Genomic DNA, 144,179 nt, shown 5'->3' on the forward strand with positions numbered 1-144,179 from the left:
GCTCAGCGTCTGCCTGGTACAGTTTATGCCTGTAAAATCTCACCCAAGTTTTGTAAGCCACTTTTAGGCCTTTGATGTTTACCTGTGCAGCTGGCGTGGCGGGTTGTTTTTTTGCTATGCGCAGAGCTCTTCTGTAAATACGTCTTTTGTCCATGAGCTCCACATTGTAGGAGTGTTTTATATTTTGTCTTGCGGTGTTTAAGACTTTTTTCACTTGCATGTGTGGTATTAGCAAGGGCTGATATTCAATTGGTTTGTTTGTTTCTGATTGTGCCTTCGCTTTGTATTCTGACGTTGTCATTGATGGCCTCAGCACTTAGTTTTAGCCTGGTGCCTTGGGCATTTGGCTCAAATAGGAGATTGGTTTGGTTACGTTTCTTAGTTGGTAACTGCCATGTTGTCTCTAGCAGGTTATGATCACTGGCTGAAGAGCACCGTACATTAAATGACTTTGTAATGTGTAGGAGTGGCTGAGAGACAAAGATGTAGTCAATTGTTGTTGCAGAGTTTCCTCGCTGCCAGGTTGGCTTGCTGATTATTTACGGGAACGCATTGCTCAGGTTGTGGAGTCTGCGAGAGGTGGTAAAGTTGAGCCATGTTTTGCCTCGTAGTTCTGCGTCAGAATTTGGATTGGATACTGAGTTCTTTTGTTGGGGTTTACAAACTGCATTTAAGTCACCGCATAAGATAATGTTAGTTGTGGGATCTTCTGACATTGCTGCGTCGATCATTTGTTCGCACAGTGCGATGAAATGATTTGTGGTTATTGCTGCCGGATTCCAGTAGGTGTTTATTATTACAACTTTGTTAAGCGAGACTTCGGAGTTGCTTTCAGTCTTGCAGACAAGTTCGATTGCCAGAATTGATAGGTTTGCAATTATTGTTTTTTTGATGGTGGCACCCCATCCATTACGACATGCCATAATTAATCCTGAGGTTGGCCGGCCTGTGGTACCTCTGGCTGCTGGAGCTAAGATGACCCGATAGCCATTTAGAGTTGGAACTTGTTGCAACCATGTTTCTTGGAGGCAAACAATGTCATATTCTCCAAGGTTTAGCCCCCCTGGTTGAGTAAGATGCGCGCGTCCTCGCGTATTAACGGAGCATGGCATTATTTCTTGTAGACACTCCTCTGCCTGTGGCGTTGACGATGCCTCTGTGCTCTTGGATGGCTATTTGTTGCGTTGCATTGTGAGGGCTTTGGGTAACCAGGCCCATATTCCTCGTTTGTCCATTTGCAGTGATTTTGTCTTTTGATGCAGGGCAGCATGAACTGCTGTTTGTTCAATGGTTCTTGTCGTGTTGTTCTCACTTTATTTTTAGCCGCTGTTGTTCTTTCTCTTTTTTTTTATTAATTGCGGAGCTTGTCCTTATATAGGTTTTCATTCGGTGGACTTCTCTGTTGTGGACTGATTCATCTTGTGTGTTAGAGTCCTCAACAGAGTTGTTTTGATTTTCTTTTTCATGTTCATTTTTCTGTTTTTTTGCGGACTTATTCTTGTTATACATGTTGTTGTCGAACTCAAGTTTCTCGTCTCTATCTGTAACTTCTTGTTTTTTATTGTGTATTTGCATGTCCGCTTGTTGCTCACGTTTCGTTACATCTTCCACGTTAAAGCCACATTTGTAAATGTTGTGTTCTTGCCTCTGGATTTGTTTGTGAACACCTGCTGATTTGAAATGGAGTATTGCTGCTGCTCCATGTCGGTTGTTCCAGGGATTGACAATACTTATGTCTTCCGATTTTAGGCCTCTTAAACTACCAATTTGGAGTAGTATGGATAGTACCGTTCTTCTGTTTAGAACAAGCTCATCTATGTTGTTAGATCTTTGTGTCATTTTGATTGAGCATTTGAAGATTTTTCTTTTTTGGCTAGGGTAGGTGTAGTCCACAGAAGTCGGTCGGGTTTGGAAGTTATTATCTAATTTTGTGCGCCGTTTGCTTGATCTTCGTCCTATATTTTGTTGCTGGTTGAGTTCTTCGGGCTGGGGCTTTGTTGATAACCTGGCACTGTGTCTGTGATGTGATTCATAATGATGATTTTCTTTTGAATCGTGATATTGCTTATTAAGTTTGGGTGTATGGTTTCGCGATCTCGACCTCTCTCTTGTTTGTTGTACCTTTCTTTTTTCTTCATTAGAGTGTTTATGTCTTTCATCTGTATTATTGCTGACATCTTGTCTCTCCTCTTTTTTTGAAGATCTCTCTCGCGATTGATTATTGTTTCGCACTTGTGAGTTTCTGTGTTCTCTCATCTGCATTTTATTGAGTAAGCAAATTTGTTTGTCTTCTAGTATTTCGAAGTCTTGTTCTTTGTGCTCTTTGACAGTGTTGTTATCTTTGTTTGTTCTTTTAGGTGATGCTTTGAATACTGAACGATGATTCTGCGGTTTTGTTTGCGTGAATAACAGTGGATGGTTTGAATCTTCATATGGATGTACGCTTAAATTCATTAGTGTCTCATCTGGGTCCGAATTGTCTACTGAAATGATGGCTTCCGAGGGACTGTTAATCAGTTTGGTGTCTGCTAATGCGGCGGCACCCAGCCCCTCCTGCGAATCCTTTTTTGTAAACACTGACGTTGCAACATGCCGCTTGCTGGCAGTCGCAGTGGCCGATTCGAGTAGTCTGTTGCTTGTCGATCTCTGATGTTTAGCGTTGGTGGCCAATATGTTGGTTGGTTCGTCAGGTTTTTCTTTTGAATTGTGTGACTCGAATATTGCATATGAAGTTTCTGGAACTTCATTATTGGTTTTATTGGTTGTGGTTGGTTTGTTCAGTACCAGGACCATTTTTTCAACCTCTTTCTTTTTTTGCTCAGCAGTAACTTGGTGTGAGCTAGTTATTTTGTTGTTTCAGTCTTTGCATTGGGTCGGGGTTTCTTGAGGATCTGACGACTTGTTGTTGTTTGAACCTTTACGTTGAGTCGGTAGTTTTGACTGCTCTGACTGATTGTTGTCAAACGTTAAGTCAATTAGTGTTTTTTCGTTTGAGTGCTTGAATTCTTTGTGTTGCAGCCATTAGCGTTTTTTATTTCGAGTAATGTGTTGATTGTGGGTTTGACTTTATCCATTAATTCACTCGTCAATTGCTTGATCACCTCCTTATTATTGTTATTGTCTTCTTTGGCTGTTATGTATCCTTCAAGGTATAGAACTTTAGTCAGGATCATGGCTTGAGTGACCTGTTGGTCCTTGACTGTGTCATTTATCGCCTCATACAATTTACAGAAGGGATTGAGTGTGATTTTTATGGCAGACATTATACTTAACAAGTCTTTTTCCTTGAGGATGAGTCTTGATTGAAGCCTGGCGTCTCTGGCATAGAACCTCTGCCAGGGGTCTGAACATGATCACTTTGTCTTCTTCGCAGAGTTTGTGGCACGAAGGCTACTCTGGGAAGTTTGAACGGTGAAGAGTGCCAGCCGATGGCAGGGAGTGTTTCCTTGTGTCATGTTGGATGCACTGTGCGTCCTGTTCTGCTGCAGCAGGTGCCTTATTTGATGATTCTGCGATAATGCGAGTTGCGTTAGTCGGTTTCTCTATTTCTTTCAGGCTTGATAGATTTGACTCAATGTTAATGTCTATCTACTGTAACGGACTTGGGTCGTGTTGCTTGGGCGTCGGAGTGCTAGAATGTGCTACACTCTGGCCAATTGTGATTTTCTGCACAGATTCTGAATTCATGTTTTGCTTTTTAGCTACAGGCTTGGGAGTCGCCTCCTAAGCTGGCACATGTGGCTCTTTATTTGTTTCTCTCGCACTTTCGAGGGATGTGTCGTCTCCGCCGTCTTTTGGTGCATTGGATTGACTCTGAAGTGGGGAACTCGTAAGTGATGCTCTTTGTTTGTGAGCCATTGTGTCCTTTTTTGGTACATTTTGCCTGGCTGTTGTTTCTGTAGGTTCTTCTATCAACTGGAGATCTGTAAGTTCTTCTGACTCTTGTGTTATCCCCAGTGAGTTATTTAATTTGGGTTGCTTAGCGACAGGCAATGGTTCTCTCACAGCAGCCAACATTTCAGCATCGGACAGTTCACTGTATCTTTTCGTTTTTGTAAATATTTTTGATTCAAAAGGTCTGTCAAGTATCGCATCGTGCATGATTTCTTTCCTGCTGTTAAGCTTGAATTTTTACTGGTGCTTTCTTTATTGAATTTCTGGGTGTACTTGTTGGGTACCCGTGAATGTGCTGTTCTTTTTTGTTTTCTTTTATTTTTTGTAGTTATTTGACTTCTTGCGCCCAGTGCCGATTTTTCACTGTCTTCTCGTGATCTTTTTTTTCTATTTTTTAAAGCCGATAGTGAGTCGACTGCTTGGCCCAGAATGGGCTGCGAGTTGTCTTGCTGTGATGCTGAACAGCTTCTTGTGATGTGGCTGTGCGGGTTTTCGAGACGTCGTTGTTGTCATTGACCATGTGCGTCACATGATCTCTGGTCCCGCATCCTAGCCCCTCCTAGCCCCTCCTCACGTCTGAGCTCCTGAACGGCCGGACACCGCGCATGGGGGCTCCGTTGCAGCCACATCACATCCGCGCGTAACACTGATCGCCCGGCTGCCAGCAAGAAAGGCTTCAGCGTCCACCGTGGAGCCGTCGCTGCCCTGTTCTTCCGGGAGAACGCGGCAGGAACAGCGTTGCAGCGCCAGGTATGGAAGCTGGGCCCCCTTGTGGCACGGCGCCGGTCGCCAGCACTGGAGGCGTGTCTCCTGCCTCGCGCGGCGTGTCTTCCTCTTCGACATCGGGTGAGTCAAGACTTCAGATGGAAAAGTGGGGGGGCTATGGGCACCTGTGGAGGTTGTTTCTTTATTTGCCCCTGAGCATGTACTGATGTTAGGACAGCCATTAGTACGTTGTGTGCCGTCCTTTTTTTGTGTTGAGGAACTATGTCCTAGTCCTCCACAGCCCTTCTTTGAGCTACGTAGACTACGGCTGTTTTCCTCATCACACTCGCAATCATTGATCATCGGTTTGGCCATTTTTGATTTTAAAGTCATTTTGCTTTCTTGCTTCTGTTTATCTCAAAGGCTGTTAAATGGAGGAGTGTGTGAAAAGAGTTAAATTCAGTTTTGTGTCTTACCGTGGATCAGTGGCACGTAGCCGGTCTCAGTGAACTGGTCTGCTTATTTTCTTTAGGCCCCTCGGCCTCCCGCCGGACCACGACAGACCACTTGCTTCTCGACTTCCTCTCCGCGCGCGCTCCGCGCTGAAAATGATGTTTTATGCAGGAAGCTGGTTGTTGCCACAGGGGTTGCTCCTCCTCCAACAGTCTCCACAGTAGACAGACTCAGGAGTCGGTGTAGTAGCCCACGACAGACCACTTGCTTCTCCACTTCCGGACGGGTCTCTCTGCGTCCCCAGCTTGGTTTTCTCTCAGCATAATACATTTGGGCATGGCTTATTGGAAGCTTAGGGAATATTTCTGTGTTTGTTCCTCATAGGAATACAAGTATGCCTAAGTAACAAAGAATTATCTACTGTAGGACACTAGAACAGCACTGAGGGTGCAAAAACACACACTGACCTCTGCCAATGTTTTAGTCCCATAAAACTGGAACATGGTATTTTTCATTGTCTGGTTGAGCATTATATCAATTATTTGTCTGTGTCTGAAAGGAATATGCTAATACACAATTGTGGTTGCATAAATGTGAGACCGGTTGAAAAATTGGAAATTTGAGACGACTGTACATGTGAAAAACCTTAGACTGCAGGGAAGGTATGAAAAGATATATCCTTTCTTTCTCAAATGGTGTGCCTTTGAATCTAACATTTTGGAATTTCTCTACAATAGCACTGGGTTTTTTCATAATGGGTTCCACTTATTAGACTTGTCGTGCTTAATTGTTTGTACACATTACACATTACATGCAAAACATTGCTTGAATAACATGGCTCTACTTGAAATTGAATTTCTGAAGGATGAATCTGCATCTCAGTGTTTGAGTATGTGCCTGTTTTCGTTTAATTGTATGGACCTTTTGATAAAGGTGACATGCAGGACTGAATTCCTTTGTCCTTTTTTAATTGGAAAAGGGATGTCCAGCTCTGCATAGGATTGCAAACCTAACACCACCTGCTTCAACCATCATATACCTAACACTTCACTCGCATTACTTCACTCCCTCCTTCATCCGGACACCCCCTTTTTCAACTATACAAGCACTTCGATACCCCACATGGCCTTCCCTACTCCCGCTTCTTCACTGTGGTTAACACTTTCCCTCCGACCCCCATCTCGCCCTTTGTCCATTTACCTTTTACCACAATAGCACTTATCTGAAATGCTCTCACAGACCCCATAACACTTTTATCTCTCTCGTAAACTGCACTTACTTTCATTCCAATCTCACCATCCCTTCATCGCTGCACTCCTACCCACCTGTTTCTGCCTCCCTCTCTATGTCTCCTTAGCAGTACTGGTATATACTCTACTGTATCTTGAAAGTATTTGCTTATTAACCCTAATTAGTACCTAGTGAGAGTCAAGCAGAATGTAACACACATTCAGATTGGCTCTCACCGGGTCGTTTCCCGGCCAAGAATCCCTCGATTCTCGGCCGGGATTCCAGCCGTTTTGTCCATGGCAGGGGGCGTGGCAGCCCCTCAGCCAATGAGGAGGCTCGAAGCAGGGCCATCCACTCTGCAAACCTCCACATGGCAGGAGGCTGCCATCGTCCCCATTTCCCTCCCTCCCTGCCCCTAACCCCTCCGCCCAGAACTCCAATTACCTTCTTTTCTGTCGTCCTTCGGGGGAGAACGTGCTGGGAACACTTCTGTGCCCAGTGCGTCTGCTCCCAATGGCCGCCATGGAAAGAGAAAACAGACTCTGCCGCAGCATTTGGGTACAGAAAAAAAGCTTTTAGTACCCCGGCCTTGGGATGGGGTACTAATAGCAATATGCCCCGAGTGGCGGGGGCTTCGCTCGGGCCTATAACTATGGGCCCCGGGGCATATTGCTTAATTAAATGTCAGTGATCTGTACATGCTTTTGCATCCTGGCTGCGACCAGGAGACTTTGGCGCCTGCAAGCACAAGTGCACTCTGACGCCTGTATATAAGACACCAATAAAATAAATAAAAGTGCAAAAATAAAATGCTCTTTGTTGCTTATTGATCGTGTGACCGCCACCTGATGAAGAAGTCTCTGGGACTTCGAAAGTTAATGAAACTAACATTTTAGCATAATATTTTCAGTTAGTCCAATAAAAAGAATCAAATCTTGGATTTTGCTTGATTTTTAAACTGGACTACCTCCTTCTCTGTACATGTATTTCTGTACAATATGCTTAAAAAATGCAACAAAAAAAGATAACATGGGGCAATATAACAGGCCATTGTCTGTGAAAGCCTAGGTGGAATTGCGTAAAGTTCATGCACCCAGTTCAGCCTCTTATCTCAGCTGACAAAATTAATCGGATTTCGGTGGAAAATAGTTTGTAGAAAGATTTATAACTGGCCTATACCTCTAAAAGGTTGAAAGGGATTGGGAATACAGCTTAATATTTGAGGTGCCTAAACAAGCTTTTCAACTTTTTTACACCTATAAAATAATTAGGCTGCTCAATAACAGCAAAATGTATAAAAAATTGCAACAGACCAGTATGTTATTGGTGTGCGCTTTATAAAACGGTTAAGGAATCACTCTCTCCTTTCCACACTGAGCAGCAGCACCCTCCAGTGACATCACAGCGCCAGGGTGGTCCATCCCCTTTCAGGTACCCCTCCCTTCCTTGCCCGCCACCAGCTGATGGTGACGCCCGGGGAAGTTAACTCCAGTTCATTCCTGTTAATGAATCAGGGCTGCAGTGGTGAAGTAATCTACTTGTTGCGGTTTTTGTCTGCTTTGGCGGGCCTAATCAGTGATTCAGTGAACAAACAAGCACAACAATAAGCGCTCAATAGGGTTAATAAACAGACAAAAAACCACAACAAGCGACCTCCAAATATTATAAGCGACTTTGGACAAAAAGAAGCACAAAGTTGATTATAATAAGCGGACCTGCCAACACTGGAGAGCACCTGGCACCCCCCAATCTTTATACCCGCCCGCGACACATTGGCTCCACTTTTCTCCCTGTGTGCTTCCTTTGTAATGCTGTAACAAGGGGGTTGTCCTCCCCTCTATGAGTCTAAGGGGTGTACGAAACTAGTTAGGAGTACACTGATTTATGTTGACCCCAATGGGAGCACATGTCATTCTGGGCAACCATTAAGCAGACTAACATGATAGCTGGTGCTAAACACATAACTCAAACAGTATATGGAACGAATTTTTAATTTTTCATTTAGCTTTATATTGTGAGCTGTATTATTTACTTTTTTGTACAGTAGTTCAAGGGTTACTTTGCATAATTACTTTGCATAACAAACCATAATGTCATAAAATCATGTACATAGTTAGACATTCACTAAAGAGTAATATTTGTGACATGGGATGTGGGTTAGTAATTTGTGCACGTGAACACTATTTTGAAAATACAATGTCCCATGTCATTGGAAAAGAAAGGCACACTATAAAAGTGTGAGTGAAAGAAACAATACGTCTTGGTCTCTTCTGCCCGGCTGGAGTCTGACCTTATATTCGGTCTACGTCTGGAAATAATGTTAGAAATTGGAAGGGCAACACAACATAACAAATGCCCATAGGAACTCTGGGTCAGTGTGTTGCAGACGTTTCGGCAGTATAGTTTGTAGCCTTCTTCTTGGGCCAGAAAAAGTCAGAGGACTCTGTGAGAGGGAAAGAAAGTAAGAAAAAATCATGAAGGAAAAAAGTGAAAAAAAGAACTGGAGAAACGTGTTTAAAATCAGCAGCATGGTGCTGGAGTGGGTCGATACAGAGTATCCAATACTAAAACCACAAGTCCTGGGAAAGGTTCCTAAAGGAAGGGTCCACTCACCACTGGTCGTGCTTCCAGTGAGAGGAGGTGGGTGTGTGGGAATCCAAATCTGAGCAGGTGGAGGCGCAGAATGACGTTGCGGGGGCAATAGAGGGGGCCGAGTTGGTGGTAGGCACCCCTGGTCTGGAATGGATCCGGAGCCCCTGGAGCGGTAACCGGGGTCCGTGGAGCGTCCGCTGGGAGCGTCACGTTAGGGTGACTGGAAAGAAAAAATGAAAAAAGGGGCAAGAATCAGTGAGCAGGGCTGCAGTAAGGTTTAGTGAAAAGCCCACTGGAAATTTGGAGTAACTGTAGGGACCAATGCTCAAACGAGAAGAAGAAAATATGTTACCTGTGCCTGGAAGTTAGAACACATGGTGCATTAGCTGGAGGGTCCACGTTGGGAGGCAGCCTGGAGCTCGAGTCTTCAAGGCTTGGGAATTTAACAAGAAACGTGAGCCCGCTGTAGAGCCCTGTGTAGAAAGGCACAAGGGGACGGGATTAAAAAAGGAAGAAAGAATAAAAAGAATGTCGGCACGGACTGGGTGCTGGGTGCATGGGGAAGGGGAGCCTAAAGACAGAGTGCGTTGTGCTCCGGGGGAGAGAAAAACCCGGTGGACACGTACCTGGAATGCAAATCGGCGGGCAGTAGCGAGGTGCAGGCGTCGCAAAATGGTGCCTGTGCTGTCACTAGGGAGAGGAGAGTGTTAAATGCGCTGCGGAAGAAAGCGTGACGGCGCGTGAGCTGGAGACTAGTGTCTCATGTAATGGTGGTAACGTGGAAAGGCGCATGCGTTCGGGAAAAAAGTGTCTCGGAGCGCTGTGCCAAAATGATATGCGCAGTGAAATTGCTTGGAACGGCGCATGCGTTAGAGATAAATGTCTCAGAGCGGAGTGCCAAATAGACCTGCGCAGTGGGGCTGCCTGACTGCGATGAAGATAGGCCAAATGAAGATGGGCAGAAATGATATGCGCCGTGAAGTTGCCTAGAACGGCGCATGTATTAGAAATAAGTGTCTCAGAGCGCAGTGTCAAATTGACCTGCGCAGTGGGGCTGCCTGGCTCCGATGAAGATAAGCATTATTGGAATAGGAAGGCGCCAGTGTCCCGAATTAATGAGCGGACAGCTGCCCAGTACCGTGGGAAACAAGATCGTGTAGGTGGGACACACGGCAACCATGGAGGAGTTGCAGAAAATGAAGGAAATCAGGGAACAGGGCAGAGTTCATTGCTGGTGAGTCTGCTGAATGGGTGCTAAGGATATGGCCACCTGGGCATGGACAGTGCGACATGACGTGCCGCACATATATGTGAGGTAAACATTAAATGAGGCGTCTTAAAGAAGACGAAACACATTTCCCAATAAAGTAAGGAGTATGCGAGACAAACATTTCAAAAAAGGTTTCAAAAAAGGGCATCGCATGCAAGCAAAAGATATTTCCCAGTAAAGTGGGAAGTACAGATAGTTCAGTAGGCATTGTACATGTCTGTACGCATTTAATCTGTAACAATGCAACAGACATTGAAGGCATGCTTTAAGTATAATGAGTCACACACAGGCAGGTCGTATGGGGAGGTTTTTTTGGTTTCAGTACAGGATTGGGTAAGGTGAATCTACCTGGGACCAATGTGTTACATGTGAAATAGTCCAGGCCAGTGGTGGTGGATTTCAGTTTGTGCATCCACCAGCTTTCTTTAAAGTTCAAGGAGTTGGCAATGTTGTTTCTGTTATGGACTTTATCCACAACCCACCAGAGAAAGGAATCTGGACTGTGGTGCAATTCCATGAAGTGATGGACCAGGGGAGCAGTTAGAGTTTTACAACGTATCCTTGATCTGTGTTCGCTGATGCGCTTGTGCACAGGTCTTGAAGTCTGACCTACATATCTGAGGCCACATGGACATTGGATCACGTAGATCACGTTGGTAGATTTACAATTGGAAAAGTGCCTGAGTTTCCACTCTTTTCCGTCAATCATAAAGGAGTTAAGTTTCTTAGTTTGCCTGCATCCCGTACATTGGCCGCATGGGTGATGTCCAACGATTTCTAACATTATTTCCAGACGTAGACCGAATATAAGGTCAGACTCCAGCCGGGCAGAAGAGACCAAGACGTATTGTTTCTTTCACTCACACTTTTATAGTGTGCCTTTCTTTTCCAATGACATGGGACATTGTATTTTCAAAATAGTGTTCACGTGCACAAATTACTAACCCACATCCCATGTCACAAATATTACTCTTTAGTGAATGTCTAACTATGTACATGATTTTATGACATTATGGTTTGTTATGCAAAGTAATTATGCAAAGTAACCCTTGAACTACTGTACAAAAAAGTAAATAATACAGCTCACAAGATAAAGCTAAATGAAAAATTAAAAATTCGTTCCATATACTGTTTGAGTTATGTGTTTAGTACCAGCTATCATGTTAGTCTGCTTAATGGTTGTCCAGAATGACATGTGCTCCCATTAGGGTCAACATAAATCAGTGTACTCCTAACTAGTTTCGTACACCCCTTAGACTCATAGAGGGGAGGACAACCCCCTTGTTACAGCTTCTCCAGCCCTCCAGTCCTTCCCGCCTCAGGGCAGCCTCTTTTCGTTATACCTTTTCCTTTGTAATGCTGGCTTGGAGGACTAATGGGCCCTCACTGTTGATTTATGGTAAACTAGATCTCTGCTGAAGGTTCTTAACCCACTGAGCTATTCCAAGGATTCACTGTGTTACGGGGGGCTGGATCACCAGACCCCATCCGCGCTCTGCATCCATGCAGGGCGGACCAGAAGGAGCAACCTCCATTATCCGGATCACCGGAGGCTACATCAAGGACCAGGCGGACCGCGAGGGGCACCCCGAGCCTCCGCAGCTCCAGGGCTCCGGAACTGCAGGCCCATCAGCCCCGGTCCTGTGGGTACCCAGGCCGGGGCGCCACAATCGCCGTTGTCACACAGCGGCAACAATCACCATAGGTGCTGTTGCCCAGCAGGGGCACCGTCTTCATGCCCGGCCACAGGGTGGGCCCAAGGCACGCTGCGCTGCACCAGCATGTTGAACAAAGACACAGGAATCAGCTCTGGATCCACTGGCGAGCCGGAAGCGGCTCGTTCCTTTTATTACCTTGGTCACATGGTTGCCATAATGTGACCATACAGAGATGGGGGTGACATGCAACACTCCTCCTTTTTCATAACAACAGAACAAATGTAAAATCACAGCACACTGCACACAAAATGCTAGTATCACAACTCCTACTCGGCTTCACACTCTTGGGGGCCCAGGTTGTCCACGGGGTGACAGTCTGGGTTGGTGAGTTACAGGTGACACATTAACGTTCCACGTCCAGGCCCACCCTTTATTAACCTGGGTGAGGGGCTCTTGTACCCCTGACATAACCCCATCAATCATAGCTGGTGCCCCACACCCCCAAGCACAACAATACAGTGTCAAACACTACTAGTCCCAGTCCGCGTGCCACCAGTCCTGCTTCCCACGAGGACTCTTCAGGATAGTGCAGGGTTTACGGACGGGTAAGGCCAGCAAAACGCCTTTTGTGGCTAGACGCCGGTGGCCAGATGAGAGTCCGGGGCCGGCAAAGCCACACCTGGTGGTACCAGGGGCCACATCGGCCTAGTCCGTAGCTGGTGGGCCAACCTTGTGGCAGGGCGGTGATGGTAGCCAGATGACTACAGTGTTCGGGGGCCGGGAAACCCGGCCAGATGAGAGACCGGGCCGGCAAAGCCGCACCTGGGGGTACCAGTGGCCACATCGGCCTAGTCCATAGCTGGTGGGCCAACCTTGTGGCAGGATGGTGATGGTAGCCAGATGACTACAATGTTCAGGGGCCGGGAAAACCTGCACTTGGGAGCACTATGGGCCACATCGGCCTCGTTCATGGAAGGTGTAAGGCTCACTGCTGCAGGGTACTGGTGGCGGGATGGCAAATCACTCATTTCCCTTCCCCTTCCCCCCAGGGCTGCTGGCAGGGTGATATTGGTGACCGGTATTTGGGGCCACCTCTCCTCTTCCACCCCCTCAGTCATGTGATTCTGTGAACTGGGCGGGCGCACAAGCACTCCTCACGGGGCTGCTGCCCTGCCAGACCTTTTCTGGCAAAGTCAAGCACCTCGGTGACTAGTGGCCAAACGGGCATGTGGGTCATCCTCTTGCGGACCTAGTGGCACACCAGCCCGATGGGTAGTGCCGTCACATGACCCACTCTTTTGTTTCTGTGGGGGCCACAGTCGACCTGAAACCCGTCGCTGGCTGTCTATTCCCCTTGGCCTTGGTCGATGATCCGCTGTGTCGCAGCTGGGGAGCAGGTGCAAGTGGATCTAGGTCACCTGGCCTAAGCCCTGCCCACCTGGTTCCTTCCTGGTTGCTGCTCTTTTTCACCATTTAGCAAGCCCCGCCCACCTTGTGCCCTCCTGCTTGCCACTCTTTTCCCTACTTAAGGAGTCCTGATGCCTCTTTTCCTTTGCAGCTGGGGAGCAGGTGTAAGTGGATCTAGGTCACCTGGCCTAAGCCCTGCCCACATGGTGTCTTAATGGTTGCCACTCTTTTTCACCACTACAAGCCCCGCCGACCTGGTGCCTTGCTGCTTGCCGCTCTTTTCCCTACTTAAGGAGTCCTCCAGTCTCTTTTCCTTTGCAGCTGGGGAGCAGGTGTAAGTGGATCTAGGTCACCTGGCCTAAGCCCCACCCACCTGGTGCCTTCCTGGTTGTTGCTCTTTTTCACCACTTAGCAAGCCCCGCCGACCCGGTGCCTTCCTGCTTGCCACTCTTTTCCCTACTTAAGGAGTCCTCCAGCCTCTTTTCCTTTGCAGCTGGGAAGCAGGTGTAAGAGGATCTAGGCCACCTGGCCTAAGCCCCGCCCACCTGTTGTCTTAATGTTTGCCACTCTTTTTCACCACTACAAGCCCCGCCCACCTGGTGCCTTGCTGCTTGCCGCTCTTTTCCCTACTTAAGGAGCCCTCCAGCCTCTTTTCCTTAGTAGCTGGGGAGCAGGTGTAAGTGGATCTAGGTCACCTGGCCTAAGCCCCGCCCAGCTGTTGCCTTCCTTGGTGCCGCTCTTTTTCACCACTTAGCAAGCCCCGCCCACCTGGTGCCTTCCTGGTTGCCGCTCTTTTTCACCACTTAGCAAGCCCCGCCCACCTGGTGCCTTCCTGCTTGCCGCTCTTTTCACTACTTAAGGAGTCCTCCAGCCTCTTTTCCTTTGCAGATGGGGAGCAGGTGTAAGTTTGTTACTACTGACTTCTGCAATTATATTTGCTCTCCCCTCTTGCTCCTCCACTCTTTTTGACTGCTTACTCTCTGTTCTCTCCTCCCCTCCCCTCTCCCTTTTCCTATCTCCTCCCCTTACTTTCTTCTATGCACTTACTCTATCAGAATTTTCCCTGGACCTAGTATGATAGCAACCTCGTCTGTCGTTCCCCCATCCCCTTACTGTCCCCCCTCCCTCCAGCACTATCTGAAACGTTGTCAGGCCTAGTACGATAGTCGTTTGTTTTGTTCCTCCCCTCCCTTTCTGCACCCCTCTCCTTCACCTTTTGTTTTTCTCCGGCTCTACCAGAAATGTTGTCAGGCCTAGTACGGTAGTCGCCTGTCTGTTTCCATTTCCTTCCCACTCTCCCCCTCCCTTCCTTATCTATGTCTTAGCTCTTGCACTATCTGAAATGTCATCAGGCCGAGTACGATAGTTAATTTCACATCCTTACTGTTCATGGCCTGTAAGAATGTCGTTGTATTTTCCCTTGTTCCCTCCCTTGCCTTGAAGCGCTTTGAAACACATTGTGTATAGGCGCTATATAAATAAACTATCATATCATATCATATCTACCTCACTGGGCCCTGGACTTCTGGACCTCCTCGTGGACAGACACAACGCTCACTGGGTTTGTCATCTGGACGAGCCTTCAAATTCGCTTGTTGTTTTCACACCGGCAGGCCTGGGTCTTGTTGGGCCGCACCCCTTCCTTGACGGGGTTGCTGTGGGCCAATGTTATCTTCCATTCCTCTATTTTCTTGTTTTCTCACCCCCGCAGCCCTTTTGTTTACTTCGGGCAAACCATTTGGCCACGCCCCCACCTTCTTTTTGTATCGCGGGCCCAGATGGTGATGGGCCCGCCTAATATGTGGGGGCCACCACAGCTGTTTGGTGGCCTCTGCATCTCTTAGGTGCCACGGCTTACACCTCTTGTCATTGGGGCGATCACCCCTTCATGTGGTGCGGGCCTCTACTATTGAGGCCACGCCCACCTCTGTTGTTAGTCTCAGGGCCGACTTCTTCAGATCCCTTTTTTTTTTCTCTAAGCTCGGGTTCGGAGCACATCTCCTTAACCGCGGGCCCAGCTGGTGATGGGCCCGCCTCCCGTTGGGGGCCGCCTCAGCTGTTGGGCGGCCCCTGCACCACTTCTGTGCCGCGGCCGACGCCGCTCTTGGATCGGAGCCACCTTAGCTGTTCGGCAGCCCCCATTTGCATCTGCCTCCTTTCCTGCTCCTCGGAGCAGGCTCACCTTCACGGTGCGGGCCTCTTGTTGTTGCGGCCACGCCTCCTTTCCTCGTGGCCACATCCGCTGCGCACACGACGGGGAGGTGGGGACAGGGGCTCCCCTCGACCTGCAGAGTCGCAGGAGGCTCCACCCATTCTTTCCTGGCGGCCATCCCTGCCGCACACAGCCTCCTCCCTGGGCACCAGGCGGGCCGAGTAACCGCACACGGGGCCCTGGGCCACCCCTCGAGCCTCCACTTCTCCAGCGGCTGAAGCCGCCACACGCACATGGGCTCCAGCCCTCGTCGCCATTGTTGCGGGGGGCTGGATCACCAGACCCCATCCCCGCTCTGCATCCATGCAGGGCGGACCAGAGGGAGCACCCTCCAGCATCCGGGGGCTACATCAAGCATCAGGCGCACCGCGAGGGGCACCCCGCGGCCTCTGCAGCTCTGGGGCAACGGAACTGCAGGCCCATCGGCCCCGGTCCTGGGGGCACCCGGAGCGCCACAATGGCCGTAGCAACGATCACCATAGGTGGTGTTGCCCAGCAGGGGCACGGTCTTCATGCCGGGCCACATGGTGGGCCCAAGGCATGCTGCATTGCACTAGCATGGTGCACAAAGGCACAGGCGTCAGCTCTGGATCGACTGGCGAGCCGGAAGCAGCTCGTTCCTTTTATTACCTTGGTCACAGGGTTGCCACCATGTGACCATACAGAGATCTCCAGGAGGTACCATGTTCCCCAGGAGGTGTGACATGCAACACATTGGCGTTTGACAATTTAAAATAAAACGTCTATGAATGTTTTTACCGCTGCTTTTAAAAGAAATACATTTTCAGAAGTTAAATGATCAGCGTTACCTATTGATTTGCCAAGATGGGCAAGTGGTGTTGCTGCACACAACTTACCCACTTATACATACAATCTGAACAGATTGACACTCACTGGATACAATTTTGTCAGAACCAGTTAAACTTTCCATCATCAGTAAAATGTCATTTTCAGTCTTAAGTATTTTTTTATTTTATTTGAATAGTGCAATTAAAAAAAACGAATATAGTTGGATTAAAAAAATAACCCCCATGATTTTTTCCTTTCACCTAGAAAAGGGGCGTTTCAGGCTGGCGGGGCTTCTAAAATGTGGCTGGGGCTTAAGTCCACTTTCTGCTCGAAACAAAAATGACTGGGTTAGAGTTCTCAGAGGATGTCTGAATGTCCCTAAACTCAGTCGCTCGTCCTGGTATTTTTTTCTCATTTTGCATTTGCAGCCTTATTTCCAGGCAAAATACAAACCTCCTGTAATCTTCTGTTTTATCATCCACACCTGGAGCAGCCATTTTTGAAACACTAGTACATCATTGCATTTACACGTATAGGGATATGCATCAATACAGAGTGTATTCCATTCTACTTCCCACAGTTTTAATGTTAAATGTGCTGTTTACATAGAGTAGATTCACACTAGCTACCCGAATGTATTTCGGGGTGGTGATGCACGACTCACCAGTAGAAAAATGTACGAGACCATTGGTGGCGCTACCAAGTATATGAGAACAGCGTGAAAATAACAGAAGGACGGGAAATGAAAAAAAGGGAGCAGGGAAAACAAACCTCGCTAGTGTTTACGAGAGGTGATAGGACATTTATCATTATGATACAGTGATATTTAAACACTTTTTTGTAAAAGGAAAAAAAAAGCAGTCGCCCGAATAGGGACTTGAACCCTAGACCCTCAGATTAAAAGTCTGATGCTCTACCGACTGAGCTATCCGGGCTTCTATGCCTCATAAACCCAAAAATGATCTAATGACAATATAGCCAATGTTTTGATCATAGTTTGTTACTCTTCAAAATTAGCATCTTTCTTTGCAGTTTATAGTTAATATATTGAATCCATATACAGCAGATGTATCCCGTTCAGAGCCCCATTCATTTACTTTAGCCTAGGCTTTAAATACACATAAGTACTGTCTGAAACACGTTTTGTAGGAGATCCTGATCCCCTGATAGATTGCAGATCTTGTTTTCTGGAATCCTCGGAGCCACACCTACCTAGTAGCCCCGCCCTCCAAAAGACTCTTTCCAAGCCATACATGCGGCCTAGAAGACGCCCCCAAACCTCAGTCACTGAAATACATAAGAATGCTATTAGAATGTTTTCATGTAGTATACTATTACATACAAGCTATAATACTACCACTATCATGTCGTTTTTGAAAAATATATATTAACCTGACATACAAAAATGACTTATAGGAGAATATCCATTGAATACAAGTCAGCTGCATGTAACCATTTGAATATCTACTCAATAGTTTTCAAAAAAGCTGTAAGTGGAGGTGTGATCTGGTCCACTTTGTTTAGAAAGGCACTTATTTACTAGGAATTTATATGGCAATAATAACCTGCACGTTTCTAGCGTTATTAGTATTTTGGTGCACAAAGTGTACAGTGCGAGCACAAAACTAACAAAAGGGACACATTTATAAATAAATAGTGTTGGGTCCTTTCGTAATGTCTACATCCATCAACTTTCCCCTTCCCTTTCCCCCCTTTCCCTTTTACTGTCTGCGTTCTATGTGCTACCCCTTATTTGCTTTATTTCTTTTCCTGCTGACCCCAAGCTTCTAGCCAGATCATCAGGTTCTCTGGATTATGGGCAGTGGCGGCTGGTGAATTTCTTAACTGGAGGGGCGTACATATTTGTTACTGATATGGCCGAGCGACCGAGCATAGCCAACACCACGCAAGGGGAATTTGGGGGGTGGGGGGTGTCTGTCCCACAGCATTTGTTTTTAAATAATGGGTGAAAATGGTGCATTTTAGAGTACACGTTTTTTAGAGAAATTGGGTAAAAAGCTGAATAGTTTGCAATTGGGTTTTGTAGGGTAACTCGTGAATATAATCCAATAGATGAAAGTCACCAACAGTGCACAGGAGCATTTCCCCAACACATTTTCATGATGCCTTTTCCCACAATATGTGCCAGTATACAAATGTTCACACTGGCTGCGCCCATACATTTCCATGCTGTCTGCAACATTATACCCTATTATCCCCACATAAGAACATATGCCAGTTGGCTTTACCGTTAAAAATGCTTGCCAAAGTAGGAAAGCATGTCCAAACTGGCTGCACTAAAATGCTACTCGAGCTACATAATAACACTTATCATGCTTGCTTTATCAAAGATGCCCAATACAAAATGTCATGCCTCAGTAAAAAATGACTAGACTGGCTTAATTAAAATGCAAGTCTAGCTACATCATAACACTTATCATGCTTGCTTTTTCAACCATGCGCAGTAAAACATGCCATTTCTGCTCCATGGTGTGCCAGCGCCTTGCAGTCAGACATAATCACAATAATGTTTAATGTGATTATGTGTGATTGTTAGGGGCTGGTGGGCACTGGGGTAAGGTATTTTTTTAGTGCCCATCTATGATAGATGCCGAGTAAAAGAATGACACGCCTGTCCCCTGGGTCCCAAGCTCCTCACACATGCACACAATCAGTGTGGTTGGGTGTGTGCGCTAGGCACTGGTGGACCAGGGGACGGGAATGGTATTTTTGACTGAATATCTATCATAGATGTCCAGTAAAAAAATACCATGCCTGTCCCCCAGGCTCCACAGCGCCAGACACACACACACACAATAAAAGTGATTATGTCTGGCCCCACAGCACCTCAGATGGAGAGGTGATTTTGGCCGGTAGGGAGGAGGTTTATACAGCAAAGGTATTTTTAAAATGCCTTTGTTGTACAAACCTCCTATTCCCACTCGCCAAAATCCTCTTGGACCAGCACAAACACACACACACACACACACACTTACACAAAACATACACACAGCAAGCACTCACTGTCTTATTCACAGTCACAAGCACCCTTCATGCACTCACTCATAGCACTGGGGGTGCCCCGGTACAATCTTTGCCCATCAGGGTGAAGGCTGGACTGGGGCTTGCAGTGCGAGAAGGAAGCGCTCAGTAGGGGTTGGAGCTGACAGTGACATGTGGCACGTATTACATGCCAAGCCCCTTCTCCTCTGGCGTTCTCGTGGCTCATATACAGGAACCAGGAAGCTCTCCCAGCTTCCTGGTTCCTGTTTGTGAGCAGCACAGAGGAACCAAGGGTGGCCTGGAGGGACGGACTGAAGCTGGAAAAACAACAGGTAAGAAGGCTTTAAAAAAAATGTGATGTGTATTTTGCATGTGTGAAGTGCATGTCAGATCTATGTATGTGGTATAGGTCAGTGAGTGGTGGGCGAATGAGATGAAATGTGATAGTGTGTGTGTTTGAATGTTCTGGGTGGTTGGGTGTGTGCCTGTGTAGATAATGCAGTGAGAGTAGATATAAGAGAAGGTGTATGAGTGAGTGACTGGTGGGTGAATGATTATGAATGTGATAGTGTGGTTCAATTTTCTGGATGGGTACGTGTCTGTGTGGAGAATGCAATGTGAGTGGATGCAAGAGAAGGTGTATGGGTCAGTGAGTGTTGGGTGAATGAGTAGGGATGTTATAATGTATAATTGAATGTTCTGGGTGGGTGAAGAATTCCGTGCAAGTGGACTTGAGCGGTTTATGTGTGAGTGAGTGGTGGGTGAGTGAGTAGGAATGTGAGTGTGTGTGTTTGTGTGTGTATAAATGTTCTGGGTGGGTGGGTGCCAGTGTAAGTGTATGTGAGAGAAGGTACATTGGTAATTGACTTTGCATGTTTTACTGGTATTTTCGAGCAAAGCCAAGTGCATGTGTGTCATTACCTGGCCAGAGTGGCATTTTGGCACAGCATAACCTTTATACTCATCATCTTTGATAAAGTGAGCCTGATAAGTAGTATTACTTCGCTAGACTAACGTTTTGGTGCAGCGGCCTGTATATTTCTTAATGAAGCATAACCTTTTATTAACTGAGCATCTGTGATGAAGCAAGTATGCAAAGTGTTCTTATGGGTGTAGACTGGCTTATATTGGAACACGTTTGGACATGTTTTATTATTGTGACATATCACTTTTAATGGCTAAACCAACTGGAGTATTTTCTTGCATAGGAGTACTGGCATATTTTGCCAGAGCCAGCTTTGTGCCTATTGCCAGTAATAATACTATAAAACACATCTCAAAGCGAACACAAGTATGTTCTTCTATGGGAATACTAGCATATGTTGGTGGAGCCAGCATGGAATTGTATGGGCACAGCCAGCATGAACATGTTTTTATGCTGGCATATATTGAAGGGACCGGCATGATAATGCATTGGGAAATGCGGTTGTGCACCTTTGGTGACTTGCATCTATTGTACTTTTTCCCATGAGTTTCCCTACACCCTACAAAACCGATTGCAAACTGTCTGGCCTTCTACCCAAAATGTCACATAAAGTGGGCGTTGTAATGCACAATTTTAACCCATTATTCAAAACATGTTCTCATGCGAGTGGGAAGAATCCCCCTGCCCCTGCCTCACCCCAAACCCATTTTCATTAGTTCAGGCCCCCTCGCTATGCTCTGTCGCAATCGCATATTTGTGGCAAATATTTACACCCGCCATTAAAACAACTCACCAGCCACCACTGGTGGCCGGTATATTTTGGGAGCAGGCATGCCTCCTTCTTTCTATGCTAGGTGAAACATTTAAGCTTTCTTTAAAAAACATATTTACTTTTTTCACTTGGAGTAGTGTATGCCCCTGCAGTGGCATAATCATCATGGACATTGCGCACACGTTGTGGTCCAGACCGGCCCGGGGTGTGGCATGCCCTATGCTTTGTTAAGGAGCTTGGGGGGGGAGGCCCTCAGCATGGCTCGCAGCGGGGCACCTAAAATCTGTGCTACACCACTGATTGGGCACTGCTCACCTTGAAAGCATTCAAGTGTGATGTGAATGATGGAGATGGGCCGCAAACTTGACCAGGACCTGCTCTGGTGCAACACTGTTTAAGAAAATAAGCGTTGGACACAGAGTCTCAGAAGTGAGAGAGCCATGGAGTGACCCACCCTCCCCACTCAAACTCCTTCTTGGAAAGGGCTTTGTGGAAGCTTCATTCACAGGCCGGTTCTGGGAGGAGGTTGCAGGGTCATTGAATGATGCACCTTGCACACAGAGCTCTGAAAATTGTAGATGCATTGAGCCCCACTCTTGAGGGAAGTGCATCACCCCTTCTCCCCACACCTCACCTCTTTAAAGAAGATTGAGAAGAGTCATGTATGAAAGCCTAGGACATTAAGGTGTTATGTACGGGTCTGGGTTGTGGGGGACAACATGTGGTTGCTTGTCACATAACTTAAAGATAAATGCACATGGAGACAGATGGCCTCAGCTTACACCGGCACAACAGGTTTCTTCTATCGTAGTGGTAGCTGACTCATAGATAGATACATGTATAGCCAGGGAATTTTGTTGATACTAAATCCTGGTTGATGATTTCATTTTCAGGTCTTGCTGGTGCAACATTTTGCTCCTGGGGAAACAGACAGCGCACGCGTCCCGAGGTCAGTGCCTTTTTGGCTTCGTTACCACATCAATGCCACAGATAACGAGTACTTCTGTGTCCATTGATCTATAGATGTTTCAGAAAAACTAGCTGTAGCCCGCGTTAGAGATTTTGGTTACCCTTTTACAAGTACTGCATTATGTATGTTTTACATATAGGCTCCACGATGAATCTGGAAAATGACATTCCCCAAATGTGTGACAGTGAACAAATCTTACCTCCCTCTGTGCCTCGGTTGTTATATCTGGATGAAATGAGAGCACCTGGAAACACGGGTGTTAGATGCATCTGAAGGTTGTGTGCCATCACTTCCTGTGATGTCACTTGGGGGTATGGCAATTTACATCACTTCTTGTGATGTCATCAGATGTCAAGGGCTGTGTGATGTCACTTCCGCTACCCCTGGCATTTTGGTGAAACAACATCCCTGCACTTACAGCGCAGGATACTAAATAGCTGGCCTTCTCATTTTGATCATTTGTGAGGTCTGGTAACCCCTCTCTACAGGAGGGTAGCTTCCCAGCAGATGTCCTGGGAAACGGGAATCAAAGCCCACACACATCCCAAAAGGACTTGCCTCACACCATGGTGCTTCATACCAAAAGGGCCTTTAATGCTCTTGATAAGGGAAGAATGCAGAGTTAATATAAAACGAGGGAGCTCATCATACATGTAGGAGGACTCCACCATCTTGTTTCTCTCTATTTCTTTCCTTTCTGTCTCCATTTTTTTTAACACAAAGCACTTTGAATATGCAGTCAAAGAACACATGTATCAAGTACAAGGATTCGACCCCTAAAAGCATACTTGCTTTAGTCCAATTACCTATGGACTTTTTCTTTTAAAAGACTGAGTGTCCAAGGCAGAAGCAAGCTCTGCTTACTAGCCACTGCTTACTGGAAGTACCTGACGAAAACAGCTGAACCTATACATGGGCATAAGATAGCAGTGCCTCACAAAAAACATACATAATTCCTATGCACAAGCAAAAACGGTTTCCCGTGTCAGTGCTTGTTTTTAACAGGACCTGCAAGAAACATAAAAAATCAAGTGCCTGAAGGAACACTTTTTTCAGGTATTTCTATTACATGAGTAGCGAATTTACAATGAATTTTACAACTGCGCTTAAGCATTTAACACTCAGAAGACTGCTTAGAAATCACATTGGCAGGCCGAAATTTACCGAAGTTACTCTATCACAAAGCTAGCACATAGAGATCTCAGGAGAATGTGTGTTGGGTGTAGAGGGGCACGTAGTGGGTGGGAATAGCCAAACAGATTAGAATGGCCATGGACAGTTAATAGCTGTCTCCCTTCTCATGTGTCGTTTCCCTCTACCCAATGGAAACTGGGTATGGCACTGCAATATACATGGCCAATTGCATCTGTTCCAAAGGGCCTTCGAGGGAGGAAAAAAACAAAAGAGGGATGATGGGACGGGAAAAAATGGAAGGAGGGATGCAGGGAGTGAGGAAGAGAGGGGGGTAAGAAGGAAGCAAATAGAGAGTCTTCTGTGGTGCTAAGACGTGCGTTCCGTACTTGGGAATTTTCGCCATTAACATTTTTCACAACACTGGCGCTGGCCTGCACTTCTGTCATTACCTGGTTGGTTTTATCGACAATATGCCTATATTGACCGATGACTGCTTTACACATGCGCCTAACTTTACTCATACACAGGACACAATCCTTTTCACACAGGAATTCCACATTCTAGCCCAGATAAGAGGGCTAGATGTGGGGTGCACATTCACACAGAACCCATACAATCCCTCAGCAACACAAGCACCCCACATGCTCCTGATTGTGAATGGTGTCGAGCAGCAAAGTCACACAAAGAGCAAAACAAGTTCTATCACTGATGAATGTCCACAAAAATATTGATATTTCTTTTGTGGATCTCGATATGCTACTTTTTAAATATATTTTAGTGTCATGGCCCACAGATTGTTAATGATGAAAATGGTAAACGTAATTTGCTTGATCTCAACCAAGCTTAGGTTTTCGAGGACGTTGTCTCTACCCTTGTGGCTATGGACAGAATTTATCATTGTTTAAAACAAACGATTAAAGCCAAGAGAAAAACCTGGAGATGCCGGGGATTGAACCCGGGGCCTCATACATGCGAAGCATGCGCTCTACCACTGAGCTACATCCCCTGTCCCTTAATTTCATGATGATTCGTTCATAGCTAAATATGTCAGGGCCCCCATTTTGTGGGTACCTTTGTATTTTTCTATAAGGCGGCCTTTTAAGTCATGAATTGGGGTGTAGCGTTGCTGGCACCTCATCCCTAATTATTAATCATTGGGTTTTTGGGGTAGGGTAAGAAGTTACAATCATTACCAATGTCCGCCACTTCCTAGACCTGTTTTGATGGCCACGTTCTCTGCGAAAAGCTCCATCAGTGCACCTCAATCCGGAGCTGTGGCATCACCTCCAATGCCAGAACTGGGTCCAACTGTTTTGCTAGTGTACCTCAACTCTCACGTGCCTGTTGACAATCCCTGCCCCTACACAGCTCTGCCAATTCATCTCAACCCTGGCCCGCAAGACACCCAGTTTCTTCACCACCAGGGACCCACGCCTAGCTGTGCGCAACGCACCTCAATTACCATAAACAGCACCCCAAAGTAATCTAGCACTGCTCACACACAGATAGCTCTGTCAGTGCACCTCAATCATGACCTCATGCTGCCCGTGTTATTCCAGCCATTTCTCAGTCCTGATCGTCAGAACCACCTGCTATTCCAGTACTTTAATATGTACCACAGATGACTGCCAGTGCACCTCAATTGCTTGATAAAGGTGAAATAATAATTCTGTGTTGCTTTCTTTAAAAGTGAAAAACAAAACATCCGCCCGAATTAAAAGTCTGATGCTCTACCGACTGAGCTATCCGGGCTCATACCTTTATTGATAAACCATCTCCATACCTAGGTAGGTATAAGTATTTACCAGAACATTTTTGGGCGATTTGAGATTTTAAGTCCGATCAATTATAAGTATAACCATCTCGATCAACACACGTCTTCATTTTGCCCACCAACGTCCCTGCAGAGCTATGTGTGGCAGGATAGGCTGCTGATTGGCTTATGAGGTGTCCCAAAGAGACTAATACATATCTTTCTATTGCCACTCACTTCAAGCCTGTTCTGCCTGTATCAAGGGCAACAAAGATGATTTAATCATCAAAGAAGGTAACCAACCCAGGACCTCTCAGGTGTATGGGGAAATCAAATGTACATCAGCAACCGAGTTGATGTTAACTTGTTGTACACTGCTTTTAGTCCAGACTTACTGGCATGCTCGTTTACACCTATCTCATGACATTATTCTTCAATTAAACAATATAAATCGGGAGAAGAAGTGATATGCCCTGATATGTGCTGGTGTGTGGACTAGTGCATGCCTGGATTCTGCCTGCATTCCGACCAGGAAGTAACTTATGCTGACCTTTTGTTTCCGTGTGTGAGCGTTGGTTGGTTGAGAGTTGGTCTGTCTGCAGACTAATGCTTTGAATGCATTATCTACTGTTTGCATGTTCTTGTTATGAACTATACTGTTCAACGGACATTTAATGCCTTTTGATGGAGTCTTACGGTAGATAGAGACTCTGTGGATTCTGCTATGCATGTCGTATCTTATTTGATGGAAGACATGTGCTCAATGGTCATGGCGGTGAACAGGGGTGGGTGCTGTTTAATTGTTGCATCTTTTCCCTTATATTCTGGCCCTATGGGAGAGTAATGGTGAGATTGGCATTTTTTATGGGGATGTGTGCTTTGTGATTGATGACTGTGCTGTTGTGCAATGGCACTGGTGGGGAAGGGGTGGTTGGAGCAACTGCTGTTTAGATTTGGGCTCCTTTTGTTTGAGTTGGCTTCCAATTTGTTTATCTTAATTCCAGTTTGCGCATGCAGGCTTGGGATGGCTGTTGTCAATAGTTCTATTTGGGGTGTTGACGTTTGGTGGAAGGGTTGGTACTTATCCATGCTTTTACACTATAAATAGTAGTTGAAGTCTTGTTGCAGATGTTTGTTGGTTTTGGTGTGCGTTCTGGGACTTGTTGCTGAGGATTTTTGAGGAGGTTATTCTGATAGTGAAAATATTGGGCATAGGGTTCTGAGGTGATAGTTGGAATGGGTTATGATTTTGTACATAATGGTATTTTGTTGAGACCTATGTTATACTGGGTTTCTTACAATTAAGGCTGTCTTGACTGTGTGTGTGTTTTTTGTTTTATGTGTAGAGCGGGGTGGGGGGTTGAGACATGTGTTGCTCCACTTTATGGGATGGGCTGGATGATTGTCACAGTGTTTAATAGATGGTTTGTGGACGAATGATAGTTATGAGTCTATGTGGAGATATGGAGTGTTTTAGTGAGTTATGAAGGGGCCTGTTTCGTTGTGTATTTGGAATGTGTAAGGGTTGAACTGTGTGCGGAAGAGGAAGAACATTTTGGCTAAACTTTGGAGGGAGAAAGTTGATGTGGCGATCTTGCAAGAAACACATTTAATTGATGGGTCTGGTGATTCACTGACTAATTCGAGATATACAAAGGTTTTCTTGAATTGCTACTCCTCCAACTCCCGAGTTGTTGGAATATTGTTGAAGAAAGGCTTGAATGCATGTGTTGAAAAAGTGAGTATGGATGGCGAGGGGCGGATTATACTTATTGATCTTAAATGTGAGGGCTTGCTGTTAACGGTGGGATCTGTGTATGGGCCATGTGCGGGTCGGGGCCCTTTTTTGATTCGCTAAAGGGGAGGCTTAGTGATATGGGAGGTGAAATTATTGTTTTGGGAGGGGATTTTAATTGTGTGATTGACCCCAAGATGGATAGGGCATTGATGTGCAGGTTTACTGGGCAGAAATCGAGTAGGGAGTTTCGAGACTTTTTGGATGTTTATAACTTGGTGGATACCTGGAGACATTTTCATTGGAGGGATAGGGGGTTCTCGTTTTATTCACTGGTACATGATTCTTATTCTAGGCTTGACTACATATTGATGTTGGATAGGCTGGTTGAGAATGTAAGGGAGGTGTTTATGGGTGAACGGCACATTTCGGATCACTCAATGGTAATGACCAAGTTGATGTTATTTGCTGAGATGCACAGTCTTAGTAGATGGAGGTTGAAACCTGTTGTGTTAAGCAACCAGGATGCTGTGGACGCATTAATGAATTTCATATCTGTTTTTTTTTGTTAGATGAATGAGGGTACGGCGGACAATATGGTGGTGTGGGATGCTTTTAAAGCTTCTGTTAGAGGGGAACTGATGAACTGGACTGCACGGATGCGTACGGGGGGTGAAGACAGATTGGTGGAGCTTGAAAGGGTACTTGGTGACTTACAACAGAGTTATGCTTTGTCGAGAGATGAGAATATTAAATTTAAAATCTTAGATGGCAAGGCATTACTAAAAACTGTGTTAGACTCGCAAGTTGAGAAGGGATTGTACTTTGTGAGGCAGAAGTACTGGGAGCAGGGGGATAAAGCAGGGAGGTTGTTGGCGAGTAGATTGAGGAGTTACTCGGAGAGGGTGTTTGTTCAAAAAATTGTTGATGAGTCTGGAAATTTGGAGATTAAGAGAGGTAGAATTGGGGAATGTTTTCGCTCTTTTTATGCTAAATTGTATGCGGAAGATATTGCACCACAAATAGGTGATTTTGATAGATTCTTCGGGAAAATTGAACTCCCAGTACTTTCTGAGGAGGGTAGATGTTTCATTGAGGTGCTAATTACTGTCTTGGAGGTTTTGGCGATGATTGGGGAATTGAATATAGGTAAGTCTCTGGGGATGGATGGGTTGACGGTAGAATTTTATCAAAAATTTGGTGAGGTGTTGGCTCTGATTATTTGTGAATTAGATAACTGTTTTTTGAGGGAGGGGAGGTTGTGTGATTCAATGAAAGAGGCAATCATCACGGTAGTCCCGAAATCAGGAAAGGATGTAACCAGATGCAGCAACTATCTGCCAATTTCTTTACTTAATGTAGACTTAAAAATCTTTACGAAAGTACTGACAGTAAGACTTAAAAAATATATGGGTGATTTGGTGGAGCGTTCCCAGACGGGTTTCATGGAGCACAGGTATGGATCTGATAATAGTCGGACATTGTTGGATATTTTGAGTTTGCTTGATTCGGAGATAAAGGATGTTTTGTTGATTTTTTTAGCGCCGAGAAGGCCTTTGATAGGGTGAATTGGAGCTTTCTGTATTATACGCTGTCAAGATTGGGTTTTGGTCCTTTCTTTATTAAGGCTGTTCAAGCCCTTCAGAATGACATATCGGCGAAGGTATGGGTGAATGGGGGGTTTTCAGAGTAATTTTCGTTATTCAGAGTCACTCGCCAAGGTTGCCCTTTGTCGCCACTGTTATTTAATTAGGTGTTGGAGCCCTTGTTGGCGTATATATGACAGATGGGTTGTATCAGGGGGTTTCCGGTGGGTGATGGGGAAGTAAAGGCTCTAGCTTATGTGGATGATGTGGTGATCGTCTTGAATAACCCTGTTGTTGGGGCTCGAATGTTGCGGGAGGTCTTTGATGAGGTGGGTAGGTTATCCGGGTATCGGATCAATTGGGATAAAATGGTGGTATTTCCGGTGAGGGCTTCCCCTGGTTGTGAACAGCTGTTGGGGTGGGACTCTTAATGGGAATATTCTAGTGTGAAGTATTTGGGGATTTATATTACTTGTGATTTTGGAAAGTTAGTAAGTTTTAATGTTGATAAAATCATTGAGGTGCTTAAGCAGGAAATTATGAGATGGGGACGTGTTAACCTGCCTCTTTGGGGCAAGGTTAATGCTATTAAAATGATTTTGCTGCCGAAGATTCTGTATGTTATTCAATCTCTGCCTTTACGTTTTACAAAGGGAACATTTGCACGTATAGATAGATTGTTTCAGGATTTTTTGTGGGGATTTGGGAAGAGGGCTAGGATTCCCTGGTACATTATGGTCACGAGTGTTAAAGATAGAGGATTTGGATATCCGGTTTTGAGAAATTATTGTAGTGGTTTCTTGTTGAAGAGTCTTGTTACTATGGTATTGATCTGAACCAGATGCCGTGGTGGGTACAAATTGAGATGCAGCGGTTTTTGCCTTATGATATTAAATGTTTATTTTCTTTTGGGAAGTTGCCTAAGAAGGTACAGTGTTTGAAATCTGTGTTGGCTACTAAAGAGGCATTGTCGTCGTGGATTGTTGGTACTGGTCAGGGTTTATATCTTTATGAGGAGGCCTCACTTTGGCATAATCCTGGTCTGCTGTTTGATAATAAGGTACTGTCTTGGAAGACTTGGATTCAGAGAGGGGTTTTGACTATTGGAGATGTGTGGAATGAGGCTGGGTAGTGCCTTTTGAGAGTTTGGTAGAGAAATTTGGTTTGAGGAACAGGGAGTTGCGGAGGTATAATATTTTGGTGGCTTTACTCGTTGAGCGGGGAGAGATGTTGGATGCTCCTTTTTTGAAAAAGCCGGAGAACTTTGGTCTTTTGGAGATGGGTACTCTGTTACATATGTTATGGCATTGTAAAAGGGTGGTAGGCTTTTGGAGGGAGGTTCTTGACAGGGTCGACCAGATCTGGAATATTGTCTATCCACGCAATCCCTTGGCAGTTATATTTTTGTCTTATGGAGGTGGGCGTACTGTGAGTTGGGTGACGTTGTGTGCAGTGCGTAAAGTTTTGTTGGTGGCAGCCAAACAGGTGTTGAAGGTCTGGAAGACACGGAAAAAGCCGACAGTGGAGGAGTGGATTTTGGATGTTAGAGCTTTATCGAGGTTTGAAAGGACAATGTTTCGTAAAATTAGATAAGGCAGACCTTTATGATGAAATGTGGGGGGAGTTGGATGATCTTTATGGATAAGGCTAAGTTGTGTTATGGAGTGGAGTGCACTGGTTTACTTTCAAGTACTGTAGTTTTGGGGGTGGGGGGTTTTGTGTTGTTTGGGTGGTTGTTTGTGTGGTCTTGTTAGTATGTTGTTGTTTGTTTGGTACATTTGATTTGATTTTTGATTGATTTTACAGTTTATGATGGTGGGATACGGGGTTATGATATGAATTTCTGTTGTATTGCTTCCCACTATTGTAAGTTATGCAGTTCAATGACTTTAGTTGATGTTACTGTTGTTTGTTGACTATTGTTGAAAATAAGAAATAAAGTGATTTAAAAAAAACAAAGAAAACCCCAATATAAATGGAAGCCATTCTGAGTCTATCATGCTCTCCATTTCAAATATTTGAAAAGCTTACTGATCCATTCTCTCTGTGTCGGAAGATGTAGGCTCTTCGAGTGGTTTGCCATATACACCCTCCGATAACAGTAAATTCCTTGCCATATGGGCCAATCTGATATGCATATCTCCCACTTCCTATTGATCAAATAGTAACAGCATCGAGGAAAGGGGACTTTCAATTCCATCTTTTTCATTTCCCCTTGCAAAAACCTCTTTCCAAAACAATTGGACTAATAGACATTCCCACCAAATATGCCAATAGGTACCGATGTTACCACACCCTCTCCAACATAGCAGACTTACCCCATGATGCACCTTGGCTAACCTCTATGGGGTAAATTGCCATCTCTGAAGCAAATTGTAATTATGCATTTCATATTGCACAGCAATCGTCGATGACCAAACCGTCCAATAGATGGCTAGCCATAAATCTTCGCCTTCTTGTATACCCAAGTCTCTGTCCCATAACACTTTAGCGCTGGGAGAATGCGTGCATCTTCTGACTATCAATGCATTATATAAGTTAGCGATGAGGCCTCTAGAGCCTGTTTGCTTATCTAAGACTTGCTTGAATGGTGTAAACGACTGATTTAGATACCCTTCCCAACAACGATCTGTTGAAACACCTTTCAGTTGTAAAAACATAAATGTGGGCATAAACCTTTCATGCAACACCTCATCCAATTCCGTCTTGCTCAAGAATGTACCTTCCTGACATAACTTGCCCGCTCTCACCAGTCCAACTTTATAGAGGGGCTGATATCCGAGTAGTTTGTGTATTTTAGCCCTAATTGGAGGGGCCCACAAACAACTAAGAGGTGAGGGCCAGGATGTCACTCCTTCCATTTCCTTCAATTTTCTCCACAATCGCCATAATGTGGCAAGAATGGGGTGCATGCATATTCCAACCACTAATTGCCTGTGGGGAACCCACAAGCACTTACCCAGGGTGACTGGAGACAACAAACAATTGTCAAGGTCTACCCATTGTTTGTATTTACTCTCCTTTAAAATATCTACGACAATCCGAAGTTGGGGCTCTCCATAGTACTCCTTTAAGTCTGGGAGGCCTACTCCACCTTCCTCCTGGTCAGCACTGAGTATGCTATGCGCGATTTCTTCCCTCCCCAAAGGAATGTATAAACGTTTTCTTCGCTTCGTGGGAGAATAAGGTTGGTACTTATATCAGTAGTGCTTCGAATAGAAATAGGTCTGGGCAAAACAGTCATCTATAGTGTCACATCTGCTTTTAATCTCTTGTCTCTTCTCTGTTAATTTTCCCCCAAAATACAGAAATGGCTTCCGTCAAACCTCTTGGATTAACTCAGTGTATGTGTTGGATTGAATTTTATTGATAAAGCGCAAAGTTCGCCCAAAGGCATCTTGATGTTCACGGTAGCACAACGAAAGAAAAAGCCTAAAAGAGGAGCGTTTTAAGAGCTTTGCTCAATGCACAGTGAACAGGGGTAGTTCTAAGCGAAGTATAGAGACCGTTCAAGAGAGCTACATCGGCCACTGAAGAGGAGCGGCCGCCAATACGGCTATCCCTGAACGTAGGGACAGTCATCAGACAGGCGTTAGCTGACCGCAAAGCTCGGCTCGGGATGTAAGGCAGGAATTTATTCTGCCCCCTGGCCATAGAAACCCTGGTGGACCAAACAGAGCGCCTTAACATCTGGGAAATAGGAAAAGCATCTGGGTGGACATTTGGGAAGAGAGAGCATTGGTGGCTGAGAAAAGGGCACAGATGTTTAAGGGATGTGGTGTATGTGAAAGGGAGGATTGTACCACTATGTTATAGCACATAGTACAAAAGAAATGCAGCAATTATACCGTGGGCCTCATGGACGTGGCCGGTTTAACGTCACTTTTTGCTATCTGTCAGAAAACCCTATCGGTAGGAAAATCTGACAGGAATTGTAATGTCATTTTTTGCTACCCGTCAGAAAATCCTACCGATAGGAAAAAGTGACGGGGTAGGAAAATCTGACAGCCTGACCCGTCATTTTTTCCTACCTGTCAGAAAATCCTACCGACAGCAGGCATTGGGCAACCCACCCAGGGGTAGGAAAAAGTGACGGGGTAGGAAAATGTGACAGGCCCACCTGTCATTTTTTCCTACCCGTCAGAAAATCCTACTGAGAGCAGGCATTTGCCCGTGTACCGGGAAAGTGGGGTAAGTGGAGTGAGAGGTTATGGAAACAATTCCTCTTTTTTCAGTTTGATGACAAACCCAAGTGGATTGAAACTTTTTGGGTCACAGTACTGCCTCAAAGTACATTTTTAAGGATGGCAGCTTAAGCAACCTCTATATGCCCCACCACTGCTTTACTATTTTGATCATTAGTATTGCGAAGACACAATACAAGGACATGATTGTTGACGGCTCTAAACTCAAACAATATTCAATTTATAGATTTGCCAACAGGATGAGCTTTGTCTGCACCTTTTCTGGCAACATGTCACAACAGTACTTTACATATTGAAATGTCCATATCATTGGAAATGTTATGTTATGTTATGTTAAAGGTACTTATATAGCGCACCGCCGCCAACGGAATTGGTCCCCAGGCGCTCTGGCGGATCTGTAAACAGGATGAGGGCGGGTAGGGTTAGTCGAGGAGGAGGGGAGTAGAAGAGTGGGAGAAGTGGTGTGCTGTTGGCAGCTTCAGCTCGGTATACACCGAGTGCTGGGCTTTGGTGCAAGTGTCGGATCGGGCGAGGCCTTGTGTGCTGTAGATTCGCTCTATGTGTTGTTGATACAGTGTGGTAAAGTGCGGTATGGGATTGCTAGGATAGAAATGGTTTTGTGACTGGGTTGAGTATGCAGAAAATTGAGGGTTGGGTTAGTGGGGTCTGTATCCTGGTCCAGGTACTTCCATTTGGAAAAATGCCACAACCGCCGCACACATAGGGTACATATCTGCATGCAGGTGTGCACTCACTTTTTTATAGCCGTACAAGAGGTTGCAGTAATGGGGTACACCAATATGGATGAGAAGAGAATTCAGGGAAGGACATAGAGAGAGGGGTACAGGGAAGGAAAGCCGACCACGGCTTCATTGATTTGTTGGTGGCTCTACAGCTGTGCTCCTGCTGAAGCCATGTTCCTGTGAGGGCACTGCCTCGCTGATGCCATGCCCTCTTCTGCCGAGGTCAGCGCAAGTCAAAGCCTGTGGTCTGTGCAGCTCTCTGCACACATGCGCAGGGACCTCAAGTTTACTTCCGCTCAGGCCTGCATGTCTCTGGGGCGCAAGGTCTGCACAGGCACAACTTTAGCCACCAGGGACATCATGCATCAATTATGTATGGGGCGCAGTCTGCGTGCAAGCAGCGGAGAGGAGGCATAGCTCACGGGCGGCGTAAACCCAGTGTGTGTAGTCTAGGAGAAAGCATAGATAAACTGGCTGCATTGTTGTTCAGTAGCAGAGAAACACCTACCTTGACAGAATTGCGCATCTGCTCCACAAAGGCCTGCCTTTCTGTCAGCTCACCTGACTCTATTTTGAATTTCCGTGGGTTTGACTTCACAAAGCCAACAAACAAACAAACAAAACACCCACGAAAGGCCGGGGGGCTGTACTGGGGTGAATGCTTGGCTGAGCTAGGGTTCCTGGGTGTGGTAGGTTGTGCTGGGGTGAGGTAGGTTTGCTGGGGAGAGCTAGGGTTCGCTAAGGTGCGCAAGGGTGGTTGGGGTGCTGGGGTGAGCCGCATGTGTTGCAGTGATGTAGCCGGGCTGGGAGTGATCAGGGAGTCATAGGGTAAGGGGTGGGCTAGGGTTTGGGAGTGAGCTTGGCTGGGTTCTTAGGGTGCGTGTGTGTTGGTGTGATGCTGCAACCAGCAGGGGGGATTCTAGGTGAGGAAGGGTGGGTAGATGGTTAGGTGTGATCCTGGGGTAGCAAGTGTGGGTGAGCTGTTGAGATGCTTGGGTGGGTTGCTGGGGCACGCTGGGTTGGGTGGGTGGTGTGTTACGTTGAGGTGACCTAACCTGTGTGAGTGGGGTGTTGGGGTCAGCTATGGTGTTCTGGGGCTAGTTATGAAAAATGGGTTGTTGTGCCTGGATGAGCTAGAGTAGGTGGGTATCGTGCTAGGGTAAGCTAGGGTCCTCAAGCGTATGTGCTATTGTTAGCGTAGGTGGGAGGGGTCTTGGGGTCAGTGAGGTGGTGGGGTGATATTATGTTGGATGAGGCAAGCTAATGTGATGAGGTTGGGTGAGCAGGTGAAATGGTTGGGTGGGTGCTGTAGATGGGGTGATGTGAGGTAGTCGGGGGTTGGCTTGGTTGAGGCGGTGGTTGGGTGGAATTAGGTGTATTAGTGGGGTGTTTGTGGACGGTCCGAGATTTCTGGGTGAGGGTTTAGGGTGAGGTTAGGTCGTTGGGACAGGCTGGGTGGATGAAGTGAAGTCGGGTAGGGTTGGGTGTGGTGACCTTTAGGCTGGCATGTGCTAGGGTTCATGGATGGAGAAAGGGCAAACCTACCAGCGCTTTGAGGTCATACCAATGATATATAGAGCGCTATATAAATGCCAAGTAACATAACATAACAGGACTGGGGTGTGCTCGGATGGTTGGGATTCACTAGTGGGGTGATCTAGAGCGAGTGGGTTTCAGTGCTAAGGTAAACTTGGCTAGGTGTGTTTCGGGAGTAGGCAGGGTGACGAGACTATCTAAGATGGGGTGCTAGGTTGAAGTAGTTGAGCTGGGGTCAACAAGGGTTGGTTGGTGGTTGAGGGGCTAGTGAAAGTTTGGGATTTTGGGTGGGGCTCGGCTGGGTTAATGAGTGGCAGGCCAGGGCATGCTAGGGTGGGTGAGTAAAGGGGGTGCTGTTAGGTTTCACAGCCATTTGGAGTGCTCCGGTGAGGTAGGATGAAAGGGTGGGCGGTAGGGTGAGTGTATACTGGAGGTTGGGCTACTGGGGTGATCTAGTGTGGAAGGATGAGTTGCTGGGGTGATCTAGAATGGTTGATGTTGTGCTGGGGCGATCAAGGGTTGCTGGGAGGTATGCTGTGTCAAGCTACGGTGGGAGGCAGTGAGATGGAATGACTATACCGTGCTGGTGATGAGGTAGGATGGGTCGTTTGAGGTGTTCTGTGGTAAGTGTAGTTGGGTGTGCAGGTTGGTGTGTTGAGCCAAACCAGGGTGGGTAGCATGCTGGGACGACATGGTGTGGGTGTGTTTGTGTGAGGTAAGGTCAATGGGTGGTGGGCTGTGGTGAGTTAGGGTCTTTGCATGTTGGGCAAAGTGGTGCGGTTAGGATGTGTGGGATGAGGTAAGAGAGAGTTTAGCTTTGGTGAGTGGATGGAGTGGGGAAGGTGTTGGGTTAAGGGTGGCTGGGGTGATGTTGGTGAGGTGGTGAGGAAGCGGGCTGAGGTAGCTTGGGTGGGTTATGTGGGTGGTGTGGGGAGGTTGGGTGGCGTGAGCTGTTGTGCCGCAGTGAGTTAGGGTTGTAGTGGGTGGCAAGAGTGCTTGGATAGTTAATTGCTGAGGTGAGCTTGAGGGTGTGGGTTGTAGAGCTGGAGCAAACCAGGGTGGGTGGGGTTCTGTGCTGAGGTGCACGATAGGTATACTTTCTCTCCTTATTGCTATAACTTGTACTGTACCAGTATTTAAAAACTTAACACCTGCGCTGTGAATACTAGGCCTTTTGTCTCCCATTCAGGAATCTCAAACTTAGTTGTACTTTCTCTCCTTATTGCTATAACTTGCACTGTACCAGTATTTAAAAAAGTAACATCTGCGCTGTGAATACTAGGCCTTTTGTCTCCCATTCAGGAATCTCAATCCTAGTTGTGTCCCACCTGTCTTAGCAATAATGTGCTTTTGTTAGCTCCTTATCATGAGTGCTGCCACATTGGCCCTGCCAAACTTGCCCACCTCTCGCTGCCTTGCCTGCCTACTCTTCATCCTCACCAGTGCCTCCCCCTCTCCCTTTCACCTCTCTCCTCTCCCGCCCCACCTACGGTGCTCTCTGTCTCTCCTATCTTCTCTAACTGCTTCTCTATTGACTATGCGGCTCTCCTCACTAAATCTGGTAGGAAGAGGTTTAAAAAGGACATCCTGGTTTCCAACCCAGGCCTCCCTATCGCTAACACCAACACCAGTGCCTCCTCCAAGGAAACTCTCACCGACATCCTCTTTGTCGTGCCTTCGCCGGACGTATGGACCCTTCATATGGTCTCTGTGCTTTCACCTTTCGCCTCTTCTCCCATTAATGGTGGCACCCGTTGGGACGCCCTCCTGGCCTCCTTCCTCTCCTCCAAAGTCATCATTAATGTTTACTCTAATGGGACCGTCCTGGTCCAAGGCCCTCAGGCCAACCTGCACCTTTTTAATAGCGCTTCCCCCGCCTCATCAACTTCCTCTCATCTCCTGCTGTTCCCCCTCCCTCTTCCTTGGCTACCTTGCCTTCCCCCTCCCTCTCGGGCTCCATCGACACCTCCGCAGGGCGTACCTCTGATCTGTACCCCTCCCCGGAAGTCCTTCAAGGAGGCAAACCTTCTCCACATTGCCACTCTTAACTCTTGCTCCGCTGTCAAGCATTCCTCCGACATCTACCGTCTTCTCGAAGAACTTGACCTCGATGTCCTCGGTCTTACCGAGACATGGTTCACGGCCAGCTCTGTCACCAGCTTCGACACGCTCTTTCCCGACGGCTACAAGATCCTTTCCGTACCCAGGTCCAACCGCTCCAGTGGGGGTGTAGCCCTTATCTTCCCCGAGTGGATTCCTGCATCTGTCACACATACACAGGCCTACTCCTCTTTTGAATGCCTCGTCTGCAGGCTCTCTTTCTTCCCTAGCCATTCCCTTACTGTGGCTACTATCTATCGGCCACCTGGTCAGATTTCTCCCTTCCTCCCTGAGTGGGCGGACCGCTCCTCCTCACTCCTTGCCGCTACCACTCAACTCCTCCTTCTTTGAGACTTCAACATCCACCTGGATGCCTCCTGCCCCCCTCTGGACACTTTCGGGACTCTCTCTCACTAACCATTCTCCCCAGACTCATTCTGCAGGGCACACTCTCGATGCTCTGATCTCTTCAGACCTTCCCCTCTCTGCCCCTCTCTCCAGTCCTCTCTCCTCGAGGGACCACTTTCTCCTATCCTCCCACCTCACCCTCCCTACCCCTCAGGCCAAGCCTCCTCCATCACTGCCACCCACCTTCTCGGTCATCCGACCCATGAAGCGCGTGTCAGTTGAGGCTTTCGCCGCCACCTACTCACCCTCTCCTCCCCCTTTGGCTGACTCTCACCCTGACACAGCCCTCTCCTCGCACCACTTTTCTATATCTGATACTCTTGATATCCTAACCCCTGTCATGAGAATCAGCCTGAAGCCCAAAGCCAAGTGTAATTCCTGGTTTGACTCGGACCTCGTCTCCCTAAAACGCAAGTGTAGGGCGGCCGAGAGGAAATGGCGTGCTTCAAGTTCATCCTCTGACAAACTGGCCTGCCGCCTGCTGCAAAGACAATACCGGCTCTCTGTCCTCACCAAGAAGAGAACTCACATCCAAGCCCGCATCTCTGCGGCATCTAACAACTCGGTTGAACTCTTTAAAATCTGCAAGGAACTGGCCAATCCTGCCGCAGTCTCTACCTCTCCTGTCCCCTCCCAGGCCCTCTGCGCGGCACTGGCTTCTCACTTCATTTCAAAAACTCAGGACATCCAGTCCTCACTTTCCTCCTACCGCCTCCCTCCCCCTATTCCCTGCTCTTCCTCCCGCTCTTCTGCAGCCCCCCCTCCCTCCTTCTCTGCCTTTCCCCTTTTCCCTGCTGATGAGGTTTCCAGACAAGTCCGATCTATGAAGATCTCGTCAAAACAGGTTCACCCCTGTTCCTCCAAAACTATCAAGGACCCCATCGACTCCCTGGCTCCTGCCCTGGCTGACTTCTGCAATCACTATTTTGCAACTGGAGTCTTCCCATACCCCCTTAAGCACTCCCTTGTGCACCCTCTTCTTAAGGAACCCTCTTCCGACCCCTCCTGCCCAGCTTACTATCGCTTACTATCGCCCAATCTCCATCACTCCCTTCCTGGGAAAGCTCCTGGAGAAACTGGCCATCTCCCAGCTTAATCTCCACACTGAACCTATGGGTTGTCTTCATGACCATCAGTCTGGCTTCAGAGCAGCCAGAAGCACGGAAACTGCTCTCCTGAATATCCGTGAAGACCTGCTTTCCAACCTTGACTCTAACACTCCGTGTGTTCTCATCTTGCTTGATCTCTCTTCTGCCTTTGACACTGTCAACCATGCCATCCTGCTCAACCGTCTCCGTGATAACTTGGGTATCACTGGTCAGGCTATGGCATGACTGACTTCTTTCCTCTCCAATCGACCCTCCCAGGTCCAACTTGGGTCCTTCCTCTCTGACATCTTTTTCTATACCTGTGGTGTCCCCCAGGGATCTAACCTCTCTCCCTGGCTGTTCAACCAATATCTGGCACTCCTTGCCCACCGCATCGCTGCTCTCTGCCCCAACTTTCAGTGCTATGCAGATGATACCCAACTCATTTTCAGGCTACCCTTGGCCTCCTCCTCTCCTTCCCTCATCTCTGACTGTCTGTCTGCTATCCAGGAGTGGTGTGCCGCCAATGACCTCTGCCTTAATGCCAGTAAGACTGAGATTCTACTCATCGGCACACCCACTCCCTCCTTTCCTGCAGCTCTCTGGCCGGCATCTCTGGGCCCTCTCCCTGCTCCTACCTGCAAGGCAAAAAACCTCTGGGTCATCTTCGACTCCACACTCTCCTTCTCTCCTCACATTTCTGACGTCTCTAAGAAGTCACACTACTAGCTGCACATCCTTAGAGGTATTCTTCCTTTCCTCTCCTTCCCCCAGAAGCTCACGGTCTCCAGAGCCCTTGTTCTCTCTAAGCTGGACTACTGTAACAGCCTCTATCTAAATCTGCCTGCCTCTACTCTCCGCCCTCTGCAACTCATCCAGAACAGGACTGCGAGACTTGTTCTTGGCCTCAAGCCCAGGGACCGTATCTCTCCTGGACTGAAATCTCTGTAGTGGCTCCCACTGGCTGCGAGGATTAAGTTCAAAACCCTCTGCATTGTCCACAAGGTCTTCTGGGGCCTGGGGCCGAAATACCTTCAACTCTCCCTTCCTAAATATCTTCCTTCTCGAGCTCTTCACTCATCCGCCTCTAACTCCCACAGGGTCAGCCGCTTCTCCAAGCAACGTGTTGGGGTAGATCTCTCTGCGGCAGGGGCCTCCCTCTGCAACAGCCTTCCTGCCTCCCTGAAAATTGAGGAGAACCATCTCCAGTTCCGGAAGCACCTCAAAACCTTCCTCTTTGCTTCTGCTTTCTCTCCCCCTCTCCCCTGCTAAACTCCGGATTGAAACTGCACTGAATCGGCACCGGGCCACTCTCACTGATCTCGGTCCCTTGCCCAGCCACCTGCCCCTGGCACTTCTTCCCTGGCAACCACTGCACCGCGGGACTGTCTCTGTATCCCTAGAGCCCACCTCCGAGCACTTGATCTGCACTTACCTTGCACTTGCCACCAGCTGGCCCCTTATTTATTTATCTTATTTACCACTATCCCATGTACTGCACTTTCCCCTCTCCCTTGCCCCTAGCACTTTCCCTTTCCCCCCTTCCCATGCACTTGCGCGATCTGAATGACACCTGGCCTAGTAAGATCTTTGTCTGTCTTCCCCATGTCCCCCCTCCCTGCCTCGTCGCGCCTTGAAACACTTGTGTATAGGCACTTTATAAATGCCATATCATATCATATCATAGGTGTTTAGATGGGGTGCTAGAAGATGCTAGGGTGGGGTGTGCATGATTATTAGGGTGGGCATGTCCTTTAAGCGCTGCTTGCAGTGGAAAGCAAGGCATCAGCTTTCAGCGCACTCCACCCCACGCCTTCACAGGGGAAGTGTAAGGACATTTGGTTTGTAGCAACCCAGCAGGGGCTTGTCTTCAAGACCCTGACTAATCTTGGCTTGGCCAGACTTGGCAGATGTGAGGATGAGCACAGTTCTCAGCAGAGAGCACTGAACTCACTGAGCTATCTGACAGATGCATTTACATTATCAATCACACCGTTTCAGGAGCTGTACAGTGATGTTCCTTCCAAACACCACTGTACCCCACCAATAACAGTGCCTCTCATAGCACTGCATGTTCTCTTCTAGCAATAATCACACCCCTTCAAGCTCTAGATGTGCTCCTCTGCCAATAAGCACACCTCCATAATACTGGATGCGCTAAATTAATAATGCTAATGTATCTCCAAGACTTGACTGTGCTCCTCCCCAAATTCTGACCCCTACCAAGGACTGCCTGCAGCCCTCTCCCTACGATGGACCAAACCAGGCTGTGGTGCAGGCCAATACTGTCCACATCTCTTCAAGCACTGCCTGTGTTCCCCACTACGCACTTCCTGCTAGCCTGCCTCTCCAAACCCTGGCTAGTCTCTTCCCTATATTCTCCTCCCTTTCCACACCCTGCCTATACTCCTTTTCCTCTTGTGGTCCTAACTACTCACACTCTTCTTATACTTCATATCTGTTACGCTCACCTGGCTCCTACAGGGGCGTCGATCGGACCCGGACAGCTGCAGTCTCCACCAACGTGATGCGTAGTGCAGAGATGACAGACTGGACTGGCCCTCCTAAACTAGTCTGCTTGACCCGTGGGAGTATTCTCTTTATATTCTTGAAAGATGAGCTCTCCATCCTGCGTGGGTTGCAGGGCCACGTAGACTCCAGTTACTTCACTGGTTCGACGGCGTTGGAAGAGTTCCGGAAGAGTATTGACTCTGCGGTTCCAGGCGTGAACCGTTAAAATAAAGTTCAAAGAGTTCAATATGTCCATTGTTCACTCTTGTCTCCTTTCCTTTCTTGCATTGCAGTTGAGTCCGGGAGAAGATGGTTTTGTGGCAGCTGACAGCTTTCAGGTAAGAGTCTGTATTACCCAACGCTGTCCGGTAAATGATGCATGTATATAACTTGTTGTTTTCCTCTCTCTTTACAGGCGCGGCGTAAGAGAATGTGGCATGTTAAGGATAATGCCTCCGGTGGTAAATCAGGTAAGTCTATGATGGTAAAAGAGATTGTATTTGTTGGCTCTCTCGGCTCACCTTGTCGTTTCTTTTGTCCCTTAGATGCCGGAGTTCGGCGAAGAAATGATGGAGGCAGCGCCGGATCGAAAGATGCTGTGAGGACTGGTGAGTATGGCGCGGCGCTGCAGCTTGCGATGCGACGCGTGCAGAAATAATGTCCTTTCCAGGTTCGGAGACGTGATGGATCCGGAATCAGGTGAGAAATAAAATAATGTTCATTTTTTTAACCTTTTCTATTCTCTCTTCTTATTCCAGGAGATCTGGATTCGAGGCGGGCGTGGCAGAAGACTGGAAGCCGACTTGCAGGCACGGTGAGCGTTATGCTGCTGGATGCAGAATAATGCGAAGCGTGTGCTGCTGTTCGGCGTGGTTTAAATAGCCTCCAAAGTAGTCCCAGGTAAGAAGTTCCTCAGAACCACACCCAAGTAAAAAATAGTCCCTGTAGTAAAGTAGTTCCCACCAGGCCTCACGTTGGCTTGGCTTCATTTTCAGCATGGTCTGCATGAGGTAAGTAATGTCTATGAGCCTGGCGCCTATGGCGCCAGGACTGTTTTTGATTATGAGCCTGATGCCTAAGGCGCCAGGACTGAACCCAGACAGCCCCTAGCCGGGACTGCTGGGGGCTAAATACCCAGATGCCTGCTCCCGGAGCTGATGGGCTTGGTGCTGAGGCCAGGGGGTAGGCATCATGACAGTATCCCAGTGTAAAGGAGGTCCCAGACATGACCTCCACCCCTGCCCCTCATTTCGAGCTACCAGGAAGGTACTCGCCAAGGCACGTGACGTATGAAGAGCAAATGAACCAACAGAGAGCTGCACTAGGACTCTGCCCAGTGTACATTAGAAGATCTGTACCTGTTGAGGCACCCATAACCAGACAACCCTGGGCGGCACGGTACCCTATCAGACAGCCATACCAGCTGCTGATACGAAATGAGGAGTGCCTACATACGGTCCACGAAGACCCCCAAGAGCCCTAATGGAAGGCCAGTGGAAATGACACAAGGGCCTGAACAGACTCGTGAATGAACAAATGCCACTATCGAATATAACACGCCAGTGTAAGTGATACGAAAATAAATGTAATGGATACAAAGAAGAGACAATGTTAAAACGTGAGAAAACGGTGCTACAAGACAAGATGGAAGCAACCGACCTGTTAACCGTGTGTAAATAGGCTTGGAACTCAAGATGCTAAGTAATCGATACTGCTTGCAATGCTTAGTAAAAGATAGAACGGCAAGCACCAACCATATATCTACCTCGATAAGGCACAGTATTCGAGTGCAACTCCATTTTGTAAAAGCAGAAATGTACCCAGGCTACCAGAAGCCTGACAGGCCAAGTTTCACAACCCAGCCAGAACAGAGAGGAAGAGCGGAATCGAAACTCGACAGAGAGCGGCTCATGCCTGGGAAATCGAGGTCACCCAGAGAAAGGGAGGAGAGCGTCAGCTCGCAAAAACCAAACTTCAGAGCATACCAGCTTGCCCGTGAAGGTCAAGATAAGAGAGGCCCAAACAGGTGGCAGGGCCGAAGCAGAAGTAAATACAATAAAAGCTGGAAACTGAAGCAAATTCATAACAGACACATGAACAGCCAGGCGCGAAGAGGTACCATCGCCTGATGTCATCCAGAACCCAGAATGCCATAACTTTTCCCGATAAGAGGCTACAGTCCCGAGGACAAACCCGGCCAACTAATTGACACATAGCCCTAAGAAACTGATTGATGAAAGGGAGGCAGGGTGAAACTTGGTATACCAGGTCCTTGGGTGTCCATTCTGCATGCTGCTAATTAAAATGGGGATGTATGTCTAGGGTTGTAACCTGCCCAATCACAATGGACCAAGTTATCTGGAGTCCTATAGATAGTTGAACCAATGAGACTTTGTACTTATAGTGACTTCAATCACGTGTGATGTAGTGGGATGAGCTTAGACGGCCACCCGATTAGAGTTATCCAATCCACATGCCCTATTATCATATACAGATATAGCACCTATACTTAAGTTACCTTTCTTAACCAATTATATTGCATGTCGAGTTTTTGTAGAGTTAGACGTCAATGATGATGAATATTGCCTATAAGAATTGCTGTTCAACTGAAGTTCGAGGAAGTCGGAGCGAGACAGGTGATCGCACTACTGCAGATTTCCATTTCTTTCTCTATTTGCTGTACTTGTCATTAAACAGACTTCCCTTTGCCAAACTACTGAGTCCCCGTTATTGAGTCGTGTCGGAGTAAGTGAATCCTGCACCCCCAGTCCTCACATGGTGCAGCTATCTTGTCTTACAAGTTCTACAGGGTGAGCGCTGACCAATGGGCCCGTCAGTGAATTCCTCTCCTCCTGAACACCAGTATTGTCCTTGCCACACCCTGCCTATGTGCTGCCCTATGTTGCCTTCCACCCCATTTCCCTACGTATGCTTTTTCTCTATGCGCGTCCGCCCCCGTACTGCTCCCTGCTTATGGCCTTCTGTGCGCTGTCTTTCCTCTTTGTGCCTTGTCTATACATCTCTTACCAGTGTTGTCCTTGCTCTCTGTGCCCTATATATGCCCGCTTCCCATTGTTGTGCTCCCTCTCCATGCCCCGGAAATGATTCTACGATTGTGGACGTCATCTCTCCACACCTTGCCTATCCTACTCTTCCCAGTGTTGTCTTTCCTCTCCTCACCCAGCTCATACTCCACTTGCCAGTATTGTCCTCTGTTTTCACTCCCTACTCCTCTTGTCCGGGTTGTTCCCCCTTTCCATGCCCTGCCTATGCTCCTCTTATCAGGGTGGTCTCCCTCTCCATGCCCTGTCTATGCTCCTCTTATCAGGGTGGTCTCCTTCTCCATGTCCTGGCTATGCTACTCTTCCCATTGTTGTCCTCCCTTTCCACGCCCTGCCCATGTGCTTCAATTGTTGCCCTCCCTCTCCACGTCCGGCCTATACTTCTTCCATTTTTGTCCTCCCTCTCCATGCCCTGCATATGTCCTTCCATTGCTGTCCTCCCACTCCACGCCCTGACTAGGCTCCTCGTCCCAATGTTGTCCACCCTCCCCTCCTCTTCCTAGTCTCGTCCTCCCTCTCCATGCCCTGCCTTTGTCCTTCCATTGTTGTTCTCCCTCTCCACACCGTGCCTATGTCCATCCATTGCTGTCCTCCCACTCCACGCCCTACCTAGGCTCCTCATCCCAGTGTTGTCCACCCTCCCCTCCTCTTCCTAGTCTCGTCCTCCCTCTCCATGCCCTGCCTTTGTCCTCCCATTGTTGTCCTCCCTCTCCACGCCCTGCCTAAATCCTTTCATTGCTGTCCTCCTGTTAGGAGGTGGTTACATTTACTTCATTGAGTTTACAATCACATCAATTCAGCTGCTGCCATGTAATCTAGTTACCAAGGCACCTTTGTTGTTATGATTAAGCAAAGGTTCCACATTCTAGCAGCAGAGAGAGAGAGGATTGAGAGCAGGAGGACAGCCACAGCTGGGGGCCTTTCTCTTGGATGAACTAAAGAAATAAAGCCTCTCTATAAAGACAAGCATCAGCGTGAAGCGTGGTCATTTACATTATTAACATTGGCGACGAGGATTGGGCCAAGGAGAAAAGGCCCCCAGCAGCAGCAACACTGCAGCAATATTGATTACAGTTTGAATGCAAATGGACGGAGTGTTACACTAGATGTGTTGTGTAATAGCAGGCGAGAAACACGGCCATCCTCCTGGAGCGGAGTAAACCAGCAAAGCGCATTTTGGAGCGGAGCACCAAGAAAGAAGTCAGTGCTTGGCAGTGGAGAGAACCATAAAAGCATACTGGAGCTGAGCACGAATATTGAGGAGGTTGGATGACCTGTGGATCACAAATTGGATCACCTGTGGATTACGGAGGAGGCTGACCTGTGGATCACAAATTGCAACTACCACAGACAGCGCTGACAATATCAGCACAGGTTCCACCTGAAATCACACCTTATAAAATTTAAGTACAAGTAAGTGACAGTGTGGCTGTGTAAGGTTTCCTACCTGGGGGTGACATTAATTAATTCACAACATGGCAAACGTCCCAGCCCCAATTTTCTTCCTGCCTACACCAGGTGAGCCCAGAGTGCGTTGGATAGACTGGAAAGAGGGTTTTCAAAAATATGCACTGGCAGCATTTGGACCCAATTTCTCCAATGAGCGCAAAGAGGCGCTCCTATTTCACTGTTTAGGTGCCGCAGGACAGGAAGTGGTCAAAAAACTACCAGAACCTCCAGACATTCCTGATGGGGGTCCATATGAGAAAACATTAGCAAAATTAGACAAACACTACTGTGTTGAAGAAAATATAATTCTTGAAAGGTACAAATTTGCCACGAGAACTCAAAAAACTGGAGAGAGTATTGAGGAATTTGTAACCGCTCTTAGAGGTTTAGCAATCAAATGTAGATTTGACCATTGTCGAGATGAGCATGTCAGGGACCAACTCATGATTAAGTGTTCTAATGATAACATCAGGAAGGAGTTATGGAAGGAAAGAAATCTTTCTCTTGATAGAGCAATTGAGATAGCGAAAATGATAGAACACACAGACAAATGTATACAAATGCTTCAAGTGGATAATACATCTCAAGATAAGCCCAAAACTGATGACAATGAAGCTGCCATACATAAGGTTTCGAGAGTGATGCAGAGAGGTGCGGCAACTGCGCGTCGCACTTGGCAAATGGGTAGGAGACCTGAGGGTCGCCAAGGTCCCTTTACCAGAGCATGGGGACAAGGATCATCTACCAGAGGGTCGCCCAGTGAGAATGTTACATTCAGGGGTGGCAGGGACTCTGGTTATCCTAGAGGTGCATCAATTAGGAGGTGTTTCAGATGTGGGAGTCTATATCACAAAGCATCTGACAAAGAATGTTATGCATCAAACATTATATGTAATGAATGTGGGGTCAGAGGACACATGGCTAGATGCTGTAGGAATTTTTATACCGCCCCAAGTCAAATACATGAAGTCAATGCAGATCAAGAATTTATATCAATTGATGATGCTGGTAGAGAAGTTATATTTTCAGTCAATGCCATTGATGGGAAGGTCAAGAAAAAGAAACCATATGCAACTGTGTTAGTTGGAGGGGTGCCAGTATCAATGCTCATGGACAGTGGAGCAGATTATACTTTGATAAGTGTGCAAGTGTGGAAGGAGAAATTTGGATGTTGTACATTGTGGGAGAATGTAGTCAGAGCAAATGCTTATGGAGATGTGCCCATAGAAATTTTAGGGTGCTTTGAAGCTGAGCTCCAATTCAAAGACAGGAAGGCGTTAGGGACTATCCATGTAGCCAACAGAGGTGGAGAGCTGTTGTCCTGGAGCGATCAGACAGAGCTCAAGATAAGACTTGAAGCAAGCCACCCAGAACAGGTTTAGACTGTTGAAGGTGGAAAATCCGGTGGAAAATCGGTCTCGAGCATTGTTATGGAAGGGGCCAGAGGGCATATGAGTGGCACTAAGTTAGGGTGCTTGAAGGGATTTGTGCACAAAATTCGTTTGAAAAGGGATGCCATTCCCAAAGTTGCCAAATTACGGACCATTCCCTTGGCCCTGAGAAAAGATGTAGAGAGTGAATTGAATAAAATGGAAAGTGAAGGGGTGATAGAGAGAATTGATTCCTCAGAGTGGGTTAGTCCTATTGTAATAGTGAGAAAGAGCAGTGGATCTCTGCGGATATGCATAGACCTTAGACACCTGAATAAAAATGTAGTGGCTGACAAATTTCCTTTACCCAGAATAGATGATTTATTGGCAGGGGTTTCTGATTCCAAAGTATTTTCTCTTATTGACCTCAAATCTGCCTATCACCAAGTAAAATTACACCCTGATTCGAGAGATCTCACAGCTTTCTTTACCCCTATTGGCCTTTTCAGATGTATAAGAATGCCATTTGGATTGATTTCAGCAGCTAGTGTATTTCAGAACGTCATGTACAGATTACTGGGAGGAGAGAGAGGTGTCATGTGTTACCAGGATGATGTGCTAGTATGTGGGAAAAATGAAGCAGAACATGATAAAAGGTTAGAGAGAGTGTTGAACATATTCAAAGAGGCTGGCCTTACAGTATCGTTAGAGAAATGCATATTCAAAACTGACAAAGTTGAATATCTAGGTCATGAAATTACAGGTGAAGGGATCAAACCCAAAGAAAAGGCCATAGAAGCTATTCGCAAGATGGAAGCACCAAAATCCAAAGCAGATATACTATCTTTTCTAGGTCTGGTTGAATTTTATGGCAAGTTTGTTAGAGGGTTGGCAAATTTGTCAAGGAACATGAGGATGTTGACTCGTAAAGGTGTTACGTTCAAGTGGAATGAATCTTGTGAGGAAGAGTTTGGTAAGATTAAAGATGCTATAGTCAATGCACCCATCTTGAAAACGTTTGAAGAAAGTAGACATTCATTACTATTTGTGGATGCAAGTGACTATGGTATTGGGGCAGTCCTAATGCAGGAAGATCAGGAGGGCTTACACACCATAGCATTTGCCTCTAGATCTCTCAAAGGACCTGAGAACAGATATTCAGTGGTAGAAAAGGAAGCATTGGCTTGTGTCTGGGGAGTGGAAAAGTTCAAAAGATATTTGTGGGGCAGAGAATTCACAGTATGTACAGACCATAAACCCCTAATAGGAATATTTACCAAAGGTGGTCTGGAGGGAGTCTCCAGACGCATCATGAAGTGGGTGACATCCCTACAAGGCCTGCAATATGATATGCTTCACATTAGTGGTGAAACCAACGTAGTTGCTGATGCCTTATCCAGATCAGTAGTGAGAGAAACAGTGTCTGAGGAGTCTCCTCTGACTCGTGAGAAAGGTGTTGAAATATTTCAGGTTCATGAGTCAGTAAAGAAAGAGGAGTGGGACAATGCATGTTCAGAGGATGAATTGTACCAGAGAGTTTTAACATTGGTGACGCAGAACAGAATAAGAAACTATATTGGTGATTTAGGCGGGTTTGCCAAAGTTAAGGAAGAACTCTGGATTGATAAAGGATACTTACATAGAGGACATCAGATGGTTGTACCTATTAAAATGAGAAAATTAATAATTGAGCTAGCTCATGTTGGCCATTTGGGACTGCCTAGAACCAAATGCTTGGTTAGAGCAGAATTTTGGTGGCCTAATCTTGACAAAGACACCGAAGAAGTGGTCAACAATTGTTGTGATTGCATTGAAGGTAATAAGGGTCTCAGGATTCAAAAAGTACCCATGACTGTTAGAAAGCCATCCACAGTTCCATGGGATGAGGTTGCTTTAGACTTACTAGGGCCTTTCAATATCAAGGGTGGGAGAGACACCTATGTACTGGTTGTCATAGATTTATTATCCAAGTGGCCCGAAATATTTACACTAAGAGACATATCCAGCAGTAGCATCATTAAATGTTTGGAGCAATTATTTTGGAGAGAGGGATTCCCCAGAAAGTGTTTATCAGATAATGGGACCCAATTGGTTTCCAAGGAATTTAGAGAGTTCTTGAGTAACCATGGAATAGAGCAAGTAACCACTTCATTATATCATCCCCAGACCAATGGGTGTGTAGAACGCTTCAACCGCACTCTCATGGATGCAATTAGAATTGCGGTAGCAACAGGAGGTGACTGGATCAGGACCATAATGGAGAGAACATTCCAATATAGACTAGCACCACACAGTGTTACGGGTGTATCCCCATTTGAACTATTAAGAGGGAGGAAACCTAACTCACACATGTGTCCAGGCTGGATGGGAAGGTCAAAATTCGTAGGAATAGATCTGGAGGGAGTGAGAGAGAAGATATTTGAATCTGGGGTCAGATCCAAGGAGCAATATGACAGGAAGAATGCTTGTAGAGAATTCAGTCTTGAGGAAGGTGATTGGATCAAGATCAAACTTCCCACCAAGGTGCGCAAAGGTGCATCCATATTTTCACAGCCCAAACAAGTTGTTAAAGATTTGGGATCTTCGGTGCTTGTTAAAGGGGGTGGGGTCTGGAACAAGGAGAGGATAGCAATTTGCAAAAAGGTAAACAACAACTTGTAACTGCACTGCAAGGTATTTAAAGCAATTTAATTATTTCTTCATATAGCGGTGTATCAGATACTATGTAAATAATGAACTACTTATGTTCAATGAAATCTATTATCTAGTTTAGGCAAATACTTATATTTTGGTAAAAGGAAGGGAGGTGTTAGGAGGTGGTTACATTTACTTCATTGAGTTTACAATCACATCAATTCAGCTGCTGCCATGTAATCTAGTTACCAAGGAACCTTTGTTGTTATGATTAAGCAAAGGTTCCACATTCTAGCAGCAGAGAGAGAGAGGATTGAGAGCAGGAGGACAGCCACAGCTGGGGGCCTTTCTCTTGGATGAACTAAAGAAATAAAGCCTCTCTATAAAGACAAGCATCAGCGTGAAGCGTGGTCATTTACATTATTAACACCTCCCTATCCACGTCCTGCCTAGACTCCTCGTCCCAGTGTTGTCCACCCTCTTCCTAGTCTCGTCCTCCTTCTCCACGCCCTGCCCGTGTTCTTCCCATTGTTGTGCCTGCATCCCCTGCATCGGCAGAGATGCCGACGCGTGTTATTTTTCAGTCCGTAGGAATCAGACTTCCTGTTGGGGATTATACCCAGTTATTACTACATGGACAACAGTCCTATGTATGTATTACAAGCCATTAAGGCCCAGATTTGAAAAAGGCTCAGCAGAGCCGAAACATGTTATCGTTTATTGGCTTTTGTTCAAGAAGTGTGAATATGTGATATAATTAAACATACACACATTTTTGATGGCGCGGAGTCCTGGAGTCTCTTCTATTTTACACGATTCAAAGTAACTTTGCACAACTGCAAAGTCACTTTTCAGCAGTGCAAAGTCAGTTTGAACCATGCAAAAAATTCAATGAATCGGGCCCATAGTTGGCAACGGCAAACCCTGTGCGTTCTACCGTTGTACACCGAGGGTTGTGTGTACTGTGAAAACTGTTCTGTCCCGAGGCAGTTAAGACTGTCTGTATGGTGCAAGCTGCTGGTGGAGCCTGAGCACTGTGTGCACTGTAAGAGCTGTACACGGAATGATGTGTGTATTATGAATGCTGCTGTTACACACTACAGTGAGGAGGAATGCATACATAAGGCAGTGAGGAGGAATGTATACATAAGGCTGGTGTAGAGTTATGTGTGACTGTGTTGTGAAGTTTGCCGGTGTGTACACGGTGCATGGTCAAGACTGTATACTCAGCGGTGTGTGTGTATTATGAAGGCTGCTCATGTTCACTGAACATTGTGTTTATTGTGAAGGCTTGAGCGCGCAGGTTCAGAGCTGTACACGGAGACCTGTATCCTTGAGGCTTATTGAGAGATGCACGCAGAGCGCACTGTGCATTCAGGCTTCCTGCACACGCTGAGCATGAGTATGCATGAGCAGTCAGCAGGACTTATCACGAATATGTACGTGTATGCAAACTAAATGCATTATTATCACGTTAATAATGCACCTAGTTCACATACACATAGATATACATTTTTTATGGATTCTTTAATATGTTTTGCACATTTAGTGCTTACTAGAATCCTGGGAGCTTATAAAACAAAGTGTCTGCTGGGTTCAGGTTCTTTCGTCCGCTGGGTTTGAGCTTTTTACGTCCGTTTTGGAGTTGGTAGTGACACGGCTTCACCATGTTCTGTTATTTGAGTTAGCCTGGATCTCATAAAGTTAAAAGTATTGAACCCCCGAGACCTCAGAAAGACAGGCACACCACATTCCTGCTGTCAAAAAATACTATCCGTTAAGTAATGACTGAGCATGCGCATGCATGCTCAGTCAGCAGGGTAGGATTTTTTGACACATAGCAAAAAGTGACGTTACACCAGCTCACGCCTTCCGGCAGGCCTCTCCCAACAAAAGGGGTTGACGTGCCAATGGGATTGCTGTGTGGTTGCTAGGCAACCTAACAAACAAAATCAGTGGCAGCCATTTTGGTGGCTCCTCGTCGCCTGTAAATGAAGATGCAGCCCAGATAAGGTGGATTCTGGTAATTTGGGGCAGTAGAAATAACGTGACAATGGACACCTTAACCCTCCTGGGATCGTGTAGTAAAACAGCAGCGGATTGTTCTGATATGCGTTCCTGGATGCGGATGCGGCGTTCGTTTCTGCAGCGGCTCGGTCATTGCAGATCAGCTGGCTGGATTGATGCATGCTGGGCTCCTGCCCACCCGATGCTCCTGCCCACTTGCTACTGTGTGGCCAGACCTGCACTATGAACTATGATCTGATAATATGCGGCTAGACCTGCAATATGCACGAGCATCTCATACTATGTGGCCAGAACTGCACCATGCAGTAGAATCTGAGGCAACGCGGCCAGACCTGCACTATGGACTAGAATCTGATATAATGCGGCCAGTTCTGCACCATACACTAGCGTCTGATACAATGTGGCCAGACCTGCTCCATGCACTAGCGTCTGATACAATGTGGCCAGAACTGCACCATGCACTAGCGTCTGATACAATGTGGCCAGACCTGCACCATGCACTAGAATCTGATATAATGTGGCCAGATCTACACCATACACTAGCGTCTGATACAATGTGGCCAGACCGGAACCCTTCACTAGCGTCTGATGCAATGTGGCCAGACCTGCACCATGCACTAGCATCTGATACAATGTGACCAGACCTACACCATGCACTAGCGTCTGATACAATGTGGCCAGACCTGCACCTTGCACTAGAATCTGAGACATTGCGGTCAGACCTGCACCATGCACTAGAATCTGATACAATGCATCCAGTTCTGCATCATACACTAACGCTGGCTACTATGCGGCCAACCTGCACCATGCACTAGCATCTGATACAATGTGGCCAGACAGCAGAAAGCATATCGAATGTATAGTATTAAACCATTCTGATAGGTACTAGGGCGAACAGACAATTACATTCCGCAAGCATAAGTGTTATTTATTAGATACCGCAAGTGCTATGTGCAATGGCATTTGAGCACATCATAAATGACACGTATCATAGCGGTATTACTATGTTGTAGATACAAATCAGTATTATAACATGATATAAGCAATGTATTGATGCTGTACATATAACAAGCATTAATAGGTGTAGACATTTACATTGAACCCGCATCAGTAATAGACTTTTGTTACTATAATTAAGCCATCATATAACACGATGGACATTAATAGCCTAGCTATTTTAAGTCTAGCACCTCAAGACACCCACATGGTGTGCTATATAAACACGATCTGAAGTTGCCCAACGTAAACTGGTCGTACGTTTTTTCTTTGCATTTTGATACTACAGTTTTGCTTTCTCTCCACTATAAATGTTTAAAGCGCTTCAAGTCACAGAATGCAAATACGAAGGAAAAGCAGGACTGTGTGATATGGAACAGCTTTGTGTTTATTGTGAAGGCTTGAGCGCGCAGGTTCAGAGCTGTACATGGAGACCTGTATCCTTGAGGCTTATTGAGAGATGCACGCAGAGCGCACTGTGCATTCAGGCTTCCTGCAAACGCTGAGCATGAGTACGCATGCGCAGTCAGCAGGACTTATCACGAATATGTACGTGTATGCAAACTAAATGCATTATTATCACGTTAATAATGCACTTTGTTCACACACACATATATATACATTTTTTATGGATTCTTTAATATGTTTTGCACATTTAGTGCTTACTAGAATCCTGGAGGTTATAAAACAAAGTGTCCACTGGGTTCAGGTTCTTTCATCTGCAGGGTTCGTGCTCTGTCCGTCCCTTTTGGAGTCGCTCCTGACACGGCTTCACTCTACTCTGTTATTTTAGTTAGCCTGGCTCTCATAAAGTGAAAAGTATTACACCCCGGGACCTCAGAAAGACAGGCACACCACATTCCTGGTGTCAAAAAATCCTGTTAAGTAATGACTGAGCATGCGCACGCATGCTCAGTCAGCAGGGTAGGATTTTTTGACACATAGCAAAAAGTGACGGTACACGGGCTAGACTGTGCGCAATAGAAAGGACTTGCATAAGACATGGATGACCATGTCCTGTGCATTTAAGTGCTTTAGTATCATAGATGGACATAGAGTGTGGCAGAGTACATTAATATGACTATCTGCAAACGTACACAATACCCTGTGTGAATCTATGTCTATATCTGTTATAAAGATGACGTTGTCAGAGTCTCTAATTTTGAAACGCCAATCACACACATTTCCTGAGATGGCATATGATAAAAACTTCAGGGTTTGCAACGATGCACCTCGGGGATAGGCTGCTGCACTGCTCCAGCGCTGTTTACCCTAGCCCCAGTTACACAGGTTATCTTGGGAATAACGAAGGTTGCATGTGAACAACCTGTGCTAATTCAGAAATTGTTCATGTATTTAAAACTGAGTGAGTTCTGAAGTCGGGGAGTTGCGTCACGTCTCCATTAAATCACTCTGCAGTACCTTTCTTCTGTTCTTATTCTAGCCATCACTATAGATAAGTCTAGGGGGACACGTATGTCCTTTTTAGCCAAGCTGAACATATTTCGACATTTGCGTGTCCATCCCTTTTACGTGTCATCAGTAAATGAATGACTAGGAACCGATAGCTATGAAGGTCACCATAGCCATGTGTATACTTTCTATGAAGAGTGTGTTGAAACTTTCCAGAGTCCTGTTATTCCCTAGATGGTATACAGTACTAGTTTCATGCCCTACCCTATTACAATGAAAGTTAACCTCCATCTCTTTGAATTCTAATTGCCCCCATTGCCTGTGACAATCACTGCAAGGTGCCCTTCCATTAAAACAACACCCCATTCATAAAGCCGATCCCATCATGGTTGTTACTGAAGCATGGTGCAAAACCAAGAGGTACTTGCATTATTTAGGTTTATGAAGTACACCATATGACCACCTAGAACCATCATATGTCTGTTTCTACTTATGAATAGTTAGCCATGCATCCCTCCCATGTTCCACTCAACACATTTTTTGAGCTAATGCCACACTGGGTTTCATCCAAAAATGTTTCAAATTGTCATCCGGCTATTGATAATATCCACCTTGCAAACAGTGCCTTCGGAAATTCATCGAGCCTTAAAAACATAATTAAAACAAGCATTGGCAAAGCCAACAGTTTTGGCTATTGTGTTGGCATGGGTTAGGCATTTGCCAGCCACTGCTTACTGGCAGTACCTTACGAAAACAGCTGAACATATACATGGGCATAAGATAGCAGTGTCTCACAAAAAACATATACAATTCCTATGCACAAGCAAAAACTATTTCCCGTGTCAGTGCCTGTTTTTAACAGGACCTGCAAGAAACAGATAAAAATCAAGTGCCTGAAAGCACACTTTGTTCAGGTATTTCTATACACGAACAGCGAATTTACAATGAATTTTACAACTGCGCTTAAGCAATTAACACTCATCAGACTGCTTAGAAATAACATTGGCAGGCCGAAATTTACCGAAGTCACTCTATCACAAATCTAGCACATAGAGATATCAGGAGAATGCGTGTTGGGTGTAGAGGGGCACGTAGGGGGTGGGAATAGCCAAACAGATTAGAATGGCCATGGACAGTTAATAGCTGTCTCCCTTCTCATGTGTTGTTTCCCTCTACCCAATGGAAACTGGGTATGGCACTGCAATATACATGGGCGATTGCATCTGTTCCAAAGGGCCTTGGAGGAAGGAAAAAAAACAAAAGAGGGAGGATGGGACGGGGGAAAATGGAAGGAGGGATGCAGGACTGAGGAAGAGAGGGAGGTAAGAAGGCAGAAAATAGAGAGTCTTCTGTGGTGCTTGGAGGTGCGTTCCGTATTTGGGAATTTTTGCATTAACATTTTTCACAACACTGGCGCTGGCCTGCACTTCTGTCATTACCTGGTTGGTTTTATCGACAATATGCCTATATTGACCGATGACTGCTTTACACATGCGTCTAACTTTACTCATACACAGGACACAATCCTTTTCACACAGGAATTCCACATTCTAGCCCAGATAAGAGGGCTAGATGTGGGGTGCACATTCACACAGAACCCATACAATCCCTCAGCAACACAAGCACCCCACATGCTCCTGATTGTGAGTGGTGTCCAGCAGCAAAGTCACACAAAGAGCAAAACAAGTTCTATCACTGATGAATGTCCACAAAAATATTGATATTTCTTTTGTGGATCTCGATATGCTACTTTTTAAATATATTTTAGTGTCATGGCCCACAGATTGTTAATGATGAAAATGGTAAAGGTAATTTGCTTGATCTCAACCAAGCTTAGGTTTTCGAGGACGTTGTCTCTACCCTTGTGGCTATGGACAGAATTTATCATTGTTTAAAACAAACGATTAAAGCCAAAAGAAAAACCTGGAGATGCCGGGGATTGAACCCGGGGCCTCATACATGCAAAGCATGCGCTCTACCACTGAGCTACATCCCCTGTCCCTTACTTTGCTGAAGGATAGTTCACAGCTAAATATGTCAGAGCCCCTATTCCGTGAGTATCTTTGTTTTTTCTATAAGAGGGGCCTTTTAAGTCATGTATTGGGGCGTAGAGTTGCTGGCACCTCATCCCTAATTATTCATCATTGGGTTTTTGGGGTAGGGTAAGAAGTTGCAATCATTACCAATGTCCTCCACTTCCTAGACCTGTTTTGATGGCCACGTTCTCTACGAACAGCTCCATCAATGCACCTCAATCCGGAGTTGTGGCATCACCTCCAATGTCAGAACTGGATCCAACTATTTTGCTAGTGTACCTCAACTCTCACGCGCCTGTCGACAATCCCTGCCCCTACACAGCTCTGCCAATGCACCTCAAACCTGGCCCGCAAAACACCCAGTTTCTTCACCACCAGGGACCCACGCCTAGCTGTGCACAACACACCTCAATTACCATAAACAGCACCCAAAAGTATTCTAGCACTGCTCACACACAGATAGCTCTGTCAGTGCAACTCAATCATGACCTTATGCTGCCTGTGATAGTCAAGCCATTTCTCTGTCCTGATCGCCAGAACAACCTGCTATTCCAGTACTTTAATATGTACCACAGACGACTGCCAGTGAACCTCAATTGCTTGACAAAGGTGAAATAATAATTCTGTGTTGCTTTCTTTAAAAGTGAAAAACAAAATATCCGCCCGAAAAGGGACTTGAACCCTAGACCCTCAGATTAAAAGTCTGATGCTCTACCGACTGAGCTATCCGGGCCCATTTCTGAACTCATATGCCATCTCCATACCTAGGTAGGTATAAGTATTTACCAGAACACTTTTTTGTGATTTGACTTTTTAAGTCCGATCAATCATAAGTATAACCATCTCGATCAACACACGTCTTCATTTTGCCCACCAACGTCCCTGCAGAGATTTGTGTGGCAGGATAGGCTGCTGATTGGCTTATGAGCTGTCCCAAAGAGACTAATACATATCCTTCTATTGCCACTCACTTCAAGCCTCTTCTGCCCGTCTCCTCCCAGTATGAAGGGCGCCCGCCCAGTATCACCAGTACAGCAAGGGTTACTCAGTGTAGTGTTGTATTTCTCAAATCACAACAAGCGGAGCTTTCCTTTTCCTTTTATCCACCCTAGCACGGAAGAGTAAACGATTCCGAAATACCACTGGTAAGAGAGACATATCAGAGATGACAAAACGGACGGCTTACACGCGTGCTGACAGTAATGGTCCATACCTGTTCGCCTAAATTACCAAGAAGTCTGCAAGGGCTGTTTCTGTCCGCGTTTTAGCAGCAGTACACTGACCAAAAAAAATGTACAAAGTTACTGTTTTCTCAAGACTACAGTGAATGAGATACGTTCTCTTATCGAACTCATTCATCACATTTTGGGATGGTCTCTGTACTTTTAAGTTGAAATACCATAGCGAAGTAAACATTTATGAAAATACGTTCAAACAGAAAACCAATCACACTAATAATAACAACTTAGGATAAAAAAAAAATGTGCTTTCCCTGACCGGGAATCGAACCCGGGCCGCGGCGGTGAGAGCGCCGAATCCTAACCACTAGACCACCAGGGAGCATATATATATGATCCATTTCCCGCATGTACCTGCAACTGCCATCATGAATTCCTGGCTGTGGCATGTGTTTCATACATTTCTTTCATAGGAATTCCAAAAGCAATGACTGGATGCCAGAAACAATCTCGGTCCTGCAATGCAGATCAATTTCGATTTCACTTTACAAATCTTTTTTCCAGCCTCCATTTACTTTGCAGCATGAAAATACTGTGGCAAGCAGCTCACAGATATACTGTAATAACTCACATGGGCAGTCGCTCAATGGTACAGCGGATACTTTGCATCATCTTCATAAATAATTGTGTTAAAGCCTGCATCCTCGCATTTTATTTCACATCATGTTAATATTTTGTTAATTTCTTTTCGTAAGTCTCCATGCAGAATTATCAATAAGACAGTCCCAGCAAGACAGAGAAAATATGCCTGTATAAATGTGCTCCTATGAACTGGAATACTCAACACTTTTCATCACTCGCAATCAAGTAAGGTTCTTTGCAGCCACCCATGCACAAGGGTTACTGATGCACCCTAAAAGCCTGTGGCTCATAAAAAGTAACTGGGACAGACGTTCACATCTGCTTTTAAAAAACAAAATGTAATTAACTCTTCATTGATTTTTTTTTTCGGGAGCAACAAAAACGAAATGCACGTCGAGAATGACATGACATCACAGAGTATTAGCAAGTCAACAGCAACAATAATCCTGCACACCTGCCAAAGCAAACATATTGCTATCTCTGTCAATCAACCAACTTTAGCAAACTCCACCCACCCTCCCTTTTTCCGGGGTGCAACATGTATCAAGGGCAACAAAGATGATTTAATCATCAAAGAAGGTAACCAACCCAGGACCTCTCTGGGGTATTGGGAAATCAAATGTACATTACCATAAACAGCACCCCCAAAGTAATCTAGCACTGCTCACACACAGATAGCTCTGTCCGTGCACCTCAATCATGACCTCATGCTGCCCTGTTATTCCAGCCATTTCTCAGCCCTGGTCGTCAGAACAACCTGCTATTCCAGTACTTTAATATGTACCACAGATGACTGCCAGTGCACCTCAATTGCTTGAGAAAGGTGAAATAATAATTATGTGTTGCTTTCTTTAAAAGTGAAAAACAAAGTATCACTGAGCTATCCGGGCTCATACCTGGCATGATGAACCATCTCCATACCTAGGAAGGTATAAGTATTTACCAGAACATTTTTGGGCGATTTGAGATTTTAAGTCCGATCAATTATAAGTATAACCATCTCGATCAACACACGTCTTCATTTTGCCCACCAACGTCCCTGCAGAGCTTTGTGTGGCAGGATAGGCTGCTGATTGGCTTATGAGCTGTCCCAAAGAGACTAATACATATCTTTCTATTGCCACTCACTTCAAGCCTCTTCTGCCTGTATCAAGGGCAACAAAGATGATTTAATCATCAAAGAAGGTAACCAACCCAGGGCCTATCAGGTGTATGGGGAAATCAAATGTACATCAGCAACCGAGTTGATGTTAACTTGTTGTACACTGCTTTTAGTCCAGACTTACTGGCATGCTCGTTTACACCTATCTCATGACATTATTCTTCAATTAAACAATATAAATGGGGAGAAGAAGTGATATGCCCTGATATGTGCTGGTGTGTGGACTAGTGCATGCCTGGATTCTGCCTGCATTCCGTCCAGGAAGTACCTTATGCTGACCTTTTGTTTCAGTGTGTGAGCGTTGGTTGGTTGAGAGTTGGTCTGTCTGCAGACTAATGCTTTGAATGCATTATCTACTGTTTGCATGTTCTTGTTATGAACTATACTGTTCAACGGACATTTAATGCCTTTTGATGGAGTCTTACGGTAGATAGAGACTCTGTGGATTCTGCTATGCATGTCGTATCTTATTTGATGGAAGGCATGTGCTCAATGGTCATGGCGGTGAACAGGGGTGGGTGCTGTTTAATTGTTGCATCTTTTCCCTTATATTCTGGCCCTATGGGAGAGTAATGGTGGGATTGGCATTTTTTATGGGGATGTGTGCTTTGTGATTGATGACTGTGCTGTTGTGCAATGGCACTGGTGGGGAAGGGGTGGTTGGAGCAACTGCTGTTTAGATTTGGGCTCCTTTTGTTTGAGTTGGCTTCCAATTTGTTTATCTTAATTCCAGTTTGCGCATGCAGGCTTGGGATGGCTGTTGTCAATAGTTCTATTTGGGGTGTTGACGTTTGGTGGAAGGGTTGGTACTTATCCATGCTTTTACACTATAAATAGTAGTTGAAGTCTTGTTGCAGATGTTTGTTGGTTTTGGTGTGGGTTCTGGGACTTGTTGCTGAGGATTTTTGAGGAGGTTATTCTGATAGTGAAAATATTGGGCATAGGGTTCTGAGGTGATAGTTGGAATGGGTTATGATTTTGTACATAATGGTATTTTGTTGAGACCTATGTTATACTGGGTTTCTTACAATTAAGGCTGTCTTGACTGTGTGTGTGTTTTTTGTTTTATGTGTAGAGCGGGGTGGGGGGTTGAGACATGTGTTGCTCCACTTTATGGGATGGGCTGGATGATTGTCACAGTGTTTAATAGATGGTTTGTGGACGAATGATAGTTATGAGTCTATGTGGAGATATGGAGTGTTTTAGTGAGTTATGAAGGGGCCTGTTTCGTTGTGTATTTGGAATGTGTAAGGGTTGAACTGTGTGCGGAAGAGGAAGAACATTTTGGCTAAACTTTGGAGGGAGAAAGTTGATGTGGCGATCTTGCAAGAAACACATTTAATTGATGGGTCTGGTGATTCACTGAATAATTCGAGATATACAAAGGTTTTCTTGAATTGCTACTCCTCCAACTCCCGAGTTGTTGGAATATTGTTGAAGAAAGGCTTGAATGCATGTGTTGAAAAAGTGAGTATGGATGACAAGGGGCGTATTATACTTATTGATCTTAAATGTGAGGGCTTGCTGTTAACTGTGGGATCTGTGTATGTGCCATGTGCGGGTGGGGGGCCCTTTTTTGATTCGCTAAAGGGGAGGCTTAGTGATATGGGAGGTGAAATTATTGTTTTGGGAGGGGATTTTAATTGTGTGATTGACCCCAAGATGGATAGGTCATCGATGTGCAGGTTTACTGGGCAAAAATCGAGTAGGGAGTTTCGAGACTTTTTGGATGTTTATAACTTGGTGGATACCTGGAGACATTTTCATTGGAGGGATAGGGGGTTCTCATTTTATTCACTGGTACATGATTCTTATTCTAGGCTTGACTACATATTGATGTCGGATAGACTGGTTGAGAATGTAAGGGAGGTGTTTATGGGTGAACGGCACATTTCGGATCACTCAATGGTAATGACCAAGTTGATGTTATTTGCTGAGAGGCAGGATCTTAGTAGATGGAGGTTGAAACCTGTTGTGTTAAGCAACCAGGTTGCTGTGGACGCATTAATGAATTTCATACCTGTTTTTTTTTTTTTTTTTAGATGAATGAGGGTACGGCAGACAATATGGTGGTGTGGGATGCTTTTAAAGCTTCTGTTAGAGGGGAACTGATGAACTGGACTGCACGGATGCGTAGGGGGGGTGAAGCCAGATTGGTGGAGCTTGAAAGGGTACTTGGTGACTTACAACAGAGTTATGCTTTGTCGAGAGATGAGAATATTACATTTAAAATCTTAGATGCTAAGGCATTACTAAGAGGGCCAGGATTCCCTGGTACATTATGGTCAAGAGTGTTAAAGATGGAGGATTTGGGTATCCGGTTTTGAGAAATTATTGTAGTGGTTTCTTGTTGAAGAGTCTTGTTACTATGGTATTGATCTGAACCGGATGTCGTGGTGGGTACAAATTGAGATGCAGCGGTTTTTGCCTTATGATATTAAATGTTTATTTTCTTTTGGGAAATTGCCTAAGAAGGTAGAGTGTTTGAAATCTGTGTTGGCTACTAAAGAGGCGTTGTCGTCGTGGATTGTTGGTACTGGTCAGGGTTTATATCTTTATGAGGAGGCCTCACTTTGGCATAATCCTGGTCTGCTGTTTGATAATAAGGTACTGTCTTGGAAGACTTGGATTCAGAGAGGGGTTTTGACTATTGGAGATGTGTGGAATGAGGCTGGGGTAGTGCCTTTTGAGAGTTTGGTAAAGAAATTTGATTTGAGGAACAGGGAGTTGCGGAGGTATAATATTTTGGTGGCTTTACTCGTTGAGCGGAGAGAGATGTTGGATGCTCCTTTTTTGAAAAAGCCGGAGAACTTTGGTCTTTTGGAGATGGGTTTCCAAAGGGTGTCTACGTTTACGCAGTTTATGCTTCCGGACAGGCAATGGTTGGATTTGTGGGAAAAGTTGAGGTTATCATGGACAGAGGAGTTGGGTAGGGAGGTAGCATTGAGAGAATGGCATAAGATTTGGAGAGTGCCGACGACAGCCAAAGTGGATTTGCAATTACGCTACATCCATCAAAGGATAGTGGGCAGGATCTATTGGACTCCAGCATGTATGTGCAAATTAGGTTTGGTTGATGATGCTTTATGTTGGGGTTGTGGGAAAGAACGGGGTACTCTGTTACATATGTTATGGCATTGTGAAAGGGTGGAGGCTTTTGGAGGGAGGTTCTTGACAGGATCGACCAGATCTGGAATATTGTCTATCCATGCAATCCCTTGGCAGTTATATTTTTGTCTTATGGAGGTGGGCGTACTGTGAGTTGGGTGACGTTGTGTGCAGTGCGTAAAGTTTTGTTGGTGGCAGCCAAACAGGTGTTGAAGGTCTGGAAGACACGGAAAAAGCCGACAGTGGAGGAGTGGATTTTGGATGTTAGAGCTTTATCGAGGTTTGAAAGGACAATGTTTCGTAAAACGAGATAAGGCAGACCTTTATGATGAAATGTGGGGGGAGTTGGATGATCTTTATGGATAAGGCTAAGTTGTGTTATGGAGTGGAGTGCACTGGTTTACTTTCAAGTACTGTAGTTTTGGGGGTGGGGGGTTTTGTGTTGTTTGAGTGGTTGTTTGTGTGGTCTTGTTAGTATGTTGTTGTTTGTTTGGTACATTTGATTTGATTTTTGATTGATTTTACAGTTTATGATGGTGGGATACGGGGTTATGATATGAATTTCTGTTGTATTGCTTCCCACTATTGTATGTTATGCAGTTCAATTACTTTAGTTGATGTTACTGTTGTTTGTTGACTATTGTTGAAAATAAGAAATAAAGTGATTTAAAAAAATTAAAAAAAAACAATATAAATGGAAGCCATTCTGAGTCTATCATGCTCTCCATCTCAAATATTTGAAAAGCTTACTGATCCATTCTCTCTGTGTCGGAAGATGTAGGCTCTTCGAGTGGTTTGCCATACACACCCTCCGATAACAGTAAATTCCTTGCCATATGGGCCAATCTGATATGCAGATCTCCCACTTCCTATTGATCAAATAGTAACAGCATCGAGGAAAGGGGACTTTCAATTCCATCTATTTCATTTCCCCTTGCAAAAACCTCTTTCCAAAACAATTGGACTAATAGACATTCCCACCAAATATGCCAATAGGTACCGATGTTACCACACCCTCTCCAACATAGCAGACTTAGCCCCTGATGCACCTTGGCTAATCTCTATGGGGTCAATTGCCATCTTTGAAGCAAATTGTAATTATGCATTTCATATTGCACAGCAATCGTCGATGACCAAACCGTCCAATAGATGGTTAGCCATAAATCTTCGCCTTCTTGTATACCCAAGTCTCTGTCCCATAATACTTTAGCTCTGGGAGAATGCGTGCATCTTCTGGCTATCAATGCATTATATAAGTTTGCGATGAGGCCTCTAGAGCCTGTTTGCTTATCTAAGACTTGCTTGAATGGTGTAAACGACCGATTTAGATACCCTTCTCAACAACGATCTGTTGAAACACCTTTCAGTTGTAAAAACATAAATGTGGGCATAAACCTTTCATGCAACACCTCATCCAATTCCGTCTTGCTCAAGAATGTACCTTCCTGACATAACTGGCCCGCTGTCATCAGTCCAACTTTATAGTGGGGCTGATACCCGGCCGGTTTGTGTATTTTATCCCTAATTGGAGGGGCCCACAAAAAACTAAGAGGTGAGGGCCAGGATGTCACTCCTTACATTTCCTTCAATTTGCTCCACAATCGCCATAATGTGGCAAGAATGGGGTGCATCCATATTCCAACCGCTAATTGCCTGTGGGGAACCCACAAGCACTTACCCAGGGTGACTGGAGACAACAAACAATTGTCAAGGTCTACCCATTGTTTGTATTTACTCTCCTTTAAAATATCTATGACAATCCGAAGTTGGGGCTCTCCATAGTACTCCTTTAAGTCTGGGAGGCCTACTCCACCTTCCTCCTGGTCAGCACTGAGTATGCTATGCGCGATTTCTTCCCTCCCCAAAGGAATGTATAAACGTTTTCTTCGCTTCGTGGGAGAATAAGGTTGGTACTTATATCAGTAGTGCTTCGAATAGAAATAGGTCTGGGCCAAACAGTCATCTATAGTGTCACATCTGCTTTTAATGTCTTGTCTCTTCTCTGTTAATTTTCCCCCAAAATACAGACATGGCTTCCGTCAAACCTCTTGGATTAACTCAGTGTATGTGTTGGATTGAATTTTATTGATAAAGCGCAAAGTTCGCCCAAAAGCATCTTGATGTTCGCTGTAACACAGCGAAAGAAAAAGCCTAAAAGAGGAGCGTTTTAAGAGCTTTGCTCAATGCACAGTGAACAGGGGTAGTTCTAAGCGAAGGATAGAGACGGTTCAAGAGAGCTACATCGGCCACTGAAGAGGAGCGGCCGCCAATACGGCTATACCTGACCGTAGGAACAGTCATCAGACAGGCGTTAGCTGACCGCAAAGCTCGGCTCGGGATGTAAGGCAGGAATTTATTCTGCCCCCTGGCCATACAAACCCTGATGGACCAAACAGAGCGCCTTAACATCTGGGAAATAGGAAAAGCATCTGGGTGGACATTTGGGAAGAGAGAGCATTGGTGGCTGAGAAAAGGGCACAGATGTTTAAGGGATGTGGTGTACGTGAAAGGGAGGATTGTACCACTATGTTATAGCATATAGTACAAAAGAAATGCATTCAATTATACCGTGTGCCTCATGGACGTGGCTGGCTAGACTGTGCGCAATAGAAAGGACTTGCATAAGACATGGATGACCATGTCCTGTGCATTTAAGTGCTTTAGTATCATAGATGGACATAGAGTGTGGCAGAGTGCATTAATATGACTATCTGCAAACGTACACAATACCCTGTGTGAATCTATGTCTATATCTGTTATAAAGATGACGTTGTCAGAGTCTCTAATTTTGAAACACCAATCACACACATTTCCTGAGATGGCATATGATAAAAAAACTTCAGGGTTTGCAACGATGCACCTCGGGGATAGGCTGCTGCACTGCTCCAGCGCTGTTTACCCTAGCCCCAGTTACACAGGTTATCTTGGGAATAACGAAGGTTGCATGTGAACAACCTGTGCTAATTCAGAAATTGTTCATGTATTTAAAATTGAGTGAGTTCTGAAGTCGGGGAGTTGCGTCACGTCTCCATTAAATCACTCTGCAGTACCTTTCTTCTGTTCTTATTCTAGCCATCACTATAGATAAGTCTAGGGGGACACGTATGTCCTTTTTAGCCAAGCTGAACATATTTCGACATTGCGTGTGCATCCCTTTTACGTGTCATCAGTAAATGAATGACTAGGAACCGATAGCTATGAAGGTCACCATAGCCATGTGTATACTTTCTATGAAGAGTGTGTTGAAACTTTCCAGAGTCCTGTTATTCCCCCGATGGTATACAGTACTAGTTTCATGCCCTACCCTATTACAATGAAAGTTAACCTCCATCTCTTTGAATTCTAATTGCCCCCATTGCCTGTGACAATCACTGCAAGGTGCCCTTCCATTAAAACAACACCCCATTCATAAAGCCGATCCCATCATGGTTGTTACTGAAGCATGGTGCAAAACCAAGAGGTACTTGCATTAATTAGGTTTATGAAGTACACCATATGACCACCTAGAACCATCATATGTCTGTTTCTACTTATGAATAGTTAGCCATGCATCCCTCCCATGTTCCACTCAACACATTTTTTGAGCTAATGCCACACTGGGTTTCATTCAAAAATGTTTCAAATTGTCATCCGGCTATTGATAATATCCACCTTGCAAACAGTGCCTTCGGAAATTCATCGAGCCTTAAAAACATAATTAAAACAAGCATTGGCAAAGCCAACAGTTTTGGCTATTGTGTTGGCATGGGTTAGGCATTTGCCAGCCACTGCTTACTGGCAGTACCTTACGAAAACAGCTGAACCTATACATGGGCATAAGATAGCAGTGTCTCACAAAAAACATATACAATTCCTATGCACAAGCAAAAACTATTTCCCGTGTCAGTGCCTGTTTTTAACAGGACCTGCAAGAAACAGATAAAAATCAAGTGCCTGAAAGCACACTTTGTTCAGGTATTTCTATACACGAACAGCGAATTTACAATGAATTTTACAACTGCGCTTAAGCAATTAACACTCATCAGACTGCTTAGAAATAACATTGGCAGGCCGAAATTTACCGAAGTCACTCTATCACAAATCTAGCACATAGAGATATCAGGAGAATGCGTGTTGGGTGTAGAGGGGCACGTAGTGGGTGGGAATAGCCAAACAGATTAGAATGGCCATGGACAGTTAATAGCTGTCTCCCTTCTCATGTGTTGTTTCCCTCTACCCAATGGAAACTGGGTATGGCACTGCAATATACATGGGCGATTGCATCTGTTCCAAAGGGCCTTGGAGGAAGGAAAAAAACAAAAGAGGGAGGATGGGATGGGGGAAAATGGAAGGAGGGATGCAGGACTGAGGAAGAGAGGGAGGTAAGAAGGCAGAAAATAGAGAGTCTTCTGTGGTGCTTGGAGGTGCGTTCCGTATTTGGGAATTTTTGCATTAACATTTTTCACAACACTGGCGCTGGCCTGCACTTCTGTCATTACCTGGTTGGTTTTATCGACAATATGCCTATATTGACCGATGACTGCTTTACACATGCGCCTAACTTTACTCATACACAGGACACAATCCTTTTCACACAGGAATTCCACATTCTAGCCCAGATAAGAGGGCTAGATGTGGGGTGCACATTCACACAGAACCCATACAATCCCTCAGCAACACAAGCACCCCACATGCTCCTGATTGTGAGTGGTGTCCAGCAGCAAAGTCACACAAAGAGCAAAACAAGTTCTATCACTGATGAATGTCCACAAAAATATTGATATTTCTTTTGTGGATCTCGATATGCTACTTTTTAAATATATTTTAGTGTCATGGCCCACAGATTGTTAATGATGAAAATGGTAAACGTAATTTGCTTGATCTCAACCAAGCTTAGGTTTTCGAGGACGTTGTCTCTACCCTTGTGGCTATGGACAGAATTTATCATTGTTTAAAAGAAACGATTAAAGCCAAAAGAAAAACCTGGAGATGCCGGGGATTGAACCCGGGGCCTCATACATGCGAAGCATGCGCTCTACCACTGAGCTACATCCCCTGTCCCTTACTTTGCTGAAGGATAGTTCACAGCTAAATATGTCACAGCCCCCATTCCGTGAGTATCTTTGTTTTTTCTATAAGAGGGGCCTTTTAAGTCATGTATTGGGGCGTAGAGTTGCTGGCACCTCATCCCTAATTATTCATCATTGGGTTTTTGGGGTAGGGTAAGAAGTTGCAATCATTACCAATGTCCTCCACTTCCTAGACCTGTTTTGATGGCCACGTTCTCTACGAACAGCTCCATCAATGCACCTCAATCCGGAGCTGTGGCATCACCTCCAATGTCAGAACTGGATCCAACTATTTTGCTAGTGTACCTCAACTCTCACGTGCCTGTCGACAATCCCTGCCCCTACACAGCTCTGCCAATGCACCTCAAACCTGGCCCGCAAAACACCCAGTTTCTTCACCACCAGGGACCCACGCCTAGCTGTGCACAACACACCTCAATTACCATAAACAGCACCCAAAAGTAATCTAGCACTGCTCACACACAGATAGCTCTGTCAGTGCAACTCAATCATGACCTTATGCTGCCTGTGATAGTCCAGCCATTTCTCGGTCCTGATCGCCAGAACAACCTGCTATTCCAGTACTTTAATATGTACCACAGACGACTGCCAGTGAACCTCAATTGCTTGACAAAGGTGAAATAATAATTCTGTGTTGCTTTCTTTAAAAGTGAAAAACAAAATATCCGCCCGAATAGGGACTTGAACCCTAGACCCTCAGATTAAAAGTCTGATGCTCTACCGACTGAGCTATCCGGGCCCATTTATGAACTGACATGCCATCTGCATACCTAGGTAAGTATAAGTATTTACCATCTATTTCATTTCCCCTTGCAAAAACCTCTTTCCAAAACAATTGGACTAATAGACATTCCCACCAAATATGCCAATAGGTACCGATGTTACCACACCCTCTCCAACATAGCAGACTTAGCCCCTGATGCACCTTGGCTAATCTCTATGGGGTCAATTGCCATCTTTGAAGCAAATTGTAATTATGCATTTCATATTGCACAGCAATCGTCGATGACCAAACCGTCCAATAGATGGTTAGCCATAAATCTTCGCCTTCTTGTATACCCAAGTCTCTGTCCCATAATACTTTAGCTCTGGGAGAGTGCGTGCATCTTCTGGCTATCAATGCATTATATAAGTTTGCGATGAGGCCTCTAGAGCCTGTTTGCTTATCTAAGACTTGCTTGAATGGTGTAAACGACCGATTTAGATACCCTTCTCAACAACGATCTGTTGAAACACCTTTCAGTTGTAAAAACATAAATGTGGGCATAAACTTTTCATGCAACACCTCATCCAATTCCGTCTTGCTCAAGAATGTACCTTCCTGACATAACTGGCCCGCTGTCAGCAGTCCAACTTTATAGTGGGGCTGATACCCGGCCGGTTTGTGTATTTTATCCCTAATTGGAGGGGCCCACAAAAAACTAAGAGGTGAGGGCCAGGATGTCACTCCTTACATTTCCTTCAATTTGCTCCACAATCGCCATAATGTGGCAAGAATGGGGTGCATCCATATTCCAACCGCTAATTGCCTGTGGGGAACCCACAAGCACTTACCCAGGGTGACTGGAGACAACAAACAATTGTCAAGGTCTACCCATTGTTTGTATTTACTCTCCTTTAAAATATCTACGACAATCCGAAGTTGGGGCTCTCCATAGTACTCCTTTAAGTCTGGGAGGCCTACTCCACCTTCCTCCTGGTCAGCACTGAGTATGCTATGCGCGATTTCTTCCCTCCCCAAAGGAATGTATAAACGTTTTCTTCGCTTCGTGGGAGAATAAGGTTGGTACTTATATCAGTAGTGCTTCGAATAGAAATAGGTCTGGGCCAAACAGTCATCTATAGTGTCACATCTGCTTTTAATGTCTTGTCTCTTCTCTGTTAATTTTCCCCCAAAATACAGACATGGCTTCCGTCAAACCTCTTGGATTAACTCAGTGTATGTGTTGGATTGAATTTTATTGATAAAGCGCAAAGTTCGCCCAAAAGCATCTTGATGTTCGCTGTAACACAGCGAAAGAAAAAGCCTAAAAGAGGAGCGTTTTAAGAGCTTTGCTCAATGCACAGTGAACAGGGGTAGTTCTAAGCGAAGGATAGAGACGGTTCAAGAGAGCTACATCGGCCACTGAAGAGGAGCGGCCGCCAATACGGCTATACCTGACCGTAGGAACAGTCATCAGACAGGCGTTAGCTGACCGCAAAGCTCGGCTCGGGATGTAAGGCAGGAATTTATTCTGCCCCCTGGCCATACAAACCCTGATGGACCAAACAGAGCGCCTTAACATCTGGGAAATAGGAAAAGCATCTGGGTGGACATTTGGGAAGAGAGAGCATTGGTGGCTGAGAAAAGGGCACAGATGTTTAAGGGATGTGGTGTACGTGAAAGGGAGGATTGTACCACTATGTTATAGCATATAGTACAAAAGAAATGCATTCAATTATACCGTGTGCCTCATGGACGTGGCTGGCTAGACTGTGCGCAATAGAAAGGACTTGCATAAGACATGGATGACCATGTCCTGTGCATTTAAGTGCTTTAGTATCATAGATGGACATAGAGTGTGGCAGAGTGCATTAATATGACTATCTGCAAACGTACACAATACCCTGTGTGAATCTATGTCTATATCTGTTATAAAGATGACGTTGTCAGAGTCTCTAATTTTGAAACACCAATCACACACATTTCCTGAGATGGCATATGATAAAAAAACTTCAGGGTTTGCAACGATGCACCTCGGGGATAGGCTGCTGCACTGCTCCAGCGCTGTTTACCCTAGCCCCAGTTACACAGGTTATCTTGGGAATAACGAAGGTTGCATGTGAACAACCTGTGCTAATTCAGAAATTGTTCATGTATTTAAAATTGAGTGAGTTCTGAAGTCGGGGAGTTGCGTCACGTCTCCATTAAATCACTCTGCAGTACCTTTCTTCTGTTCTTATTCTAGCCATCACTATAGATAAGTCTAGGGGGACACGTATGTCCTTTTTAGCCAAGCTGAACATATTTCGACATTGCGTGTGCATCCCTTTTACGTGTCATCAGTAAATGAATGACTAGGAACCGATAGCTATGAAGGTCACCATAGCCATGTGTATACTTTCTATGAAGAGTGTGTTGAAACTTTCCAGAGTCCTGTTATTCCCCCGATGGTATACAGTACTAGTTTCATGCCCTACCCTATTACAATGAAAGTTAACCTCCATCTCTTTGAATTCTAATTGCCCCCATTGCCTGTGACAATCACTGCAAGGTGCCCTTCCATTAAAACAACACCCCATTCATAAAGCCGATCCCATCATGGTTGTTACTGAAGCATGGTGCAAAACCAAGAGGTACTTGCATTAATTAGGTTTATGAAGTACACCATATGACCACCTAGAACCATCATATGTCTGTTTCTACTTATGAATAGTTAGCCATGCATCCCTCCCATGTTCCACTCAACACATTTTTTGAGCTAATGCCACACTGGGTTTCATTCAAAAATGTTTCAAATTGTCATCCGGCTATTGATAATATCCACCTTGCAAACAGTGCCTTCGGAAATTCATCGAGCCTTAAAAACATAATTAAAACAAGCATTGGCAAAGCCAACAGTTTTGGCTATTGTGTTGGCATGGGTTAGGCATTTGCCAGCCACTGCTTACTGGCAGTACCTTACGAAAACAGCTGAACCTATACATGGGCATAAGATAGCAGTGTCTCACAAAAAACATATACAATTCCTATGCACAAGCAAAAACTATTTCCCGTGTCAGTGCCTGTTTTTAACAGGACCTGCAAGAAACAGATAAAAATCAAGTGCCTGAAAGCACACTTTGTTCAGGTATTTCTATACACGAACAGCGAATTTACAATGAATTTTACAACTGCGCTTAAGCAATTAACACTCATCAGACTGCTTAGAAATAACATTGGCAGGCCGAAATTTACCGAAGTCACTCTATCACAAATCTAGCACATAGAGATATCAGGAGAATGCGTGTTGGGTGTAGAGGGGCACGTAGTGGGTGGGAATAGCCAAACAGATTAGAATGGCCATGGACAGTTAATAGCTGTCTCCCTTCTCATGTGTTGTTTCCCTCTACCCAATGGAAACTGGGTATGGCACTGCAATATACATGGGCGATTGCATCTGTTCCAAAGGGCCTTGGAGGAAGGAAAAAAACAAAAGAGGGAGGATGGGATGGGGGAAAATGGAAGGAGGGATGCAGGACTGAGGAAGAGAGGGAGGTAAGAAGGCAGAAAATAGAGAGTCTTCTGTGGTGCTTGGAGGTGCGTTCCGTATTTGGGAATTTTTGCATTAACATTTTTCACAACACTGGCGCTGGCCTGCACTTCTGTCATTACCTGGTTGGTTTTATCGACAATATGCCTATATTGACCGATGACTGCTTTACACATGCGCCTAACTTTACTCATACACAGGACACAATCCTTTTCACACAGGAATTCCACATTCTAGCCCAGATAAGAGGGCTAGATGTGGGGTGCACATTCACACAGAACCCATACAATCCCTCAGCAACACAAGCACCCCACATGCTCCTGATTGTGAGTGGTGTCCAGCAGCAAAGTCACACAAAGAGCAAAACAAGTTCTATCACTGATGAATGTCCACAAAAATATTGATATTTCTTTTGTGGATCTCGATATGCTACTTTTTAAATATATTTTAGTGTCATGGCCCACAGATTGTTAATGATGAAAATGGTAAACGTAATTTGCTTGATCTCAACCAAGCTTAGGTTTTCGAGGACGTTGTCTCTACCCTTGTGGCTATGGACAGAATTTATCATTGTTTAAAAGAAACGATTAAAGCCAAAAGAAAAACCTGGAGATGCCGGGGATTGAACCCGGGGCCTCATACATGCGAAGCATGCGCTCTACCACTGAGCTACATCCCCTGTCCCTTACTTTGCTGAAGGATAGTTCACAGCTAAATATGTCACAGCCCCCATTCCGTGAGTATCTTTGTTTTTTCTATAAGAGGGGCCTTTTAAGTCATGTATTGGGGCGTAGAGTTGCTGGCACCTCATCCCTAATTATTCATCATTGGGTTTTTGGGGTAGGGTAAGAAGTTGCAATCATTACCAATGTCCTCCACTTCCTAGACCTGTTTTGATGGCCACGTTCTCTACGAACAGCTCCATCAATGCACCTCAATCCGGAGCTGTGGCATCACCTCCAATGTCAGAACTGGATCCAACTATTTTGCTAGTGTACCTCAACTCTCACGTGCCTGTCGACAATCCCTGCCCCTACACAGCTCTGCCAATGCACCTCAAACCTGGCCCGCAAAACACCCAGTTTCTTCACCACCAGGGACCCACGCCTAGCTGTGCACAACACACCTCAATTACCATAAACAGCACCCAAAAGTAATCTAGCACTGCTCACACACAGATAGCTCTGTCAGTGCAACTCAATCATGACCTTATGCTGCCTGTGATAGTCCAGCCATTTCTCGGTCCTGATCGCCAGAACAACCTGCTATTCCAGTACTTTAATATGTACCACAGACGACTGCCAGTGAACCTCAATTGCTTGACAAAGGTGAAATAATAATTCTGTGTTGCTTTCTTTAAAAGTGAAAAACAAAATATCCGCCCGAATAGGGACTTGAACCCTAGACCCTCAGATTAAAAGTCTGATGCTCTACCGACTGAGCTATCCGGGCCCATTTATGAACTGACATGCCATCTGCATACCTAGGTAAGTATAAGTATTTACCATCTATTTCATTTCCCCTTGCAAAAACCTCTTTCCAAAACAATTGGACTAATAGACATTCCCACCAAATATGCCAATAGGTACCGATGTTACCACACCCTCTCCAACATAGCAGACTTAGCCCCTGATGCACCTTGGCTAATCTCTATGGGGTCAATTGCCATCTTTGAAGCAAATTGTAATTATGCATTTCATATTGCACAGCAATCGTCGATGACCAAACCGTCCAATAGATGGTTAGCCATAAATCTTCGCCTTCTTGTATACCCAAGTCTCTGTCCCATAATACTTTAGCTCTGGGAGAGTGCGTGCATCTTCTGGCTATCAATGCATTATATAAGTTTGCGATGAGGCCTCTAGAGCCTGTTTGCTTATCTAAGACTTGCTTGAATGGTGTAAACGACCGATTTAGATACCCTTCTCAACAACGATCTGTTGAAACACCTTTCAGTTGTAAAAACATAAATGTGGGCATAAACTTTTCATGCAACACCTCATCCAATTCCGTCTTGCTCAAGAATGTACCTTCCTGACATAACTGGCCCGCTGTCAGCAGTCCAACTTTATAGTGGGGCTGATACCCGGCCGGTTTGTGTATTTTATCCCTAATTGGAGGGGCCCACAAAAAACTAAGAGGTGAGGGCCAGGATGTCACTCCTTACATTTCCTTCAATTTGCTCCACAATCGCCATAATGTGGCAAGAATGGGGTGCATCCATATTCCAACCGCTAATTGCCTGTGGGGAACCCACAAGCACTTACCCAGGGTGACTGGAGACAACAAACAATTGTCAAGGTCTACCCATTGTTTGTATTTACTCTCCTTTAAAATATCTACGACAATCCGAAGTTGGGGCTCTCCATAGTACTCCTTTAAGTCTGGGAGGCCTACTCCACCTTCCTCCTGGTCAGCACTGAGTATGCTATGCGCGATTTCTTCCCTCCCCAAAGGAATGTATAAACGTTTTCTTCGCTTCGCTTTGATCTCAACCAAGCTTAGGTTTTCGAGGACGTTGTCTCTACCCTTGTGGCTATGGACAGAATTTATCATTGTTTAAAAGAAACGATTAAAGCCAAAAGAAAAACCTGGAGATGCCGGGGATTGAACCCGGGGCCTCATACATGCGAAGCATGCGCTCTACCACTGAGCTACATCCCCTATCCCTTACTTTGCTGAAGGATAGTTCACAGCTAAATATGTCACAGCCCCTATTCCGTGAGTATCTTTGTTTTTTCTATAAGAGGGGCCTTTTAAGTCATGTATTGGGGCGTAGAGTTGCTGGCACCTCATCCCTAATTATTCATCATTGGGTTTTTGGGGTAGGGTAAGAAGTTGCAATCATTACCAATGTCCTCCACTTCCTAGACCTGTTTTGATGGCCACGTTCTCTACGAACAGCTCCATCAATGCACCTCAATCCGGAGCTGTGGCATCACCTCCAATGTCAGAACTGGATCCAACTATTTTGCTAGTGTACCTCAACTCTCACGTGCCTGTCGACAATCCCTGCCCCTACACAGCTCTGCCAATGCACCTCAAACCTGGCCCGCAAAACACCCAGTTTCTTCACCACCAGGGACCCACGCCTAGCTGTGCACAACACACCTCAATTACCATAAACAGCACCCAAAAGTAATCTAGCACTGCTCACACACAGATAGCTCTGTCAGTGCAACTCAATCATGACCTTATGCTGCCTGTGATAGTCCAGCCATTTCTCGGTCCTGATCGCCAGAACAACCTGCTATTCCAGTACTTTAATATGTACCACAGACGACTGCCAGTGAACCTCAATTGCTTGACAAAGGTGAAATAATAATTCTGTGTTGCTTTCTTTAAAAGTGAAAAACAAAATATCCGTCCGAATAGGGACTTGAACCCTAGACCCTCAGATTAAAAGTCTGATGCTCTACCGACTGAGCTATCCGGGCCCATTTATGAACTGACATGCCATCTGCATACCTAGGTAAGTATAAGTATTTACCAGAACACTTTTGTGTGATTTGACTTTTTAAGTCCGATCAATTATAAGTATAACCATCTCGATCAACACACGTCTTCATTTTGCCCACCAACGTCCCTGCAGAGCTTTGTGTGGCAGGATAGGCTGCTGATTGGCTTATGAGCTGTCCCAAAGAGACTAATACATATCCTTCTATTGCCACTCACTTCAAGCCTCTTCTGCCCGTCTCCTCCCAGTATGAAGGGCGCCCGCCCAGTATCACCAGTACAGCAAGGGTTACTCAGTGTAGTGTTGTATTTCTCAAATCACAACAAGCGGAGCTTTCCTTTTCCTTTTATCCACCCTAGCACGGAAGAGTAAACGATTCCGAAATACCACTGGTAAGAGAGACATATCAGAGATGACAAAACGGACGGCTTACACGCGTGCTGACAGTAATGGTCCATACCTGTTCGCCTAAATTACCAAGAAGTCTGCAAGGGCTGTTTCTGTCCGCGTTTTAGCAGCAGTACACTGACCAAAAAAAATGTACAAAGTTACTGTTTTCTCAAGACTACAGTGAATGAGATACGTTCTCTTATCGAACTCATTCATCACATTTTGGGATGGTCTCTGTACTTTTAAGTTGAAATACCATAGCGAAGTAAACATTTATGAAAATACGTTCAAACAGAAAACCAATCACACTAATAATAACAATTTAGGATAAAAAAAAATGTGCTTTCCCTGACCGGGAATCGAACCCGGGCCGCGGCGCTCTCCCTAACCACTAGACCACCAGGGAGCATATATATATATGTGAACCATGTCCCACATGTACCTGCAAGTGCCATCATGAATTTCTGGCTGTGGCATGTGTTCCATACATTTCTTTCATAGGAATTCCAAAAGCAATGACTGGATGCCAGAAACAATCTCGGTCCTGCAATGCAGATCAATTTCGATTTCACTTTACAAATCTTTTTTCCAGCCTCCATTTACTTTGCAGCATGAAAATACTGTGGCAAGCAGCTCACATATATACTGTAATAACTCACATGGGCAGTCGCTCAGTGGTACAGCGGATACTTTGCATCATCTTCATAAATAATTGTGTTAAAGCCTGCATCCTCGCATTTTATTTCACATCATGTTAATATTTTGTTAATTTCTTTTCGTAAGTCTTCATGCAGAATTATCAATAAGACAGTCCCAGCAAGACAGAGAAAATATGCCTGTATAAATGTGCTCCTATGAACTGGAATACTCAACACTTTTCATCACTCGCAATCAAGTAAGGTTCTTTGCAGCCACCCATGCACAAGGGTTACTGATGCACCCTAAAAGCCTGTGGCTCATAAAAAGTAACTGGGACAGACATTCACATCTGCTTTTAAAAAACAAAATGTAATTAACTCTTCATTGATTTTTTTTTTCGGGAGCAACAAAAACGAAATGCACGTCGAGAATGACATGACATCACAGAGTGTTAGCAAGTCAACAGCAACAATAATCCTGCACACCTGCCAAAGCAAACATATTGCTATCTCTGTCAATCAACCAACTTTAGCAAACTCCACCCACCCTCCCTTTTTCCGGGGTGCAACATGTATCAAGGGCAACAAAAATGATTTAATCATCAAAGAAGGTAACCAACCCAGGACCTCTCTGGGGTATTGGGAAATCAAATGTACATTACCATAAACAGCACCCCCAAAGTAATCTAGCACTGCTCACACACAGATAGCTCTGTCCGTGCACCTCAATCATGACCTCATGCTGCCCTGTTATTCCAGCCATTTCTCAGCCCTGGTCGTCAGAACAACCTGCTATTCCAGTACTTTAATATGTACCACAGATGACTGCCAGTGCACCTCAATTGCTTGAGAAAGGTGAAATAATAATTATGTGTTGCTTTCTTTAAAAGTGAAAAACAAAGTATCACTGAGCTATCCGGGCTCATACCTGGCATGATGAACCATCTCCATACCTAGGAAGGTATAAGTATTTACCAGAACATTTTTGGGCGATTTGAGATTTTAAGTCCGATCAATTATAAGTATAACCATCTCGATCAACACACGTCTTCATTTTGCCCACCAACGTCCCTGCAGAGCTATGTGTGGCAGGATAGGCTGCTGATTGCCTTATGAGCTGTCCCAAAGAGACTAATACATATCTTTCTGTTGCCACTCACTTCAAGCCTCTTCTGCCTGTATCAAGGGCAACAAAGATGATTTAATCATCAAAGAAGGTAACCAACCCAGGACCTCTCAGGTGTATGGGGAAATCAAATGTACATCAGCAACCGAGTTGATGTTAACTTGTTGTACACTGCTTTTAGTCCAGACTTACTGGCATGCTCGTTTACACCCATCTCATGACTTTATCCTTCAATTAAACAATATAAATGGGGAGAAGAAGTGATATGCCCTGATATGTGCTGGTGTGTGGACTAGTGCATGCCTGGATTCTGCCTGCATTCCGTCCAGGAAGTACCTTATGCTGACCTTTTGTTTCAGTGTGTGAGCGTTGGTTGGTTGAGAGTTGGTCCGTCTGCAGACTAATGCTTTGAATGCATTATCTACTGTTTGCATGTTCTTGTTATGAACTATACTGTTCAACGGACATTTAATGCCTTTTGATGGAGTCTTACGGTAGATAGAGACTCTGTGGATTCTGCTATGCATGTCGTATCTTATTTGATGGAAGGCATGTGCTCAATGGTCATGGCGGTGAACAGGGGTGGGTGCTGTTTAATTGTTGCATCTTTTCCCTTATATTCTGGCCCTATGGGAGAGTAATGGTGGGATTGGCATTTTTTATGGGGATGTGTGCTTTGTGATTGATGACTGTGCTGTTGTGCAATGGCACTGGTGGGGAAGGGGTGGTTGGAGCAACTGCTGTTTAGATTTGGGCTCCTTTTGTTTGAGTTGGCTTCCAATTTGTTTATCTTAATTCCAGTTTGCGCATGCAGGCTTGGGATGGCTGTTGTCAATAGTTCTATTTGGGGTGTTGACGTTTGGTGGAAGGGTTGGTACTTATCCATGCTTTTACACTATAAATAGTAGTTGAAGTCTTGTTGCAGATGTTTGTTGGTTTTGGTGTGGGTTCTGGGACTTGTTGCTGAGGATTTTTGAGGAGGTTATTCTGATAGTGAAAATATTGGGCATAGGGTTCTGAGGTGATAGTTGGAATGGGTTATGATTTTGTACATAATGGTATTTTGTTGAGACCTATGTTATACTGGGTTTCTTACAATTAAGGCTGTCTTGACTGTGTGTGTGTTTTTTGTTTTATGTGTAGAGCGGGGTGGGGGGTTGAGACATGTGTTGCTCCACTTTATGGGATGGGCTGGATGATTGTCACAGTGTTTAATAGATGGTTTGTGGACGAATGATAGTTATGAGTCTATGTGGAGATATGGAGTGTTTTAGTGAGTTATGAAGGGGCCTGTTTCGTTGTGTATTTGGAATGTGTAAGGGTTGAACTGTGTGCGGAAGAGGAAGAACATTTTGGCTAAACTTTGGAGGGAGAAAGTTGATGTGGCGATCTTGCAAGAAACACATTTAATTGATGGGTCTGGTGATTCACTGAATAATTCGAGATATACAAAGGTTTTCTTGAATTGCTACTCCTCCAACTCCCGAGTTGTTGGAATATTGTTGAAGAAAGGCTTGAATGCATGTGTTGAAAAAGTGAGTATGGATGACAAGGGGCGTATTATACTTATTGATCTTAAATGTGAGGGCTTGCTGTTAACTGTGGGATCTGTGTATGTGCCATGTGCGGGTGGGGGGCCCTTTTTTGATTCGCTAAAGGGGAGGCTTAGTGATATGGGAGGTGAAATTATTGTTTTGGGAGGGGATTTTAATTGTGTGATTGACCCCAAGATGGATAGGTCATCGATGTGCAGGTTTACTGGGCAAAAATCGAGTAGGGAGTTTCGAGACTTTTTGGATGTTTATAACTTGGTGGATACCTGGAGACATTTTCATTGGAGGGATAGGGGGTTCTTATTTTATTCACTGGTACATGATTCTTATTCTAGGCTTGACTACATATTGATGTCGGATAGACTGGTTGAGAATGTAAGGGAGGTGTTTATGGGTGAACGGCACATTTCGGATCACTCAATGGTAATGACCAAGTTGATGTTATTTGCTGAGAGGCAGGATCTTAGTAGATGGAGGTTGAAACCTGTTGTGTTAAGTAACCAGGATGCTGTGGACGCATTAATGATTTTCATACCTGTTTTTTTTTTTTTTTTTAGATGAATGAGGGTACGGCAGACAATATGGTGGTGTGGGATGCTTTTAAAGCTTCTGTTAGAGGGGAACTGATGAACTGGACTGCACGGATGCGTAGGGGGGGTGAAGCCAGATTGGTGGAGCTTGAAAGGGTACTTGGTGACTTACAACAGAGTTATGCTTTGTCGAGAGATGAGAATATTACATTTAAAATCTTAGATGCTAAGGCATTACTAAGAGGGCCAGGATTCCCTGGTACATTATGGTCAAGAGTGTTAAAGATGGAGGATTTGGGTATCCGGTTTTGAGAAATTATTGTAGTGGTTTCTTGTTGAAGAGTCTTGTTACTATGGTATTGATCTGAACCGGATGTCGTGGTGGGTACAAATTGAGATGCAGCGGTTTTTGCCTTATGATATTAAATGTTTATTTTCTTTTGGGAAGTTGCCTAAGAAGGTAGAGTGTTTGAAATCTGTGTTGGCTACTAAAGAGGCGTTGTCGTCGTGGATTGTTGGTACTGGTCAGGGTTTATATCTTTATGAGGAGGCCTCACTTTGGCATAATCCTGGTCTGCTGTTTGATAATAAGGTACTGTCTTGGAAGACTTGGATTCAGAGAGGGGTTTTGACTATTGGAGATGTGTGGAATGAGGCTGGGGTAGTGCCTTTTGAGAGTTTGGTAGAGAAATTTGATTTGAGGAACAGGGAGTTGCGGAGGTATAATATTTTGGTGGCTTTACTCGTTGAGCGGAGAGAGATGTTGGATGCTCCTTTTTTGAAAAAGCCGGAGAACTTTGGTCTTTTGGAGATGGGTTTCCAAAGGGTGTCTACGTTTACGCAGTTTATGCTTCCGGACAGGCAATGGTTGGATTCGTGGGAAAAGTTGAGGTTATCATGGACAGAGGAGTTGGGTAGGGAGGTAGCATTGAGAGAATGGCATAAGATTTGGAGAGTGCCGACGACAGCCAAAGTGGATTTGCAATTACGCTACATCCATCAAAGGATAGTGGGCAGGATCTATTGGACTCCAGCATGTATGTGCAAATTAGGTTTGGTTGATGATGCTTTATGTTGGGGTTGTGGGAAAGAACGGGGTACTCTGTTACATATGTTATGGCATTGTGAAAGGGTGGAGGCTTTTGGAGGGAGGTTCTTGACAGGATCGACCAGATCTGGAATATTGTCTATCCATGCAATCCCTTGGCAGTTATATTTTTGTCTTATGGAGGTGGGCGTACTGTGAGTTGGGTGACGTTGTGTGCAGTGCGTAAAGTTTTGTTGGTGGCAGCCAAACAGGTGTTGAAGGTCTGGAAGACACGGAAAAAGCCGACAGTGGAGGAGTGGATTTTGGATGTTAGAGCTTTATCGAGGTTTGAAAGGACAATGTTTCGTAAAACGAGATAAGGCAGACCTTTATGATGAAATGTGGGGGGAGTTGGATGATCTTTATGGATAAGGCTAAGTTGTGTTATGGAGTGGAGTGCACTGGTTTACTTTCAAGTACTGTAGTTTTGGGGGTGGGGGGTTTTGTGTTGTTTGAGTGGTTGTTTGTGTGGTCTTGTTAGTATGTTGTTGTTTGTTTGGTACATTTGATTTGATTTTTGATTGATTTTACAGTTTATGATGGTGGGATACGGGGTTATGATATGAATTTCTGTTGTATTGCTTCCCACTATTGTATGTTATGCAGTTCAATGACTTTAGTTGATGTTACTGTTGTTTGTTGACTATTGTTGAAAATAAGAAATAAAGTTATTTAAAAAAATAAAAAAAAAACAATATAAATGGAAGCCATTCTGAGTCTATCATGCTCTCCATCTCAAATATTTGAAAAGCTTACTGATCCATTCTCTCTGTGTCGGAAGATGTAGGCTCTTCGAGTGGTTTGCCATACACACCCTCCGATAACAGTAAATTCCTTGCCATATGGGCCAATCTGATATGCAGATCTCCCACTTCCTATTGATCAAATAGTAACAGCATCGAGGAAAGGGGACTTTCAATTCCATCTATTTCATTTCCCCTTGCAAAAACCTCTTTCCAAAACAATTGGACTAATAGACATTCCCACCAAATATGCCAATAGGTACCGATGTTACCACACCCTCTCCAACATAGCAGACTTAGCCCCTGATGCACCTTGGCTAATCTCTATGGGGTCAATTGCCATCTTTGAAGCAAATTGTAATTATGCATTTCATATTGCACAGCAATCGTCGATGACCAAACCGTCCAATAGATGGTTAGCCATAAATCTTCGCCTTCTTGTATACCCAAGTCTCTGTCCCATAATACTTTAGCTCTGGGAGAGTGCGTGCATCTTCTGGCTATCAATGCATTATATAAGTTTGCGATGAGGCCTCTAGAGCCTGTTTGCTTATCTAAGACTTGCTTGAATGGTGTAAACGACCGATTTAGATACCCTTCTCAACAACGATCTGTTGAAACACCTTTCAGTTGTAAAAACATAAATGTGGGCATAAACTTTTCATGCAACACCTCATCCAATTCCATCTTGCTCAAGAATGTACCTTCCTGACATAACTGGCCCGCTGTCATCAGTCCAACTTTATAGTGGGGCTGATACCCGGCCGGTTTGTGTATTTTATCCCTAATTGGAGGGGCCCACAAAAAACTAAGAGGTGAGGGCCAGGATGTCACTCCTTACATTTCCTTCAATTTGCTCCACAATCGCCATAATGTGGCAAGAATGGGGTGCATCCATATTCCAACCGCTAATTGCCTGTGGGGAACCCACAAGCACTTACCCAGGGTGACTGGAGACAACAAACAATTGTCAAGGTCTACCCATTGTTTGTATTTACTCTCCTTTAAAATATCTACGACAATCCGAAGTTGGGGCTCTCCATAGTACTCCTTTAAGTCTGGGAGGCCTACTCCACCTTCCTCCTGGTCAGCACTGAGTATGCTATGCCCGATTTCTTCCCTCCCCAAAGGAATGTATAAACGTTTTCTTCGCTTCGTGGGAGAATAAGGTTGGTACTTATATCAGTAGTGCTTCGAATAGAAATAGGTCTGGGCCAAACAGTCATCTATAGTGTCACATCTGCTTTTAATGTCTTGTCTCTTCTCTGTTAATTTTCCCCCAAAATACAGACATGGCTTCCGTCAAACCTCTTGGATTAACTCAGTGTATGTGTTGGATTGAATTTTATTGATAAAGCACAAAGTTCGCCCAAAAGCATCTTGATGTTCGCTGTAACACAGCGAAAGAAAAAGCCTAAAAGAGGAGCGTTTTAAGAGCTTTGCTCAATGCACAGTGAACAGGGGTAGTTCTAAGCGAAGGATAGAGACGGTTCAAGAGAGCTACATCGGCCACTGAAGAGGAGCGGCCGCCAATACGGCTATACCTGACCGTAGGAACAGTCATCAGAAAGGCGTTAGCTGACCGCAAAGCTCGGCTCGGGATGTAAGGCAGGAATTTATTCTGCCCCCTGGCCATACAAACCCTGATGGACCAAACAGAGCGCCTTAACATCTGGGAAATAGGAAAAGCATCTGGGTGGACATTTGGGAAGAGAGAGCATTGGTGGCTGAGAAAAGGGCACAGATGTTTAAGGGATGTGGTGTACGTGAAAGGGAGGATTGTACCACTATGTTATAGCATATAGTACAAAAGAAATGCATTCAATTATACCGTGTGCCTCATGGACGTGGCTGGCTAGACTGTGCGCAATAGAAAGGACTTGCATAAGACATGGATGACCATGTCCTGTGCATTTAAGTGCTTTAGTATCATAGATGGACATAGAGTGTGGCAGAGTGCATTAATATGACTATCTGCAAACGTACACAATACCCTGTGTGAATCTATGTCTATATCTGTTATAAAGATGACGTTGTCAGAGTCTCTAATTTTGAAACACCAATCACACACATTTCCTGAGATGGCATATGATAAAAAAACTTCAGGGTTTGCAACGATGCACCTCGGGGATAGGCTGCTGCACTGCTCCAGCGCTGTTTACCCTAGCCCCAGTTACACAGGTTATCTTGGGAATAACGAAGGTTGCATGTGAACAACCTGTGCTAATTCAGAAATTGTTCATGTATTTAAAATTGAGTGAGTTCTGAAGTCGGGGAGTTGCGTCACGTCTCCATTAAATCACTCTGCAGTACCTTTCTTCTGTTCTTATTCTAGCCATCACTATAGATAAGTCTAGGGGGACACGTATGTCCTTTTTAGCCAAGCTGAACATATTTCAACATTGCGTGTGCATCCCTTTTACGTGTCATCAGTAAATGAATGACTAGGAACCGATAGCTATGAAGGTCACCATAGCCATGTGTATACTTTCTATGAAGAGTGTGTTGAAACTTTCCAGAGTCCTGTTATTCCCCCGATGGTATACAGTACTAGTTTCATGCCCTACCCTATTACAATGAAAGTTAACCTCCATCTCTTTGAATTCTAATTGCCCCCATTGCCTGTGACAATCACTGCAAGGTGCCCTTCCATTAAAACAACACCCCATTCATAAAGCCGATCCCATCATGGTTGTTACTGAAGCATGGTGCAAAACCAAGAGGTACTTGCATTAATTAGGTTTATGAAGTACACCATATGACCACCTAGAACCATCATATGTCTGTTTCTACTTATGAATAGTTAGCCATGCATCCCTCCCATGTTCCACTCAACACATTTTTTGAGCTAATGCCACACTGGGTTTCATTCAAAAATGTTTCAAATTGTCATCCGGCTATTGATAATATCCACCTTGCAAACAGTGCCTTCGGAAATTCATCGAGCCTTAAAAACATAATTAAAACAAGCATTGGCAAAGCCAACAGTTTTGGCTATTGTGTTGGCATGGGTTAGGCATTTGCCAGCCACTGCTTACTGGCAGTACCTTACGAAAACAGCTGAACCTATACATGGGCATAAGATAGCAGTGTCTCACAAAAAACATATACAATTCCTATGCACAAGCAAAAACTATTTCCCGTGTCAGTGCCTGTTTTTAACAGGACCTGCAAGAAACAGATAAAAATCAAGTGCCTGAAAGCACACTTTGTTCAGGTATTTCTATACACGAACAGCGAATTTACAATGAATTTTACAACTGCGCTTAAGCAATTAACACTCATCAGACTGCTTAGAAATAACATTGGCAGGCCGAAATTTACCGAAGTCACTCTATCACAAATCTAGCACATAGAGATATCAGGAGAATGCGTGTTGGGTGTAGAGGGGCACGTAGTGGGTGGGAATAGCCAAACAGATTAGAATGGCCATGGACAGTTAATAGCTGTCTCCCTTCTCATGTGTTGTTTCCCTCTACCCAATGGAAACTGGGTATGGCACTGCAATATACATGGGCGATTGCATCTGTTCCAAAGGGCCTTGGAGGAAGGAAAAAAACAAAAGAGGGAGGATGGGATGGGGGAAAATGGAAGGAGGGATGCAGGACTGAGGAAGAGAGGGAGGTAAGAAGGCAGAAAATAGAGAGTCTTCTGTGGTGCTTGGAGGTGCGTTCCGTATTTGGGAATTTTTGCATTAACATTTTTCACAACACTGGCGCTGGCCTGCACTTCTGTCATTACCTGGTTGGTTTTATCGACAATATGCCTATATTGACCGATGACTGCTTTACACATGCGCCTAACTTTACTCATACACAGGACACAATCCTTTTCACACAGGAATTCCACATTCTAGCCCAGATAAGAGGGCTAGATGTGGGGTGCACATTCACACAGAACCCATACAATCCCTCAGCAACACAAGCACCCCACATGCTCCTGATTGTGAGTGGTGTCCAGCAGCAAAGTCACACAAAGAGCAAAACAAGTTCTATCACTGATGAATGTCCACAAAAATATTGATATTTCTTTTGTGGATCTCGATACGCTACTTTTTAAATATATTTTAGTGTCATGGCCCACAGATTGTTAATGATGAAAATGGTAAACGTAATTTGCTTGATCTCAACCAAGCTTAGGTTTTCGAGGACGTTGTCTCTACCCTTGTGGCTATGGACAGAATTTATCATTGTTTAAAAGAAACGATTAAAGCCAAAAGAAAAACCTGGAGATGCCGGGGATTGAACCCGGGGCCTCATACATGCGAAGCATGCGCTCTACCACTGAGCTCCATCCCCTGTCCCTTACTTTGCTGAAGGATAGTTCACAGCTAAATATGTCAGAGCCCCTATTCCGTGAGTATCTTTGTTTTTTCTATAAGAGGGGCCTTTTAAGTCATGTATTGGGGCGTAGAGTTGCTGGCACCTCATCCCTAATTATTCATCATTGGGTTTTTGGGGTGGGTAAGAAGTTGCAATCATTACCAATGTCCTCCACTTCCTAGACCTGTTTTGATGGCCACGTTCTCTACGAACAGCTCCATCAATGCACCTCAATCCGGAGCTGTGGCATCACCTCCAATGTCAGAACTGGATCCAACTATTTTGCTAGTGTACCTCAACTCTCACGTGCCTGTCGACAATCCCTGCCCCTACACAGCTCTGCCAATGCACCTCAAACCTGGCCCGCAAAACACCCAGTTTCTTCACCACCAGGGACCCACGCCTAGCTGTGCACAACACACCTCAATTACCATAAACAGCACCCAAAAGTAATCTAGCACTGCTCACACACAGATAGCTCTGTCAGTGCAACTCAATCATGACCTTATGCTGCCTGTGATAGTCCAGCCATTTCTCGGTCCTGATCGCCAGAACAACCTGCTATTCCAGTACTTTAATATGTACCACAGACGACTGCCAGTGAACCTCAATTGCTTGACAAAGGTGAAATAATAATTCTGTGTTGCTTTCTTTAAAAGTGAAAAACAAAATATCCGCCCGAATAGGGACTTGAACCCTAGACCCTCAGATTAAAAGTCTGATGCTCTACCGACTGAGCTATCCGGGCCCATTTATGAACTGACATGCCATCTGCATACCTAGGTAAGTATAAGTATTTACCAGAACACTTTTGTGTGATTTGACTTTTTAAGTCCGATCAATTATAAGTATAACCATCTCGATCAACACACGTCTTCATTTTGCCCACCAACGTCCCTGCAGAGCTTTGTGTGGCAGGATAGGCTGCTGATTGGCTTATGAGCTGTCCCAAAGAGACTAATACATATCCTTCTATTGCCACTCACTTCAAGCCTCTTCTGCCCGTCTCCTCCCAGTATGAAGGGCGCCCGCCCAGTATCACCAGTACAGCAAGGGTTACTCAGTGTAGTGTTGTATTTCTCAAATCACAACAAGCGGAGCTTTCCTTTTCCTTTTATCCACCCTAGCACGGAAGAGTAAACGATTCCGAAATACCACTGGTAAGAGAGACATATCAGAGATGACAAAACGGACGGCTTACACGCGTGCTGACAGTAATGGTCCATACCTGTTCGCCTAAATTACCAAGAAGTCTGCAAGGGCTGTTTCTGTCCGCGTTTTAGCAGCAGTACACTGACCAAAAAAAATGTACAAAGTTACTGTTTTCTCAAGACTACAGTGAATGAGATACGTTCTCTTATCGAACTCATTCATCACATTTTGGGATGGTCTCTGTACTTTTAAGTTGAAATACCATAGCGAAGTAAACATTTATGAAAATACGTTCAAACAGAAAACCAATCACACTAATAATAACAACTTAGGATAAAAAAAAAATGTGCTTTCCCTGACCGGGAATCGAATCCGGGCCGCGGCGCGCCGAATCCTAACCACTAGACCACCAGGGAGCATATATATATATGAACCATGTCCCACATGTACCTGCAAGTGCCATCATGAATTTCTGGCTGTGGCATGTGTTTCATACATTTCTTTCATAGGAATTCCAAAAGCAATGACTGGATGCCAGAAACAATCTCGGTCCTGCAATGCAGATCAATTTCGATTTCACTTTACAAATCTTTTTTCCAGCCTCCATTTACTTTGCAGCATGAAAATACTGTGGCAAGCAGCTCACATATATACTGTAATAACTCACATGGGCAGTCGCTCAGTGGTACAGCAGATACTTTGCATCATCTTCATAAATAATTGTGTTAAAGCCTGCATCCTCGCATTTTATTTCACATCATGTTAATATTTTGTTAATTTCTTTTCGTAAGTCTTCATGCAGAATTATCAATAAGACAGTCCCAGCAAGACAGAGAAAATATGCCTGTATAAATGTGCTCCTATGAACTGGAATACTCAACACTTTTCATCACTCGCAATCAAGTAAGGTTCTTTGCAGCCACCCATGCACAAGGGTTACTGATGCACCCTAAAAGCCTGTGGCTCATAAAAAGTAACTGGGACAGACATTCACATCTGCTTTTAAAAAACAAAATGTAATTAACTCTTCATTGATTTTTTTTTCGGGAGCAACAAAAACGAAATGCACGTCGAGAATGACATGACATCACAGAGTATTAGCAAGTCAACAGCAACAATAATCCTGCACACCTGCCAAAGCAAACATATTGCTATCTCTGTCAATCAACCAACTTTAGCAAACTCCACCCACCCTCCCTTTTTCCGGGGTGCAACATGTATCAAGGGCAACAAAAATGATTTAATCATCAAAGAAGGTAACCAACCCAGGACCTCTCTGGGGTATTGGGAAATCAAATGTACATTACCATAAACAGCACCCCCAAAGTAATCTAGCACTGCTCACACACAGATAGCTCTGTCCGTGCACCTCAATCATGACCTCATGCTGCACTGTTATTCCAGCCATTTCTCAGCCCTGGTCGTCAGAACAACCTGCTATTCCAGTACTTTAATATGTACCACAGATGACTGCCAGTGCACCTCAATTGCTTGAGAAAGGTGAAATAATAATTATGTGTTGCTTTCTTTAAAAGTGAAAAACAAAGTATCACTGAGCTATCCGGGCTCATACCTGGCATGATGAACCATCTCCATACCTAGGAAGGTATAAGTATTTACCAGAACATTTTTGGGCGATTTGAGATTTTAAGTCCGATCAATTATAAGTATAACCATCTCGATCAACACACGTCTTCATTTTGCCCACCAACGTCCCTGCAGAGCTATGTGTGGCAGGATAGGCTGCTGATTGGCTTATGAGCTGTCCCAAAGAGACTAATACATATCTTTCTATTGCCACTCACTTCAAGCCTGTTCTGCCTGTATCAGGGGCAACAAAGATGATTTAATCATCAAAGAAGGTAACCAACCCAGGGCCTCTCAGGTGTATGGGGAAATCAAATGTACATCAGCAACCGAGTTGATGTTAACTTGTTGTACACTGCTTTTAGTCCAGACTTACTGGCATGCTCGTTTACACCCATCTCATGACATTATTCTTCAATTAAACAATATAAATGGGGAGAAGAAGTGATATGCCCTGATATGTGCTGGTGTGTGGACTAGTGCATGCCTGGATTCTGCCTGCATTCCGTCCAGGAAGTACCTTATGCTGACCTTTTGTTTCAGTGTGTGAGCGTTGGTTGGTTGAGAGTTGGTCTGTCTGCAGACTAATGCTTTGAATGCATTATCTACTGTTTGCATGTTCTTGTTATGAACTATACTGTTCAACGGACATTTAATGCCTTTTGATGGAGTCTTACGGTAGATAGAGACTCTGTGGATTCTGCTATGCATGTCGTATCTTATTTGATGGAAGGCATGTGCTCAATGGTCATGGCGGTGAACAGGGGTGGGTGCTGTTTAATTGTTGCATCTTTTCCCTTATATTCTGGCCCTATGGGAGAGTAATGGTGGGATTGGCATTTTTTATGGGGATGTGTGCTTTGTGATTGATGACTGTGCTGTTGTGCAATGGCACTGGTGGGGAAGGGGTGGTTGGAGCAACTGCTGTTTAGATTTGGGCTCCTTTTGTTTGAGTTGGCTTCCAATTTGTTTATCTTAATTCCAGTTTGCGCATGCAGGCTTGGGATGGCTGTTGTCAATAGTTCTATTTGGGGTGTTGACGTTTGGTGGAAGGGTTGGTACTTATCCATGCTTTTACACTATAAATAGTAGTTGAAGTCTTGTTGCAGATGTTTGTTGGTTTTGGTGTGGGTTCTGGGACTTGTTGCTGAGGATTTTTGAGGAGGTTATTCTGATAGTGAAAATATTGGGCATAGGGTTCTGAGGTGATAGTTGGAATGGGTTATGATTTTGTACATAATGGTATTTTGTAGAGACCTATGTTATACTGGGTTTCTTACAATTAAGGCTGTCTTGACTGTGTGTGTGTTTTTTGTTTTATGTGTAGAGCGGGGTGGGGGGTTGAGACATGTGTTGCTCCACTTTATGGGATGGGCTGGATGATTGTCACAGTGTTTAATAGATGGTTTGTGGACGAATGATAGTTATGAGTCTATGTGGAGATATGGAGTGTTTTAGTGAGTTATGAAGGGGCCTGTTTTGTTGTGTATTTGGAATGTGTAAGGGTTGAACTGTGTGCGGAAGAGGAAGAACATTTTGGCTAAACTTTGGAGGGAGAAAGTTGATGTGGCGATCTTGCAAGAAACACATTTAATTGATGGGTCTGGTGATTCACTGAATAATTCGAGATATACAAAGGTTTTCTTGAATTGCTACTCCTCCAACTCCCGAGTTGTTGGAATATTGTTGAAGAAAGGCTTGAATGCATGTGTTGAAAAAGTGAGTATGGATGACAAGGGGCGTATTATACTTATTGATCTTAAATGTGAGGGCTTGCTGTTAACTGTGGGATCTGTGTATGTGCCATGTGCGGGTGGGGGGCCCTTTTTTGATTCGCTAAAGGGGAGGCTTAGTGATATGGGAGGTGAAATTATTGTTTTGGGAGGGGATTTTAATTGTGTGATTGACCCCAAGATGGATAGGTCATCGATGTGCAGGTTTACTGGGCAAAAATCGAGTAGGGAGTTTCGAGACTTTTTGGATGTTTATAACTTGGTGGATACCTGGAGACATTTTCATTGGAGGGATAGGGGGTTCTCATTTTATTCACTGGTACATGATTCTTATTCTAGGCTTGACTACATATTGATGTCGGATAGACTGGTTGAGAATGTAAGGGAGGTGTTTATGGGTGAACGGCACATTTCGGATCACTCAATGGTAATGACCAAGTTGATGTTATTTGCTAAGAGGCAGGATCTTAGTAGATGGAGGTTGAAACCTGTTGTGTTAAGCAACCAGGTTGCTGTGGACGCATTAATGAATTTCATACCTGTTTTTTGTTTTTTTTTTTAGATGAATGAGGGTACGGCAGACAATATGGTGGTGTGGGATGCTTTTAAAGCTTCTGTTAGAGGGGAACTGATGAACTGGACTGCACGGATGCGTAGGGGGGGTGAAGCCAGATTGGTGGAGCTTGAAAAGGTACTTGGTGACTTACAACAGAGTTATGCTTTGTCGAGAGATGAGAATATTACATTTAAAATCTTAGATGCTAAGGCATTACTAAGAGGGCCAGGATTCCCTGGTACATTATGGTCAAGAGTGTTAAAGATGGAGGATTTGGGTATCCGGTTTTGAGAATTATTGTAGTGGTTTCTTGTTGAAGAGTCTTGTTACTATGGTATTGATCTGAACCGGATGTCGTGGTGGGTACAAATTGAGATGCAGCGGTTTTTGCCTTATGATATTAAATGTTTATTTTCTTTTGGGAAGTTGCCTAAGAAGGTAGAGTGTTTGAAATCTGTGTTGGCTACTAAAGAGGCGTTGTCGTCGTGGATTGTTGGTACTGGTCAGGGTTTATATCTTTATGAGGAGGCCTCACTTTGGCATAATCCTGGTCTGCTGTTTGATAATAAGGTACTGTCTTGGAAGACTTGGATTCAGAGAGGGGTTTTGACTATTGGAGATGTGTGGAATGAGGCTGGGGTAGTGCCTTTTGAGAGTTTGGTAGAGAAATTTGATTTGAGGAACAGGGAGTTGCGGAGGTATAATATTTTGGTGGCTTTACTCGTTGAGCGGAGAGAGATGTTGGATGCTCCTTTTTTGAAAAAGCCGGAGAACTTTGGTCTTTTGGAGATGGGTTTCCAAAGGGTGTCTACGTTTACGCAGTTTATGCTTCCGGACAGGCAATGGTTGGATTCGTGGGAAAAGTTGAGGTTATCATGGACAGAGGAGTTGGGTAGGGAGGTAGCATTGAGAGAATGGCATAAGATTTGGAGAGTGCCGACGACAGCCAAAGTGGATTTGCAATTACGCTACATCCATCAAAGGATAGTGGGCAGGATCTATTGGACTCCAGCATGTATGTGCAAATTAGGTTTGGTTGATGATGCTTTATGTTGGGGTTGTGGGAAAGAACGGGGTACTCTGTTACATATGTTATGGCATTGTGAAAGGGTGGAGGCTTTTGGAGGGAGGTTCTTGACAGGATCGACCAGATCTGGAATATTGTCTATCCATGCAATCCCTTGGCAGTTATATTTTTGTCTTATGGAGGTGGGCGTACTGTGAGTTGGGTGACGTTGTGTGCAGTGCGTAAAGTTTTGTTGGTGGCAGCCAAACAGGTGTTGAACGTCTGGAAGACACGGAAAAAGCCGACAGTGGAGGAGTGGATTTTGGATGTTAGAGCTTTATCGAGGTTTGAAAGGACAATGTTTCGTAAAACGAGATAAGGCAGACCTTTATGATGAAATGTGGGGGGAGTTGGATGATCTTTATGGATAAGGCTAAGTTGTGTTATGGAGTGGAGTGCACTGGTTTACTTTCAAGTACTGTAGTTTTGGGGGTGGGGGGTTTTGTGTTGTTTGAGTGGTTGTTTGTGTGGTCTTGTTAGTATGTTGTTGTTTGTTTGGTACATTTGATTTGATTTTTGATTGATTTTACAGTTTATGATGGTGGGATACGGGGTTATGATATGAATTTCTGTTGTATTGCTTCCCACTATTGTATGTTATGCAGTTCAATGACTTTAGTTGATGTTACTGTTATTTGTTGACTATTGTTGAAAATAAGAAATAAAGTGATTTAAAAAAATTAAAAAAAAACAATATAAATGGAAGCCATTCTGAGTCTATCATGCTCTCCATCTCAAATATTTGAAAAGCTTACTGATCCATTCTCTCTGTGTCGGAAGATGTAGGCTCTTCGAGTGGTTTGCCATACACACCCTCCGATAACAGTAAATTCCTTGCCATATGGGCCAATCTGATATGCAGATCTCCCACTTCCTATTGATCAAATAGTAACAGCATCGAGGAAAGGGGACTTTCAATTCCATCTATTTCATTTCCCCTTGCAAAAACCTCTTTCCAAAACAATTGGACTAATAGACATTCCCACCAAATATGCCAATAGGTACCGATGTTACCACACCCTCTCCAACATAGCAGACTTAGCCCCTGATGCACCTTGGCTAATCTCTATGGGGTCAATTGCCATCTTTGAAGCAAATTGTAATTATGCATTTCATATTGCACAGCAATCGTCGATGACCAAACCGTCCAATAGATGGTTAGCCATAAATCTTCGCCTTCTTGTATACCCAAGTCTCTGTCCCATAATACTTTAGCTCTGGGAGAGTGCGTGCATCTTCTGGCTATCAATGCATTATATAAGTTTGCGATGAGGCCTCTAGAGCCTGTTTGCTTATCTAAGACTTGCTTGAATGGTGTAAACGACCGATTTAGATACCCTTCTCAACAACGATCTGTTGAAACACCTTTCAGTTGTAAAAACATAAATGTGGGCATAAACTTTTCATGCAACACCTCATCCAATTCCGTCTTGCTCAAGAATGTACCTTCCTGACATAACTGGCCCGCTGTCATCAGTCCAACTTTATAGTGGGGCTGATACCCGGCCGGTTTGTGTATTTTATCCCTAATTGGAGGGGCCCACAAAAAACTAAGAGGTGAGGGCCAGGATGTCACTCCTTACATTTCCTTCAATTTGCTCCACAATCGCCATAATGTGGCAAGAATGGGGTGCATCCATATTCCAACCGCTAATTGCCTGTGGGGAACCCACAAGCACTTACCCAGGGTGACTGGAGACAACAAACAATTGTCAAGGTCTACCCATTGTTTGTATTTACTCTCCTTTAAAATATCTACGACAATCCGAAGTTGGGGCTCTCCATAGTACTCCTTTAAGTCTGGGAGGCCTACTCCACCTTCCTCCTGGTCAGCACTGAGTATGCTATGCGCGATTTCTTCCCTCCCCAAAGGAATGTATAAACGTTTTCTTCGCTTCGTGGGAGAATAAGGTTGGTACTTATATCAGTAGTGCTTCGAATAGAAATAGGTCTGGGCCAAACAGTCATCTATAGTGTCACATCTGCTTTTAATGTCTTGTCTCTTCTCTGTTAATTTTCCCCCAAAATACAGACATGGCTTCCGTCAAACCTCTTGGATTAACTCAGTGTATGTGTTGGATTGAATTTTATTGATAAAGCACAAAGTTCGCCCAAAAGCATCTTGATGTTCGCTGTAACACAGCGAAAGAAAAAGCCTAAAAGAGGAGCGTTTTAAGAGCTTTGCTCAATGCACAGTGAACAGGGGTAGTTCTAAGCGAAGGATAGAGACGGTTCAAGAGAGCTACATCGGCCACTGAAGAGGAGCGGCCGCCAATACGGCTATACCTGACCGTAGGAACAGTCATCAGACAGGCGTTAGCTGACCGCAAAGCTCGGCTCGGGATGTAAGGCAGGAATTTATTCTGCCCCCTGGCCATACAAACCCTGATGGACCAAACAGAGCGCCTTAACATCTGGGAAATAGGAAAAGCATCTGGGTGGACATTTGGGAAGAGAGAGCATTGGTGGCTGAGAAAAGGGCACAGATGTTTAAGGGATGTGGTGTACGTGAAAGGGGGGATTGTACCACTATGTTATAGCATATAGTACAAAAGAAATGCATTCAATTATACCATGTGCCTCATGGACGTGGCTGGCTAGACTGTGCGCAATAGAAAGGACTTGCATAAGACATGGATGACCATGTCCTGTGCATTTAAGTGCTTTAGTATCATAGATGGACATAGAGTGTGGCAGAGTGCATTAATATGACTATCTGCAAACGTACACAATACCCTGTGTGAATCTATGTCTATATCTGTTATAAAGATGACGTTGTCAGAGTCTCTAATTTTGAAACACCAATCACACACATTTCCTGAGATGGCATATGATAAAAAAACTTCAGGGTTTGCAACGATGCACCTCGGGGATAGGCTGCTGCACTGCTCCAGCGCTGTTTACCCTAGCCCCAGTTACACAGGTTATCTTGGGAATAACGAAGGTTGCATGTGAACAACCTGTGCTAATTCAGAAATTGTTCATGTATTTAAAATTGAGTGAGTTCTGAAGTCGGGGAGTTGCGTCACGTCTCCATTAAATCACTCTGCAGTACCTTTCTTCTGTTCTTATTCTAGCCATCACTATAGATAAGTCTAGGGGGACACGTATGTCCTTTTTAGCCAAGCTGAACATATTTCGACATTGCGTGTGCATCCCTTTTACGTGTCATCAGTAAATGAATGACTAGGAACCGATAGCTATGAAGGTCACCATAGCCATGTGTATACTTTCTATGAAGAGTGTGTTGAAACTTTCCAGAGTCCTGTTATTCCCCCGATGGTATACAGTACTAGTTTCATGCCCTACCCTATTACAATGAAAGTTAACCTCCATCTCTTTGAATTCTAATTGCCCCCATTGCCTGTGACAATCACTGCAAGGTGCCCTTCCATTAAAACAACACCCCATTCATAAAGCCGATCCCATCATGGTTGTTACTGAAGCATGGTGCAAAACCAAGAGGTACTTGCATTAATTAGGTTTATGAAGTACACCATATGACCACCTAGAACCATCATATGTCTGTTTCTACTTATGAATAGTTAGCCATGCATCCCTCCCATGTTCCACTCAACACATTTTTTGAGCTAATGCCACACTGGGTTTCATTCAAAAATGTTTCAAATTGTCATCCGGCTATTGATAATATCCACCTTGCAAACAGTGCCTTCGGAAAATTCATCGAGCCTTAAAAACATAATTAAAACAAGCATTGGCAAAGCCAACAGTTTTGGCTATTGTGTTGGCATGGGTTAGGCATTTGCCAGCCACTGCTTACTGGCAGTACCTTACGAAAACAGCTGAACCTATACATGGGCATAAGATAGCAGTGTCTCACAAAAAACATATACAATTCCTATGCACAAGCAAAAACTATTTCCCGTGTCAGTGCCTGTTTTTAACAGGACCTGCAAGAAACAGATAAAAATCAAGTGCCTGAAAGCACACTTTGTTCAGGTATTTCTATACACGAACAGCGAATTTACAATGAATTTTACAACTGCGCTTAAGCAATTAACACTCATCAGACTGCTTAGAAATAACATTGGCAGGCCGAAATTTACCGAAGTCACTCTATCACAAATCTAGCACATAGAGATATCAGGAGAATGCGTGTTGGGTGTAGAGGGGCACGTAGTGGGTGGGAATAGCCAAACAGATTAGAATGGCCATGGACAGTTAATAGCTGTCTCCCTTCTCATGTGTTGTTTCCCTCTACCCAATGGAAACTGGGTATGGCACTGCAATATACATGGGCGATTGCATCTGTTCCAAAGGGCCTTGGAGGAAGGAAAAAAACAAAAGAGGGAGGATGGGATGGGGGAAAATGGAAGGAGGGATGCAGGACTGAGGAAGAGAGGGAGGTAAGAAGGCAGAAAATAGAGAGTCTTCTGTGGTGCTTGGAGGTGCGTTCCGTATTTGGGAATTTTTGCATTAACATTTTTCACAACACTGGCGTTGGCCTGCACTTCTGTCATTACCTGGTTGGTTTTATCGACAATATGCCTATATTGACCGATGACTGCTTTACACATGCGCCTAACTTTACTCATACACAGGACACAATCCTTTTCACACAGGAATTCCACATTCTAGCCCAGATAAGAGGGCTAGATGTGGGGTGCACATTCACACAGAACCCATACAATCCCTCAGCAACACAAGCACCCCACATGCTCCTGATTGTGAGTGGTGTCCAGCAGCAAAGTCACACAAAGAGCAAAACAAGTTCTATCACTGATGAATGTCCACAAAAATATTGATATTTCTTTTGTGGATCTCGATATGCTACTTTTTAAATATATTTTAGTGTCATGGCCCACAGATTGTTAATGATGAAAATGGTAAACGTAATTTGCTTGATCTCAACCAAGCTTAGGTTTTCGAGGACGTTGTCTCTACCCTTGTGGCTATGGACAGAATTTATCATTGTTTAAAAGAAACGATTAAAGCCAAAAGAAAAACCTGGAGATGCCGGGGATTGAACCCGGGGCCTCATACATGCGAAGCATGCGCTCTACCACTGAGCTACATCCCCTGTCCCTTACTTTGCTGAAGGATAGTTCACAGCTAAATATGTCAGAGCCCCTATTCCGTGAGTATCTTTGTTTTTTCTATAAGAGGGGCCTTTTAAGTCATGTATTGGGGCGTAGAGTTGCTGGCACCTCATCCCTAATTATTCATCATTGGGTTTTTGGGGTAGGGTAAGAAGTTGCAATCATTACCAATGTCCTCCACTTCCTAGACCTGTTTTGATGGCCACGTTCTCTACGAACAGCTCCATCAATGCACCTCAATCCGGAGCTGTGGCATCACCTCCAATGTCAGAACTGGATCCAACTATTTTGCTAGTGTACCTCAACTCTCACGTGCCTGTCGACAATCCCTGCCCCTACACAGCTCTGCCAATGCACCTCAAACCTGGCCCGCAAAACACCCAGTTTCTTCACCACCAGGGACCCACGCCTAGCTGTGCACAACACACCTCAATTACCATAAACAGCACCCAAAAGTAATCTAGCACTGCTCACACACAGATAGCTCTGTCAGTGCAACTCAATCATGACCTTATGCTGCCTGTGATAGTCCAGCCATTTCTCGGTCCTGATCGCCAGAACAACCTGCTATTCCAGTACTTTAATATGTACCACAGACGACTGCCAGTGAACCTCAATTGCTTGACAAAGGTGAAATAATAATTCTGTGTTGCTTTCTTTAAAAGTGAAAAACAAAATATCCGCCCGAATAGGGACTTGAACCCTAGACCCTCAGATTAAAAGTCTGATGCTCTACCGACTGAGCTATCCGGGCCCATTTATGAACTGACATGCCATCTGCATACCTAGGTAAGTATAAGTATTTACCAGAACACTTTTGTGTGATTTGACTTTTTAAGTCCGATCAATTATAAGTATAACCATCTCGATCAACACACGTCTTCATTTTGCCCACCAACGTCCCTGCAGAGCTTTGTGTGGCAGGATAGGCTGCTGATTGGCTTATGAGCTGTCCCAAAGAGACTAATACATATCCTTCTATTGCCACTCACTTCAAGCCTCTTCTGCCCGTCTCCTCCCAGTATGAAGGGCGCCCGCCCAGTATCACCAGTACAGCAAGGGTTACTCAGTGTAGTGTTGTATTTCTCAAATCACAACAAGCGGAGCTTTCCTTTTCCTTTTATCCACCCTAGCACGGAAGAGTAAACGATTCCGAAATACCACTGGTAAGAGAGACATATCAGAGATGACAAAACGGACGGCTTACACGCGTGCTGACAGTAATGGTCCATACCTGTTCGCCTAAATTACCAAGAAGTCTGCAAGGGCTGTTTCTGTCCGCGTTTTAGCAGCAGTACACTGACCAAAAAAAATGTACAAAGTTACTGTTTTCTCAAGACTACAGTGAATGAGATACGTTCTCTTATCGAACTCATTCATCACATTTTGGGATGGTCTCTGTACTTTTAAGTTGAAATACCATAGCGAAGTAAACATTTATGAAAATACGTTCAAACAGAAAACCAATCACACTAATAATAACAACTTAGGATAAAAAAAAATGTGCTTTCCCTGACCGGGAATCGAACCCGGGCCGCGGCGGTGAGCGCCGAATCCTAACCACTAGACCACCAGGGAGCATATGTATATATGAACCATGTCCCACATGTACCTGCAAGTGCCATCATGAATTTCTGGCTGTGGCATGTGTTTCATACATTTCTTTCATAGGAATTCCAAAAGCAATGACTGGATGCCAGAAACAATCTCGGTCCTGCAATGCAGATCAATTTCGATTTCACTTTACAAATCTTTTTTCCAGCCTCCATTTACTTTGCAGCATGAAAATACTGTGGCAAGCAGCTCACATATATACTGTAATAACTCACATGGGCAGTCGCTCAGTGGTACAGCAGATACTTTGCATCATCTTCATAAATAATTGTGTTAAAGCCTGCATCCTCGCATTTTATTTCACATCATGTTAATATTTTGTTAATTTCTTTTCGTAAGTCTTCATGCAGAATTATCAATAAGACAGTCCCAGCAAGACAGAGAAAATATGCCTGTATAAATGTGCTCCTATGAACTGGAATACTCAACACTTTTCATCACTCGCAATCAAGTAAGGTTCTTTGCATCCACCCATGCACAAGGGTTACTGATGCACCCTAAAAGCCTGTGGCTCATAAAAAGTAACTGGGACAGACATTCACATCTGCTTTTAAAAAACAAAATGTAATTAACTCTTCATTGATTTTTTTTTTCGGGAGCAACAAAAACGAAATGCACGTCGAGAATGACATGACATCACAGAGTATTAGCAAGTCAACAGCAACAATAATCCTGCACACCTGCCAAAGCAAACATATTGCTATCTCTGTCAATCAACCAACTTTAGCAAACTCCACCCACCCTCCCTTTTTCCGGGGTGCAACATGTATCAAGGGCAACAAAGATGATTTAATCATCAAAGAAGGTAACCAACCCAGGACCTCTCTGGGGTATTGGGAAATCAAATGTACATTACCATAAACAGCACCCCCAAAGTAATCTAGCACTGCTCACACACAGATAGCTCTGTCCGTGCACCTCAATCATGACCTCATGCTGCCCTGTTATTCCAGCCATTTCTCAGCCCTGGTCGTCAGAACAACCTGCTATTCCAGTACTTTAATATGTACCACAGATGACTGCCAGTGCACCTCAATTGCTTGAGAAAGGTGAAATAATAATTATGTGTTGCTTTCTTTAAAAGTGAAAAACAAAGTATCACTGAGCTATCCGGGCTCATACCTGGCATGATGAACCATCTCCATACCTAGGAAGGTATAAGTATTTACCAGAACATTTTTGGGCGATTTGAGATTTTAAGTCCATTCAATTATAAGTATAACCATCTCGATCAACACACGTCTTCATTTTGCCCACCAACGTCCCTGCAGAGCTATGTGTGGCAGGATAGGCTGCTGATTGGCTTATGAGCTGTCCCAAAGAGACTAATACATATCTTTCTATTGCCACTCACTTCAAGCCTGTTCTGCCTGTATCAAGGGCAACAAAGATGATTTAATCATCAAAGAAGGTAACCAACCCAGGGCCTCTCAGGTGTATGGGGAAATCAAATGTACATCAGCAACCGAGTTGATGTTAACTTGTTGTACACTGCTTTTAGTCCAGACTTACTGGCATGCTCGTTTACACCCATCTCATGACTTTATCCTTCAATTAAACAATATAAATGGGGAGAAGAAGTGATATGCCCTGATATGTGCTGGTGTGTGGACTAGTGCATGCCTGGATTCTGCCTGCATTCCGTCCAGGAAGTACCTTATGCTGACCTTTTGTTTCAGTGTGTGAGCGTTGGTTGGTTGAGAGTTGGTCCGTCTGCAGACTAATGCTTTGAATGCATTATCTACTGTTTGCATGTTCTTGTTATGAACTATACTGTTCAACGGACATTTAATGCCTTTTGATGGAGTCTTACGGTAGATAGAGACTCTGTGGATTCTGCTATGCATGTCGTATCTTATTTGATGGAAGACATGTGCTCAATGGTCATGGCGGTGAACAGGGGTGGGTGCTGTTTAATTGTTGCATCTTTTCCCTTATATTCTGGCCCTATGGGAGAGTAATGGTGAGATTGGCATTTTTTATGGGGATGTGTGCTTTGTGATTGATGACTGTGCTGTTGTGCAATGGCACTGGTGGGGAAGGGGTGGTTGGAGCAACTGCTGTTTAGATTTGGGCTCCTTTTGTTTGAGTTGGCTTCCAATTTGTTTATCTTAATTCCAGTTTGCGCATGCAGGCTTGGGATGGCTGTTGTCAATAGTTCTATTTGGGGTGTTGACGTTTGGTGGAAGGGTTGGTACTTATCCATGCTTTTACACTATAAATAGTAGTTGAAGTCTTGTTGCAGATGTTTGTTGGTTTTGGTGTGCGTTCTGGGACTTGTTGCTGAGGATTTTTGAGGAGGTTATTCTGATAGTGAAAATATTGGGCATAGGGTTCTGAGGTGATAGTTGGAATGGGTTATGATTTTGTACATAATGGTATTTTGTTGAGACCTATGTTATACTGGGTTTCTTACAATTAAGGCTGTCTTGACTGTGTGTGTGTTTTTTGTTTTATGTGTAGAGCGGGGTGGGGGGTTGAGACATGTGTTGCTCCACTTTATGGGATGGGCTGGATGATTGTCACAGTGTTTAATAGATGGTTTGTGGACGAATGATAGTTATGAGTCTATGTGGAGATATGGAGTGTTTTAGTGAGTTATGAAGGGGCCTGTTTCGTTGTGTATTTGGAATGTGTAAGGGTTGAACTGTGTGCGGAAGAGGAAGAACATTTTGGCTAAACTTTGGAGGGAGAAAGTTGATGTGGCGATCTTGCAAGAAACACATTTAATTGATGGGTCTGGTGATTCACTGAATAATTCGAGATATACAAAGGTTTTCTTGAATTGCTACTCCTCCAACTCCCGAGTTGTTGGAATATTGTTGAAGAAAGGCTTGAAAGCATGTGTTGAAAAAGTGAGTATGGATGACAAGGGGCGTATTATACTTATTGATCTTAAATGTGAGGGCTTGCTGTTAACTGTGGGATCTGTGTATGTGCCATGTGCGGGTGGGGGGCCCTTTTTTGATTCGCTAAAGGGGAGGCTTAGTGATATGGGAGGTGAAATTATTGTTTTGGGAGGGGATTTTAATTGTGTGATTGACCCCAAGATGGATAGGTCATCGATGTGCAGGTTTACTGGGCAAAAATCGAGTAGGGAGTTTCGAGACTTTTTGGATGTTTATAACTTGGTGGATACCTGGAGACATTTTCATTGGAGGGATAGGGGGTTCTCATTTTATTCACTGGTACATGATTCTTATTCTAGGCTTGACTACATATTGATGTCGGATAGACTGGTTGAGAATGTAAGGGAGGTGTTTATGGGTGAACGGCACATTTCGGATCACTCAATGGTAATGACCAAGTTGATGTTATTTGCTGAGAGGCAGGATCTTAGTAGATGGAGGTTGAAACCTGTTGTGTTAAGCAACCAGGATTCTGTGGACGCATTAATGAATTTCATACCTGTTTTTTTTTTTTTTTTTAGATGAATGAGGGTACGGCAGACAATATGGTGGTGTGGGATGCTTTTAAAGTTTCTGTTAGAGGGGAACTGATGAACTGGACTGCACGGATGCGTAGGGGGGGTGAAGCCAGATTGGTGGAGCTTGAAAGGGTACTTGGTGACTTACAACAGAGTTATGCTTTGTCGAGAGATGAGAATATTACATTTAAAATCTTAGATGCTAAGGCATTACTAAGAGGGCCAGGATTCCCTGGTACATTATGGTCAAGAGTGTTAAAGATGGAGGATTTGGGTATCCGGTTTTGAGAAATTATTGTAGTGGTTTCTTGTTGAAGAGTCTTGTTACTATGGTATTGATCTGAACCGGATGTCGTGGTGGGTACAAATTGAGATGCAGCGGTTTTTGCCTTATGATATTAAATGTTTATTTTCTTTTGGGAAGTTGCCTAAGAAGGTAGAGTGTTTGAAATCTGTGTTGGCTACTAAAGAGGCGTTGTCGTTGTGGATTGTTGGTACTGGTCAGGGTTTATATCTTTATGAGGAGGCCTCACTTTGGCATAATCCTGGTCTGCTGTTTGATAATAAGGTACTGTCTTGGAAGACTTGGATTCAGAGAGGGGTTTTGACTATTGGAGATGTGTGGAATGAGGCTGGGGTAGTGCCTTTTGAGAGTTTGGTAGAGAAATTTGATTTGAGGAACAGGGAGTTGCGGAGGTATAATATTTTGGTGGCTTTACTCGTTGAGCGGAGAGAGATGTTGGATGCTCCTTTTTTGAAAAAGCCGGAGAACTTTGGTCTTTTGGAGATGGGTTTCCAAAGGGTGTCTACGTTTACGCAGTTTATGCTTCCGGACAGGCAATGGTTGGATTCGTGGGAAAAGTTGAGGTTATCATGGACAGAGGAGTTGGGTAGGGAGGTAGCATTGAGAGAATGGCATAAGATTTGGAGAGTGCCGACGACAGCCAAAGTGGATTTGCAATTACGCTACATCCATCAAAGGATAGTGGGCAGGATCTATTGGACTCCAGCATGTATGTGCAAATTAGGTTTGGTTGATGATGCTTTATGTTGGGGTTGTGGGAAAGAACGGGGTACTCTGTTACATATGTTATGGCATTGTGAAAGGGTGGAGGCTTTTGGAGGGAGGTTCTTGACAGGATCGACCAGATCTGGAATATTGTCTATCCATGCAATCCCTTGGCAGTTATATTTTTGTCTTATGGAGGTGGGCGTACTGTGAGTTGGGTGACGTTGTGTGCAGTGCATAAAGTTTTGTTGGTGGCAGCCAAACAGGTGTTGAAGGTCTGGAAGACACGGAAAAAGCCGACAGTGGAGGAGTGGATTTTGGATGTTAGAGCTTTATCGAGGTTTGAAAGGACAATGTTTCGTAAAACGAGATAAGGCAGACCTTTATGATGAAATGTGGGGGGAGTTGGATGATCTTTATGGATAAGGCTAAGTTGTGTTATGGAGTGGAGTGCACTGGTTTACTTTCAAGTACTGTAGTTTTGGGGGTGGGGGGTTTTGTGTTGTTTGAGTGGTTGTTTGTGTGGTCTTGTTAGTATGTTGTTGTTTGTTTGGTACATTTGATTTGATTTTTGATTGATTTTACAGTTTATGATGGTGGGATACGGGGTTATGATATGAATTTCTGTTGTATTGCTTCCCACTATTGTATGTTATGCAGTTCAATTACTTTAGTTGATGTTACTGTTGTTTGTTGACTATTGTTGAAAATAAGAAATAAAGTGATTTAAAAAAATTAAAAAAAAACAATATAAATGGAAGCCATTCTGAGTCTATCATGCTCTCCATCTCAAATATTTGAAAAGCTTACTGATCCATTCTCTCTGTGTCGGAAGATGTAGGCTCTTCGAGTGGTTTGCCATACTGTTCTGACTTGAGTGTCGTGTAGACCGATGAGACCTCCGTCCCCAAGTGACGTACAGGGGAACTAAATAGAAACCCACTGTACGACCCTTGAGGCCACAGGTGAGAGATGTCTTCTCGGATCCACGGAGCCTCTTGGAACACCGATGCTGCTGTCAAGGGGGGAATGAGGTTAAGTACCAGGCAAGCACAATACAATGAAGAAGACAAGTAACTAAAGTGTCTTACCTATCTGGTGTAATGGAGACCCAGGTGACCTAGTATGGAGGTTCGAGGCTCATTAGATGCGGCGATCCTTGGAGTGGTAGAACCGCAGGTTCAGCGTGGATGAAGAGTAGCCACCTGTGGGAGTTAGGGCTTGACTTGAATCCCCAGTGGGGAAGAAGGCGTAGAAGATCAGCAAGGTACCAAGGGATGATCCAAAGACAAGTCGAGGTGTAGTCCAAAAATCCGGCAACGGGTAAACAGTTCCAAGCAAAAGTACCAAGGGGTGTCCGAGGGAGTCCGAGATAGAGTTCCGTGATCAGGGTAACAAGGAGCAAGTTGTAACGCCAAACAGTGTCCGAAGCCAGCTGAGAAGCAATGAGCGTTCTGTCTCTCAGACCTTTATACTGATCGCCCCTGGGTCATGTGACTTCTCTGGATCATGTGACGTCCACCAAGATCACATGGGGAACGCCGCAGTGTATCACGTGACTGGCGGGAAGACGTAAGGCCGCCCTTACTGCTATACGTTCTCCAAGGCAGTTGCCAATGCAGAAAGGGTTGCAATCGAGCCCGTACACTGGTACGGAGCCTTCGGTTCTGTGGGTTCACCGAATCACTTGAGCCTCGAAGCTTGGGAGGAGATGTTGGGGGAATGTGGGCAGTGTTCTGATGTGTCGTGGCCTGGTGTGCAGAGGATCGCCTAACATAGCCCCCCCCCAACGGCCCACGACCCCGTGGGCAGGACGGATGATCCCTATGGAAGCGGGCTACCAACCGCGGGGCGTTCACATCAGATGCGGAAACCCACGAACGCTCCTCCGGGCCGTAACCCGTCCAATCCACCAGATACTGGAGCCTACCCCTAAACCACCTGGAACCCAAAATGGCCGACACCTCAAAAACATCAGGAGAGGTCAAAGACACCGGCGCAACAGGTGTACGAAGACGGACTGAGTCAGGACAGGGTTTGAGGAGGGAGACATGAAACACAGGATGGATACGCCAAGAGCTGGGGAGAACTAGACGAAAAGCCACCGGATTAACAACCTGCGAGATCACATACGGCCCGACAAAGCGAGGCAGCAATTTCCGGCAACCCACCAGGCGAAGATGTCGGGAAGACAACCAGACCCTAGAACCCACCACCAGGGGGGGAGCAGCACGACGCTTGCCATCCACACGGGCCTTCATAGAGGCCTTTGCTTCAGTGAGATGAACCACTGTACTCGCATGAATAGCAGAAAGATCCCTAAGACACGTCGTGGCCGCAGGATTCAAAGAACCAGAGGCATCAGGGACCGGCAAGACCTTGGGATGTTGACCATGGAGGGCGTAAAAAGGAGAATAACCAGTAGCCGAATGAGCCGCGTTGTTATACGCGAACTCCGCAAGCCGCAAAACGGCCAACCAAGAGGACTGATGTTGCAATATGAGGCAACGAAGGTATTGTTCCATCGATTGATTCGTCCTTTCGGTCTGACCATCGGTCTCCGGATGATAGGCCGAAGAATACCTCGTATCGATGCCCAATAGTTTCGTCAAGGCCCTCCAAAACTGAGAGGTGAACTGTGAACCTCGATCGGAAACTATGACCGAAGGGAGGCCGAATAGCATAAACACATGTTCAAAAAACAAGTCCGCCAAGACAGGGGCCGAAGGGATACCCCTACAAGGAACAAAACGGGCCATTTTAGTGAATGTGTCCACCACTACCCAGACGGTATCAAAGCCTTTTGACTTGGGGAGATCGGTAACGAAATCCATTGTTAACGTATGCCAGGGCCTGGGAGGTACCGGAAGTGGAAGCAACAATCCAACCGGTCGACCCCTTTGATGTTTAGCCTGAGCACATACCGCACAAGACCTGACATAACACTCCACATCGCGCTTCATAGAAGGCCACCAACACCAACGCTTGAGTAGATCTAAAGTGCGCTCTTGTCCAGGATGGGCATTGAAGGGAGCGTCATGAGACCACTCAAGAGCTAGGTTACGTGTATCAGGTGTAGGAAGAAACAGGCGTTCATGTACGAAGGGTAAACCATCAGAATATACAGGATCCCATTCTCGCAACTGGTCAGAATGAACGCTAGTCCAGGACCGGACCGAATCCAATAGTGACAATGAGGGTGTACAGAGACAAATCACATGGCTCTTACCGAGGACAGTGTCGGGGAATGTAGGCAACTGGACCCCTCCCGGAGAACGTGACAAGGCATCCGCCTTCCCATGTGAAGTGCCAGGACGGTGCATGATATGGAAATCAAAGGCGGAAAAGAAAAGATGCCATCGGACCTGTCTGCTATTAATGCATTTCAAAGAAGCCAGATCCTGTAAGTTCCGATGATCGGAGTATACCGTGATGGGATGCCTAGCCCCCAGAAGATGATGACGCCAGACACGGAAAGCATCCATGACGGCCAAGAGTTCCTTCTCCGTAACGGTATAATGAGACTCAGTACTGGAAAACTTACGGGAATGATATGCAACTGGATGTAATTTGCCAGTATTTGGACATGTTTGTGATAATACCGCACCGAGGGCAAAGGAAGAGGCATCCGCCTCTACTATGAACGGAAGATCAGGATTTGGATGTTGGAGTACCGGTGCGGTAGTAAAGGCGGTTTTCAAAGCCTCAAAAGCCTCCTGCTGTTCTCTCTGCCATTGATAAGATACCTGAGGACTAGTCAGGGCCGTAAGCGGGGCTACAATTGTGGAGAAGGAAGAAATGAAACGTCTGTAAAAGTTGGCAAATCCTAAAAAAGCCTGCAAGGATTTGAGTGTTCGAGGTACTGGCCAATCTAACACTGCTTTGACCTTAGATTCATTCATGGATAACGCCCCAGGGGTGATGTGAAAACCCAAAAACTCAACAGTTGTCTTATGGAACTGACATTTCTCAGGTTTGGCAAACAAGGAGTGTTCTCTCAAACGGGTCAATATTTCTCGGACATGGTTCACGTGTTCGTCAAGATCACGAGAAAAGATTAAGATATCGTCCAAGTACACAACCATATATACATCCAGTATATCCCTGAATATGTCGTTCATGAATCGTTGGAAAGTGGCCGGGGCGTTACATAGGCCAAAGGGCATGACCAGATATTCGTACAGGCCATACCGAGTGCAGAAGGCGGTCTTCCACTCGTCTCCCTCGCGGACGCGTACTAAGTTGTATGCGCCGCGTAGGTCGAGCTTAGTGAAAATGGAAGCGTGTGTTAAATGGTCTAGAAGTGGAGTGATTAACGGGATGGGATACCTATCCTTTTTTGTGATAGCGTTAAGACGCCGATAATCTACACAAGGGCGTAAATCCCCCTCCTTCTTGGGTACAAAGAAGATAGGACTTGCCGCGGGTGAAGTGGAGGGGCGGATGTGTCCTAATCGTAGGGCGTTCTGTACATAGTCTTTTAGCGCCAGTTCCTCCGAAGGAGACAAAGAATAGATCCTGCCCGAAGGAATATTGGAATCGGGAAGCAGTTCGATTGGGCAGTCATATGGTCTGTGTGGAGGGAGTACCTCAGACGAGCCCCGGTCGAACACTGTCTCAAATTCTCTGTATTCTGGCGGAATCCCAGATACCAACCCCCCAACAGTATGTGTATGCACAAACTCTGGATCGTCGACAGTCAGTGTGAGTTGGGCTAAGGCCCCCAAGGCCCGAGAAGGTGTGTCAGGGGCTTGATGGACCGGAAGACAATAGTTCTGACAGATATCAGACTCAAAGACTACAGTACCTGACTGCCAATTGATCAATGGATTATGTTCATGTAACCATGGAATCCCTAGTATGATGCCGAATTGGGGTGTGGTGATCAAATCAAAACTCAGGGTTTCGGTGTGTACTTCTTGTATGGTTAACAGGAGGGGTGCGGTTTGATGTCTGACAGGACCAGAAACCAGTGCAGAGCCGTCTACGGCTTGGACATGTTCCGGACGTGTTTTCACCACTAAAGGTAGGTTGAGGGAATGGGCCAAATCAATATCTATGTAGTTACCAGTGGCACCCGAATCGATAATGATATTGACTGCATGAAGAAGGCCTGTAGAGGGACATAGGGTAGCCTTTACAGAAATGGGTTGCACACGAGTAAAGGCAAGAGAGGTACCCGGAGAAGATGACGGAACACTCGACCTGTTCTCCGGTTCTAAGGTCGAGCCGTCCGAAAAACCTGACTCTTCCGGGGCCGTCGAGGACACTCTTTCACGAAATGGCCAGTGGTACCACAATAAAAGCATGCATTATCCACCCTTCTACGTTCTCTCTCAGATGTTGTAATGGGACTACGTAACCCTCCCACTTGCATAGGTTCTTCGGTACTGGAAGCAGGTGTGCCAACAAGAGTGGGAGAGGAAGAGGCCCCTATTTCAGCTCTACGCTCCGATCGTCGTGCATCTACCTGCAAGACCAGATCAACCAATTCCTGATACTGAGTAGGCATAGAAGGGATCACTGCTAAAGCATCTTTCATGGTGTTACTCAACCCCCTATAGAAAACCACCGCCCTCTTGTTTTCTGGCCATGATGTTTCCGCAACTAGCTGATTGAATCGGGTGATGTAATCTATCAGAGACCTTTTACCCTGAGTCAATTCCAACAACTCCAAATCCCTAGACTGTACCTTGTGTCGGGTATCGAATACTCGGGCCATTTCTAGGACCAACAAATCAAAGTCATAAAGAAGTGGGCTGTTGTTCTCTAACAGGGGATTAGCCCAAGCAGCTGCTGTTCCGGCCAAATGGGAAAGGGCGAAGGCAGCTTTAGCAGTGGTGGTGGGAAAAGCCAAAGGTCTGCATAGGAAATGTAACTTGCACTGATTAATAAAGGTTCTGAACTTCTTGGGATCCCCTTGATAGCGTTCGGGAGCAGCTAAGGGGGAAGGAGTTGGGAGTATCATCGGAGTCGGGACTACAGGAGCAGTAACGGGAGAGGGTGTAGTGGAGGAGCCGGTATCGCCAAACTCAGGGTCTGCAGGAAGGGAATGTTGAACACTTTGTATGGAATCCAACCTTTGATGGATCACAGTGTTTGCGGCGGCCATATCTGCCCTTAATATTGTAATTGCCTGAACTAAAGCAGCTATGGGTTCATCCGTGGATCCCTGCATCGTCTAACACGACTATACGGCTTCTCAGTCTGTTCTGACTTGAGTGTCGTGTAGACCGATGAGACCTCCGTCCCCAAGTGACGTACAGGGGAACTAAATAGAAACCCACTGTACGACCCTTGAGGCCACAGGTGAGAGATGTCTTCTCGGATCCACGGAGCCTCTTGGAACACCGATGCTGCTGTCAAGGGGGGAATGAGGTTAAGTACCAGGCAAGCACAATACAATGAAGAAGACAAGTAACTAAAGTGTCTTACCTATCTGGTGTAATGGAGACCCAGGTGACCTAGTATGGAGGTTCGAGGCTCATTAGATGCGGCGATCCTTGGAGTGGTAGAACCGCAGGTTCAGCGTGGATGAAGAGTAGCCACCTGTGGGAGTTAGGGCTTGACTTGAATCCCCAGTGGGGAAGAAGGCGTAGAAGATCAGCAAGGTACCAAGGGATGATCCAAAGACAAGTCGAGGTGTAGTCCAAAAATCCGGCAACGGGTAAACAGTTCCAAGCAAAAGTACCAAGGGGTGTCCGAGGGAGTCCGAGATAGAGTTCCGTGATCAGGGTAACAAGGAGCAAGTTGTAACGCCAAACAGTGTCCGAAGCCAGCTGAGAAGCAATGAGCGTTCTGTCTCTCAGACCTTTATACTGATCGCCCCTGGGTCATGTGACTTCTCTGGATCATGTGACGTCCACCAAGATCACATGGGGAACGCCGCAGTGTATCACGTGACTGGCGGGAAGACGTAAGGCCGCCCTTACTGCTATACGTTCTCCAAGGCAGTTGCCAATGCAGAAAGGGTTGCAATCGAGCCCGTACACTGGTACGGAGCCTTCGGTTCTGTGGGTTCACCGAATCACTTGAGCCTCGAAGCTTGGGAGGAGATGTTGGAGGAATGTGGGCAGTGTTCTGATGTGTCGTGGCCTGGTGTGCAGAGGATCGCCTAACACATACACACCCTCCGATAACAGTAAATTCCTTGCCATATGGGCCAATCTGATATGCAGATCTCCCACTTCCTATTGATCAAATAGTAACAGCATCGAGGAAAGGGGACTTTCAATTCCATCTATTTCATTTCCCCTTGCAAAAACCTCTTTCCAAAACAATTGGACTAATAGACATTCCCACCAAATATGCCAATAGGTACCGATGTTACCACACCCTCTCCAACATAGCAGACTTAGCCCCTGATGCACCTTGGCTAATCTCTATGGGGTCAATTGCCATCTTTGAAGCAAATTGTAATTATGCATTTCATATTGCACAGCAATCGTCGATGACCAAACCGTCCAATAGATGGTTAGCCATAAATCTTCGCCTTCTTGTATACCCAAGTCTCTGTCCCATAATACTTTAGCTCTGGGAGAATGCGTGCATCTTCTGGCTATCAATGCATTATATAAGTTTGCGATGAGGCCTCTAGAGCCTGTTTGCTTATCTAAGACTTGCTTGAATGGTGTAAACGACCGATTTAGATACCCTTCTCAACAACGATCTGTTGAAACACCTTTCAGTTGTAAAAACATAAATGTGGGCATAAACCTTTCATGCAACACCTCATCCAATTCCGTCTTGCTCAAGAATGTACCTTCCTGACATAACTGGCCCGCTGTCATCAGTCCAACTTTATAGTGGGGCTGATACCCGGCCTGTTTGTGTATTTTATCCCTAATTGGAGGGGCCCACAAAAAACTAAGAGGTGAGGGCCAGGATGTCACTCCTTACATTTCCTTCAATTTGCTCCACAATCGCCATAATGTGGCAAGAATGGGGTGCATCCATATTCCAACCGCTAATTGCCTGTGGGGAACCCACAAGCACTTACCCAGGGTGACTGGAGACAACAAACAATTGTCAAGGTCTACCCATTGTTTGTATTTACTCTCCTTTAAAATATCTATGACAATCCGAAGTTGGGGCTCTCCATAGTACTCCTTTAAGTCTGGGAGGCCTACTCCACCTTCCTCCTGGTCAGCACTGAGTATGCTATGCGCGATTTCTTCCCTCCCCAAAGGAATGTATAAACGTTTTCTTCGCTTCGTGGGAGAATAAGGTTGGTACTTATATCAGTAGTGCTTCGAATAGAAATAGGTCTGGGCCAAACAGTCATCTATAGTGTCACATCTGCTTTTAATGTCTTGTCTCTTCTCTGTTAATTTTCCCCCAAAATACAGACATGGCTTCCGTCAAACCTCTTGGATTAACTCAGTGTATGTGTTGGATTGAATTTTATTGATAAAGCGCAAAGTTCGCCCAAAAGCATCTTGATGTTCGCTGTAACACAGCGAAAGAAAAAGCCTAAAAGAGGAGCGTTTTAAGAGCTTTGCTCAATGCACAGTGAACAGGGGTAGTTCTAAGCGAAGGATAGAGACGGTTCAAGAGAGCTACATCGGCCACTGAAGAGGAGCGGCCGCCAATACGGCTATACCTGACCGTAGGAACAGTCATCAGACAGGCGTTAGCTGACCGCAAAGCTCGGCTCGGGATGTAAGGCAGGAATTTATTCTGCCCCCTGGCCATACAAACCCTGATGGACCAAACAGAGCGCCTTAACATCTGGGAAATAGGAAAAGCATCTGGGTGGACATTTGGGAAGAGAGAGCATTGGTGGCTGAGAAAAGGGCACAGATGTTTAAGGGATGTGGTGTACGTGAAAGGGAGGATTGTACCACTATGTTATAGCATATAGTACAAAAGAAATGCATTCAATTATACCGTGTGCCTCATGGACGTGGCTGGCTAGACTGTGCGCAATAGAAAGGACTTGCATAAGACATGGATGACCATGTCCTGTGCATTTAAGTGCTTTAGTATCATAGATGGACATAGAGTGTGGCAGAGTGCATTAATATGACTATCTGCAAACGTACACAATACCCTGTGTGAATCTATGTCTATATCTGTTATAAAGATGACGTTGTCAGAGTCTCTAATTTTGAAACACCAATCACACACATTTCCTGAGATGGCATATGATAAAAAAACTTCAGGGTTTGCAACGATGCACCTCGGGGATAGGCTGCTGCACTGCTCCAGCGCTGTTTACCCTAGCCCCAGTTACACAGGTTATCTTGGGAATAACGAAGGTTGCATGTGAACAACCTGTGCTAATTCAGAAATTGTTCATGTATTTAAAATTGAGTGAGTTCTGAAGTCGGGGAGTTGCGTCACGTCTCCATTAAATCACTCTGCAGTACCTTTCTTCTGTTCTTATTCTAGCCATCACTATAGATAAGTCTAGGGGGACACGTATGTCCTTTTTAGCCAAGCTGAACATATTTCGACATTGCGTGTGCATCCCTTTTACGTGTCATCAGTAAATGAATGACTAGGAACCGATAGCTATGAAGGTCACCATAGCCATGTGTATACTTTCTATGAAGAGTGTGTTGAAACTTTCCAGAGTCCTGTTATTCCCCCGATGGTATACAGTACTAGTTTCATGCCCTACCCTATTACAATGAAAGTTAACCTCCATCTCTTTGAATTCTAATTGCCCCCATTGCCTGTGACAATCACTGCAAGGTGCCCTTCCATTAAAACAACACCCCATTCATAAAGCCGATCCCATCATGGTTGTTACTGAAGCATGGTGCAAAACCAAGAGGTACTTGCATTAATTAGGTTTATGAAGTACACCATATGACCACCTAGAACCATCATATGTCTGTTTCTACTTATGAATAGTTAGCCATGCATCCCTCCCATGTTCCACTCAACACATTTTTTGAGCTAATGCCACACTGGGTTTCATTCAAAAATGTTTCAAATTGTCATCCGGCTATTGATAATATCCACCTTGCAAACAGTGCCTTCGGAAATTCATCGAGCCTTAAAAACATAATTAAAACAAGCATTGGCAAAGCCAACAGTTTTGGCTATTGTGTTGGCATGGGTTAGGCATTTGCCAGCCACTGCTTACTGGCAGTACCTTACGAAAACAGCTGAACCTATACATGGGCATAAGATAGCAGTGTCTCACAAAAAACATATACAATTCCTATGCACAAGCAAAAACTATTTCCCGTGTCAGTGCCTGTTTTTAACAGGACCTGCAAGAAACAGATAAAAATCAAGTGCCTGAAAGCACACTTTGTTCAGGTATTTCTATACACGAACAGCGAATTTACAATGAATTTTACAACTGCGCTTAAGCAATTAACACTCATCAGACTGCTTAGAAATAACATTGGCAGGCCGAAATTTACCGAAGTCACTCTATCACAAATCTAGCACATAGAGATATCAGGAGAATGCGTGTTGGGTGTAGAGGGGCACGTAGTGGGTGGGAATAGCCAAACAGATTAGAATGGCCATGGACAGTTAATAGCTGTCTCCCTTCTCATGTGTTGTTTCCCTCTACCCAATGGAAACTGGGTATGGCACTGCAATATACATGGGCGATTGCATCTGTTCCAAAGGGCCTTGGAGGAAGGAAAAAAACAAAAGAGGGAGGATGGGATGGGGGAAAATGGAAGGAGGGATGCAGGACTGAGGAAGAGAGGGAGGTAAGAAGGCAGAAAATAGAGAGTCTTCTGTGGTGCTTGGAGGTGCGTTCCGTATTTGGGAATTTTTGCATTAACATTTTTCACAACACTGGCGCTGGCCTGCACTTCTGTCATTACCTGGTTGGTTTTATCGACAATATGCCTATATTGACCGATGACTGCTTTACACATGCGCCTAACTTTACTCATACACAGGACACAATCCTTTTCACACAGGAATTCCACATTCTAGCCCAGATAAGAGGGCTAGATGTGGGGTGCACATTCACACAGAACCCATACAATCCCTCAGCAACACAAGCACCCCACATGCTCCTGATTGTGAGTGGTGTCCAGCAGCAAAGTCACACAAAGAGCAAAACAAGTTCTATCACTGATGAATGTCCACAAAAATATTGATATTTCTTTTGTGGATCTCGATATGCTACTTTTTAAATATATTTTAGTGTCATGGCCCACAGATTGTTAATGATGAAAATGGTAAACGTAATTTGCTTGATCTCAACCAAGCTTAGGTTTTCGAGGACGTTGTCTCTACCCTTGTGGCTATGGACAGAATTTATCATTGTTTAAAAGAAACGATTAAAGCCAAAAGAAAAACCTGGAGATGCCGGGGATTGAACCCGGGGCCTCATACATGCGAAGCATGCGCTCTACCACTGAGCTACATCCCCTGTCCCTTACTTTGCTGAAGGATAGTTCACAGCTAAATATGTCACAGCCCCTATTCCGTGAGTATCTTTGTTTTTTCTATAAGAGGGGCCTTTTAAGTCATGTATTGGGGCGTAGAGTTGCTGGCACCTCATCCCTAATTATTCATCATTGGGTTTTTGGGGTAGGGTAAGAAGTTGCAATCATTACCAATGTCCTCCACTTCCTAGACCTGTTTTGATGGCCACGTTCTCTACGAACAGCTCCATCAATGCACCTCAATCCGGAGCTGTGGCATCACCTCCAATGTCAGAACTGGATCCAACTATTTTGCTAGTGTACCTCAACTCTCACGTGCCTGTCGACAATCCCTGCCCCTACACAGCTCTGCCAATGCACCTCAAACCTGGCCCGCAAAACACCCAGTTTCTTCACCACCAGGGACCCACGCCTAGCTGTGCACAACACACCTCAATTACCATAAACAGCACCCAAAAGTAATCTAGCACTGCTCACACACAGATAGCTCTGTCAGTGCAACTCAATCATGACCTTATGCTGCCTGTGATAGTCCAGCCATTTCTCGGTCCTGATCGCCAGAACAACCTGCTATTCCAGTACTTTAATATGTACCACAGACGACTGCCAGTGAACCTCAATTGCTTGACAAAGGTGAAATAATAATTCTGTGTTGCTTTCTTTAAAAGTGAAAAACAAAATATCCGCCCGAATAGGGACTTGAACCCTAGACCCTCAGATTAAAAGTCTGATGCTCTACCGACTGAGCTATCCGGGCCCGTTTATGAACTGACATGCCATCTGCATACCTAGGTAAGTATAAGTATTTACCAGAACACTTTTGTGTGATTTGACTTTTTAAGTCCGATCAATTCTAAGTATAACCATCTCGATCAACACACGTCTTCATTTTGCCCACCAACGTCCCTGCAGAGCTATGTGTGGCAGGATAGGCTGCTGATTGGCTTATGAGCTGTCCCAAAGAGACTAATACATATCCTTCTATTGCCACTCACTTCAAGCCTCTTCTGCCCGTCTCCTCCCAGTATGAAGGGCGCCCGCCCAGTATCACCAGTACAGCAAGGGTTACTCAGTGTAGTGTTGTATTTCTCAAATCACAACAAGCGGAGCTTTCCTTTTCCTTTTATCCACCCTAGCACGGAAGAGTAAACGATTCCGAAATACCACTGGTAAGAGAGACATATCAGAGATGACAAAACGGACGGCTTACACGCGTGCTGACAGTAATGGTCCATACCTGTTCGCCTAAATTACCAAGAAGTCTGCAAGGGCTGTTTCTGTCCGCGTTTTAGCAGCAGTACACTGACCAAAAAAAATGTACAAAGTTACTGTTTTCTCAAGACTACAGTGAATGAGATACGTTCTCTTATCGAACTCATTCATCACATTTTGGGATGGTCTCTGTACTTTTAAGTTGAAATACCATAGCGAAGTAAACATTTATGAAAATACGTTCAAACAGAAAACCAATCACACTAATAATAACAACTTAGGATAAAAAAAAAATGTGCTTTCCCTGACCGGGAATCGAACCCGGGCCGCGGCGGTGAGAGCGCCGAATCCTAACCACTAGACCACCAGGGAGCATATATATATATGTGAACCATGTCCCACATGTACCTGCAAGTGCCATCATGAATTTCTGGCTGTGGCATGTGTTCCATACATTTCTTTCATAGGAATTCCAAAAGCAATGACTGGATGCCAGAAACAATCTCGGTCCTGCAATGCAGATCAATTTCGATTTCACTTTACAAATCTTTTTTCCAGCCTCCATTTACTTTGCAGCATGAAAATACTGTGGCAAGCAGCTCACATATATACTGTAATAACTCACATGGGCAGTCGCTCAGTGGTACAGCGGATACTTTGCATCATCTTCATAAATAATTGTGTTAAAGCCTGCATCCTCGCATTTTATTTCACATCATGTTAATATTTTGTTAATTTCTTTTCGTAAGTCTTCATGCAGAATTATCAATAAGACAGTCCCAGCAAGACAGAGAAAATATGCCTGTATAAATGTGCTCCTATGAACTGGAATACTCAACACTTTTCATCACTCGCAATCAAGTAAGGTTCTTTGCAGCCACCCATGCACAAGGGTTACTGATGCACCCTAAAAGCCTGTGGCTCATAAAAAGTAACTGGGACAGACATTCACATCTGCTTTTAAAAAACAAAATGTAATTAACTCTTCATTGATTTTTTTTTTCGGGAGCAACAAAAACGAAATGCACGTCGAGAATGACATGACATCACAGAGTGTTAGCAAGTCAACAGCAACAATAATCCTGCACACCTGCCAAAGCAAACATATTGCTATCTCTGTCAATCAACCAACTTTAGCAAACTCCACCCACCCTCCCTTTTTCCGGGGTGCAACATGTATCAAGGGCAACAAAAATGATTTAATCATCAAAGAAGGTAACCAACCCAGGACCTCTCTGGGGTATTGGGAAATCAAATGTACATTACCATAAACAGCACCCCCAAAGTAATCTAGCACTGCTCACACACAGATAGCTCTGTCCGTGCACCTCAATCATGACCTCATGCTGCCCTGTTATTCCAGCCATTTCTCAGCCCTGGTCGTCAGAACAACCTGCTATTCCAGTACTTTAATATGTACCACAGATGACTGCCAGTGCACCTCAATTGCTTGAGAAAGGTGAAATAATAATTATGTGTTGCTTTCTTTAAAAGTGAAAAACAAAGTATCACTGAGCTATCCGGGCTCATACCTGGCATGATGAACCATCTCCATACCTAGGAAGGTATAAGTATTTACCAGAACATTTTTGGGCGATTTGAGATTTTAAGTCCGATCAATTATAAGTATAACCATCTCGATCAACACACGTCTTCATTTTGCCCACCAACGTCCCTGCAGAGCTATGTGTGGCAGGATAGGCTGCTGATTGGCTTATGAGCTGTCCCAAAGAGACTAATACATATCTTTCTATTGCCACTCACTTCAAGCCTCTTCTGCCTGTATCAGGGGCAACAAAGATGATTTAATCATCAAAGAAGGTAACCAACCCAGGACCTCTCAGGTGTATGGGGAAATCAAATGTACATCAGCAACCGAGTTGATGTTAACTTGTTGTACACTGCTTTTAGTCCAGACTTACTGGCATGCTCGTTTACACATATCTCATGACATTATCCTTCAATTAAACAATATAAATGGGGAGAAGAAGTGATATGCCCTGATATGTGCTGGTGTGTGGACTAGTGCATGCCTGGATTCTGCCTGCATTCCGTCCAGGAAGTACCTTATGCTGACCTTTTGTTTCAGTGTGTGAGCGTTGGTTGGTTGAGAGTTGGTCCGTCTGCAGACTAATGCTTTGAATGCATTATCTACTGTTTGCATGTTCTTGTTATGAACTATACTGTTCAACGGACATTTAATGCCTTTTGATGGAGTCTTACGGTAGATAGAGACTCTGTGGATTCTGCTATGCATGTCGTATCTTATTTGATGGAAGGCATGTGCTCAATGGTCATGGCGGTGAACAGGGGTGGGTGCTGTTTAATTGTTGCATCTTTTCCCTTATATTCTGGCCCTATGGGAGAGTAATGGTGGGATTGGCATTTTTTATGGGGATGTGTGCTTTGTGATTGATGACTGTGCTGTTGTGCAATGGCACTGGTGGGGAAGGGGTGGTTGGAGCAACTGCTGTTTAGATTTGGGCTCCTTTTGTTTGAGTTGGCTTCCAATTTGTTTATCTTAATTCCAGTTTGCGCATGCAGGCTTGGGATGGCTGTTGTCAATAGTTCTATTTGGGGTGTTGACGTTTGGTGGAAGGGTTGGTACTTATCCATGCTTTTACACTATAAATAGTAGTTGAAGTCTTGTTGCAGATGTTTGTTGGTTTTGGTGTGGGTTCTGGGACTTGTTGCTGAGGATTTTTGAGGAGGTTATTCTGATAGTGAAAATATTGGGCATAGGGTTCTGAGGTGATAGTTGGAATGGGTTATGATTTTGTACATAATGGTATTTTGTTGAGACCTATGTTATACTGGGTTTCTTACAATTAAGGCTGTCTTGACTGTGTGTGTGTTTTTTGTTTTATGTGTAGAGCGGGGTGGGGGGTTGAGACATGTGTTGCTCCACTTTATGGGATGGGCTGGATGATTGTCACAGTGTTTAATAGATGGTTTGTGGACGAATGATAGTTATGAGTCTATGTGGAGATATGGAGTGTTTTAGTGAGTTATGAAGGGGCCTGTTTCGTTGTGTATTTGGAATGTGTAAGGGTTGAACTGTGTGCGGAAGAGGAAGAACATTTTGGCTAAACTTTGGAGGGAGAAAGTTGATGTGGCGATCTTGCAAGAAACACATTTAATTGATGGGTCTGGTGATTCACTGAATAATTCGAGATATACAAAGGTTTTCTTGAATTGCTACTCCTCCAACTCCCGAGTTGTTGGAATATTGTTGAAGAAAGGCTTGAATGCATGTGTTGAAAAAGTGAGTATGGATGACAAGGGGCGTATTATACTTATTGATCTTAAATGTGAGGGCTTGCTGTTAACTGTGGGATCTGTGTATGTGCCATGTGCGGGTGGGGGGCCCTTTTTTGATTCGCTAAAGGGGAGGCTTAGTGATATGGGAGGTGAAATTATTGTTTTGGGAGGGGATTTTAATTGTGTGATTGACCCCAAGATGGATAGGTCATCGATGTGCAGGTTTACTGGGCAAAAATCGAGTAGGGAGTTTCGAGACTTTTTGGATGTTTATAACTTGGTGGATACCTGGAGACATTTTCATTGGAGGGATAGGGGGTTCTTATTTTATTCACTGGTACATGATTCTTATTCTAGGCTTGACTACATATTGATGTCGGATAGACTGGTTGAGAATGTAAGGGAGGTGTTTATGGGTGAACGGCACATTTCGGATCACTCAATGGTAATGACCAAGTTGATGTTATTTGCTGAGAGGCAGGATCTTAGTAGATGGAGGTTGAAACCTGTTGTGTTAAGTAACCAGGATGCTGTGGACGCATTAATGATTTTCATACCTGTTTTTTTTTTTTTTTTTAGATGAATGAGGGTACGGCAGACAATATGGTGGTGTGGGATGCTTTTAAAGCTTCTGTTAGAGGGGAACTGATGAACTGGACTGCACGGATGCGTAGGGGGGGTGAAGCCAGATTGGTGGAGCTTGAAAGGGTACTTGGTGACTTACAACAGAGTTATGCTTTGTCGAGAGATGAGAATATTACATTTAAAATCTTAGATGCTAAGGCATTACTAAGAGGGCCAGGATTCCCTGGTACATTATGGTCAAGAGTGTTAAAGATGGAGGATTTGGGTATCCGGTTTTGAGAAATTATTGTAGTGGTTTCTTGTTGAAGAGTCTTGTTACTATGGTATTGATCTGAACCGGATGTCGTGGTGGGTACAAATTGAGATGCAGCGGTTTTTGCCTTATGATATTAAATGTTTATTTTCTTTTGGGAAGTTGCCTAAGAAGGTAGAGTGTTTGAAATCTGTGTTGGCTACTAAAGAGGCGTTGTCGTCGTGGATTGTTGGTACTGGTCAGGGTTTATATCTTTATGAGGAGGCCTCACTTTGGCATAATCCTGGTCTGCTGTTTGATAATAAGGTACTGTCTTGGAAGACTTGGATTCAGAGAGGGGTTTTGACTATTGGAGATGTGTGGAATGAGGCTGGGGTAGTGCCTTTTGAGAGTTTGGTAGAGAAATTTGATTTGAGGAACAGGGAGTTGCGGAGGTATAATATTTTGGTGGCTTTACTCGTTGAGCGGAGAGAGATGTTGGATGCTCCTTTTTTGAAAAAGCCGGAGAACTTTGGTCTTTTGGAGATGGGTTTCCAAAGGGTGTCTACGTTTACGCAGTTTATGCTTCCGGACAGGCAATGGTTGGATTCGTGGGAAAAGTTGAGGTTATCATGGACAGAGGAGTTGGGTAGGGAGGTAGCATTGAGAGAATGGCATAAGATTTGGAGAGTGCCGACGACAGCCAAAGTGGATTTGCAATTACGCTACATCCATCAAAGGATAGTGGGCAGGATCTATTGGACTCCAGCATGTATGTGCAAATTAGGTTTGGTTGATGATGCTTTATGTTGGGGTTGTGGGAAAGAACGGGGTACTCTGTTACATATGTTATGGCATTGTGAAAGGGTGGAGGCTTTTGGAGGGAGGTTCTTGACAGGATCGACCAGATCTGGAATATTGTCTATCCATGCAATCCCTTGGCAGTTATATTTTTGTCTTATGGAGGTGGGCGTACTGTGAGTTGGGTGACGTTGTGTGCAGTGCGTAAAGTTTTGTTGGTGGCAGCCAAACAGGTGTTGAAGGTCTGGAAGACACGGAAAAAGCCGACAGTGGAGGAGTGGATTTTGGATGTTAGAGCTTTATCGAGGTTTGAAAGGACAATGTTTCGTAAAACGAGATAAGGCAGACCTTTATGATGAAATGTGGGGGGAGTTGGATGATCTTTATGGATAAGGCTAAGTTGTGTTATGGAGTGGAGTGCACTGGTTTACTTTCAAGTACTGTAGTTTTGGGGGTGGGGGGTTTTGTGTTGTTTGAGTGGTTGTTTGTGTGGTCTTGTTAGTATGTTGTTGTTTGTTTGGTACATTTGATTTGATTTTTGATTGATTTTACAGTTTATGATGGTGGGATACGGGGTTATGATATGAATTTCTGTTGTATTGCTTCCCACTATTGTATGTTATGCAGTTCAATGACTTTAGTTGATGTTACTGTTGTTTGTTGACTATTGTTGAAAATAAGAAATAAAGTTATTTAAAAAAATTAAAAAAAAACAATATAAATGGAAGCCATTCTGAGTCTATCATGCTCTCCATCTCAAATATTTGAAAAGCTTACTGATCCATTCTCTCTGTGTCGGAAGATGTAGGCTCTTCGAGTGGTTTGCCATACACACCCTCCGATAACAGTAAATTCCTTGCCATATGGGCCAATCTGATATGCAGATCTCCCACTTCCTATTGATCAAATAGTAACAGCATCGAGGAAAGGGGACTTTCAATTCCATCTATTTCATTTCCCCTTGCAAAAACCTCTTTCCAAAACAATTGGACTAATAGACATTCCCACCAAATATGCCAATAGGTACCGATGTTACCACACCCTCTCCAACATAGCAGACTTAGCCCCTGATGCACCTTGGCTAATCTCTATGGGGTCAATTGCCATCTTTGAAGCAAATTGTAATTATGCATTTCATATTGCACAGCAATCGTCGATGACCAAACCGTCCAATAGATGGTTAGCCATAAATCTTCGCCTTCTTGTATACCCAAGTCTCTGTCCCATAATACTTTAGCTCTGGGAGAGTGCGTGCATCTTCTGGCTATCAATGCATTATATAAGTTTGCGATGAGGCCTCTAGAGCCTGTTTGCTTATCTAAGACTTGCTTGAATGGTGTAAACGACCGATTTAGATACCCTTCTCAACAACGATCTGTTGAAACACCTTTCAGTTGTAAAAACATAAATGTGGGCATAAACTTTTCATGCAACACCTCATCCAATTCCGTCTTGCTCAAGAATGTACCTTCCTGACATAACTGGCCCGCTGTCATCAGTCCAACTTTATAGTGGGGCTGATACCCGGCCGGTTTGTGTATTTTATCCCTAATTGGAGGGGCCCACAAAAAACTAAGAGGTGAGGGCCAGGATGTCACTCCTTACATTTCCTTCAATTTGCTCCACAATCGCCATAATGTGGCAAGAATGGGGTGCATCCATATTCCAACCGCTAATTGCCTGTGGGGAACCCACAAGCACTTACCCAGGGTGACTGGAGACAACAAACAATTGTCAAGGTCTACCCATTGTTTGTATTTACTCTCCTTTAAAATATCTACGACAATCCGAAGTTGGGGCTCTCCATAGTACTCCTTTAAGTCTGGGAGGCCTACTCCACCTTCCTCCTGGTCAGCACTGAGTATGCTATGCCCGATTTCTTCCCTCCCCAAAGGAATGTATAAACGTTTTCTTCGCTTCGTGGGAGAATAAGGTTGGTACTTATATCAGTAGTGCTTCGAATAGAAATAGGTCTGGGCCAAACAGTCATCTATAGTGTCACATCTGCTTTTAATGTCTTGTCTCTTCTCTGTTAATTTTCCCCCAAAATACAGACATGGCTTCCGTCAAACCTCTTGGATTAACTCAGTGTATGTGTTGGATTGAATTTTATTGATAAAGCACAAAGTTCGCCCAAAAGCATCTTGATGTTCGCTGTAACACAGCGAAAGAAAAAGCCTAAAAGAGGAGCGTTTTAAGAGCTTTGCTCAATGCACAGTGAACAGGGGTAGTTCTAAGCGAAGGATAGAGACGGTTCAAGAGAGCTACATCGGCCACTGAAGAGGAGCGGCCGCCAATACGGCTATACCTGACTGTAGGAACAGTCATCAGACAGGCGTTAGCTGACCGCAAAGCTCGGCTCGGGATGTAAGGCAGGAATTTATTCTGCCCCCTGGCCATACAAACCCTGATGGACCAAACAGAGCGCCTTAACATCTGGGAAATAGGAAAAGCATCTGGGTGGACATTTGGGAAGAGAGAGCATTGGTGGCTGAGAAAAGGGCACAGATGTTTAAGGGATGTGGTGTACGTGAAAGGGAGGATTGTACCACTATGTTATAGCATATAGTACAAAAGAAATGCATTCAATTATACCGTGTGCCTCATGGACGTGGCTGGCTAGACTGTGCGCAATAGAAAGGACTTGCATAAGACATGGATGACCATGTCCTGTGCATTTAAGTGCTTTAGTATCATAGATGGACATAGAGTGTGGCAGAGTGCATTAATATGACTATCTGCAAACGTACACAATACCCTGTGTGAATCTATGTCTATATCTGTTATAAAGATGACGTTGTCAGAGTCTCTAATTTTGAAACACCAATCACACACATTTCCTGAGATGGCATATGATAAAAAAACTTCAGGGTTTGCAACGATGCACCTCGGGGATAGGCTGCTGCACTGCTCCAGCGCTGTTTACCCTAGCCCCAGTTACACAGGTTATCTTGGGAATAACGAAGGTTGCATGTGAACAACCTGTGCTAATTCAGAAATTGTTCATGTATTTAAAATTGAGTGAGTTCTGAAGTCGGGGAGTTGCGTCACGTCTCCATTAAATCACTCTGCAGTACCTTTCTTCTGTTCTTATTCTAGCCATCACTATAGATAAGTCTAGGGGGACACGTATGTCCTTTTTAGCCAAGCTGAACATATTTCGACATTGCGTGTGCATCCCTTTTACGTGTCATCAGTAAATGAATGACTAGGAACCGATAGCTATGAAGGTCACCATAGCCATGTGTATACTTTCTATGAAGAGTGTGTTGAAACTTTCCAGAGTCCTGTTATTCCCCCGATGGTATACAGTACTAGTTTCATGCCCTACCCTATTACAATGAAAGTTAACCTCCATCTCTTTGAATTCTAATTGCCCCCATTGCCTGTGACAATCACTGCAAGGTGCCCTTCCATTAAAACAACACCCCATTCATAAAGCCGATCCCATCATGGTTGTTACTGAAGCATGGTGCAAAACCAAGAGGTACTTGCATTAATTAGGTTTATGAAGTACACCATATGACCACCTAGAACCATCATATGTCTGTTTCTACTTATGAATAGTTAGCCATGCATCCCTCCCATGTTCCACTCAACACATTTTTTGAGCTAATGCCACACTGGGTTTCATTCAAAAATGTTTCAAATTGTCATCCGGCTATTGATAATATCCACCTTGCAAACAGTGCCTTCGGAAATTCATCGAGCCTTAAAAACATAATTAAAACAAGCATTGGCAAAGCCAACAGTTTTGGCTATTGTGTTGGCATGGGTTAGGCATTTGCCAGCCACTGCTTACTGGCAGTACCTTACGAAAACAGCTGAACCTATACATGGGCATAAGATAGCAGTGTCTCACAAAAAACATATACAATTCCTATGCACAAGCAAAAACTATTTCCCGTGTCAGTGCCTGTTTTTAACAGGACCTGCAAGAAACAGATAAAAATCAAGTGCCTGAAAGCACACTTTGTTCAGGTATTTCTATACACGAACAGCGAATTTACAATGAATTTTACAACTGCGCTTAAGCAATTAACACTCATCAGACTGCTTAGAAATAACATTGGCAGGCCGAAATTTACCGAAGTCACTCTATCACAAATCTAGCACATAGAGATATCAGGAGAATGCGTGTTGGGTGTAGAGGGGCACGTAGTGGGTGGGAATAGCCAAACAGATTAGAATGGCCATGGACAGTTAATAGCTGTCTCCCTTCTCATGTGTTGTTTCCCTCTACCCAATGGAAACTGGGTATGGCACTGCAATATACATGGGCGATTGCATCTGTTCCAAAGGGCCTTGGAGGAAGGAAAAAAACAAAAGAGGGAGGATGGGATGGGGGAAAATGGAAGGAGGGATGCAGGACTGAGGAAGAGAGGGAGGTAAGAAGGCAGAAAATAGAGAGTCTTCTGTGGTGCTTGGAGGTGCGTTCCGTATTTGGGAATTTTTGCATTAACATTTTTCACAACACTGGCGCTGGCCTGCACTTCTGTCATTACCTGGTTGGTTTTATCGACAATATGCCTATATTGACCGATGACTGCTTTACACATGCGCCTAACTTTACTCATACACAGGACACAATCCTTTTCACACAGGAATTCCACATTCTAGCCCAGATAAGAGGGCTAGATGTGGGGTGCACATTCACACAGAACCCATACAATCCCTCAGCAACACAAGCACCCCACATGCTCCTGATTGTGAGTGGTGTCCAGCAGCAAAGTCACACAAAGAGCAAAACAAGTTCTATCACTGATGAATGTCCACAAAAATATTGATATTTCTTTTGTGGATCTCGATATGCTACTTTTTAAATATATTTTAGTGTCATGGCCCACAGATTGTTAATGATGAAAATGGTAAACGTAATTTGCTTGATCTCAACCAAGCTTAGGTTTTCGAGGACGTTGTCTCTACCCTTGTGGCTATGGACAGAATTTATCATTGTTTAAAAGAAACGATTAAAGCCAAAAGAAAAACCTGGAGATGCCGGGGATTGAACCCGGGGCCTCATACATGCGAAGCATGCGCTCTACCACTGAGCTACATCCCCTGTCCCTTACTTTGCTGAAGGATAGTTCACAGCTAAATATGTCAGAGCCCCTATTCCGTGAGTATCTTTGTTTTTTCTATAAGAGGGGCCTTTTAAGTCATGTATTGGGGCGTAGAGTTGCTGGCACCTCATCCCTAATTATTCATCATTGGGTTTTTGGGGTAGGGTAAGAAGTTGCAATCATTACCAATGTCCTCCACTTCCTAGACCTGTTTTGATGGCCACGTTCTCTACGAACAGCTCCATCAATGCACCTCAATCCGGAGCTGTGGCATCACCTCCAATGTCAGAACTGGATCCAACTATTTTGCTAGTGTACCTCAACTCTCACGTGCCTGTCGACAATCCCTGCCCCTACACAGCTCTGCCAATGCACCTCAAACCTGGCCCGCAAAACACCCAGTTTCTTCACCACCAGGGACCCACGCCTAGCTGTGCACAACACACCTCAATTACCATAAACAGCACCCAAAAGTAATCTAGCACTGCTCACACACAGATAGCTCTGTCAGTGCAACTCAATCATGACCTTATGCTGCCTGTGATAGTCCAGCCATTTCTCGGTCCTGATCGCCAGAACAACCTGCTATTCCAGTACTTTAATATGTACCACAGACGACTGCCAGTGAACCTCAATTGCTTGACAAAGGTGAAATAATAATTCTGTGTTGCTTTCTTTAAAAGTGAAAAACAAAATATCCGCCCGAATAGGGACTTGAACCCTAGACCCTCAGATTAAAAGTCTGATGCTCTACCGACTGAGCTATCCGGGCCCATTTATGAACTGACATGCCATCTGCATACCTAGGTAAGTATAAGTATTTACCAGAACACTTTTGTGTGATTTGACTTTTTAAGTCCGATCAATTATAAGTATAACCATCTCGATCAACACACGTCTTCATTTTGCCCACCAACGTCCCTGCAGAGCTTTGTGTGGCAGGATAGGCTGCTGATTGGCTTATGAGCTGTCCCAAAGAGACTAATACATATCCTTCTATTGCCACTCACTTCAAGCCTCTTCTGCCCGTCTCCTCCCAGTATGAAGGGCGCCCGCCCAGTATCACCAGTACAGCAAGGGTTACTCAGTGTAGTGTTGTATTTCTCAAATCACAACAAGCGGAGCTTTCCTTTTCCTTTTATCCACCCTAGCACGGAAGAGTAAACGATTCCGAAATACCACTGGTAAGAGAGACATATCAGAGATGACAAAACGGACGGCTTACACGCGTGCTGACAGTAATGGTCCATACCTGTTCGCCTAAATTACCAAGAAGTCTGCAAGGGCTGTTTCTGTCCGCGTTTTAGCAGCAGTACACTGACCAAAAAAAATGTACAAAGTTACTGTTTTCTCAAGACTACAGTGAATGAGATACGTTCTCTTATCGAACTCATTCATCACATTTTGGGATGGTCTCTGTACTTTTAAGTTGAAATACCATAGCGAAGTAAACATTTATGAAAATACGTTCAAACAGAAAACCAATCACACTAATAATAACAACTTAGGATAAAAAAAAAATGTGCTTTCCCTGACCGGGAATCGAATCCGGGCCGCGGCGCGCCGAATCCTAACCACTAGACCACCAGGGAGCATATATATATATGAACCATGTCCCACATGTACCTGCAAGTGCCATCATGAATTTCTGGCTGTGGCATGTGTTTCATACATTTCTTTCATAGGAATTCCAAAAGCAATGACTGGATGCCAGAAACAATCTCGGTCCTGCAATGCAGATCAATTTCGATTTCACTTTACAAATCTTTTTTCCAGCCTCCATTTACTTTGCAGCATGAAAATACTGTGGCAAGCAGCTCACATATATACTGTAATAACTCACATGGGCAGTCGCTCAGTGGTACAGCAGATACTTTGCATCATCTTCATAAATAATTGTGTTAAAGCCTGCATCCTCGCATTTTATTTCACATCATGTTAATATTTTGTTAATTTCTTTTCGTAAGTCTTCATGCAGAATTATCAATAAGACAGTCCCAGCAAGACAGAGAAAATATGCCTGTATAAATGTGCTCCTATGAACTGGAATACTCAACACTTTTCATCACTCGCAATCAAGTAAGGTTCTTTGCAGCCACCCATGCACAAGGGTTACTGATGCACCCTAAAAGCCTGTGGCTCATAAAAAGTAACTGGGACAGACATTCACATCTGCTTTTAAAAAACAAAATGTAATTAACTCTTCATTGATTTTTTTTTCGGGACCAACAAAAACGAAATGCACGTCGAGAATGACATGACATCACAGAGTATTAGCAAGTCAACAGCAACAATAATCCTGCACACCTGCCAAAGCAAACATATTGCTATCTCTGTCAATCAACCAACTTTAGCAAACTCCACCCACCCTCCCTTTTTCCGGGGTGCAACATGTATCAAGGGCAACAAAAATGATTTAATCATCAAAGAAGGTAACCAACCCAGGACCTCTCTGGGGTATTGGGAAATCAAATGTACATTACCATAAACAGCACCCCCAAAGTAATCTAGCACTGCTCACACACAGATAGCTCTGTCCGTGCACCTCAATCATGACCTCATGCTGCACTGTTATTCCAGCCATTTCTCAGCCCTGGTCGTCAGAACAACCTGCTATTCCAGTACTTTAATATGTACCACAGATGACTGCCAGTGCACCTCAATTGCTTGAGAAAGGTGAAATAATAATTATGTGTTGCTTTCTTTAAAAGTGAAAAACAAAGTATCACTGAGCTATCCGGGCTCATACCTGGCATGATGAACCATCTCCATACCTAGGAAGGTATAAGTATTTACCAGAACATTTTTGGGCGATTTGAGATTTTAAGTCCGATCAATTATAAGTATAACCATCTCGATCAACACACGTCTTCATTTTGCCCACCAACGTCCCTGCAGAGCTATGTGTGGCAGGATAGGCTGCTGATTGGCTTATGAGCTGTCCCAAATAACTAATACATATCTTTCTATTGCCACTCACTTCAAGCCTGTTCTGCCTGTATCAGGGGCAACAAAGATGATTTAATCATCAAAGAAGGTAACCAACCCAGGGCCTCTCAGGTGTATGGGGAAATCAAATGTACATCAGCAACCGAGTTGATGTTAACTTGTTGTACACTGCTTTTAGTCCAGACTTACTGGCATGCTCGTTTACACCCATCTCATGACATTATTCTTCAATTAAACAATATAAATGGGGAGAAGAAGTGATATGCCCTGATATGTGCTGGTGTGTGGACTAGTGCATGCCTGGATTCTGCCTGCATTCCGTCCAGGAAGTACCTTATGCTGACCTTTTGTTTCAGTGTGTGAGCGTTGGTTGGTTGAGAGTTGGTCTGTCTGCAGACTAATGCTTTGAATGCATTATCTACTGTTTGCATGTTCTTGTTATGAACTATACTGTTCAACGGACATTTAATGCCTTTTGATGGAGTCTTACGGTAGATAGAGACTCTGTGGATTCTGCTATGCATGTCGTATCTTATTTGATGGAAGGCATGTGCTCAATGGTCATGGCGGTGAACAGGGGTGGGTGCTGTTTAATTGTTGCATCTTTTCCCTTATATTCTGGCCCTATGGGAGAGTAATGGTGGGATTGGCATTTTTTATGGGGATGTGTGCTTTGTGATTGATGACTGTGCTGTTGTGCAATGGCACTGGTGGGGAAGGGGTGGTTGGAGCAACTGCTGTTTAGATTTGGGCTCCTTTTGTTTGAGTTGGCTTCCAATTTGTTTATCTTAATTCCAGTTTGCGCATGCAGGCTTGGGATGGCTGTTGTCAATAGTTCTATTTGGGGTGTTGACGTTTGGTGGAAGGGTTGGTACTTATCCATGCTTTTACACTATAAATAGTAGTTGAAGTCTTGTTGCAGATGTTTGTTGGTTTTGGTGTGGGTTCTGGGACTTGTTGCTGAGGATTTTTGAGGAGGTTATTCTGATAGTGAAAATATTGGGCATAGGGTTCTGAGGTGATAGTTGGAATGGGTTATGATTTTGTACATAATGGTATTTTGTAGAGACCTATGTTATACTGGGTTTCTTACAATTAAGGCTGTCTTGACTGTGTGTGTGTTTTTTGTTTTATGTGTAGAGCGGGGTGGGGGGTTGAGACATGTGTTGCTCCACTTTATGGGATGGGCTGGATGATTGTCACAGTGTTTAATAGATGGTTTGTGGACAAATGATAGTTATGAGTCTATGTGGAGATATGGAGTGTTTTAGTGAGTTATGAAGGGGCCTGTTTCGTTGTGTATTTGGAATGTGTAAGGGTTGAACTGTGTGCGGAAGAGGAAGAACATTTTGGCTAAACTTTGGAGGGAGAAAGTTGATGTGGCGATCTTGCAAGAAACACATTTAATTGATGGGTCTGGTGATTCACTGAATAATTCGAGATATACAAAGGTTTTCTTGAATTGCTACTCCTCCAACTCCCGAGTTGTTGGAATATTGTTGAAGAAAGGCTTGAATGCATGTGTTGAAAAAGTGAGTATGGATGACAAGGGGCGTATTATACTTATTGATCTTAAATGTGAGGGCTTGCTGTTAACTGTGGGATCTGTGTATGTGCCATGTGCGGGTGGGGGGCCCTTTTTTGATTCGCTAAAGGGGAGGCTTAGTGATATGGGAGGTGAAATTATTGTTTTGGGAGGGGATTTTAATTGTGTGATTGACCCCAAGATGGATAGGTCATCGATGTGCAGGTTTACTGGGCAAAAATCGAGTAGGGAGTTTCGAGACTTTTTGGATGTTTATAACTTGGTGGATACCTGGAGACATTTTCATTGGAGGGATAGGGGGTTCTCATTTTATTCACTGGTACATGATTCTTATTCTAGGCTTGACTACATATTGATGTCGGATAGACTGGTTGAGAATGTAAGGGAGGTGTTTATGGGTGAACGGCACATTTCGGATCACTCAATGGTAATGACCAAGTTGATGTTATTTGCTAAGAGGCAGGATCTTAGTAGATGGAGGTTGAAACCTGTTGTGTTAAGCAACCAGGTTGCTGTGGACGCATTAATGAATTTCATACCTGTTTTTTTTTTTTTTTTTTTAGATGAATGAGGGTACGGCAGACAATATGGTGGTGTGGGATGCTTTTAAAGCTTCTGTTAGAGGGGAACTGATGAACTGGACTGCACGGATGCGTAGGGGGGGTGAAGCCAGATTGGTGGAGCTTGAAAAGGTACTTGGTGACTTACAACAGAGTTATGCTTTGTCGAGAGATGAGAATATTACATTTAAAATCTTAGATGCTAAGGCATTACTAAGAGGGCCAGGATTCCCTGGTACATTATGGTCAAGAGTGTTAAAGATGGAGGATTTGGGTATCCGGTTTTGAGAATTATTGTAGTGGTTTCTTGTTGAAGAGTCTTGTTACTATGGTATTGATCTGAACCGGATGTCGTGGTGGGTACAAATTGAGATGCAGCGGTTTTTGCCTTATGATATTAAATGTTTATTTTCTTTTGGGAAGTTGCCTAAGAAGGTAGAGTGTTTGAAATCTGTGTTGGCTACTAAAGAGGCGTTGTCGTCGTGGATTGTTGGTACTGGTCAGGGTTTATATCTTTATGAGGAGGCCTCACTTTGGCATAATCCTGGTCTGCTGTTTGATAATAAGGTACTGTCTTGGAAGACTTGGATTCAGAGAGGGGTTTTGACTATTGGAGATGTGTGGAATGAGGCTGGGGTAGTGCCTTTTGAGAGTTTGGTAGAGAAATTTGATTTGAGGAACAGGGAGTTGCGGAGGTATAATATTTTGGTGGCTTTACTCGTTGAGCGGAGAGAGATGTTGGATGCTCCTTTTTTGAAAAAGCCGGAGAACTTTGGTCTTTTGGAGATGGGTTTCCAAAGGGTGTCTACGTTTACGCAGTTTATGCTTCCGGACAGGCAATGGTTGGATTCGTGGGAAAAGTTGAGGTTATCATGGACAGAGGAGTTGGGTAGGGAGGTAGCATTGAGAGAATGGCATAAGATTTGGAGAGTGCCGACGACAGCCAAAGTGGATTTGCAATTACGCTACATCCATCAAAGGATAGTGGGCAGGATCTATTGGACTCCAGCATGTATGTGCAAATTAGGTTTGGTTGATGATGCTTTATGTTGGGGTTGTGGGAAAGAACGGGGTACTCTGTTACATATGTTATGGCATTGTGAAAGGGTGGAGGCTTTTGGAGGGAGGTTCTTGACAGGATCGACCAGATCTGGAATATTGTCTATCCATGCAATCCCTTGGCAGTTATATTTTTGTCTTATGGAGGTGGGCGTACTGTGAGTTGGGTGACGTTGTGTGCAGTGCGTAAAGTTTTGTTGGTGGCAGCCAAACAGGTGTTGAAGGTCTGGAAGACACGGAAAAAGCCGACAGTGGAGGAGTGGATTTTGGATGTTAGAGCTTTATCGAGGTTTGAAAGGACAATGTTTCGTAAAACGAGATAAGGCAGACCTTTATGATGAAATGTGGGGGGAGTTGGATGATCTTTATGGATAAGGCTAAGTTGTGTTATGGAGTGGAGTGCACTGGTTTACTTTCAAGTACTGTAGTTTTGGGGGTGGGGGGTTTTGTGTTGTTTGAGTGGTTGTTTGTGTGGTCTTGTTAGTATGTTGTTGTTTGTTTGGTACATTTGATTTGATTTTTGATTGATTTTACAGTTTATGATGGTGGGATACGGGGTTATGATATGAATTTCTGTTGTATTGCTTCCCACTATTGTATGTTATGCAGTTCAATGACTTTAGTTGATGTTACTGTTATTTGTTGACTATTGTTGAAAATAAGAAATAAAGTGATTTAAAAAAATTAAAAAAAAACAATATAAATGGAAGCCATTCTGAGTCTATCATGCTCTCCATCTCAAATATTTGAAAAGCTTACTGATCCATTCTCTCTGTGTCGGAAGATGTAGGCTCTTCGAGTGGTTTGCCATACACACCCTCCGATAACAGTAAATTCCTTGCCATATGGGCCAATCTGATATGCAGATCTCCCACTTCCTATTGATCAAATAGTAACAGCATCGAGGAAAGGGGACTTTCAATTCCATCTATTTCATTTCCCCTTGCAAAAACCTCTTTCCAAAACAATTGGACTAATAGACATTCCCACCAAATATGCCAATAGGTACCGATGTTACCACACCCTCTCCAACATAGCAGACTTAGCCCCTGATGCACCTTGGCTAATCTCTATGGGGTCAATTGCCATCTTTGAAGCAAATTGTAATTATGCATTTCATATTGCACAGCAATCGTCGATGACCAAACCGTCCAATAGATGGTTAGCCATAAATCTTCGCCTTCTTGTATACCCAAGTCTCTGTCCCATAATACTTTAGCTCTGGGAGAGTGCGTGCATCTTCTGGCTATCAATGCATTATATAAGTTTGCGATGAGGCCTCTAGAGCCTGTTTGCTTATCTAAGACTTGCTTGAATGGTGTAAACGACCGATTTAGATACCCTTCTCAACAACGATCTGTTGAAACACCTTTCAGTTGTAAAAACATAAATGTGGGCATAAACTTTTCATGCAACACCTCATCCAATTCCGTCTTGCTCAAGAATGTACCTTCCTGACATAACTGGCCCGCTGTCATCAGTCCAACTTTATAGTGGGGCTGATACCCGGCCGGTTTGTGTATTTTATCCCTAATTGGAGGGGCCCACAAAAAACTAAGAGGTGAGGGCCAGGATGTCACTCCTTACATTTCCTTCAATTTGCTCCACAATCGCCATAATGTGGCAAGAATGGGGTGCATCCATATTCCAACCGCTAATTGCCTGTGGGGAACCCACAAGCACTTACCCAGGGTGACTGGAGACAACAAACAATTGTCAAGGTCTACCCATTGTTTGTATTTACTCTCCTTTAAAATATCTACGACAATCCGAAGTTGGGGCTCTCCATAGTACTCCTTTAAGTCTGGGAGGCCTACTCCACCTTCCTCCTGGTCAGCACTGAGTATGCTATGCCCGATTTCTTCCCTCCCCAAAGGAATGTATAAACGTTTTCTTCGCTTCGTGGGAGAATAAGGTTGGTACTTATATCAGTAGTGCTTCGAATAGAAATAGGTCTGGGCCAAACAGTCATCTATAGTGTCACATCTGCTTTTAATGTCTTGTCTCTTCTCTGTTAATTTTCCCCCAAAATACAGACATGGCTTCCGTCAAACCTCTTGGATTAACTCAGTGTATGTGTTGGATTGAATTTTATTGATAAAGCACAAAGTTCGCCCAAAAGCATCTTGATGTTCGCTGTAACACAGCGAAAGAAAAAGCCTAAAAGAGGAGCGTTTTAAGAGCTTTGCTCAATGCACAGTGAACAGGGGTAGTTCTAAGCGAAGGATAGAGACGGTTCAAGAGAGCTACATCGGCCACTGAAGAGGAGCGGCCGCCAATACGGCTATACCTGACCGTAGGAACAGTCATCAGACAGGCGTTAGCTGACCGCAAAGCTCGGCTCGGGATGTAAGGCAGGAATTTATTCTGCCCCCTGGCCATACAAACCCTGATGGACCAAACAGAGCGCCTTAACATCTGGGAAATAGGAAAAGCATCTGGGTGGACATTTGGGAAGAGAGAGCATTGGTGGCTGAGAAAAGGGCACAGATGTTTAAGGGATGTGGTGTACGTGAAAGGGAGGATTGTACCACTATGTTATAGCATATAGTACAAAAGAAATGCATTCAATTATACCGTGTGCCTCATGGACGTGGCTGGCTAGACTGTGCGCAATAGAAAGGACTTGCATAAGACATGGATGACCATGTCCTGTGCATTTAAGTGCTTTAGTATCATAGATGGACATAGAGTGTGGCAGAGTGCATTAATATGACTATCTGCAAACGTACACAATACCCTGTGTGAATCTATGTCTATATCTGTTATAAAGATGACGTTGTCAGAGTCTCTAATTTTGAAACACCAATCACACACATTTCCTGAGATGGCATATGATAAAAAAACTTCAGGGTTTGCAACGATGCACCTCGGGGATAGGCTGCTGCACTGCTCCAGCGCTGTTTACCCTAGCCCCAGTTACACAGGTTATCTTGGGAATAACGAAGGTTGCATGTGAACAACCTGTGCTAATTCAGAAATTGTTCATGTATTTAAAATTGAGTGAGTTCTGAAGTCGGGGAGTTGCGTCACGTCTCCATTAAATCACTCTGCAGTACCTTTCTTCTGTTCTTATTCTAGCCATCACTATAGATAAGTCTAGGGGGACACGTATGTCCTTTTTAGCCAAGCTGAACATATTTCGACATTGCGTGTGCATCCCTTTTACGTGTCATCAGTAAATGAATGACTAGGAACCGATAGCTATGAAGGTCACCATAGCCATGTGTATACTTTCTATGAAGAGTGTGTTGAAACTTTCCAGAGTCCTGTTATTCCCCCGATGGTATACAGTACTAGTTTCATGCCCTACCCTATTACAATGAAAGTTAACCTCCATCTCTTTGAATTCTAATTGCCCCCATTGCCTGTGACAATCACTGCAAGGTGCCCTTCCATTAAAACAACACCCCATTCATAAAGCCGATCCCATCATGGTTGTTACTGAAGCATGGTGCAAAACCAAGAGGTACTTGCATTAATTAGGTTTATGAAGTACACCATATGACCACCTAGAACCATCATATGTCTGTTTCTACTTATGAATAGTTAGCCATGCATCCCTCCCATGTTCCACTCAACACATTTTTTGAGCTAATGCCACACTGGGTTTCATTCAAAAATGTTTCAAATTGTCATCCGGCTATTGATAATATCCACCTTGCAAACAGTGCCTTCGGAAATTCATCGAGCCTTAAAAACATAATTAAAACAAGCATTGGCAAAGCCAACAGTTTTGGCTATTGTGTTGGCATGGGTTAGGCATTTGCCAGCCACTGCTTACTGGCAGTACCTTACGAAAACAGCTGAACCTATACATGGGCATAAGATAGCAGTGTCTCACAAAAAACATATACAATTCCTATGCACAAGCAAAAACTATTTCCCGTGTCAGTGCCTGTTTTTAACAGGACCTGCAAGAAACAGATAAAAATCAAGTGCCTGAAAGCACACTTTGTTCAGGTATTTCTATACACGAACAGCGAATTTACAATGAATTTTACAACTGCGCTTAAGCAATTAACACTCATCAGACTGCTTAGAAATAACATTGGCAGGCCGAAATTTACCGAAGTCACTCTATCACAAATCTAGCACATAGAGATATCAGGAGAATGCGTGTTGGGTGTAGAGGGGCACGTAGTGGGTGGGAATAGCCAAACAGATTAGAATGGCCATGGACAGTTAATAGCTGTCTCCCTTCTCATGTGTTGTTTCCCTCTACCCAATGGAAACTGGGTATGGCACTGCAATATACATGGGCGATTGCATCTGTTCCAAAGGGCCTTGGAGGAAGGAAAAAAACAAAAGAGGGAGGATGGGATGGGGGAAAATGGAAGGAGGGATGCAGGACTGAGGAAGAGAGGGAGGTAAGAAGGCAGAAAATAGAGAGTCTTCTGTGGTGCTTGGAGGTGCGTTCCGTATTTGGGAATTTTTGCATTAACATTTTTCACAACACTGGCGCTGGCCTACACTTCTGTCATTACCTGGTTGGTTTTATCGACAATATGCCTATATTGACCGATGACTGCTTTACACATGCGCCTAACTTTACTCATACACAGGACACAATCCTTTTCACACAGGAATTCCACATTCTAGCCCAGATAAGAGGGCTAGATGTGGGGTGCACATTCACACAGAACCCATACAATCCCTCAGCAACACAAGCACCCCACATGCTCCTGATTGTGAGTGGTGTCCAGCAGCAAAGTCACACAAAGAGCAAAACAAGTTCTATCACTGATGAATGTCCACAAAAATATTGATATTTCTTTTGTGGATCTCGATATGCTACTTTTTAAATATATTTTAGTGTCATGGCCCACAGATTGTTAATGATGAAAATGGTAAACGTAATTTGCTTGATCTCAACCAAGCTTAGGTTTTCGAGGACGTTGTCTCTACCCTTGTGGCTATGGACAGAATTTATCATTGTTTAAAAGAAACGATTAAAGCCAAAAGAAAAACCTGGAGATGCCGGGGATTGAACCCGGGGCCTCATACATGCGAAGCATGCGCTCTACCACTGAGCTACATCCCCTGTCCCTTACTGTGCTGAAGGATAGTTCACAGCTAAATATGTCAGAGCCCCTATTCCGTGAGTATCTTTGTTTTTTCTATAAGAGGGGCCTTTTAAGTCATGTATTGGGGCGTAGAGTTGCTGGCACCTCATCCCTAATTATTCATCATTGGGTTTTTGGGGTAGGGTAAGAAGTTGCAATCATTACCAATGTCCTCCACTTCCTAGACCTGTTTTGATGGCCACGTTCTCTACGAACAGCTCCATCAATGCACCTCAATCCGGAGCTGTGGCATCACCTCCAATGTCAGAACTGGATCCAACTATTTTGCTAGTGTACCTCAACTCTCACGTGCCTGTCGACAATCCCTGCCCCTACACAGCTCTGCCAATGCACCTCAAACCTGGCCCGCAAAACACCCAGTTTCTTCACCACCAGGGACCCACGCCTAGCTGTGCACAACACACCTCAATTACCATAAACAGCACCCAAAAGTAATCTAGCACTGCTCACACACAGATAGCTCTGTCAGTGCAACTCAATCATGACCTTATGCTGCCTGTGATAGTCCAGCCATTTCTCGGTCCTGATCGCCAGAACAACCTGCTATTCCAGTACTTTAATATGTACCACAGACGACTGCCAGTGAACCTCAATTGCTTGACAAAGGTGAAATAATAATTCTGTGTTGCTTTCTTTAAAAGTGAAAAACAAAATATCCGCCCGAATAGGGACTTGAACCCTAGACCCTCAGATTAAAAGTCTGATGCTCTACCGACTGAGCTATCCGGGCCCATTTATGAACTGACATGCCATCTGCATACCTAGGTAAGTATAAGTATTTACCAGAACACTTTTGTGTGATTTGACTTTTTAAGTCCGATCAATTATAAGTATAACCATCTCGATCAACACACGTCTTCATTTTGCCCACCAACGTCCCTGCAGAGCTTTGTGTGGCAGGATAGGCTGCTGATTGGCTTATGAGCTGTCCCAAAGAGACTAATACATATCCTTCTATTGCCACTCACTTCAAGCCTCTTCTGCCCGTCTCCTCCCAGTATGAAGGGCGCCCGCCCAGTATCACCAGTACAGCAAGGGTTACTCAGTGTAGTGTTGTATTTCTCAAATCACAACAAGCGGAGCTTTCCTTTTCCTTTTATCCACCCTAGCACGGAAGAGTAAACGATTCCGAAATACCACTGGTAAGAGAGACATATCAGAGATGACAAAACGGACGGCTTACACGCGTGCTGACAGTAATGGTCCATACCTGTTCGCCTAAATTACCAAGAAGTCTGCAAGGGCTGTTTCTGTCCGCGTTTTAGCAGCAGTACACTGACCAAAAAAAATGTACAAAGTTACTGTTTTCTCAAGACTACAGTGAATGAGATACGTTCTCTTATCGAACTCATTCATCACATTTTGGGATGGTCTCTGTACTTTTAAGTTGAAATACCATAGCGAAGTAAACATTTATGAAAATACGTTCAAACAGAAAACCAATCACACTAATAATAACAACTTAGGATAAAAAAAAAATGTGCTTTCCCTGACCGGGAATCGAATCCGGGCCGCGGCGCGCCGAATCCTAACCACTAGACCACCAGGGAGCATATATATATATGAACCATGTCCCACATGTACCTGCAAGTGCCATCATGAATTTCTGGCTGTGGCATGTGTTTCATACATTTCTTTCATAGGAATTCCAAAAGCAATGACTGGATGCCAGAAACAATCTCGGTCCTGCAATGCAGATCAATTTCGATTTCACTTTACAAATCTTTTTTCCAGCCTCCATTTACTTTGCAGCATGAAAATACTGTGGCAAGCAGCTCACATATATACTGTAATAACTCACATGGGCAGTCGCTCAGTGGTACAGCAGATACTTTGCATCATCTTCATAAATAATTGTGTTAAAGCCTGCATCCTCGCATTTTATTTCACATCATGTTAATATTTTGTTAATTTCTTTTCGTAAGTCTTCATGCAGAATTATCAATAAGACAGTCCCAGCAAGACAGAGAAAATATGCCTGTATAAATGTGCTCCTATGAACTGGAATACTCAACACTTTTCATCACTCGCAATCAAGTAAGGTTCTTTGCAGCCACCCATGCACAAGGGTTACTGATGCACCCTAAAAGCCTGTGGCTCATAAAAAGTAACTGGGACAGACATTCACATCTGCTTTTAAAAAACAAAATGTAATTAACTCTTCATTGATTTTTTTTTCGGGAGCAACAAAAACGAAATGCACGTCGAGAATGACATGACATCACAGAGTATTAGCAAGTCAACAGCAACAATAATCCTGCACACCTGCCAAAGCAAACATATTGCTATCTCTGTCAATCAACCAACTTTAGCAAACTCCACCCACCCTCCCTTTTTCCGGGGTGCAACATGTATCAAGGGCAACAAAAATGATTTAATCATCAAAGAAGGTAACCAACCCAGGACCTCTCTGGGGTATTGGGAAATCAAATGTACATTACCATAAACAGCACCCCCAAAGTAATCTAGCACTGCTCACACACAGATAGCTCTGTCCGTGCACCTCAATCATGACCTCATGCTGCACTGTTATTCCAGCCATTTCTCAGCCCTGGTCGTCAGAACAACCTGCTATTCCAGTACTTTAATATGTACCACAGATGACTGCCAGTGCACCTCAATTGCTTGAGAAAGGTGAAATAATAATTATGTGTTGCTTTCTTTAAAAGTGAAAAACAAAGTATCACTGAGCTATCCGGGCTCATACCTGGCATGATGAACCATCTCCATACCTAGGAAGGTATAAGTATTTACCAGAACATTTTTGGGCGATTTGAGATTTTAAGTCCGATCAATTATAAGTATAACCATCTCGATCAACACACGTCTTCATTTTGCCCACCAACGTCCCTGCAGAGCTATGTGTGGCAGGATAGGCTGCTGATTGGCTTATGAGCTGTCCCAAAGAGACTAATACATATCTTTCTATTGCCACTCACTTCAAGCCTGTTCTGCCTGTATCAGGGGCAACAAAGATGATTTAATCATCAAAGAAGGTAACCAACCCAGGGCCTCTCAGGTGTATGGGGAAATCAAATGTACATCAGCAACCGAGTTGATGTTAACTTGTTGTACACTGCTTTTAGTCCAGACTTACTGGCATGCTCGTTTACACCCATCTCATGACATTATTCTTCAATTAAACAATATAAATGGGGAGAAGAAGTGATATGCCCTGATATGTGCTGGTGTGTGGACTAGTGCATGCCTGGATTCTGCCTGCATTCCGTCCAGGAAGTACCTTATGCTGACCTTTTGTTTCAGTGTGTGAGCGTTGGTTGGTTGAGAGTTGGTCTGTCTGCAGACTAATGCTTTGAATGCATTATCTACTGTTTGCATGTTCTTGTTATGAACTATACTGTTCAACGGACATTTAATGCCTTTTGATGGAGTCTTACGGTAGATAGAGACTCTGTGGATTCTGCTATGCATGTCGTATCTTATTTGATGGAAGGCATGTGCTCAATGGTCATGGCGGTGAACAGGGGTGGGTGCTGTTTAATTGTTGCATCTTTTCCCTTATATTCTGGCCCTATGGGAGAGTAATGGTGGGATTGGCATTTTTTATGGGGATGTGTGCTTTGTGATTGATGACTGTGCTGTTGTGCAATGGCACTGGTGGGGAAGGGGTGGTTGGAGCAACTGCTGTTTAGATTTGGGCTCCTTTTGTTTGAGTTGGCTTCCAATTTGTTTATCTTAATTCCAGTTTGCGCATGCAGGCTTGGGATGGCTGTTGTCAATAGTTCTATTTGGGGTGTTGACGTTTGGTGGAAGGGTTGGTACTTATCCATGCTTTTACACTATAAATAGTAGTTGAAGTCTTGTTGCAGATGTTTGTTGGTTTTGGTGTGGGTTCTGGGACTTGTTGCTGAGGATTTTTGAGGAGGTTATTCTGATAGTGAAAATATTGGGCATAGGGTTCTGAGGTGATAGTTGGAATGGGTTATGATTTTGTACATAATGGTATTTTGTAGAGACCTATGTTATACTGGGTTTCTTACAATTAAGGCTGTCTTGACTGTGTGTGTGTTTTTTGTTTTATGTGTAGAGCGGGGTGGGGGGTTGAGACATGTGTTGCTCCACTTTATGGGATGGGCTGGATGATTGTCACAGTGTTTAATAGATGGTTTGTGGACAAATGATAGTTATGAGTCTATGTGGAGATATGGAGTGTTTTAGTGAGTTATGAAGGGGCCTGTTTCGTTGTGTATTTGGAATGTGTAAGGGTTGAACTGTGTGCGGAAGAGGAAGAACATTTTGGCTAAACTTTGGAGGGAGAAAGTTGATGTGGCGATCTTGCAAGAAACACATTTAATTGATGGGTCTGGTGATTCACTGAATAATTCGAGATATACAAAGGTTTTCTTGAATTGCTACTCCTCCAACTCCCGAGTTGTTGGAATATTGTTGAAGAAAGGCTTGAATGCATGTGTTGAAAAAGTGAGTATGGATGACAAGGGGCGTATTATACTTATTGATCTTAAATGTGAGGGCTTGCTGTTAACTGTGGGATCTGTGTATGTGCCATGTGCGGGTGGGGGGCCCTTTTTTGATTCGCTAAAGGGGAGGCTTAGTGATATGGGAGGTGAAATTATTGTTTTGGGAGGGGATTTTAATTGTGTGATTGACCCCAAGATGGATAGGTCATCGATGTGCAGGTTTACTGGGCAAAAATCGAGTAGGGAGTTTCGAGACTTTTTGGATGTTTATAACTTGGTGGATACCTGGAGACATTTTCATTGGAGGGATAGGGGGTTCTCATTTTATTCACTGGTACATGATTCTTATTCTAGGCTTGACTACATATTGATGTCGGATAGACTGGTTGAGAATGTAAGGGAGGTGTTTATGGGTGAACGGCACATTTCGGATCACTCAATGGTAATGACCAAGTTGATGTTATTTGCTAAGAGGCAGGATCTTAGTAGATGGAGGTTGAAACCTGTTGTGTTAAGCAACCAGGTTGCTGTGGACGCATTAATGAATTTCATACCTGTTTTTTGTTTTTTTTTTTTAGATGAATGAGGGTACGGCAGACAATATGGTGGTGTGGGATGCTTTTAAAGCTTCTGTTAGAGGGGAACTGATGAACTGGACTGCACGGATGCGTAGGGGGGGTGAAGCCAGATTGGTGGAGCTTGAAAAGGTACTTGGTGACTTACAACAGAGTTATGCTTTGTCGAGAGATGAGAATATTACATTTAAAATCTTAGATGCTAAAGCATTACTAAGAGGGCCAGGATTCCCTGGTACATTATGGTCAAGAGTGTTAAAGATGGAGGATTTGGGTATCCGGTTTTGAGAATTATTGTAGTGGTTTCTTGTTGAAGAGTCTTGTTACTATGGTATTGATCTGAACCGGATGTCGTGGTGGGTACAAATTGAGATGCAGCGGTTTTTGCCTTATGATATTAAATGTTTATTTTCTTTTGGGAAGTTGCCTAAGAAGGTAGAGTGTTTGAAATCTGTGTTGGCTACTAAAGAGGCGTTGTCGTCGTGGATTGTTGGTACTGGTCAGGGTTTATATCTTTATGAGGAGGCCTCACTTTGGCATAATCCTGGTCTGCTGTTTGATAATAAGGTACTGTCTTGGAAGACTTGGATTCAGAGAGGGGTTTTGACTATTGGAGATGTGTGGAATGAGGCTGGGGTAGTGCCTTTTGAGAGTTTGGTAGAGAAATTTGATTTGAGGAACAGGGAGTTGCGGAGGTATAATATTTTGGTGGCTTTACTCGTTGAGCGGAGAGAGATGTTGGATGCTCCTTTTTTGAAAAAGCCGGAGAACTTTGGTCTTTTGGAGATGGGTTTCCAAAGGGTGTCTACGTTTACGCAGTTTATGCTTCCGGACAGGCAATGGTTGGATTCGTGGGAAAAGTTGAGGTTATCATGGACAGAGGAGTTGGGTAGGGAGGTAGCATTGAGAGAATGGCATAAGATTTGGAGAGTGCCGACGACAGCCAAAGTGGATTTGCAATTACGCTACATCCATCAAAGGATAGTGGGCAGGATCTATTGGACTCCAGCATGTATGTGCAAATTAGGTTTGGTTGATGATGCTTTATGTTGGGGTTGTGGGAAAGAACGGGGTACTCTGTTACATATGTTATGGCATTGTGAAAGGGTGGAGGCTTTTGGAGGGAGGTTCTTGACAGGATCGACCAGATCTGGAATATTGTCTATCCATGCAATCCCTTGGCAGTTATATTTTTGTCTTATGGAGGTGGGCGTACTGTGAGTTGGGTGAAGTTGTGTGCAGTGCGTAAAGTTTTGTTGGTGGCAGCCAAACAGGTGTTGAAGGTCTGGAAGACACGGAAAAAGCCGACAGTGGAGGAGTGGATTTTGGATGTTAGAGCTTTATCGAGGTTTGAAAGGACAATGTTTCGTAAAACGAGATAAGGCAGACCTTTATGATGAAATGTGGGGGGAGTTGGATGATCTTTATGGATAAGGCTAAGTTGTGTTATGGAGTGGAGTGCACTGGTTTACTTTCAAGTACTGTAGTTTTGGGGGTGGGGGGTTTTGTGTTGTTTGAGTGGTTGTTTGTGTGGTCTTGTTAGTATGTTGTTGTTTGTTTGGTACATTTGATTTGATTTTTGATTGATTTTACAGTTTATGATGGTGGGATACGGGGTTATGATATGAATTTCTGTTGTATTGCTTCCCACTATTGTATGTTATGCAGTTCAATGACTTTAGTTGATGTTACTGTTATTTGTTGACTATTGTTGAAAATAAGAAATAAAGTGATTTAAAAAAATTAAAAAAAAACAATATAAATGGAAGCCATTCTGAGTCTATCATGCTCTCCATCTCAAATATTTGAAAAGCTTACTGATCCATTCTCTCTGTGTCGGAAGATGTAGGCTCTTCGAGTGGTTTGCCATACACACCCTCCGATAACAGTAAATTCCTTGCCATATGGGCCAATCTGATATGCAGATCTCCCACTTCCTATTGATCAAATAGTAACAGCATCGAGGAAAGGGGACTTTCAATTCCATCTATTTCATTTCCCCTTGCAAAAACCTCTTTCCAAAACAATTGGACTAATAGACATTCCCACCAAATATGCCAATAGGTACCGATGTTACCACACCCTCTCCAACATAGCAGACTTAGCCCCTGATGCACCTTGGCTAATCTCTATGGGGTCAATTGCCATCTTTGAAGCAAATTGTAATTATGCATTTCATATTGCACAGCAATCGTCGATGACCAAACCGTCCAATAGATGGTTAGCCATAAATCTTCGCCTTCTTGTATACCCAAGTCTCTGTCCCATAATACTTTAGCTCTGGGAGAGTGCGTGCATCTTCTGGCTATCAATGCATTATATAAGTTTGCGATGAGGCCTCTAGAGCCTGTTTGCTTATCTAAGACTTGCTTGAATGGTGTAAACGACCGATTTAGATACCCTTCTCAACAACGATCTGTTGAAACACCTTTCAGTTGTAAAAACATAAATGTGGGCATAAACTTTTCATGCAACACCTCATCCAATTCCGTCTTGCTCAAGAATGTACCTTCCTGACATAACTGGCCCGCTGTCATCAGTCCAACTTTATAGTGGGGCTGATACCCGGCCGGTTTGTGTATTTTATCCCTAATTGGAGGGGCCCACAAAAAACTAAGAGGTGAGGGCCAGGATGTCACTCCTTACATTTCCTTCAATTTGCTCCACAATCGCCATAATGTGGCAAGAATGGGGTGCATCCATATTCCAACCGCTAATTGCCTGTGGGGAACCCACAAGCACTTACCCAGGGTGACTGGAGACAACAAACAATTGTCAAGGTCTACCCATTGTTTGTATTTACTCTCCTTTAAAATATCTACGACAATCCGAAGTTGGGGCTCTCCATAGTACTCCTTTAAGTCTGGGAGGCCTACTCCACCTTCCTCCTGGTCAGCACTGAGTATGCTATGCGCGATTTCTTCCCTCCCCAAAGGAATGTATAAACGTTTTCTTCGCTTCGTGGGAGAATAAGGTTGGTACTTATATCAGTAGTGCTTCGAATAGAAATAGGTCTGGGCCAAACAGTCATCTATAGTGTCACATCTGCTTTTAATGTCTTGTCTCTTCTCTGTTAATTTTCCCCCAAAATACAGACATGGCTTCCGTCAAACCTCTTGGATTAACTCAGTGTATGTGTTGGATTGAATTTTATTGATAAAGCACAAAGTTCGCCCAAAAGCATCTTGATGTTCGCTGTAACACAGCGAAAGAAAAAGCCTAAAAGAGGAGCGTTTTAAGAGCTTTGCTCAATGCACAGTGAACAGGGGTAGTTCTAAGCGAAGGATAGAGACGGTTCAAGAGAGCTACATCGGCCACTGAAGAGGAGCG

At 44.4% G+C, this 144,179-nt stretch overlaps 12 non-coding genes across 12 annotated transcripts; all 12 read right to left on the reverse strand.

Moving 5' to 3' along the window:
* Positions 1-23,948: 23,948 nt before the first annotated feature.
* Positions 23,949-24,020, reverse strand: TRNAA-CGC (transfer RNA alanine (anticodon CGC)). The gene has a single exon. It is a non-coding gene; the product is annotated as a tRNA-Ala (tRNA).
* A 31,535-nt stretch (positions 24,021-55,555) lies between these two features.
* Positions 55,556-55,627, reverse strand: TRNAA-UGC (transfer RNA alanine (anticodon UGC)). Its single transcript has one exon. It is a non-coding gene; the product is annotated as a tRNA-Ala (tRNA).
* A 1,528-nt stretch (positions 55,628-57,155) lies between these two features.
* TRNAE-CUC (transfer RNA glutamic acid (anticodon CUC)) lies at positions 57,156-57,227 on the reverse strand. The gene has a single exon. It is a non-coding gene; the product is annotated as a tRNA-Glu (tRNA).
* Positions 57,228-66,720: 9,493 nt separating this feature from the next.
* On the reverse strand, positions 66,721-66,792 carry TRNAA-CGC (transfer RNA alanine (anticodon CGC)). Its single transcript has one exon. It is a non-coding gene; the product is annotated as a tRNA-Ala (tRNA).
* A 4,873-nt stretch (positions 66,793-71,665) lies between these two features.
* On the reverse strand, positions 71,666-71,737 carry TRNAA-CGC (transfer RNA alanine (anticodon CGC)). The gene has a single exon. It is a non-coding gene; the product is annotated as a tRNA-Ala (tRNA).
* A 1,913-nt stretch (positions 71,738-73,650) lies between these two features.
* On the reverse strand, positions 73,651-73,722 carry TRNAA-CGC (transfer RNA alanine (anticodon CGC)). Its single transcript has one exon. It is a non-coding gene; the product is annotated as a tRNA-Ala (tRNA).
* An 11,086-nt stretch (positions 73,723-84,808) lies between these two features.
* On the reverse strand, positions 84,809-84,880 carry TRNAA-CGC (transfer RNA alanine (anticodon CGC)). The gene has a single exon. It is a non-coding gene; the product is annotated as a tRNA-Ala (tRNA).
* An 11,087-nt stretch (positions 84,881-95,967) lies between these two features.
* On the reverse strand, positions 95,968-96,039 carry TRNAA-CGC (transfer RNA alanine (anticodon CGC)). Its single transcript has one exon. It is a non-coding gene; the product is annotated as a tRNA-Ala (tRNA).
* A 17,353-nt stretch (positions 96,040-113,392) lies between these two features.
* Positions 113,393-113,464, reverse strand: TRNAA-CGC (transfer RNA alanine (anticodon CGC)). The gene has a single exon. It is a non-coding gene; the product is annotated as a tRNA-Ala (tRNA).
* Positions 113,465-114,992: 1,528 nt separating this feature from the next.
* TRNAE-CUC (transfer RNA glutamic acid (anticodon CUC)) lies at positions 114,993-115,064 on the reverse strand. The gene has a single exon. It is a non-coding gene; the product is annotated as a tRNA-Glu (tRNA).
* Positions 115,065-124,561: 9,497 nt separating this feature from the next.
* On the reverse strand, positions 124,562-124,633 carry TRNAA-CGC (transfer RNA alanine (anticodon CGC)). The gene has a single exon. It is a non-coding gene; the product is annotated as a tRNA-Ala (tRNA).
* An 11,087-nt stretch (positions 124,634-135,720) lies between these two features.
* On the reverse strand, positions 135,721-135,792 carry TRNAA-CGC (transfer RNA alanine (anticodon CGC)). Its single transcript has one exon. It is a non-coding gene; the product is annotated as a tRNA-Ala (tRNA).
* Positions 135,793-144,179: the final 8,387 nt, after the last annotated feature.

Source organism: Ambystoma mexicanum (genome assembly GCF_040938575.1).
Source record: "Ambystoma mexicanum isolate Mex_15411 chromosome 12 unlocalized genomic scaffold, UKY_AmexF1_1 Mex_chr12_unloc.2, whole genome shotgun sequence".
NCBI lineage: Eukaryota > Metazoa > Chordata > Amphibia > Caudata > Ambystomatidae > Ambystoma > Ambystoma mexicanum.